Consider the following 139,933-nt stretch of genomic DNA (forward strand, 5'->3'; position numbering starts at 1 on the left):
TGTCTAACGTTGCTCAGAGCAGGTCTAGAAGACACAGTGGTAAAATCACTGGTGGTTGGCCTACACTGGCACGCCCACCCTGCCTAGTAGAGGTCACCAGTGCTAGGCACAATGGTGGAAGGATTTCAGAAAATGCCCACTATGACAAGACCATGTACACTGAAGAACTGTAAGCAAAGAAAATGATAAACAATTGAATATCAATTTCTGGCGAGGCTTCTAATGGGATGCTGCAGGGATCTCTGTTATGCCCTGTGCGAATTATATCTTTCATGAAGATCTGGAAGAGGTCAGATGTAAATAGTATCCCAATTAAATCAACAAATGACACAAAGGGGTCTAATCCTGCTCCCATTGGCTTCAAGGGAAGTAGGACTAGGCACTAACTGGTGAATGTTTAAAACAGCACTGAGTGTAGAGAAATACTACAAAGGGATCTAGAGAGACAAGAAACATTGGCAGGAAAAAACAACAGGTTGGTTTGGAAAACTACAGCTAATCCATCTGAAGATACCTATTTCCAAAAAGACAATTACTCACCTTCTTGTAACTTTGTTCTTCGAGATGTGTTGTTCACCTCCATTCCAATCTGGTGTGCGAGCGCCTCATGCACGGTCGTCGGAAACTTTTTCCCTCAGCAGCCCCTGTTGGTTCGGCTAGGGAGCCCTCTGGAGTGGCACCCTCGTGGTGTTCAGTACATGACCCTGCCGACCCGACCCCCCTTCAGTTCCTTCTTGCTGGCTACTCCAACAGAGGGGAAGGAGGGTGGGTATTGGAATGGACGTGAACAACACATCTTGAAGAACAACAGTTACAAGAAGGTGAGTAACCGTCTTTTCTTCTTCGAGTGCATGTTCATATCAATTCCAATCAGGTGACTCCCAGGCTCTCCCACCAGGGTGGGGTCAGAGTTAAGGAATCACTGATTGGAGAACCGCTCTGGCGAAAGCTGTGTCCTCTCTAGCATGTTGGGTGATGGCATAGTGGGTGGTAAACGTGTGCACTGAGGACCAGGTTGCCACTCTGCAGATCTCCTGGATGGGCACCTAGGCCAGGAAAGCGGCGGACGAGGCTTGAGCTCGTGTCGAGTGGGCTGTAATAGCGGGAGCCGGGACCTTGGGAAGGTCATAGCAGGTATGGATGCTGTCTGTGATCCAGGAAGAAATGCGTTGTGAGGAGACCGGAAGCCCCTTCATCCGGTCTGCCACCGCTACAAACAGTTGGTTCAACTTCCTGAAAGGCTTCTTGCGCTCACTGTAGAATGCAAGCGTGCCCCGAAGCCCAAGGCAGGGTGAGGGGAGAAACAATCCCACCCACCAAGTCTATACTAACTACAGATAACAATAAACTAACTACTAAAACAAAAACTGGGTAGGACTAGGTAATAGGCTAAGGGAACACTTGCAAGCAAGCAAAACGCAGTTCCAGCACCGCCACGGACGGTAAAAAGGAACTAAAGAGGGGTTGGGTCGGCAGGGTCATATATTGAGCGCCATGAGGGCTCCACTCTAGGGGGCTCCCTAGCTGACCCGACATGGGCCGCTAAAGGAAAAATTTCCAATGACCTTGCACGTGGCGCGCACACACCTGATTGGAATAGACATGAACAAGCACTCGAAGAAGTCTAATACTCCATGAAGGGGAGAAACTGAGGAAGCATTACGGCTTCCAGAAACTTAGGAGCAATAGCTATCACTGAAGGTAGACATGAGCTGGAAGCAAAAGAAGCTGTAGTCATTTGGGGCTGAGTACATTACCTCACAAGACAGGAAGGTGACAGCCTTATCTGTGGATGTGGGTGTAACCACATCTGGAATATTGGAGTTGATTCTTGGGTCCACAGCACAAAGGGGTTGTAATACCGGATTAAAAAGCTGCCTAGGAATTCCCCAAGCCTAGGGGGAATCCCAAGCCTACATAGGTCAATGTTACACCCTGTCTGGCTGTCCTCAGAATCTAGGCATAAAGGTGACATAAAGCCACTTTGACCCCCACCCTCTGGTTCCAAGTCTGCCGGATTCCAAGAATCAGGGGTGAATGTATTCTGTTCTGGGCACCATGTTACTAGAAAGATATTGACAAGCTGGAGGAGATGAGGAATGAAGAGGAGACTGATTTTATGGGGAAAGATTAAAAGAGATGAATATGTATAACTTGGTTAAGCAAGGAGTAAGTGATAACAATAACAGCTTGCAAACATTTGAAGAGAGTAATTCCCAATGAGGGTAAGAAAGAGAGTGGTACACAGGGGGATAGCAATGGGGAATGGGATGACATTAAAAAAGGAAGCATTTAGGATAATTATCTGGAAAAACTTCCCTACAGTGAGATTTTGAAATCAACACTCCGATCTGCTGCAGATTCACAAACTTCCATGAGGATCTGGGCCTTTGAGCCTGTGAATTCCTCCCCATCCCACTATGGAGGGGAACTAAGAACACCCTTCTCCTCCTCCTTTTCTTCCAGCACCAAATCAAAGGGCTACCGAGAGGGGAGTGCAGCAGGCCATTGTTAGCTCTGCAGCAGCAAGGAGCTGGGCATCACTGCTCTTCACATCAAGCTGCAAACTACAGGTGGAAATAGAACCAAGACTCCTGGACCTAGTGCCCAGTCAGCCCTCAGAGCTCTAGCTCATTCTGGAATGAAGATTGGGTGCATTGCAGATGTCACCCCCAGCCCCTCTGACAGCACTCGCAGAAAGGGTGTTCGCTGGGGTCGTGGTCTGTAAACACTGGCTGGCTTTTGTTTCATCATTACTCCTCTCACAGAAAAAAAACCAAGAGGGAGAGTGCAGGGAACAACACATCAGGGATTGGTTTAGTACAGCCCTCCCATGCAGTGCTGTCCACCCCGTCCATTTTTCTTGGCAGGAGGCTTCTCCACCTCACTTCCAGTTTCTTATGTGGGGGATAACAAATGCTCCTCCGTCCCCGCACCTCAATTTGTGGGTCCCATTCAGAAAGGAGGGATATTTCTCCCCGTGCTCCCCCAGTTTACTCTACATCCCTTGGTGGTGGGGGAGGATAGGTGCTCCTGGCCACTCACACCTCCGCCCCCATGTCTTTCCTTAGAAGAGGGAGGTGTGCCCTCATTTCTCCCCACCTCCAGTGTGTTAGGACTGCTGCACAGGAGCGGTTCCTCCTCTAGTTGGCCCCAGCAACCTGTGATGATGTAAGACTCTATCTGGGTGGAGTTTCTGCCTGAACAAGGTAGAGCAGGGGTTCTCAACCCTTTTCCTTCTGAGGCCACCCCAACATTCTACACAAACGCCATGGCCCACCTGTGCCACAACTGTTTTTCTGCATATCCAGTAGATTAAAAGCCAGGGGCAACATTGGGGGTAGCAAAGCAGAGCAATTGCCCAAGGCCCCAACCCACAAGGTGCCTGCAAAGCTAAGTTGCTTGGGCTTCAGCCCTGCATGGCAGGACTTGGGCTTTGGCTTTCTGCCCTGAGTCCCAGCAAGTCTAACGCCAGCATTGCTCTCTGATTTATTTTGGAAGACCCCCTAAATCCTGCTTGTGGCCCCCCAGGGGGCTTTGGGCCCCTGGTTGAGAATCTCTGAGGTAGAGAAACGAGAGGGTCAGTCAGGAGTCCGTAACATGCAAAATTAACATAAAAGTAAGCTCCTGTTATGGCGGGCATCACCAGATGGCACTGTTACCCAGAACCTTACAGGTTCATTTTCTTTGTGTGGGAGCAGTGTACAGTCTGAATAAATGCTGGAATTTTGTTCATTTTGTGATGCTCTTTTCTTTTCAGGTGAACTGTTGCAAACACAGTGTTTCCTCTCTGCCTTATAACTAGAATCAATCCTGGGAGCAGAGTGGCTGCCTAAGATATGGGCATTGGTGTTTCTGCTAAGATCTCTGAAAGAGGAGTTTGTCTACATGCCATTTGTGGCTACATCTGATTCAGGACTTGTTATATAGGGTAAATAAACAAGCTACACTAAGATACATATCCAGACTCTGCATTACTGATTTCTCCTTCACAGGAAGCCAACCTTCAGGACCCTGACATCTACATCACTGAAGTTTAAAAAAACAGGCCATTTACTCACCCTGATGGTCATTTTTAAGAAAAGTGACATCAGTGTTGAGACCTATCCTTTGAGCATTTAGCACACTTTGGAGGTGCTGTATAAATAAATACAGGAATATATAAATAATTAGAATAATTTGCAATCCTACTATTTTAAAAGTCTTTGGGCCAGCTCCTCAGTGTGTCTAAATCAACTTAATTTAAGTTAGATCCACATTGGTTTGCACCAGCTGCAATTCTGGCCCTTTGGTGTTTGTTTGTTGTTGTTCAAACACCAGACAAACAGTTGGGAGAACATATTTCCTTCTGACAGTTTTGGCTTACCTCTACCCCGTCCATTTCTACCAAGCTGAGGAAGCTTGCACTCCAATTCTCTTCCAAGGAGTCCTCCAGCAAAAATAGGGAAGAGAAGTCTTGGTGTTTTAAGAATTTCTAAGGTAAAGAAAAAGCAGATCCCTCTTTTTTTTTTTTTTAAATGCCTTCTTTATAAAACATTAGCAAAAGATGGCACAATCTTAATTTATTTATCCTTTAAAGTAACAGTGGACAGGATGAAACCCTACAAAATGTACTATAGAGAACAATCCTGTACTGGCTGTGAGACGGAGCCTGATCTAAAGCTAATTTACTTCAGTAGGAATAAATTCAATGATGGCCTTTAATCAGGCCCATGGATTGGACAGGACCTAATAGGTTTTTCCATTTCTACCTTCTATAATTTCATAGTGTTCTGTCACTGCCCAATGGGATTCCGAGCAGTTCAAGCTTACTTTCAGAGTCAGATAGATCATAGCACTGTAACCCTTTCTGTCCCCGGTTCTTACAGCCGTAGATCGTGCCTCCATTTAAAGCATATTAAGAACATAAGAATGGCCACACTGGGTCAGACAAAGGGTCTATCTAGCCTACTATCCTGTCTTCCGACAGTGGCCCATACCAGATGCTTCAGAGAGAATGAACAGAACGGGACAATTTCAATTGATCTATCCCCATCTGGTCTCAGTTTCCAGTAGTCAAAGATTTAGGGACACCGAGAGCATGGGCTCGCATTCCTAATCATCTTTGTTAATAGCCGTTGGTGGGGATCTGTCCTCCATTAACTTATCTAATTCTTTTTTGAACCCAGTTATACTTTTGGCCTTCACAACATCCCCTGGTAACGAGTTCCACAGGTTGACTGTGTGTTGTGTGAAGTACTTCCTTATGACGGTTTTAAACTTGCTGCCTGTTATTGGGTAACCAAGGGGTGGGCAAACTTTTTGGCTCGAGGGCCATATCTGGGTGGGGAAATTGCATGCAAGGCCATGAATGTAGAGGGGGTTGGGGTGTCGGAAGGAGTGCGGGTGTGGGAGCGGGTGTGGTGAGCGGGAAGGGGCTCAGGGCAAGGAGTTGGGACAGAGGAGGGGTGCAGGGTGTACGAGCGTGCTCAGGGAAAGGGGTTGGGGTGCAGGAGGGGGTGTGGAGTGTGGGAGGGGATGCAGGAGGGGTGCGGGGTGTGGCAGGGGTTTGGGGTGCAGGTAGGGGGCTCAGGGCAGGGGGTTGGGGTGCGGGGTGCAGGAGGGGTTCAGGGTACAGGTGGCTCCTGGAGCGGCTCCTGGGTGGCAGCGGCGCACAGTGGGGCTAAAACAGGCTCCCTGCCTGCCCTGGCCCCGCGCCACTCCCGGAAGCGGCCGGCACCACATCCCTGCAGCCCCTGAGGGAGAGGGGGCAGAGGGCTCCGCCCGCTGCCCTCTCCTGTGGGTACCTCCCTCGAAGCTCCCACTGGCCATGGTTCCCTGTTCCCAGCCAATGGGAGCTGCGGGGGGTGGTGCCTCCAGGCAAGGGCAGCGTGCGGGGGGCCGCAGGGACATGGTGCCGGCTGCTTCCAGGAGCGGCGCAGGGCCCGTGGCGCCATGGGGGTGGCAATCCCGCAGGCCGGATCCAAAGTCCTGATGGGCCGGATCCGGCCCGTGGGCCATAGTTTGCCCAGCCCTGGGATAGCCCCTAGTTCTTATGTTACGTGAAGGGGAAACTAACACTTCCCTATCCACTTTTTCCATACCTTTCATAATTATACAGGCCTCTAACATATCTCCCCCTTAGTTTTCTCTTTTCTAGGCTGAACAGTCCCAGTCTTTTAATCTGTTTTCACGGGGAAGCTGTTCCATATCCCTAATCATTTTCATTGCCTTTCTCTATACCATTTTCAATTCTAATATGTCTTTATTTTTGGGATGAGGTGACCAAAACTGCATGCAGTATTCAAGGTGTGGGTGTACCATGAATTTATATAGTGGCATTATGATATTTTCTGTCTTATTATCTAGTGGTTCCTAATATTCTGTTAGCTTTTTTGGCTGTCACAACACATTGAGCATATGTTTTCAGAGAACTATCAGCATGGCAGACAAATACCATCCCACTGCAGTCTGGAAATGTTGGAAGAAATGTAGTTAGGATCATGGGGAGATTTTACAACTTTTTGTAGTAATACTATTTAATAACAATTTATAAAATTTTACATTTACATAGCATTATTCATCACCACTGAAATGCAGCCACCTTTGGAAGGGAGCAAGGCAACTGTTTATAGAACAGAGCAATACTGTATAACAGTTTAGGATAGGAAGTGAAGAAGAATCCTGTATCCCCTCAAGAGGGCAGGGGGCGTTTAGGAAGATGAAAGTACTAATAAATAATAATAATAATAACTTTGCACTTCTGTAGCACCTTTCAAGGTGATGTACGGTATGTAATATTATTTTCATTTTGCAGATAGAGAAACTGTTGCACAGAGAGGTTAAAAGACCTGTCCAGCAGCATCACAAAAGTCAATGCTAGACTAAGGAATAGAGTCCAGGTTACCTGACTTCCAGTCCTCTGTGCTAAACTCTAGACCAACATTGCCACTCTGAGCTGGAATTTTGCTAGGACACCAAAGTCAACACCACTACCTTGTCAAGTACCAGAGGGGTAGCCGTGTTCTGTATCCACAAAAACCAAAACCACTACCTTGATGTCTTACCTGAAAGACCACACTTCCTGCAGCTCAGCAGCCCCAATCCCTTTATTGAGGCATAGGGGCCAATATCAACTCAGTCTCAGAGGGAAGATAGGTTTCAGAGTAACAGCCATGTTAGTCTGTATTCGCAAAAAGAAAAGGAGTACTTGTGGCACCTTAGAGACTAACCAATTTATTTGAGCATAAGCTTTCGTGAGCTACAGCTCACTTCATCGGATGCATACTGTGGAAAGTGTAGAAGATCTTTTTATATACACACAAAGCATGAAAAAATACCTCCTCCCACCCCACTCTCCTGCTGGTAATAGCTTATCTAAAGTGATCACTTTAGATAAGCTATTACCAGCAGGAAAGTGGGGTGGGAGGAGGTATTTTTTCATGCTTTGTGTGTATATAAAAAGATCACTTTAGATAAGCTATTACCAGCAGGAGAGTGGGGTGAGGGGAGGTATTTTTTCATGCTTTGTGTGTATATAAAAAGATCTTCTACACTTTCCACAGTATGCATCCGATGAAGTGAGCTGTAGCTCATGAAAGCTTATGCTCAAATAAATTGGTTAGTCTCTAAGGTGCCACAAGTCCTCCTTTTCTTTCAGAGAGAAGAGTGCCACCTACAGAACTACCAGTGCCACCTCCTGCTGTACCTCGGTTTTCTTAGTACACAGACTTGTCTGTACTAACGCTTTGAAATCTGACAATCAGCTTGCAGTAGCCATTTATATGGGGCCTCAAGTTTCTATTAAACTTTAACACACCTTTAGCTCAAATGCCTAACTGACTGCAGGACTGACAGAAATCTCTTCCCCTTTCTGTTCCACTCCACTATAATGCATCCCCTTTTTCATTCAACTCTTCTCCCCCTTTTCAGGTCCTCCTACCCATGGGTCTGATTCCCATCCCCCTCCTTCTCCCCAACCCTCAATCTTCCCTTTGCAACAGAGGAAGGGAGGCTGCGAAATAAAAAACTGAAATATTCCAAGAATGGAGAGGCTGAGGAACCCCCTCCTTCTGCAATCTCCTTCCTTCTCCAGCAGCAGGATGGGGGAGTCTAGTGATAAAGAACAAAGAGACCATTGCTGGAAAAATCAAGGTTCTAAGAGAGAGCAAAGACAACGGTTTAAACAATAAAAAAAGAACAGAAAGTGTCTTGTCTCCAGACAAGCCATTGTCTTTCAGGCTGCATAATAATGTTAATAACCCCTCTAGGCCTGCAAGCTAGCACAATAGAAGAGGGAGAGGGGAGCTGTAGTTCACACCTTGACTATTGCTTCTGTTGTTCAGCAGGCATTATCCCCAGGGCTTTGGGGTAAGGAGAATTAGAACTGCATATTGTTGGAAATATCAAAGACCCCTTCAACCAAAGGGTCCACCATTTGTTTTGCACCCAGGATTTTCAGTGGAGGCTTTTGTCACCTAGAAGGGGACATGTGAAACTGACATGTTAAGAGGCTGCTCTAAGTCATTTTCCAGCAGGGGACAAAGATCATAATGAAACTGATTCCAAAGTGGCCCACTCTGCCAGCCTGCCCAGAAGGGATTCCAGGGAGGATTTTTGACTTGGGAATAGAGTGACCACCTTTTCAAAATTCAAAAACGGGACACATACAGGAGCCTCGCCCCACTCTGTGGCCCCACCCCCTCCCCAGGCCGGAAGTGAGAGCCGGGCAGTGGTAAGAGCAACCCAGGGAGACCAGTCCACTGTGGAGAGCCCTGGACCCTTCACCTGCCCTGGGCGGGGTGCCCAAGAGCAGCCCCTGGCCCTGCCCCCCGTGGCATGCCATCCATGGCAGGTGGAGGGTCTGGGGCTCCCCATGTGTCCCGGGCTCCCTAAGTGCCCAACTCCGGCTTCTGGCCTGGCCAGGGGCAAGGCCTTGGGAGAAAGAGGAGGAGCAGGGGGTGAGGCCTTGTGGTGAGGGGGGCTAAGGCTCACCTCAGAGCTCCTCACCCCCTACTGGGAAGAGGCTGGCACCGCCCCTGAGCCTTGGGCAGATGTGGAGTGGCGCCACAGAGAATCCAGGACAAATGCCATCCCGGAGTCATTCAGCCCAGGACCAGGAATTGAAATGTACATTTTGGGACTGTCCTGCCCAATTAGGGATGAGTGGTCACCCTACTTTAGAGCCCTGACCACTTCACAAACAGAGTCACATGAAATGTACTCCTACTCTCTCTTTGAGCCTGTTTCTCCACAGCAGCTGATGGACTTCCTGTTTTAGTAACCATCATAAGATACGTAGAACATTTCATGCGATACAGTGATCTTCATGATGCCATGTCCAACACAATGTCTGGACAATATAACTCAAAACCTCTGCTAAGAATACACTCATTGCCTTTCATCTTTACACGGCCACAGAATATCTAAGCAGAGGAAAAGGAATGTTTATGAACTGTGCCACATAGGAGGTGCATTTCCCAAGATGTGGCCCTGTAGGCTATGAGGAGCTAATGCAATGAGAACAGTCTGCTAACTCTAGGTTCCACTCTTTAACCCTGGCCTTCGGGTTCACTGGCCTACAGGACCATGAAGATGAGCAATAGCATGAATGAGAGGAAATGCAGAGCATGGTGTCTGCTTTGGTAATTATGTCCTCTACATTTTTGGCTCTGAGAGACTTCAACCTCCATATGTGGACAACAGCACATCTTTGTCATCACATGAGTCTACAGAGCCTCTGGCCTCCAAAACATTTGTGCCAAGTAGCTACAGGGAGCACACAGAAAGATGCATGTATGCTTTTAATCTCTATTTTGATTGAGAATTAAACCCTCCCGATGATTGTGATGATCTGTCTGATTATGATCTGATCACTACATTATGCAGACAAAAATCAGGGAACTCCAGCTGCTTGGAGGTGGAGGACAAATTGTAAGGGTGTGCCCTAGCAAATAGATGGTGTCAGATCAATTCCATTGGGCTTTTAGCGATCCCTTTCCTGACTAACCATATTATTCATTACTATTATTACGACTTCTAGTACTACTGCTTGAGTGGCAACAGTGTGCAGCTCTGTGCTATATAAAACAAAGCAAAAAAATGAGCCATGCCTCACCCTGAGACCACTCCCAAGATGGCAGCGATATAACTGGTTTGCTGTCCATCGCCACTGACAAAATAGTTTCCAAGTGTGGCACTGGGCTAGGTGGCATAGAGTATCTAGCAGCCCTCAGCAGTTACACTGGAACAGAACTTCTTAAAGCTAGAGACATGAAAAAGGAGAAAATTCTTATTTCATAGAGTGATGAGAAAAGATTCAGGGGAATCTTAATTACAGCCATTGTATAATAATAATAAAAACAATAATAATAAATTATTATTCCTCATTGTAGTTCCTCATTGTGCTAGACCCTGCACAGACAAATAACAAAGAAAAGAACCCTTCTTCCAAAGAGTTCTCATTTTACCTGTCAAACAGAATGCAATAGATCTGGGGTTCTCAAACTGGTGGTTGGGACCCCTCAGGGGGTCACGAGGTTATTACCTGGGGGGTTGTGAGCTGTCAACCTCCACCCCAAACCCTGCTTTGCCTCCATCATTTATAATGGTGTTAAATATATAAAAAAGTGTTTTTAATTTATTGGGGGGGGTCGCACTCAGAGGCTTGCTATATGAAAGGAGTCACCAGTACAAAAGTTTGAGAACCACTGCAATAGATGGACAAACCAGACAAATGGAGGTGTGGAAAGTTGAGGTAATAATATTTCCCTACAGCAGCCCCTGCTGGAAATACATGAATATGTTCAGCACAGGTCTTTACTCATAGGGACAGTTCTATTACATGTGGTTCAGTCTTAAAGCAAGGAAGGCAAATCAATTGTCCTACCAGCAAGGGAAACATAACAAGGGTTCATACTTTTCCAGTGAGTGATATCACCGCACCTGCCAATCAGTCACCTGGTCCCAGGGGGCTGCCATGTGATATCAGGGCTTTGCAACCATTTACCTTAACATACAACTAACTTGTTCAATTTCTCTTTTGACTTTTCCTTCCAGCTCAGCTGTACCATTTCAACAATTATTTCCACGGTCACTGCCCCCATGATTCCAAGTTCCTTATCCAAACATGAATTGGCAAGGCAGGACTGGGATTTCCTTTCAGCTTCTCTTCTGTCCCCCATTATATAAGTACCCCCTCTGCCTGTGAATTGGTCTGGAGACTCACCTTAGTTTGTGGATAAGCCTAATGGACTATGAGTAGCTAGGAAGAAGACTGGAGTGCTAATGAAGGATCAGTCACCGCAAGCTCAATCATATTATCTGTCGAGAGTCATGAAGAGGCCAACAAACTTTATTTGACCTCCTCAAAAGGATAGTGAGGAGTTGTTTAGTGGAATTGTTCTAAGTTACCAGAGCCCTGGGAAATCTTCCCAGACTGCATCCAGTGACACAATCCAGAATTTTATATGGAGAGTTTTATAGAAAGGAAGTGGGTGGTTTCGTAAGGAGTGTATTCTGTGGTTAGAGCAGGGGACTGTGAGTAAGGAGACTTGGGCTGGGATTTTTAAAAATAGGAACCTGCAGATAGTTTCCTAAATCCACATTTAGTCACCTAAATAAGTAGCCTGTTTTTCAGAAGTGCTGAGCACCCAACAGCTCCCAGTGAAGTCCAGTGTTAGAAGTAATGCCTAGGATTACTATAACTGAAAGAGATTATGGGGTGGAAATATTGTTTTCTCTCTTTTTTTCCCAGACTGCTTATTTTGTGCATATGGCAGCACTTTGTGTATAGTGAGGTCTGGTCTGCACTAGAACATTAGGTTGGTTTAACGACATCTGTCAGAAGTGTGAAAAGTCTACACCCCTGAGGGGCACAGTTAAGCTCACGTACTTCCCTGTTTAGACAGAGCTAATTAAGAATTATTCTGTTGACCTAGCTACTGCCCCTCAGGGAGGTGGGTTACCTATGTAACCCACACACCTCATGGGTGTGGTGTTGTGTCCCATCTAGTGGCACCAAGACCACTTAGAGAGAGAGTTAGTGAGTCTGCTTAACAGCTAGCCAGTTTTTAGCTCATGCAGTAGAGGCTCATGCACTAAGTTTCAGATGTCCCAGGTTCAATCCCGCCTGCCAACAGACCGGTGGTACATGTAGGCCACAGGGAAAATCCCTCCCATTAGCATCAGTGTAGGTATTGTCTACACTGCAGTGTCGCAATTGCAGCATGTTAAGTGTAAACAAGCCCTGAGTTTCACAGCTTCCCCTATGTAGTTAGTTAGGGCCTGATCCAAAACCCGTTGAGGACAACAGAAAGTCTCTCACTGGCCTTTGCTTCAACCCCACAGTCAGTCAGTGAGGGGCATGGATTAACATTCACATCCACTCCCCATCAGTACTGGGCCCAGGCTAGGGAAGCTAATGATCCAACCAGTGAACCAAATTTGGTGATGAATCCCGGTCACATGCCACCTGAGGCACGTTGCGCATATGCTAAGACAAAGAAGTCAGTCAGTTTCCCCTTTTGATTATAGGTGTTTCTCACACAGCAAAAAGTGTAAAATGTGTAAAAACATGAAAATGCCACAAAAAATGGGAGGGAAGCTGAAGGGCATGAAATTACTTTCAACTATTTTTTGGAAACTTAATAGATTTCAAATTTACAGTGTCACTTGAACTTCCATTCTTCATTAACTCTTTAATTATTCCCACACTTTGGTTGTTTGTAAGAACAGCTACTATCTTCAGGCAATTGGGCTAGGATTATTATAATTGTTGATCGCATTCACAGAGTGACTAATGCAGATATTTTTACAATAGAAGGTTTATAAAATGGTGAAATAAATGTTAAAGTGCATGAATAGGCTGCAGGCTGCACCAAGGCTGTAATGAAAAACACCACCTTCACTTCCCTCTGACTATTGGTTTTCTTCTTCTTCCTCCTTCCTCTATTTTTTTCATAGTGGCATCAGTTAACCATGAAACTCCCAGTTTTCACTCCCAAGACCCAAATGGATTTAAAGTCTAGCAACAAACACCAAGCAAGACTGTGTGGTGAAGAACACAACATTGCATCGTGCTGTTGTCATGCTTAAGAACACCAATGACTTTTGGAATATACAAATTTACATCTATCCCTGAAAAGTCTGGCCTTTTCCCAATTATTTTTCTTTTTACTCTATGCATTTAATAATAAAAAAAATCTTTTAGTGCTGGTGATTGTTCCTAGACCAGCAGCCCTGAAATCTAAAGTTGTTTATTTGTTCCCAGAATAGATATTGTAAAGGAAATAGCAGTTCAAGTTTCACCTATACATATATTTATACACAAGAGCACACATTATTACTTCTCAGGCAATGTGCTTCAATGCTTCTCTGAGTTTCCATGGCCCATTCAATCTTTGTCCTCTTTAGAGTGTCAGCCAGGGGTACAATTAATTATATGATTGTGGTGTTTGTGACATGATCACATCTCTGCTAAGAATTAGACAAATACAAATTAAATCATAGTTTTTTGGCCTGATATAAGGTTTACCAATGTGTAAAAAAGACAGATCTCTTAGGTGTCTGTCAGAAGCAAGCACGTTCTTTCGAGGAGGGACTGAGACCCCACAATTCATTTGCTGCATGGCCCCTACCTAGGGTCTATCTAGACAGGGAATAGTCTAGGAAAAAAGGTGCTTATAAATTGAGTTTGAATTAGCTAACATAATTGGAAACACCTCTTGGCATGTAGGGTTAAGTCTACAAAAAGTGCTTTTTTCAGTCAAACTAGGTCAATCAAGTTAGCATAAAACAATCAGAAAGGTGTAGAAACAAGTTAACACTTTTAAAATTGTGTCATCTGGTTCATTTGTAATCTATGCCATGTCTATACTACTGGGACTACAGCGAGTAGCTACTGTAGTGTATGTAAATGCAGCCTACAATGATGGGTGGTATTTTTCCATTGCTGTAGCAACACCAACTTCCTGAGTGATGGTAGCTAGGTCAACAGAAGCATTCTTCCCTCGATCTAGATTCATCTACACCAGGGGTTAGATCAGCATAGCTATGATGCTCAGAGGTGTGGATTTTTCACACCCGAGTGCAGTAGTTTTGTCAACCTAAGTTTTAATTTAGACCAGGCCTTAGGCTTCCCCCAGTTTACAGCATGAATGGTATTTCAAATCAAGATAACTAATGTGAATTAGGGCTTGTCCAGACACAGAATTGCATAGGTTTGTAGTAGTTTTGTTTAGAAATGATTTGTATCAATTTAGCTTAAATCGGTAAGTTATTGACTTAAGATAAATAGTACGGCTGTCGATTAATCACAGTTAACTCACACGATTAACTCAAAAAAATTAATTGTGATTAAAAAAATTAATCACGCTGTTAAACAATAGAATACCAATTGAAATTTATTAAATATTATGGATTTTTTCTACATTTTCATATATATTGTATTCTGTGCTGTAATTGAAATCAAAGTGTATATTTTTATTACAAATATTTGCACTGTAAAAATGATAAATAAAAGAAATACTATTTTTCAATTCACCTCATACAAGTACTGTAGTGCAATCTCTTTGCCATGAAAGTGCAATTTACAAATGTAGACTTTTTTTGTTACATAACTGCACTCAAAAACAAAACTTCACAGCCCACAAGTCCACTCAGTCCTACTTCTTGTTCAGCCAATCGCTAAGACAAACAAGTTTGTTTACATTTACAGGAGATAATGCTGCCCTCTTCTTATTTACAATGTCACCAGAAAGTGAGAACGGGCATTTACATCGCTCTTTTGTAGATGACATTGCAAGGTATTTATGTGCCAGATATGCTAAACATTCGTATGCCCCTTCATGCTTTAGCCACCATTCCAGAGGACATGCTTCCATGCTGATGATGCTCGTTAAAAAAAAAATGTGTTAATTAAATTTGTGACTGAACTCCTTGGGGGAGAATTGTATGTCTCCTGCTTAGTTTTACTCACATACTGCCATATATTGCATGTTACAGAAGTCTTGGATGATAACCCAGTGCATGTTGTTCATTTTAAGAACGCTTTCACTGCAGATTTCACAAAACCCAAAGAAGATACCAATGTGAGATTTCTAAAGATAGCTGCAGCAGTTGACCCAAGGTTTAAGAATCTGAGAGGGATGAAGTGTGGAGCATGCTTTCAGAAGTCTTAAAAGAGCAACATTCCAATGTGGAAACTACAGAAAGCGAACGACCAAAAAATAAAATCAACTTTCTGCTGGTGGCATCTGACTCAGATAATGAAAATGAACATGCATCGGTCTGCACTGCTTTGGATTGTTATCGAGCAGAACCTGTCATCAGCATGAACGCATGGCCCCTGGAATTGTAGTTGAAGTATGAAGGGACATATGAATCTTTAGCGCATCTGGCACATAACTATTTTGCAACGCCGGCTATAACAGTGCCATGAGAACGCCTATTCTCACTTTCAGGTGATATTGTAAACAAGAAGTGGTCAGCATTATCTCATGCAAATGTAAACAAACTTTTTTCTCTGAGTGATTGGCTGAACAAGAAGTAGGACTGAGTGGACTTGCAGGCTCTAAAATGTTATATTGTTTTATTTTTGAATGCAGTTTTTTTGTACATAATTCTACATTTGTAAGTTCAACTTTCACGATAAACAGATCACACTACAGTACTTGTATTAGGTGAATTGAAAAATACTATTTCTTTTGGGGGTTTTTACAGTGCAAATACTTGTAACAAAAAATAAATATAAAGTGAGCATTGTACACTTTGTATTCTGTGTTGTAATTGAAATCAATATATTTGAAAAATGTAGAAATAAAATATTTAAATAAATGGTATTCTGTTATTGTTGAACAGTGCGATTAATCGTGTGATTAATCACGATTTAATTTTTTAATTGCACGATTAATTGTGATTAATTTTTTTAATAGCTTGACAGCCCTAATAAATAGACATAACTAAAACTGTGAAAGTTCATTGTGTAAACAGGTCCTTAGCTAACTCAGTTTTAAAAAGCACCTTTTCCCAATGTCCGTTCCAGGTCTAGACAGGGGCCTTAGCTAGAAACACTCTGGATCCCATTATCTGAAAAAAGGGGAACCATGTGTTTAGAATAACAAACCAGGTTACCCCTGTGCCCTTTTCCTCTCTGTTCCATACTGACTCCTTTGTATCACCTTTCACAGTCCCAGCGTGTTACCATATTCTTACCCTGTCCCATGCAGTCACTACTCTTTTGTGGTTCCTTGTCTCTGTACTCCAAGTCCTTACTTTTTTCTTGCTTCTCTCCTGTTCTCTAGGCTCTGTCCTCCTCCCCCTCCTTGTGGGTTTTCTGTCTTCTTTTCTTGTTAATTTGTTTCCTTCACTCTTAATCTCCTCTGTTATTCTTGCCAATTTTTTATAAAGAAAATGAAGGATTTGTGTAGCTGTAATATCCCAGGCACTTTACCTCCAGATTCTTACTTTGGAACAGCCAGAAAAGGCCATGGTCTCCTACCCAAGAGTCTCCACCCCAGCCTTTACACTGACATCAGAGCATCTGGGGACAGGACTTTGGGAGTTTAGACAAGGCCTTAGGGTAACATCTTCTAAGGTGCCTAAGTGACTTAGGAGCCTAATTCCTACTTCCTACTATCAAAAGCTCTTGAAGTCACACAGGAGGCTAAATCCTGATGAAAGTCAATCTTGGACAGACTGGAACTAGAAGTGAAATAATAACAATTAATACCTAGCTCTTCTGTAGTGCTTGTCATGAGTAGATCTCAAAGTGGTTTACAAAGAAGGGCAATATTTTTATTCCCATTTTGCAGATGGGGAAACTGAGGCACATAGAGGAGAAGTGATTTGCCCATAGTTACCCAGCAGGGCAATGCCAGATCCAGAAATAGGACCAAGGTCTTCAGAGTCTTAGTCTGGTGCTATAACCACTAGGTCACCTTTAACACTACTCTGACCTCCCCTCCCTCAAAACTAACCAATCTCACTTAATTTGGGGCTACATTATAATTGTTACCTTATAGGTGAAAATAACCCCAGTGTAAGGGATAGGTATATAGCTTGTGGAATGGCTTTATGCCAGAAAATACAGGCTATGTACTGGTTCATGTCTCATTATTCTCAGCTGTTCACAGTCCCTAGGAGACCATGGGCAGGTTGACTGTGAATCACAGCAGCCCTGAGGCAACTCTAATTTATATTGGGGGCTGGAGAGGCCCAGAATACTGGAAGGTGCAAATGTGGTTTAAATCTTAAAGCCATGTTTCCTCTCCTCTCCCCCCCACCCGGAGTGAGAAATGGGCCCAGAGTCAGGGAGTGGGAGGACCCAAGTCGAGATTCCTGACCCATAGGGTTGCCAACTTTCTAATTGCACAAAACGAAACACCCTTGCCCTGCCCTGCCATAACGCCCCTGCCCTGCCCCTTCTCTGAGGCCCTGCCCCCACTCACTCCAGCCCCCCCTCCTCCCGATGCTTGCTCTCCCCACCCTCACCCACTTTCACTGGGCTGGGACAGAGGTTTGGAGAGTGGGAGGGGGTGAGGGCTCCAGCTGGGGGTATGGGCTCTGGGATGGGGCCAGAAATGAGGGGTTCAGGGTGCAGGAGGGGGCTCTGGGCTGGGGCAGAGGGTTGGGGTGCAGGAAGAGGTGCAGGCTCCGGGAGGGAGTTTGGGTGCAGGAGGAGGCTCAGGGTAGAGGCTCCAGCTGGGTGGCGCTTACCTCAGGCAACTCCCAGTCAGTGGTGCAATTGGGCCAAGGCAGGCTTCCTACCTGCCCTGGCTCCGCACTGCTCCCGGAAGCGGCTAGCGGAGGGGCCAGAGGGCTCAGCGTGGTGCACGCTTCATGCGCCTACAGGTGCCACCCTCACAGCTCCCATTGGCTGTAGTTCCCGGCCAATGGGAGCTGTGGAGCTCACGCTCCAGATGGGAGCAGTGCACGGAGCTTCCCTGGCCACCCTTGTGCCAAGGGGCCAGACATGCTGGCCGCTTCCAGGAGCTGCGCTGGAGTCAGGGTAGGCAGGGATCCTGCCTTAGCCCTGCTGCACTACTGACCGGACTTTTAACAGCCCAGTCAACAGTGCTGACCAGAGCTGCCAGGGTCCCTTTTCGACTGGGTGTTCCAGTCAAAAATCAGATGCCTGGCAACTCAGTGACCCATCCTGTCAGAGTCACAAATAGAGCCATGCTCAGCAAGTGGTGGCGGCTGCGGATCTGTAAGGGGGAATACTGTGCTCCTTGTGTATGGGCACTGATGGGCCAGGTCCAGAGATTAAGTTTTGGGACAGGGGCAAGGAATTGAATGGGGGGCGATCAGCAGGTTATCTCAAGTGCCTATATACAAATGCACAAAGCCTTGGAAACAAGCAGGAGGGCTTTAAACTAGGTTCACCGGGGGAAGGAGACCAAATCCCTGAGGTAAGTGGGAAAGCGGGATACCGGGAGGAAGCACAGGCAGGAACGTCTGTGAGGGGAGGGCTCCTACCTCATACTGAGAATGAGGGGCGATCAGCAGGTTATCTCAAGTGCCTATATACAAATGCAAAAAGCCTTGGAAACAAGCAGGGAGAACTGGAGGTCCTGGTGATGTCAAGGAATTATGACGTGATTGGAATAACAGAGACTTGGTGGGATAACTCACATGACTGGAGTACTGTCATGGATGGTTATAAACTGTTCAGGAAGGACAGGCAGGGCAGAAAAGGTGGGGGAGTAGCACTGTATGTAAGGGAGCAGTATGACTGCAGAAAAACCTGAGTGTCTCTGGATTAAGTTTAGAAGCGTGAGCAACAAGGGTGATGTAGTGGTGGGAGTCTGCTATAGACCACCGGACCAGGGGGATGAGGTGGATGAGGCTTTCTTCCGGCAACTCGCAGAAGCTACTAGATCACACACCCTGGTTCTCATGGGCGACTTTAAACTTCCTGATATCTGCTGGGAGAGCAATACAGCAGTGCATAGACAATCCAGGAAGTTTTTGGAAAATGTAGGGGACAATTTCCTGGTGCAAGTGCTAGAGGAGCCAACTAGGGGGGGAGCTTTTCTTGACCTGCTGCTCACAAACCGGGAAGAATTAGTGGGGGAAGCAAAAGTGGATGGGGATCTGGGAGGCAGTGAATGAGTTGGTTGAGTTCAGGATCCTGACACAGGGAAGAAAGGTAAGCAGCAGAATACGGACCCTGGATTTCAGGAAAGCAGACTTCGACTCCCTCAGGGAATTGATGGCTAGGATCCCCTGGGTGAATAACATGAAGGGGAAAGGAGTCCAGGAGAGCTGGCTGTATTTCAAGGAATCCCTATTGAGGTTACAGGGACAAACCATCCCGATGTGTCGAAAGAATAGTAAATATGGCAGGCGACCAGCTTGGCTTAATGGTGAAATCCTTGCGGATCTTAAACATAAAAAAGAAGCTTACAAGAAGTGGAAGATTGAACAAATGACCAGGGAAGAGTATAAAAATATTGCTCGGGCATGTAGGAATGAAATCAGGAGGGCCAAATCACACCTGGAGCTGCAGCTAGCAAGAGAAGTTAAGAGTAACAAGAAGGGTTTCTTCAGGTATGTTGGCAACAAGAAGAAAGCCAGGGAAAGTGTGGTCCCCTTACTGAATGAGGGAAGCAACCTAGTGACAGAGGATGTGGAAAAAGCTAATGTACTCAATGCTTTTTTTGCCTCTGTCTTCACCAACAAGGTCAGCTCCCAGACTGCTGCGCTGGGCAACACAGCATGGGGAGTACATGGCCAGCCCTCTGTGGAGAAAGAAGTGGTTAGGGACTATTTAGAAAAGCTGGACGTGCACAAGTCCATGGGGCCGGACGCGTTGCATCCAAGAGTGCTAAAGGAATTGGCGGCTGTGATTGCAGAGCCATTGGCCATTATCTTTGAAAACTCATGGCGAACAGGGGAAGTCCCGGATGACTGGAAAAAGGCTAATGTAGTGCCCATCTTTAAAAAAGGGAAGAAGGAGGATCCTGGGAACTACAGGCCAGTCAGTCTCACCTCAGTCCCCGGAAAAATCATGGAGCAGGTCCTCAAGGAATCAGTTCTGAAGCACTTACACGAGAGGAAAGTGATCAGAAACAGTCAGCGTGGATTCACCAAGGGAAGGTCATGCCTGACTAATCTAATCGCCTTCTATGATGAGATTACTGGTTCTGTGGATGAGGGGAAAGCAGTGGACGTGTTGTTTCTTGACTTTAGCAAAGCTTTTGACACGGTCTCCCACAGTATTCTTGTCAGCAAGTTAAAGAAGTATGGGCTGGGTGAATGCACTATAAGGTGGGTAGAAAGTTGGCTAGATTGTCGGGCTCAACGGGTAGTGATCAATGGCTCCATGTCTAGTTGGCAGCCGGTATCAAGTGGAGTGCCCCAAGGGTCGGTCCTGGGGCCGGTTTTGTTCAATATCTTCATAAATGATCTGGAGGATGGTGTGGATTGCACTCTCAGCAAATTTGCGGATGATACTAAACTAGGAGGAGTGGTAGATACGCTGGAGGGCAGGGATAGGACACAGAGGGACCTAGACAAATTGGATGATTGGGCCAAAAGAAATCTGATGAGGTTCAACAAGGATAAGTGCAGAGTCCTGCACTTAGGACGGAAAAACCCAATGCACTGCTACTGACTAGGGACCGAATGGCTAGGCAGCAGTTCTGTGGAAAAGGACCTAGGGGTGACAGTGGACGAGAAGCTGGATATGAGTCAGCAGTGTGCCCTTGTTGCCAAGAAGGCCAATGGCATTTTGGGATGTATATGTAGGGGCATAGCGAGCAGATCGAGGGATGTGATCGTTCCCTTCTATTCGACATTGGTGAGGCCTCATCTGGAGTACTGTGTCCAGTTTTGGGCCCCGCACTACAAGAAGGATGTGGATAAATTGGAGAGAGTCCAGCGAAGGGCAACAAAAATGATTAGGGGTCTGGAACACATGACTTATGAGGAGAGGCTGAGGGAACTGGGATTGTTTAGTCTTCAGAAGAGAAGAATGAGGGGGGATTTGATAGCTGCTTTCAACTACCTGAAAGGGGGTTCCAAAGAGGATGGCTCTAGACTGTTCTCAGTGGTAGAAGAGGACAGGACAAGGAGTAATAGTCTCAAGTTGCAGTGGCGGAGGTTTAGGTTGAATATTAGGAAAAACTTTTTCACTAGGAGGGTGGTGAAACACTGGAATGCTTTACCTAGGGAGGTGGTAGAATCTCCTTCCTTAGAGGTTTTTAAGGTTAGGCTTGACAAAGCCCTGGCTGGGATGATTTAATTAGGGATTGGTCCTGCTTTGAGCAGGGGGTTGGACTAGATGACCTCCTGAGGTCCCTTCCAACCCTGATATTCTATGATTCTATGAATTCCCCATGTGCTTGACTGTGCTATTGACATGGTGGTGATGGCCAGGGTGGGCGCTGCCAGACAGGCCAAGTGACTGGGATGGGTCAGGGATCCCCCTGGTGCTATTGACATGGCGGTGATGGCCAGGGTGGGTACTGACTGGCCAGGACCCATATCTGGGCTCTGGGTCTGCAGCATCATAAGCCCCAAGCGTTCAAACGCCATGAGTCAGGGTCTCCAAAATCATAAGATTGGCCAAAAAATCCTGAGCTGTTGATTTTAAATCCACGCAGTTTGGATTCGTTTTCTCTGCTTTCAGGTGTCTGAGCCCTTGCAAGGGGGTGTCACATTTTCGAGCATTTGTGGATAACTGTAAGGCGAAGGGAGAGTCTTGAAAAAAATCACGGGACTCCAGGAGCTGCTTCTATTAATTGAAACACCTCAAGCTCTGGCTGGTTGGGGATGGCCTGGAGCAGGGAGCCCCCATTTGGCTTCAGACTTCATGTGGTTCTGGTGGCCAGGGTGGGCACTGACTGGCTGGGGGCTGGGAGCTGGGATCTGGGTGGAACCTGGGGCTCCTTGGCTCACGGGGTTGAGATCCAGCAAACTCCCGCCCTCCCATCCGCCATTCTCCTCAGGGGCAACGGCTCTCTTCGAACTCCTCCCGCCAAAACACCTCCTCCGCTGTGATTGGCCGGAGGGTCTGGCCAATGAAAGGGCTGTTACTGGGCTCGGCGGGGAGGAGGAGCCGCGTCCCTTCTCGAGGAAGGTTCTATTGTAGGCGTGGCGCGCGTGCGGGCGCTAGGGTGGGGTCGTGCTGAGTGTTGCAGGAGCTGGAGTTTGCAGCCGCAGCAGCAGCAGCAGCAGCAGTAGTAAAGGGGTGCTGCAGAGAGGGGACGGTGCGCACCCCGGGCACTGTTCAGGGGGTGGACGATTGGGGTGCAGGGAATAGAGCATGCCTCAGTCGGGGGAGGGAAATGGCCCCGCTGTTAGTGTGTGTGGGAGGGAATGGAGGACCCCCTTTGAGTGTGGGAAGCTGTGAGGGGAAATGGAGCTCTCCTTAGTATGTGTGTGAAGGGGTGATTATGGGGGAATGGAGTCCCCCCTTGTGTATGAGAGGCAGTTGTTGGGGGAATTGAGCTCCTTTAGTGTATGGGGGCCAATAATGAGGAGGGAATGGACCCCCTTCAGTGCAAGATCTGGGTGGTGTACTGGAATGGAGAAGGAATATGGATCTTTTTGGAATAGCAGGGAATGGTTGTGAGGGGAAGCCCCTTGCGTGGGTTGCAACTCTCCAAGCAATGTGTTGTATTTGGAGAGTAGGGGGAGGGGTCTGTGACCAAAAGAAGGTTGGGATCCTTTTGCCTCTTATGCTGAAACATCCATGTTTCTTGTCTGTGTCTTGGCAGCACCTGTCCTGTCTCTGGCTGGCTCCCATCCTCAGTGCTGCCACCTCCCCTGGGTGGCTCTTAAGGTTCCTAGTGTTTGGCAGCCCCCAGCTTTCCAACATCCCTGTACACACTCCATTAACCTAAATAACAGGTACCCCATTACTTGTTGCTCCCTTCCTTGCCAGGGGAAAGGGAGTGGAGATCTGGTGGGGCAATTTATCCCCAAAAGGAAACAAGCAGGAGTTGTTGGTAACAAACCAGTGTCTAATTACATCTCAGCACTGAAGGTGTCTGACAGTAAAATGTGAGGGGAGCTTTGGACTTGTCTGTGTTAAAGATTTGCTCCAATTACAGACATGAGGGTAGCTGCACTGGTAAAGCCATGAGAGGAAGGATGCTCTAGTAGTTAGGACGCTCGGGAGACCCAGGTTGAATTCCCTGCTCAGCCACAACTCCCCTCCCCCCCCCCCCCCCCCCCCGTGTGACCTTGGGTAAGTGACTTAGGCTTTGTCTGCACTACAAGCACTAATGCAGCAGAGCTGCGCCGCTATAGTGTAGATGCTTACTACAGCAACAGAAGGGTTTTTTCCATCGCTGTAGTAAATCCACCTCCTCAAGAGGCGGTAGGTAGATTGATGGAAAAATTCTTAGATTTGCTTAACTATATCTCGGGGGTGTAAATTTTTTATACCTCTGAGCGACATAGCTAGGTTGACCTAAGTTTTAGGTGTAGCCTCAGCCTCATTTTGCCTCAGTTTCCCATCTGTGCAATGGGATAACCTCACAGGTATATTGGGAGGCTAAACACAATAAAGACTGTGAAGCAATCAAATATTGCTGTGATGGCGGCCATGTGAGTACCAGGGATAGATAGTTTGTGCGGGTAGAGCTTCTCCCTGTTTTGAGACCAGGGAAAGCTGAACCAGCAAAAATGGATGCTTATAGTGGTTCACCCTGCCTACAATATCTATCTATGTGTATGTGGGAAAGTCTTGCCAGTTATACTGATAGAGTTCTATTGATATATCCTGTGTAGACTCTTATTCCTGTATAAAAGTGGCTTTTTTTTTTTTTTTTGGTTTAAGCATTAACACCTTCCTAAACAACACAAGCTAAACTGAACAAAGGCCACCCTTGCACCAGAATAAGCCATTGTCTACACACAAAAGTATCAGTTTAACAATACTGGTATAGTTAAAGTGATACAGACCCCTTGTGTGGGTGCATTTATGCCTAACGGATAGGGCACTGGCCTGAAACTTTGAGAAATCTGGGTTCTATTCCTGGTTCTGCCACTAGCCTGCTGGGTGACCTTGGCACTCCTCTGTGTCTCAGTTTTCCAATCTGTAAAATGTGGCTAATGATACTGACCTCCTTTGGGATCTACTGACGAAATACACTGTATAAGACTGCCTATTAATATACCAGGATAAAAGTGCTTATAGCTATTCCTATATGGGAAAGGGAATAAACTATACAGGGAGAACTTCATCCATGCTAGGTATTGTCTTGGTATAACTATGCCAGTCCAAAAAAAAAATCACACCTTGCCATGTACAAAAACTGTAGAGCAGCCCTTAAGGTGTCCATGTGTGCACCAGTTGTAATTATATAATTGGTATAACTATGCTGGTTTAAATCCACACCTTAGGATACAGAAGAAAACGTTTCATTGTAGTCAAGGCCTTAGTTAATTACACAGCCTCCATCACTCTAGGATCTGAGCACCTTTAATGTATTTGTTCTCACAACACCTATGTGAAGCAGGGCAGTGCAATTGTCCCTATTGTATTGGTGGAGAACTGATGCACAGAAAGGCTAAGTGATTTATCCAAGCTCATGCCAGGTGTCTGTGGTAAAGCAGGGAATTGAACTGGGTCTCCTCTGTCCCAGATGATGAAAACCTAAACTGCTGGACCACCCTCATGCTCTAGAAAATTTTTGAACTGGTGCAGCTACGTCCATGGCTGTTAATAGGGCACATGGTAACCAAAGCCTTACTGTGACTGCAGTACTGGTGGAAATTTTAGTAGCCCTGAAAACTGAAGTCCAGGGTTAGCCCCAGTGCAGGCTTCCCACGGCGCCTGTCTTGGAACTCGTGACCTAGGCTGTATCTGCACTGTTGGTCAAGGCGTGGTGGCAGCAGCAGGAGCATTATTGTAGACCTGCTTGCATTTTTACCCCTGAGTCATCAGACTTACTTCAGAACAGAGTTATGATGGTGGCTGACCTTAGTGCTCCCACCATTGCTAGGGCCGGCTTAGCTGTGGTGGTGTTAGACAAATGGTGGGAGAATTGCCTGCAATTCAGAGTGTAGATGAGGCCATATAAGGAAAGATCCATATCCTACTCGCCAGTCTCACTGAGACAATTGAGCATTGCAATGATGGAGCCATTCTCCCAGTCCCTGATGCCAGCTGTTCCCTGCCCCAACCTGGGACTGGTTTGGAATCTGCTCTAGAGAGGAAGTTCTCTATGCCATTTGCTAATTTCCCAATCCAAGTCATCCACTTCCTGACCTGAGGTGGGGTGAGAGACTCCATGTGGCAGTCTGTGAGCTATCTGGTCCCCCCAACCCTGAGCTGGATTGGAATCAGTGCCCATTGGTGACTGACTCCCGATCCATTTCCCCAATCCCCTGAGCTGGCTGGGTGGGTGCTAGTGACCCTGAGGTGACAGGCTGTGTACTGAATTATGGAAAAAATACCATATTTCACTACCATTCAGTACACTTCTCTGTGAGAGTCTGTGCTCCGTGCCCCCTGCTAGTTCAATATATCAGTAACACTGCCTCAGGAAAAGTAGCACATGGATAATACATAGATTCCAAGGCCAGCAGGGACCATTGTGATAATCTGGTCTAAACTCCTGTATAACACAGGCCAGAGAATTTCCCTGAATTAATTCCTGTTTGAACCAAAACAGATCTTTTAGAAAAACATCCCATCTTGAATGAAAAATTGCCAGGGATAGAGAATCCGTCACAAGGCATAATAAGTTGTACCAATGGTTAATTACCCTCACTGTTAAAATTGTCCACCTTATTTCCAGTCTGAATTTGTCTAGCATCAACTTCCAGCCATTGGAACTTATTAGATCTTTGTCTGCTAGATTGAAGAGCCCTCAATTATCAGATTTTTGGTCCCCAGGTAATTCTCATAACCTGTGATCAAGTCACCCTTTAAGCTTCTCTTTGTTAAGATAAATAGATTTTGCTCCTTGAGTCACTCACTCTAAGGTGTATTTTTCCAATCCCTTAATCATCCTTGTGGCTCTTCACTGACTCCTTCCCAATTTATCATTGAGCCAGGAATAAAATAGTTTATAACAGTCACTGTCCTTCCAGGGGGAGATGGCTTGGCAGAAGCTTGCAGAAGCTCACTTCCTGCCTCCAGTCTTTCACTTTTAGGAGTACTAAATCCACCAAGGGTGCTCTGCTAGATAGAGCCTACTGCATTCCCAGGACTGTGTTCCGTTTGCAGGGAATCTGGTGTCTTTGGTAACAAGAGGGAGGCTCTGCTGATATGTGCTCCCCTGTGGCCGGTTCTAAGATTCTCTATCGGAACTCCCGCCTCCTGCGCATGGCGTTCCTGCAGCTCCATCGCCAGCAGAGGGCAGATGTATTCTGTGATGTCATCCTGCAGGCAGAAGGTAACCTGAAAGAGCGCAGTGGATTGGTACCCACCTTTCTTGTACCTGGGGCTGAATTGTCACCTCTCCTGTGCTTGTGTACATTTCCACAGAATATTAATTACACATAAGTATGTAGTTACATTTTAACATATAGGGCACTGTATGTACGCTCAGCCCTTAGCTTTGCTGTTTGCAGTGGCTGTTGTATCAATGGGGACTGTGACACTGATGCGGCCTTGTGTGATAGGCGGTACTGATGGGCTTGATTTGTTTGGGAATCATAAGTAGAAAAACGTCTACACAAAAGTGGAAGTACTTCCAAAGAGGTTTTGCAAATAGCAGCCTTCCTACATGGCGCCAGATATCTGTCAGCAGACGTACTAAGTGTGCATCCGTGATTGGAACATTGTGAGACCATTTTATATGAACTTCGCCCTCAGCTGCTTCGTGTTCAGCTGACAACTTGAGCATATTTTGGTCTGTGAAAGTCTCTGATTCATTAATCAAACTAATCTTGAAGCTTCCTGATTTGTTAAGTGTGGGGGCGATTGTCTCACTAATATTTTTTAAGTGTCTTGTTATTCTGTTGAAACTTTTACTGGGTGAGGGGAAGTTTCAAGCAACAGCCTCCTATCTCATTGCATCTATAAGCAAGGTCCCCACTGCTCTACAAAGTTTAATTCTTTTAATATTAACTGGAAGTACTGTCTTTGTCTGCTGCTAAGAAGAAGTGTCTTGGGAGAGGCATCCTTCGAATTAGTGAGGCTTCCATATGCTTCCCTGGCCCTTTGTTTCAGAATCTGACTTTTGCAGATGGTGCACATAGAGTGTGAACCAAGACCCAGGACACGAGAGAGTGTGTGTGTTTGGGGAACATGGCCATGCATCTCACTGTCTTGCTCATACTGTATCTTGTTTGTTTCTGTATGTAAGGAAGCTTTTATTCCTTGCTGGCTGGTAGCTTTGGCTGTGTCAGGGTGGAACTCCAGAGACACACAAACCAGCTGTTCTGTAGCTAGAGACATGCCTGTCAGTCTCTCACTGAAATAACATTTGCCTCGATGTGCCAGTGCTCAGTGTCCTCTTTCTTGGGTGTTTTTTGAAAGAGGAAATTAAATGAAAAATAAAATCCTTCCTTTAAGATAACATTCTGGTTGAAGTCTGAAATACTGAAAACTCTGGCAGCATTGTACCTTCCCCTATAGTTCTCCCCCCCTTCTGGAGGGGAGGGTTTGGACCAACTTCCTGGCTGCACGTCACTGCTGCTAGCTGTCTCTTAAAGAATCAAAGATGGGTGCAGCCAAGGTTGCCACCATTAGAGTATTCCAAGCTGCTCTGAGTAGCAGTGCTAGGGAGAGGCCAGGTTGTAGGTGCTGGCTGGGTTCAAGGCAGCAGGAGAGGCCCCCAGAAAAGTGGATACATTCTCAATAAAATACCTTCTCCTCCAGGGCAATGGAGGGCCACAGGTCTGTCTGAGTCTCCCCTTCGTGGATAGTCACTAGACTGCTGGATTGGACCCAAATCTTTGGACCCCACATGCTTTCCAGCCCACTGGGTCTGGGCAGAGTCCAGACACTTTAGGTCTGGCCTCTTAAGCACAATCCTGGGGCACAGATCTCATCCGGTATCCCTCCCTGGGATGTGGGACCCTGCAGCCCAGCCCCCCAGGACCAGTGTTGAACCACCCAGGCCTCCCTGGAAGCTTATGCATGCTCTCCCCAGAACCCCACCCTCACGGTGGCTCCTTTGCATAGTTTCTTTTCAGGGACCATGTGCCATGGGATAGAAAAGGAACATAGAGAAAAGTGTGGGTGGCTTGTTATTTTTAAAGGAAGCAGACAGCTTAATTTTATTTAGAGTGGGGTTTGTTAGTTTTATTTGGCTGTCGATGCAGTTAACTGGAGCAGTGGAAGGAACCTCAGAAATAAAAGCATCCCCTTGAATTACCCTCCCCCTAGTATTAAATGGAAGCACTGTCTTTGCTACTAAGAAGTGTCTTGGGGAGTGGCATCCTTTGCTAGGGGAGGGGAGGAAAGGCTGGAGAGGGGGCCATGGAGATCTGATCTCTCCACAGACAAAAATGAAACCACATCCCAGCATAAGGACGCCGAGTTAGAGCTGCCTCAAGAACCATAACGCAGTGTTGCCAACTCGTGTGATTTTTATCATATCTTATAATATTTGGTGCTTTTCTTATCACCCCGGCTGCAGGAATTGGAAGACAGTAAGAGAATCTTTGCTTTAATTTTTTTTTTTTTTTAAAGTGTGTTTCTTGCCTTCCTTATGCTTGTGGAGGAAAGCTTGAAAAAGTGAAGCAAGGACTCCCGAAAGTTTTTGAAATCAGAAGGCAAATAAAAATAACGATTTTAAGCCAATCTCAGGACATTTGGGGTGGGGTCCAACTCCTGATTTTTGAATTTTTGGGGGTTGGTAATACCACGGCTTTGGGGTAGTTAAAATGTGAACTGCCCTTCTGCATAAGTGAGGTTTATTACTACTGAGTAGAGAGAAGCCGAGCCCGACACAGAGCAGGGTTCTTGAAAGGATGCATATTTGGAGACAGGAGCAGCACAGAGCAGGCCAACCCAAACCTAGGAAAGCACCCATTGTTAAAGGGGTTGGAACAGGGTAGTAATAGCTAATGCAGTAGCAGAGCCCAGCTAACCTATGATGCTGATGGTCCACTCCTTTGTTTGCAGGAGAGGCTGTACCAGCTCACTGCTGCATTCTCTCCGCCTGCAGCCCCTTCTTCATGGAGTGCCTGGAGAGGCAAATGCCCTCCAAGGAGTGCAAAGTGGTGCTGGAGCTGCGGGGTCTGAAGATCGGGACTCTGCGGAAGCTGGTGGATTTCCTATACACCTCGGAGATGGAAGTGTCCCGGGAGGAGGCCCGGGATGTCCTGGCTGCTGCCCGGCAGTTCCAAGTAGCAGAACTGGAGTTGCTGCAGCTGGAGGGTGGGAAGCTGGTGAAACAGGTGCTGGGTCGGCGCTTGAACCGGAAGTGCTTGCAGCCGCCCTGCCTGGCTCCTATCTCTGCTAGGGTTGTGCCGCAAGCCTGCCCTCCTGCTCCCACTATCCCACGGACGTTCCACCCCCTGGTGGCAGGCAAGCAATGTACAGCAAAGCCCCCAGGGGATGGCGGGGTATGTGCCAGCAGCACCACTAGTCAAGCGGAGAGCGCCAAGTATTGGGCGGCTGTAGTACCTCAGAACGGGGGAGCCCAATCGGGGATGCAGGGTGCGGTGGCTCCCGTGCAGCCAGTGGAGACTGGGAACGTGAGAACGAAGAGCCACTCTTTGGGCTTAGACAGGAGCCTCGGTGTGGGGAGCACACTGGGCAAGGCTGAAGGGTCACAGGGTGAGAGGAGCGCTGAGCAGGCCTTTCCCAGCGAGGGCTGCACCACAGACTGCTCACCACTGCCAAGAAAGATCAAGCTCAGCCGCCTGAAACTGCCGCCTCCCCCCAGTGCCTGTGCCACAAAGGCACCCCCCACTGTAGCATCTGGCAAGACCCCCACATCCATCCGGCGCCTCTGGCGGCAGAAGACCCCAGGCTGGGATGAAGCAGGTGGGCCAGAGCAGGCCAGCCCCTCTTGCCATGGCGGGAGCCTCCCTGTGCCTCCAAAGACCAGCAACAGGAAGCGCAGCTCTAGTGCATCGGCTTCTGGCTCAGACACTGCCCCAGAGGAGGGGCATGTGGGTAGTGTGAAGCTCAGGAAGGTCGTCAATGGGAGTTGCTGGGAGGTGGTACAAGAGACATCAGCCAGGGAGCCCAAGGGAACCCCAGTGACGATGGGAGAGACAGGCACCTCCCGTGTGGCTTCCCCGCCCAGCTCCAGACCACACAAGTTTACGCACTGGCCAGAGCTGCCAGGGACGTGGGCAGCCAGCTCCACTGAGCTGCTGACTGGAAGGTTGGAGGCTGTGCTGCTTCCTGAGCAGGTGACAGTAGAACAGGGACCTTCAGATGGGAGAGAAGGCTGCAGGGACCCTTATGAGCTGGACATGGCGGCATTGGAGCCCTTGAGTGAGAATGAGGAGTTTGGGGACTCAGCGCCGCTGGAGCAGATGCTGGACCTGCTGCTATCAGGCAGTGGCGTGGAGGGCTTGGGCACTGCTGGGCCAGGAGGGACGGCAGGCTGTGCCCCTTCCACGGGTCCATCACATGGGCCAAACATGACACCTGTGGGTGCTGCTGCAGCAGGCGAGGAGTGGCATCCCCCAGAGATGCAGCTGTGGCCAGAGTGGGACGACCCAGGGAAGGGGCCCCTGCCAGGGTGGGAGGTGGGGGGTGGTCACTCTGCCCTTAGCACTGCAGATGGGGATCCCCTGGGGCAGTCTGTGAGTGGCCATCTTGTATCCAGGAGGGTTCTCTCCAGCGGTCACCACGCCACCTCATTCAGCCCAGTGCCTCTGGCTCCTGCCAGCCCCCAGACTCCTCAGCACCCTTCGCTGACAGCTGGCAGCAGGGAGGCTCAGTTGGGCCCACTGCCCCGTGTCCCTGTGGAAGATGGCATGGGCAAAGGGCAGGGATCCTGCACCACCCAGGCTGCTGGGATGGAGACAAAACTTCAGCTTCAGGCACCCTGGGGGCTGCCCCGAAGCAGCCCTAAGCATGGCCCTTTGGACCATCAGCCCCCTGACAGTCCGGAGGGCGACGAGATTGACATCATGGCCGGCGCTGAGGAGGCACTGGTACCTGCTGGCATCACCTGCGTCAGGCCTGACCCCTCCTCGGAGTCTGATGAAGAGGTGGACATTCTGAACTAGTGGCCACCAGGCCTGGTCTATAGCGGAGGGGAAGGGCGTCTAGCCTATGGGAGCCATCACAGCCAGCTGGCCACTGAGGTGTAGCTGCCATAGCTGAGACTGACTGTGGGAAGCTGCTAGTAACAAAATGAATCAGGTTGTTGGAGTGGGGAGCTCTGCAAGTGGGGGACAGGGATCAGTTGGAGGGCACAGCTGGGGTGAAGCCAGGATGGAGGTGCAGCATCCTTTCCCCTACCCTCCCATTAATTCTGGGATGGGACTGAGTCATACACAGGGAGGTCACTGAGATTTAAACCAATGCGCTGGTCACTCGATGACGCAGTAGGTCTGAGAACGGGGTGGCCCCAGTGTTACCTACTTTGTTGTTGGAGCTCTGCTGACCTCTGTGGTTAAATAATCTTAACGCTGCTTCAGTTCTGCTGAGCAGCCTGTGTTTAGAGGAGAGGAGGCTGGAAAGAGAACAGCCCTTCCCAGTCATCTGGAGCTTCCCCTATGCCTGTGCTGGGACAGAGGGCTGCACATGTTGAAGAAGCCTTTCCTGCTGTCACAGCCACTGATATTTTGCTGATGTACAAGGTAGAGATGTGTGGGTGCAGAGAAAGAAGGGAATGAATGGGCCCAGCATGGATGAAATGGTGGAAATATCAACTGGGGGTGGTAGCCTGCACCCCTGCATGTTGTAGAGTCTCTTTAAAGGTGATGCTAACAGTACTCTCTCACAGGTGCTGTCAGCTCACACTCCCACCTCCCAGTGCTGGGACCCAGGACAGGCCTTGCCTAATTGTCTTAAGTTTCTTTCCTGCTCCCGTTGTGCATTTAGCTTAAGCGTTTTCCTCTACATTTATGTGCATAAACATCTTAACCTTCCTAAACCTGGCCCTGGGGACACAGATGCTGGTGGAGCACCATTAGGAGCTCCTAAGGCTGCAGCCAGGACTCTAGTTTTGCAAAATATCTGGCCAGCAGTGGTACCAGCCTACCTGCCTCAGCTATGGAGTCATGGCTATCTCAGGAGCAAACTCCACTCCTGCCTGGCAATGCAATAGCACAAGCCACCGTCCCTCATTTCCCATTATCACACTGCTGCCCCATTAACCTGTTGTGCATCTCATCCAGAGTTGATGGTCTCCTTTTATGATCCAGCTGCCCTCCACAGCACATGTATCCCTCCACTGACAAAGAACACCAGCTCCATAGTTACTTAGTCCTCATCTTCATGTATCACTGTCCTAATGAGAACATCTGTTACCCTTAACATCCACATGTATTTTCACCCCCCTCCCCCTCTTGGGAACCATGTGAGCTTTGTGCCATGCTCCCTCCACTTCTCTCACTGCAGGGATTCGCCCCTGCTCCAGCAGCCCCTTTGGCAATGGAAAAATACAGGTGAAAGCAAGGACAGCCTGGAGTGTGAGAGGGTGGGGCTTGTTTGAAATAAAGAGTTTGTTGGATTTGCCTCTTGTTTGTTCTGCTGGATTGGCCCTCTGTTACGTGGACTGCACCTGCTTTCCTAGCCAGGCAGTGCAAGCTGCCAGGAGCCATTTCCTCCCTCCTGCAGGGAGCAGAGCACCTGGCAAGACTCAAGGACGTGCTCATGCGTTCTGTTAGGAGTGGGGCTCTCCACTGCTGCCTGCAAGAAGGTGCAGTCCAGCTGACCAGCCTGCATGGTGACCTCTGAGCTATCACCCCACCTTGCTGCCACTTACAAAGAGTTTTTTTTAGAAGCTTTATTACAAAGAAGTTTAACCACAAAACAGTGAAAGATGATCCGCTAAGGAAGGCCAGAGGTTGCTTGTGGGAGCAAAGTGAAGAGCAAAACAGAAGCGAAGGACAGAGTGGCGGCATCTGGCCCACCACTCCCAGCGGGAAGAGCTGCAGCATCAGAGACATGATTGAGGTTTGGCCATCGGCTCCCCCCCCACTGCACCATGCCTCATCATGGATGCTTCGGTCCACGCAAGGAATGGATGGGTCCTAGACCCAGCTGCCAGGATGAGAGAGAGAGAGAGAAAGAAAGGTGTCAGCCCTTGCTGTTCACACAGGAAAATATAGCCACTTCACTCCTGCACTAAGCATCCAGTCATTTGGACCCAAAACACTGACCTACATTAGCCTTGTTAGCTAGAGGCAGCCACACTGAGGTCACCCTTAAGCCAGTGACAAGCCTGCAAACTTAAGGGGTGAGAGCTCCTTGAGAAGAAGGATGGTCCACAGGTCAGTGTACTAGCCCAGCACTTGGATTTTCAGGTGTGTTGTGATGCCCTCATATTACCTTTATCTGGGGAGCTAAGGGCTCCCACCACGGGGGAGAGACCATGCAGCATGTGGATGGGGTTTCTGCTCAGCAGTTGGAATACAGAGCATGGCACTGAAGTACCTGCCATGCTGTGCCTGCTACCTCCTCCCCATCACAAGCCATTTTTGATGGATCCAGCCCCGCTTCCAACTCCAGGAAAGGAGACACTCCACCCTCACAGGAATAGCCAACACAGCCTGGATTAGGTTTTACTCTCTAGGCGTTCTGGGCTTGGAACAGACCGAGGCTCCAACGACAGTGGCATTCTCGCATCCCTAGCACTAGCCTGCCGACAAGTTCAGCGTGTCCAGTTAAGGCAATGTGCCCTATAGCAGGTATTTGATTACACACGGGTACAGAAATGACCACAGCTGCATGGAGTTGGATCTTTTAGTGACAACCATGTGTTTTGGCTCCCATTAGCCCTGCAGAGACACCACCGCTTAGAGAGCGCAAACTGGACTCTATTCCTCCTTGTGCATTATCTGCTGGCCCTGATGCTAGGGCTCAGCTATGGAGGGCAAGGAGGTGGCTCAGGGGTCGTTCACAGTGTAGTTTGCTCTGCAAGACCTTTATGACTGGCCATGATACAGGAGAAGGAAAGAGCCCAGCTTGACTTGGGGACCCCAGGTGGTGCCGGCAATTAAAAAAGCGCAAGCTGAGGGGGTTTGTGCTGGAGTCAAACACACGGATCTCAACCGTACTAATTGTTAGTCACTTCTCCCCTCCTCCCTCTGATTTACAGCGGCCATCCCTTCTGCTAGTCCAGTCTGGGAGCAGGAATAACTCACCTCTGTGTAGCTCTGCTTTAGACCAAGCTGCTCTTAAGCATGTCAGCCACCTTCTCTGGCTCAGGGAACTTGAGCTTGCGAGGTGGCCCTTTCTTAATGCCGCTCCATAGCTCCACCGCTGAAACCCCAACAACAAGGCAGGGGTGGTTACGTGTGGGATGCTACCTATTCGTTTCTATTGCAGTAGACCCTGGAGATCCCCACTGAGCGAGATATGGGGCCCGTATTGTACCAGACGCTGCACAGACCCGCCCCCAAGCGAATTCAGGGGCCCCCATTGTGCAGTGCCCGGTACAGACTCCCACTGACCGAGTTCAGGGTCCTGCCAATGTACCAGGCACTGCACAGACACCCCCCACCACAATTAAAATCAGGGGCCTGCACTGCACAGGCCCCTAGTGAGGCACAATTTCTGCCCCACAGAGTTTTGAACAGTCAGACAAAGGGTGTGAGAGATATAACATATGCCTTTAGGAACCTAATCATGAAGTAGCTCACCGCATGAGGAGCTCACCACATCAGCCTGTGCCAAATTGGGCAATCTCACAAAGCAACGTGTGGGCATCCCTACCCCAGCATACAGTCACCCAGGCACTTTTCCCTGGCACTGCCCTGTCCTGGCTCTCCCCCGCCGCCTCAATCATTGCACCCTGACTGAGCACTGCTGTACAGAAACTCCAGCACTTACTTCTTCCATCCTCCTTCACCAGGGACACCTCAAAGCTGTTCCTGCGTGGTGTCTCGGGGTTGATCACCACCACCACGTTGGCAATGGTGCGGCGCAGCGCCTGGCTCACGGCGTCGGCATTGCGCCTGTAGACTTGTCAGCTCTTACTGCGGAGGAGGAGGGAGTGATGTGGGTCAGCGGGGCTGGCGATTCCACTAGCGGGCCTCTTGCAGAGGAGTTAGCTGAGCAAACCAGCAATGCCACACTCTCAGCACAGCCCAGCCTCATCCATGGCCACATCCCCCAACTCAGTGCCTGTGCCCCCGCCCCCCAAACCTGCTCCCCCTCTGGAATTGTGTCTGACTGATTCCCCCGCAGATTATCCTCCCCTTCCTCCCCACAGACAGGTCCCCTCCTGCCAGCTATTGGCACCCATCCACCACCTGAGCATCCCTGGTGCCTTCCACAAGAACATAAGCCTGCTGGAGCTTAAAAGCACCCACCCTCTTGCACTGACCAGGACTCACCAATGCTCAATAACCACACGGGGTCCAGGCCCCTGACTTCCCTCGCCCCTTAACCTCTTTGGCAGTGTATTGGCACCACCATTTGTCTTCACATCCTCAGAGTTCACAGCCTTTGCCTCAGGCTCCTTTGCCTTCCTCTTCCTCCCTTTGGGGGCCATCGTGCTCTGGGAGAATAAACAAGAGTCCCTTACCCCGCATCTCTGGGTATTTTTCAGTCCGGATGGAATGTTTTTGGAACAGATCTGCTCTGGCTCAAACAGGAGTTAATGCAGGAAAGTTCTCTGGCCTGTGTTATTCAGAGGGGGGTCAGGATACATGATCACAGCGGTGCCTTCTACCCTTAGAGGCAGGACCACAGGCCCCATCCACGCAGCCACAGAAATAACTGGGAGGACGGGGGAGTGGCACAAAGTGTAGAGACTTTCAAGGGACAATGAAAACCGAGGGGCGAGAGGACTAGAACAGCAAGGGGTGGGGGAGATAGGGCAGGGTCAAGGGGCACCAGCATGTGTTTGCAGGGCAGGACTGAGGAACACCAACAAAGCGAAAGAGGCGATGGCTAGGACTAGATGGACCAGGAGACAGGGCAGACTCGAGGCGCGTTATCAGCAGGGCGTTGATAAAGCACCCCCCAGCACCTACTTCCTGCAATTGGTACCAGTAGCGTCTTTCCTGAGCACCCCAGCGTTGGGGGTCTAGGCGGAGCAGCTCCCCCCCCCCCAGCAGTGGAGCCCAGATACCAATGCACCAGCCCCCCCGAAGGACAGCATAGACACGGGCAAATGAGACCTCCCTAGAGACAGCCACACAACCTACCTCCTCCCCAGCACGGGCACAGCAGTGAACCTCAGCGCAGCCACGCGGGCCCGCCAGCCAGAAGAAATGGCCCTGCTCCCAACCATTTGAAGCCACAGAGAGGGGGAACAGAGGAAAATAAAGGTAGGGAAAATAAAGGAGCATCAGCTGAGCCAGCCCTGCCTTTGTCCCCGGTACAGCTGAGCGTGATCGGAGCCGCTTCAGGATCCAGCCAGGACAGTGTTGTAATGAAGACACATGGAGCGGTTTGTACTGCACAGCCTCCCCCCCCATCTTTCTGCAGGATGGTTCCTGCCCGAATTTGTTACACAACGTTCTGAATATTAATGAGGCTTCTTTGCAGCCAATCAGAGCTCAATCTGGGCTGTTGAGACTCGGTGTCTGCGGCAGGCCTGGGCCTAGCTCAGCTTCCCCTCCCCTCCCCGCGCAGTTCCCAAGGTCTCAGCTGAGACTCCAGCAACATGACCGTGCAGGGCTGCAAGTGTCCCGCGGGGAACTCGGTGCCGTAAGCTTTCCTACAGCAGTGCCAGCAGGGACCTGTCCCAACTCCCGAGAGCTTCCTTACAGCAGTGCCCATCAGGGACCTCAGCACTGTGAGCTTCTCCACAGCAGCGCCCAGCCCGGACCCATGGAACATGAGTTTCCCTACAGCAGTGTCCAGCAGAGACATGAGTGCTGCAAGCTTCCAAGCAGTGCCATCTCCAGGAGTACAAGTTTCTTCACAGTAACATGCACCCGAATGCTGTGGCCATGCGAGCTTACTCCCAGCAAAGCACCTGTGAGCAGCAGGGGGCACTTGGGCCTTTCAGGTGTATTGGACCCAACTTGGTACAGAAGGGCACTGTACAAACAAGCGGCATTGGCCTGTTGCCCCTGCTGGTGGTTCTCAGCACTGAGCCATTGCCAGTACAGCCCTCCCATCGTGCCAGGGAGTCCTGATGCAGGCTTTTCAGACCACAGTTTGCAGCCTAGCCCAACACCCCCTCTGGAGCCTCTTCCTCCCATCCACAGGTAGTGAGATCAGAGCAGGGCCAGTCCCAAAGGGTAGGAACCCTTCAACAGCTCTTCTTAAACTGGACTGCAGCCACCGCTACGGAGCCACGACACAGAGCTCACCTGCAGCTGGAGGCAGCTCCCTGGACCTAGGACTGGCCTGCTGAGACAAGCAATGGCTCAGTGAACATCCACCCCACCCCAGGAGACAGCGAGCTGGGAGGGGAAGGTTCATTCTTAGACTGGTTTATTACAGACACTGTCAAGGGAAGAGATGATTAACAGGACAAATACTCCATGCTTCCAGGAGCCACAGCTGCTGAGCCACCACAACTTCCTCTCCCCTTCATGGCAGGGATGAAGAGGCCCTTGCTATGATTCAGGAGGGGCGGTGCCCCAGGCAGCTGCAGGCACAGAACAGGGGAGCCCCTCTAGGGCCATCCAGTCAATTCCCCCCTCCAGCTCGCACAGAGTTCAGGTGCTGCACTCAGCCTGGCACCACCTGCCCTCCTTGCCCCATGAGCTAACTTTTGGCACTTGAAGGGTTAAACCAAGTCCAGCTGGAAGGAAGGGAAAGGGAAAGGGAACTAGTAGTGGCCTGGCCCTTCAGTGGGGAAGGGGCAGAAGTCAGGCACTGGCTAAGAGTCCTCCAGAGCAGCAGAGTTCAGTTCCCACCAGCCCCTGGCTGGGATGAGAGAGAGTTACATGCTCAGGCTGCTCTTCCCCCCACCCCCAGAGCAGCACATACTCTCCAGCTCCTCTCCCCACACTGCTAGGCACAGGCCAGATTCCCCCCAACCACTGGGTTAGCCAACAGGGGAAGCCTACAGCCCTCCCAAGTGAGGCGTGGGGGAGAACAGGTCCAATGGACTATACAGCTGGGAGGAGTCCCGTGCACCTCCTTACACATGCACTATACAGCTGGGAGGAGTCCCGTGCACCTCCTTACCCCCAAACAGAAAAGGGGGGAGGAGAGAATATCTTCCAGCAAGAAGTGGTTGGGCCCATCTGCAATACACCCCCATCCCAAGCTGGTTCAGCCCAAGTCAACACTCCCCCCTCACCCAGCCCCCCTTGGTTCCATTCAACCTGGAGAGGCTGCACCCTCAAACCCAGCTGCTCTAGAGCCCTAGGGGAATTCTACCCCCAGCCCCTGCTGGACCAATCATGGCCCACCCCTTGCAGCCAATCAGCAGCCTGCAGCCAGTTCTTGAGGTGATGCCAGAGAGGAACAGGAATAAATAAGATGCTGCAGAGACATGAGCAGTCCAGCATGGCCCAGTGAGGAGCCAGGGCACAGCTGAGCCCCAGAGGGAGGGTGGTGACTCCCTCATGCAGCTCCCATCGTCATCATGGCGCCATCTTCAAGATGGGTTGTGCTGGGCACCATGGCACAGTGGCCAGGAGAGGATGATGGGGGGCAACTACAGGGAGCGAGGCAGATCTATTTGTCCTTCTTGCTCTCGCCGTTGGGGAGCTCTGTGCTGGCCGCCAGGAGATCCTGCTGCTCCAGTGGCTCCTTCTGCCCCTCGTCTCGCTGCTTCGACAGCTTCTTGGCCTTCTGGTACAGCTCGTTCAGGCTGAACTCCCGGATCACATTCTCCTGCGGCACAGAAACAGACCTCAGCGCCTGCCCTGCCACCGCCTCAACCTGCTGCAGGCAACAGCCTCTTTCCAGGAACAACAGAGGAGGATGCGGGCAGCACCATAGGTCTGGCCAGCCGCTGGCAGCTTGGGGTAAGGGGATCCCTCAATGCCCTGCAGGCTGGGTGCAGATTGCCCAGAGTCATGTCGCAGTGGGGAGCAGGGAGCTCTGGGGGGGTTGGGGAGGGGGGTATGTCCTGATGTTGTGTGGGAAGCTCCCCTGCTCACAGGAAATGAGTTAAGAGGAGAATTCTGCCCTGAAGCCAGTAACGCTGGCCCAGGGCAGGAGTTCAGCAGGGGAAGGGCCCAACAGAGAGGATGGCCCTATCCAGCCCATGGCTGGCACAACAGAGCCAATGCCCCAGTGCTCAGGAAAGAGCCCACCGATTGAACAGGCAGAGCTGAAGCTAGACAGCTCCTGCAGCAGCCCAGGAAGGGTCGCGGATTAGACATGCCCCTCGCCCTACAGCATGCATCCCACCTCGGAGAAGGTCCAGGAGACGGCCCGGCCCTTCTTGTCAATCTGCGGCCGACGCATCACCTCCTTCCCGCCCTGGAAGAGGATCAGGGTGGGCAGCTGCTTGGTGAGGGGTGAGGTACTCACTTTGTACCTGTGAGGATGGACGGACGGATAGAGTGACCCCTTGGAGCACCACGCGATCTCAACCCCTCTCCCCACCCACTCCTCAGGCTCTGCATTGCTCTTTCCTTCCCCTTAGACACATCCACATCCCAGCCCCCCAGGCTAGAGGGAAAGGGGGAGACTTCCCTTCCCAGGCAACAACCTCCACCTCAATCCAAGCTAAAAGGACAGTCTCTGCGGTTGCACGTGGGAGTCAGCAACATCCCAAGGGCTCAGGATCAGCAAGGAGGGACGCAGACTCCCAGAGATCATTAATTTCATGACCTCTCTGAAGCAGGGCTGAGCGGGGAGTAGACTACCCAGGGCTACTCCAGCCAGGGAAGGAGGTCTGGTTCCCAACACAGCCATATCCCTCCAGGGGAAATCCCAACAGAGAAGAGACCCCTGGTGTGAAGCAGTGACCCTCAGCATCCTCATGGCTGGGCTGTTGCTGAGTCGGTTGGTGTGGGGGAGTGGAACTAGCCCACTTTTGCCCACATTGTGGAGGCATGAGACTGATCTAGTTACTCACGGCAGCCTGGACCCGCTCACCTGGTGCTGACATCAGGGTAGCGGCCCACGTCCACCTTGCCGAAGTTGAGCCCCTTGCAGTTGTACCTGGGTTGGGAGGGGAGAGGCAGTTAGTGCAGGGAGATCCCAATGCATGGGAGGGAAGCGTGGGGGCAAGAGCACATGGCTGGGCTGAATCCTCTACCACAAACCCCAGTGGGGTCAGCTCCATTCCCTGCCCCCGGGGCAGTCTCAGTCAAGAGGGTGGCAGGGGTTCCCCCTCCTCCACTCACCAAATTACCAGCCAGGCGCCACTCACTTGAGAGAGAGGTCAGCGTAGATGGGCGCGAACGACTGGCACTCGTTGGACCAGTTGGCAAAGAACTCCACAATCCAGGTCACCCGCTTGTCCCGCTCCAGCTCCTCCTGCGGCACAGGCAGAAGGGTTAGCTGGAGGAACCACACCCCACCTGGACACTGCCCCCACCTGCTACAACTGGTACCACGAGGGCCACAGCCCCACACCACCAGCCCAGTGCCCCCTCCCTGGGGTCACAGCATGGGCTGCAGAGATCAGCAACTGCAGGCTCAAGCTGGTCCCCAAGCCACAGCAGCCCATGTGCGAATGGTGGCCTGGGGGCTATGGGGCCGCCGATACTCACGTGGATGGTTTTATCACTGAAGTATTTGATATACTCCGGGCCCAGGTACAGAGGCGGCTTGCAGGTCATCAGGAACACTGAAAGTACACACACATCACAGCATGAGTCACTTCACCCTGTACGAACCCCCACACCAACAGCTATTTACTCATCAACCGTATAATCGAGCTTAAAACAGACTCACCCCCCAGCACACACACACAGGTGAGGAGTTGGGACTGCTGTGACTGGCTGCACTTTGTGGGCTTGGACACAGATTTGAGGAGAGGAGGCAGGGAGCCCAGGCAGGCACAGAAATCAAACCTTTGGTTTCCAGGACTAGGTTGCTTGCTCTGTAGCCTTACAGGAAGGTCAGATAAAGCATCTCATGCTGGGTTTCTGCCCTAGTGGATGGGGGGAAGCTGTAGATGTGATATACCTGGATTTTAATCAGGCTTTCGACAGTCTCACGTGATGTTCTCCTAAGCAAACTAGGGAAACGTGGTTGAGATTAAATTATTATAAGGTGGGCGGCCAGCTGGTGGAAAGTGTGTACATAAAGAACAGTCATCAGTGGTTTGCTGTCAAACCGGGAGAGTGTACCTAGTGGGGTCCCGCAGGGGTCAGTCCCGGGTACAGGAGTATACAATACTTTCACTAATGCCTTGGAAATGGAGTGGAGAGTATGCTTATAAAATCTGCAGTCAACACCAAGCTGGGAGGGGCTGCAAGCTTGTCAGAGGACAGGATTAGAATTCAAAATGACCTTGGCAAATTGGAGAATTGGTCTGAATTCAACAAGGTGAAATTCAATAAGGACAAGTACTACACACAGGAAGGAAAAAATAAGATGCAAAACTACACACTGGGGAATAACTGGCTAGGAGGTAGTACTGCTGAAAAGGATCTAGGGGTTAAGAGTGGATCGCAAATGGAACATGAGCCAACAATTAGTGATGCAGTGCAAAAAAGGCTAATCTCATTCTGAGACGTATTAATAGGGTATTCAATACAAGACACTGCAGGCAATTGTCCTGCTCTGCTTGGCACTGGTGAGGCCTCAGCTGGAGTCCTGTGTCCAGTTCTGGATGCCACATTTTCAGAATAAGGACAAATTGGAGAGAGTCCAGAGCAGAGCAACAAAACGGATAAAAGATTTAGAAAACCTGGCCGGTGGCAGGTTTCAAAAACTGGGCATGTTTAATGTTGAGAAAAGAGGACTGGAGGAGGTGGGGGACCTAACAACCGTCTTCAAATACATTAAGGACTGTTATATGGGGATCAATTGTTCTTCACATCCACTGAAGGTAGGACAAGACGCAATGGTCTTAATCTGTAGCAAGGGAGATTTAGATTAGCTGGCACAAAAAAACTAACTCTAAGGGTAGGTAAGCTCTGCAATAGGCTTCCAGGGGAGGTTGTGGAATTGTCATCATTGGAGGTGTTTAAGAACAGATTGGGCAAACACTTGTCAAGGATGGTCTAGGTTTACATGGTCCTGCCTCAGCACTGTGACTGGATTTGATGACTTCTCAAGGTCCTTTACAGGCCTACATTTCTATAATACAACTTAGCTTTTCTATAGTGCTTTGCATCAGTGGATCTCAAAGCACTTTAAAATGGAGTTCAGTAGCAGTCTCTCCATTGTGCAGATGGGGAAACCAAGGAAGTGACTTGCCCAAGGCCCTGCATCAGGCAAGCCGCCAAGCAGGGGAGCTGGGAACAGAACTGAGGTCTGCTCCAGTGCTCTATCCACTAGGCAACACTGCCTCCTTACAGTGTGAGCTCTCCAAATGTGGGGTGGTTAAGCCAGCCAGGGGATGCATGTGTTAGCAGGCAGGGAACAAGGGGATGGCACTGAAGGACTGGAAGCTAGAGAGCAGTGGAAATGCACAAGGCTGCCAGTGGCTCCAATACTCATGATTGAGGCAAAGCTTAACATAGAATATCAGGGTTGGAAGGGACCTCAGGAGGTCATCTAGTCCAACCCCCTGCTCAAAGCAGGACCAATCCCCAATTAAATCATCCCAGCCAGGGCTTTGTCAAGCCTGACCTTAAAAACATCTAAGGAAGGAGATTCTACCACCTCCTTAGGTAACGCATTCCAGTGTTTCACCACCCTCGTAGTGAAAAAGTTTTTCCTAATATCCAACCTAAACCTCCCCCACTGCAACCTGAGACCATTACTCCTTGTTCTGTCATCTGCTACCACTGAAAACAGTCTAGATCCATCTTCTCTGGAACCCTCTTTCAGGTAGTTGAAAGCAGCTATCAAATCCCCCCTCATTCTTCTCTTCCACAGACTAAACAATCCCAGTTCCCTCAGCCTCTCCTCATAAGTCATGTGTTCCAGTCCCCTAATCATTTTTGTTGCCCTCCGCTGGACTCTTTCCAATTTTTCTTGTAGTGCGGGGCCCAAAACTGGACACAGTACTCCAGATGAGGCCTCACCAATGTCAAATAGAGGGGAACGATCATGCCCCTCGATCTGCTGGCAATGCCCCTACTTATACAGCCCAAAATCCCATTGGCCTTCTTGGCAACAAGGGCAAACTGTTGATTCATATCCAGCTTCTCATCCACTGTAACCCCTAGATCCTTTACTGCAGAACTGCTGCCGAGCCATTTGGTCCCTAGTAGCGGTGCATGGGATTCTTCCATCCTAAGTGCAGGACTCTGCACTTGTCCTTGTTGAACCTCATCAGATTTCTTTCGGCCCAATCCTCTAATTTGTCTAGGGCCCTCTGTATCCTATCCCTACCCTCCAACGTATCTACCTCTCCTCCCAGTTTAGTGTCATCTGCAAACTTGCTGAGGGTGCAATCCACACCATCCTCCAGATCATTTATGAAGATATTGAACAAAACCGGCCCCAGGACCGAGCCTTGTGGCGCTCCCCTTGATACCGGCTGCCAACTAGACATGGAGCCATTGATCACTACCTGTTGAGCCCGACAATCTAGCCAACTTTCTATCCACCTTATAGTCCATTCATCCAATCCATACTTCTTTAACTAGCTGGCAAGAACACTGTGGGAGACTGTGTCAAAAGCTTTGCTAAAGTCAAGGAACAACACGTCCACTGCTTTCCCGTCATCCACAGAGTCAGTTAACTCGTCATAGGAGGCAATTAGATTAGTCAGGCATGACTTGCCCTTGGTGAATCCATGCTGACTGTTCCTGATCACTTTCCTCTCCTCTAAGTGCTTCAGAATGGATTCCTTGAGGACCTGCTCCATGATTTTTCCAGGGACTGAGGTGAGGCTGACTGGCCTGTAGTTCCCAGGATCCTCCTCCTTCCCTTTTTTAAAAATGGGCACTACATTAGCCTTTTTCCAGGCTCACACAGTGGCAGACACAAGCTAAGCAGGGAGGGTGGCTGAGATGCAGGGGGGAGATGGCTGTTTTACTGGGTAATGGTGGAACGTGTGGTACGTTGAGGTAGGAAGCAATGTGTTTGCGTGAATGCACGGCTGTCTGAGTGCACGTCACACACAGCATGGGAAAGAGCTGGGCCTACCGAGAACAACACTCGGCACTTTCCACTCAAGAGAGCTCAAAATACTGAAAAGGGCAGTGACTTGTCCGGGGTCACAGTGGGCAGGGGCAGAGCTCCCAGCCTAGCCCTGAACCCACCAAGCCAGCCTGTCTCCCAATCACCAGCCATCTCTAAAAGGCCCCATGTCACAGCAGAGAAAGGAACTAGGGGGCTGGTTCTCACCCAGAGGAATGCTGGAGGGAGAGGGAGCTAATTGTAGTGAAGATTGAAGCAAGTCTCCATTAGAAAGTGAGTATTGTTCACCCCCATCCCCCACAGAGGACCTAGACATTACATCTCCCCTGGGGGTATTACCAGGGATTTCTCCGAGCTGTTCCAGAGTCAGGAGGACAGGACGGAAAGAGGCTGAATGCACTCACAGAAAGGGATGGTGCTTCTCAGAACAGAGGACTCAGCCAAGGGATGACAGCTTTGTTTCACTCTAAGGCGCACAGGGACACCGACTGTATAATGTGTGCTAGTACATTAATGTGCCCAGGACATTGTGCTAGGTGCTGTACAAACACAGAACCAGACAATCCCTGTCCCACAGAGCTTGCGATCTAAGAAAAGACCTGGGTAGAGGCAGGGAGCAAGGAGACAGAACCCGCCAGCATGGTCGGCAGTGGTCTCTGCCCACCAGCCACCTAGTCCACAGCAAGTTTTGTGTGAGTTTCAGAGCAAAGGAGAGGCCTGAGGAGGGATCCGGAGGAAGAGGAGGGAGCTTTGTGAATGTTCATGCCGGGCTCCTCCCAAGTGGGAGGGGAAGCAGGGGAGAAAGCACGAAGGAGACTGTTTGAAAATGGAACAGCTAAGTGATGAAGGTTGGGACCTCGGCCGACTGGGGGTGGGGTGGGGGACACCATGATCGCCTGTGAGAAGATAGGTGGGTGGGGACAGGTTGTAAAGGATCCTGAAAGGGAAGACCAGGTGCGGGTGTCTGGGGAAAGGGGAGCCAAGACAACATGCAAGGAGAAGGGTGAAGCAGCCAGAGTGACAAGCCAGGAATATGGTCTTAGCAACAGCAGCGATCTGCACAGCCCCTATTGCAGAGGTGGGACCCCAGCCTTGGCAGTTACTCCCCTCTGGGACAGGGGAGCATGAACAGCTTCCACCCAAACAGTGCAGCAAGAGGGAGCCCGAGACCTTTCCCTTACCAGCCTAAAAGGGTGCTGCATTTAAAAAGCCAACTGATAGCAGAGAGCCAGTACATTCAGAGTCAAGGCTACACTTAACCCCCACCCCTGAAATACATAAGGGGGCTCAGAGCCCGTGCTCCTTATCGGAGATGAGGTTGTTTGGCTCTGACTGCTCAGCACCATAGGGCGTGTGGGATCAAAGATGTGGATGCAGAAGCTGGGTAGACACAATGGTGTTTCAGTAACAATTCTCTCTCCCATCATGTCTGGCTGGTCTAGTTAGATAGGCAGCTCTTCAGGGCAGGGACTGTCACTCTGCATGGACACCCTGGAGCACTGACTTGGCTCCGTGCACGGAGAGGGTACTGTACAGACTCGATTCTGTTCAGAGCCAGTGTGTGTCCCCGAGATGGCATCTCACCTATGCACAGCGTCAGGTAGAGCAGCCCCATCCGCACATCCAGCCGGAAGAAGAGGATCGCGTTGGCCACTTTACTGAACATGAAGATGTTCCCCAGGTGCTGATCCACAGTGACTGGAGGAGAGATGGGAGTGAAGGTCAGCCCCAGACAAATGCCCCAGTCTAGGGAGATGCTGAGGTGCATGTGGAATGTCCAACACAGACTGTCCCACTCCTGCCCCCTGGATTGACACCAATATACATTGGCCCCATAACCTCATCACGCTGGCTTTGGGGCAGAGCTGCCCTAGGATCTCCCCAATCCTGCCACGTGATCTCCTCAGCCAGACCCCATCCAGAACTTCCCCACATGCTTCCCAAGCCAGAGTCCTTCCCGGGGTCTGACATGGAAACCAAGTCTGCCCAGCCCTCCATGGCAGCCTAAAAACAGTCCTTAGAATGCCTCCTTCTCATCTCTTGCTCGCAGAATAGCTCCAGCGAGGGGTGGGGGTACTTACTGGATCTGCGGTTCTTCATCATCACAATGGCGCTGAGGAACATGAGGATCTCCACCTCCCGCTGAAAGAAAGAATGGAGTGAGCATGATGCTAACCCATTGCCTACACTGCCTCCCTCCCCCACCCCCCAGTCCCCATTGCCTGCATTCTCCTCCCTTGCCCCCAACCCCACCCCGACAGGGGAATTGCCAGGTCCAGACTGGAACACTGGGAGTAGGTGTGCTGAAAACCTTGCATGAAGGACCTGAGCCCACCCATGGGAGTTGGCTAAGGTGGGGTGAGTCAGCCAGAAGCTGAGCTGGGGCATACCAACAGCATTCGGGGGGGGGGGGGGGTGTCGGTACCGGGGCTCAGGACCCACCCGGTCGAAGTCGCAGGGGTTCCCCGGGGCGGGGGGGCTCGGGACCCACCCGGTCGAAGTCGCAGGGGTTCCCGGCGGGGGGGGGGGAAACAGGGGGGCTCGGGACTCACCCGGTCGAAGTCGCAGGGGTTCCCGGCGGGGGGGGGGGGGAACAGGGGGGTTCGGGACTCACCCGGTCGAAGTCGCAGGGGTTCCCGGCGGGGGGGGGGGGGGGAGAACAGGGGGGCTCGGGACTCACCCGGTCGCAGGGGTTCCCGGCGGGGGGGGGGGGGGGGGGGAGAACAGGGGGGCTCGGGACTCACCCGGTCGAAGTCGCAGGGGTTCCCGGCGGGGGGGGGACAGGGGGCTCGGGACTCACCCGGTCGAAGTCGCAGGGGTTCCCGGCGGGGGGGGGACAGGGGGCTAGGGACTCACCCGGTCGAAGTCGCAGGGGTTCCCGGCGGGGGGGGGGGACAGGGGGCTAGGGACTCACCCGGTCGAAGTCGCAGGGGTTCCCGGGGGGGGGGGGGGGCGGCGGGCGCAGGGGGGCTCGGGACTCACCCAGTCGAAGTCGCAGGGGTTCCCGGGGGGGGGGGGGGGGCGGACGCAGGGGGGCTCGGGACTCACCCAGTCGAAGTCGCAGGGGTTCCCGGGGGGGGGGGGGGGGGGGGGGGGGGAGGGGGGACAGGGGGGCTCGGGACTCACCCAGTCGAAGTCGCAGGGGGTTCCCGGCGGGGGGGAGGGGGGACAGGGGGGCTCGGGACTCACCCAGTCGAAGTCGCAGGGGTTCCCGGGGGGGGGGGGGGGGGAGCAGGGGGGCTCGGGACTCACCCGGTCGAAGTCGCAGGGGTTCCCGGGGGGGGGGGGGGGGGGCGGACGCAGGGGGGCTCGGGACTCACCCAGTCGAAGTCGCAGGGGTTCCCGGGGGGGGGGGGGGGGCGGACGCAGGGGGGCTCGGGACTCACCCAGTCGAAGTCGCAGGGGTTCCCGGCGGGGGGGGGGGGGGGCTCGGGACTCACCCGGTCGAAGTCGCATGGGTTCCCGGCGGGGGGGGGGGGGAAGCAGGGGGGCTCGGGACTCATCCGGTCGAAGTCGCAGGGGTTCCCGGCGGGGGGGGGGGGAACAGGGGGGCTCGGGACTCACCCGGTCGAAGTCGCAGGGGTTCCCGGCGGGGGGGGGGGGAACAGGGGGGCTAGGGACTCACCCGGTTGAAGTCGCAGGGGTTCCCGGGGGGGGGGGAGCAGGGGGGCTCGGGACTCACCCAGTCGAAGTCGCAGGGGTTCCCGGAGGGGGGCGGACGCAGGGGGGCTCGGGACTCACCCAGTCGAAGTCGCAGGGGTTCCCGGGGGGGGGGGACAGGGGGGCTCGGGACTCACCCAGTCGAAGTCGCAGGGGTTCCCGGGGGGGGGACGGGGACAGGGGGGCTCGGGACTCACCCAGTCGAAGTCGCAGGGGTTCCCGTCCTCGCGCTGCGTGGGCAGCCCCTGGCAGAGCGGCGGTAGCTTGCGCACCAGCAGGAAGGCAGCGGAGAGCAGCGCCGAGAGCGGGTAATAGGGCCGCGCCAGCCAGCGGCAGAGCCCGGGCACCGCGTAGAACAGCGCCAGCAGCGGCGCCAGGACCGCCATCTTCACCTACGCTGACCGGCCCGGCGCGGCAGGGACGAGCACGCACCCCAGCTTCCTATTGGGCAACCGTGATGCCAATCATGAAGAGGGCGGGGACTGCTGGGAGACCTCCTTCTTCAATGGTCTCAGCCACTGCCACTCATTATGAATGACGTCTGACCGGAGATAAGGATCGGAACGAGGACGGGCTCGCTCGAGCGAGCAATCAGATGCCGAGCGTTGGAAACACGTGATTTCCAGACCTTGTGATCATCATAGAGCGCAAGGGAGAAAACCAGTCACGTCAGGGCTGAGTCAATGTGCCTTCTTGTCCAATCAGAGACACACAAGGACGTTATCCTATTGGGCGGAGTAAAAAAGGAAATTAACCAATTAAAGAGACGTAGACGATGGCCCGCCCTCCAATGAGAACGAGGCGGACGGTCCCGTCCCCAAGGAACCAGGCCAATGGGAGAAGAACGCGCGGGGCATGCTGGGATGATGGAGAATTTCTCGGCTCTCTTCGGAGGGGCCGAGCCGCCGCCTCCCGCCGCGGCTACCGCGCTGGGCTTCGGGCCGGGGAAGCCGGGGGGGTCCCGGCGCCGGGCCACCCCCCGCAGCCGCCACGCCCCAGACCGTGGAGGACGCCGCCCGGAAGGCCGCGGCTGCCAGCGGCCCCTTCTACCTGATGCGGGAGCTACCAGGTACCTGGCCAATGGAGCTCCTGGGGGCGGCCGCGAAGGGGCTGGCCAATCGCATTGCTTAGACGCGTCTGATTGGCCTCTCTCGCCACCTATCGATGGCTGGGGCTGCTTTCTCCAGCCCAATAGGCAGAGCAGACGGGCCAATGGAGGCGGGATTTGGGGGCCTGTGTGGATTGTCAGCCCCTTCTGCCAGTGGGGAATGCAGAAACCTGCGGGGCGGGACACAAGTGGGCCGGAAGGCGTGGATTGGCAGCTCTGAGAGCCAGTGAGGATGGAATAAGAGGTTTGTGAAGGGTCGGGGAGATGGAGACTTGTAGCCAATGGGGAGGATAAAGTTGGGGGGGGGGGGGGGGTAGTGCGGACCCAGTTGGGAGCAGGCTCCCCCAGCGTTAGCCATTTCCCAGAAGCCTCTGCCCCCCGGGCCAGTGCTGGGGGCGGGGAGGGGGCCGAGCGGGGCATGCTGCAGTCTCACGGGCACAGACCCAAGGCCCTGGCTGCTCATTCAGGCTCCCCCGGGGCTGGTCCATGGTCTGTGGCATCCAGCCCAGGTGCCGTTTTGTGGGGTTAAATCCCGTCTCCGCTCCGCCGTTGCTGGCCGGACACGCAAGTCTCCGTCCCCCAGGCCCCAGGCTGGCCGTAGCGGAGGGGATCTCCACCTGGTGTTGAGCAGTCCGGGCTCAGGTGTGCTCTGCTATAGCCAGTGCTCCACAGACCTTAACGAAGCCTCACAGCCTTGCTGGGCTAGGCAAGTGCCAGCCCCAGCTTGCAGCTGAAGAGAGCTGGAGTGAATTTGCTCAAGGCCAGAGGGGAAGTCAGTGGCAGAGCTGGGAAGGGAAGCCAGGAGTCCTGGCTCCCAGTCCTGTGTGCAGACTGCTCCATCACGCTGCCTTCAGCAAGGCTGAGTGTCAGTGTAAAGCGCAGCTCTCCTGATTCCTTCCCAGGCAACATGGAACTGACGGGCAGCACCAACCTGATCACACACTACAACCTGGAACACTCTTATAACAAATTCTGCGGCAAGAAGGTGAAGGAGAAGCTGAGCAACTTCCTGCCCGACCTGCCAGGGATGATCGACTTGCCGGGCTCGCATGACAACAGCAGCTTGCGCTCCCTTATTGAGAAGCCACCCATCTGCAGCAGCTCCTTCAACCCCATCACTGGCACCATGTTGACTGGCTTCCGCCTGCATGCTGGGCCGGTGAGCTTCCCCCTGAGCTGCTGGGAGTGGTAGGGCAGCTTTGGTGGGGGTCAGTAAAGGGGGGACTCTGAGGTTTGAGTTGGGGGAGATGAGGCAGAGAGGTCTGCTGAGAAAACAAAACATCCTTGCTGGTTAACAGGTGATATGTAGTGGGAAGGGAGGTGATGATTGGAGAAACTCCACCACCCCCACCTACCCTAATCTTTGTCTCTTCCAGTTGCCAGAACAATGTCGCTTGATGCATATCCAGCCACCCAAGAAGAAAAATAAACACAAGCACAAGCAGAGCCGCACCCAGGATCCTGTTCCCCCAGGTAAAGGCTGCACTCCACAAATCCAGCAATCCCCTTTCCCAGACATAGAGCAGCACCCCTCAAATCTTCACCAGGCCCCAGTAACGTCATAGCTAGGGCAACCATCTCGGGACTCACTTGAATGCAGATCTGTGGCTCTCTTTGCAGAAACCCCCTCAGACTCCGACCACAAGAAGAAGAAAAAGAAAAAGGAGGAGGATCCGGAGCGGAAGAGGAAGAAGAAAGAGAAGAAGAAAAAGAAGGTATGTGGCAGCAAGGGGGAAAAGCTCCTGGTTCACTTTCCGACCAGCCTGGCTATGCTCACCTTACTGGGGAGGGATGGGACTTTGGATGTATCCAACCACCTCTTTGTTACCCCCCTGCTCTGGAGCCTCTGTTCTAACCTAACGGCCCTGGAGAGATGAAGTTCGGATGCCGCTGGTGATCCATGTGGTCCCACCTCAAGCGGGCAGAAAAATAGGCTTTTGCCCTCTGAAAAAGTGTGAGAGAGAGAGAGAGACCCCCTCAGAGGTGGGTGGGCACTGTGTGTGGGTGTGACCCCTCCCTGGGGTGGCGTGGCAGGGGTGTTGGATGTTGGGGTGGGCACTGTGTGTGGGTGTGACCCCTCCCTGGGGTGGCGCGGCAGGGGGGTTGGATGTTGGGGTGGGCACTGTGTGTGGGTGTGACCCCTCCCTGGGGAGAGTGGGGCAGGGTGTTGGATGCTCGGGTGGGCATTGTTTTGGTTTTCAGTAGGAAACTGACATTTCCTGTGGAAATCGCATGCTGTTGGGGGGCAAGTGGGTACACCTAGAAATCCCATTTTGGGGGCTGGAAAACACTGAGGTCAAAAATTCTGAGTCTTCATTCCGCCTTGGGTTGGTCTGTCTGTCTGTCTGACTTAGAACCGGCACAGCCCAGAGCACCCAGGCGTGGGCAGCTCCCAAGCCAGCAGCAGCAGCAGCCTCCGGTGAGGCACCGACTCTGACCGTGGCACTGGGATCACTCCAGGGAGACGCCCATCATCGACTTGCTGAGTGCTGGGGAGAGCGGCGCTGGAGGCGACATTAGGAACTACCCCAGAGCAGCTCGCAGGGGGGAACTGGGTTGCCCCACTGGGGGCCCCCGTGTGTACAGATATCTCAGGGCATCAGCCTGGTGGGAGCACAGACTCAGCTGGAGAGGGGGCACTGGCTGCTGCCTTTAAGGCTTGCTCATCCCTTTTATACCAAATAATCCTCTCAGTAGCAGAGGCTCTTTTTTTATTCACGTTTTAATTAAATCTCTGCTTGGAGGAGACGCCGGTGGTTCTGTTTGAAAGTGCCCTGCTCACTGCCTGTGCCTGGGTAGGCCTTTGCTCCCTGCCCCTGGGCCAGGGCAGCAGGGCAGAGCGGGTGCTGGCCCAGCCACCAGCAGAGTGAGCCTTGAGGACACAGATTCCAGTAGGGACTGGGCTGCGGGAAGCAGATAAGAGGCTGGATGGGCAGAGCTCAGCCTCCTGGCTGTGTGGAGCAGAGCGGGAGGAAGGGACTGAGTCTATTTCCTAAGGGGGCAGGTGTCTGGCTCACAATTCTCCAGGGCATTAATTAGGCCCAATCCTGACAGGGCAATGGGGAGCAGACTCCTGGGTTCAGCCAGGCAGCTCTGCTGCAGGGCTCTGTCTCGATCATGGCTGCCAGGAGCTAACTGCTCAAGCCTCATGGGGGTGAGAGACAGCCTGTTGTTTTTCTGCTGCGCAGGCCAGCTGGGATCACTGGCCTAACAGGCGCCACTACCCTCACTAAATAAACCACACGGTGCTGCAGTGCCCAGGGCAGGAGGATGCTGTTCCTGCTCTGCTGCTGAAGGTAGTGAATGCCCAGCTGCCCAAGTCAGTTTGAGTCCATGTGCATCCCTTAGGAACCCTCCCGCCCCAGCCAGGCTCTGAGCTGCCTGTCTTCCTGTTGAGGGGACAATGTGGCTGGTGCCGTAACCAGTGGTTCTACTTCCCTTCCTCCTCCTGTGGGGAACTGCTTCATAGTGGAGGCCTGGCAGCTCTAGGCTGCTCCTCAGGGCTTGACTCCCAGCAGTTCTCAGGGGGCCATGTGTTTTACATCACTGGGAGGTGGAATCCCCTGCACAAGCCTGAAGCAGAACAAGCTCACAGCACCCTCTGCATGGAGCATCTTGCATAGACCAGGGGTCAGGGGGAACTCTCCTGGGCGGGGGGGATCCCCTGTCCCAGCAGGTTTTGGCCCCTTCTCTCTGGACCGGGCTTCGTGGCTGCTCCTCAAAGCTGCCTGTGCCCCTCTTGTGTGCCAGCTGCGGGGCAGGGGGAGGTGTCACCGCTGCTGCTCCTGGGCTTTTCCCCGAGGGGAGAATGTGCCCTCTGCCCTGTAGGTGTGAGCCAAGCACAGTCCATCTCCATGGAGCAGCTGCTGCCTTCCTGTGGGAACCATGTGCCTTGCCATGCATGGGGCATTCAAGCAGGAGGAGCTTCAACCCTTCCTGGTGGTCCTCTCCTGCAATGGTGGCTCCACCCACCCTGTCCCTGCACAGCCTGCAGGGTTAAGCTGGATGCCTCCCGGTGGTGGTGATGACAGACTGGGGCCAGCTGTGAGCCACTCCCACCAGGAGGCAATGTGGGTCAGGTGCTGCAACCTCAGAAGGCAGCAGTGGCCAGAAATCTACCCCAGCTCAGCCCCTCCCCAACAGCTGTGGGGGGGCCTTTCCCTTTTCCCCCTTCATCCACTCCCTTGAATCAGATGCTGTCTGTGTTCACCAGGCCCCCTGCAAAATACCACTATGCAGCCTGGATCCAATTGCTTCACGCAGACCTAAGCCTCCCCGCTCCAGGGCCTGGCTGAACTGACTGCTGCTGTCTTGGAGGAGACTCAAGCCTTTGCCATCCCGCCCTACTGCAGGATCTAGGAGATGGCAAATGGCTTCCCCTGGCAGGAGAGGGTAGCTGGGGAATTTTGCCCCAGCAGCAGGACCTGTGTGGGGGAAGGGCCTAGGTAACTGCATAGATGGGAGAGGCCCAAAGAGACAGCAAGCTCCGGTTACTGTGCAGGAAGCAGAAGGATAGGCAGTGCCCTGGAGCACTGTAACAACCCTTCCCCCATGAGACCTGTAAGCCCTGGCCTTCTGCCCCCAAGTATTAAAGTGTGCTTGCTTTGGCCACGTTATCATTGTGTCTCAGTTTCCCAAGTCGAATAGGCCAGCATAGACCCCAAGAGTCCTGACTCCCACTCCCTGGCTGTAGCTACCATCCCATAGGGGCACCCTTGTCTTGCCCCAGCCCCATTCAAGCAGGGAGCAGAGCTGCTCAGGTGATTCCAGCCTCCTACCACAAGGTGGAACTAGATTGGGGGTGGGGCACAGCTGGGTTCCTCTCCTGCTTTTACAGGGGAAGAGGGGGTGCAGCCTGGGGCCCAGGTGCAAAGGGGCCAGTTGCCCCCTGCTGTGTCTGCCCCTGCCCCATCCCCTCCAGTAGGGCATCCCTTCTATCCTGCTGAGGCTAGACATTGTCTCTGCCTATTCCTGCCCCCTTCCCCAGCACCCACTGAAGTACCCCATTTCCTTCCCTACGTTGCAGCCCCCTTCTTTTCTCTCCCCCTACAGCCCTAGTTCCAGTAAGCTGTTCCCAGCTGTTACTGCATCTCCATGGCTGAAATATCCATGGGCACAGGCAAGCTATGCTGTGGTTACAGACAGACCAATAAACAGACCTAGCTGGCCCCCACCCACCAGGACAGTCAGGGCAGGGTTAATGAGCTGGTTGGAGCACTGGCCAATCTTGAAGCTCTCCCTGTAGCAGCCATGACATCCTGCTGTCTCACACACTGGATCGGGGCCCTCTTGCTACGGATGCTCTGCCTGACCCTCACTGGATCCTGGCTACCCCCCTCCCCGGCATGGCAGCAGCTTGCACCATTCCCCTGGAGCCAGTTTGCACCATTCCCCTGCAGTCCCCCCAGATAGAGTTGGGAATTGACTGCCTTTCCCTTCCCTGGGAGGCCCCTCTAGCACTTACCTGTCTCTGCTCCTTAGGGCTGGCTTACCCACTGTCATTCCTGTTCTGCCAAGGGGGAGGGGTGCACTTTCATAGCAACCATCCCCCCTGACCCATTTCTGACCCAGCTTCAGCCACCAGGCATGCACACAGATTGGGGGGGGGCGGGGGATGCAGGTGGAGCCCAGTTCTGCCACATCCCACTCTGCCTGTAGACCTGGGCTAGGGTTGTCTCCCCTTCTGCCGAGGGGTATTGGGAGGGTTAATTGAAGTGGTGACCATAGGTGCAGTAACCAGCTTTCCTTTGCTCTGGCAGTAATGCCCACCCCAATAATTATCGTGTTGTGTTTCTCTCTTACTTAGCTTGGCCATGGCTGCTTTGCTGTCCCTCACTCGTTGCCAGTTTCACTCAGTTTCCCGACAGCACATGGTGGGCATAGTTAGGTTGCAACAATTGCTGGGAAAGGCTTGTTTGCTTTAGTGAATCACAGAAAGGTTTCCTTTACTTGGTTCCGTGCACACGTTTGGGTGCAGATTTGACCCTGACACACAGGTTTCCAGACTGCCTGGAAGTTCTAACACCCTCATAACGTGACAACCAAAAATCCTAACACCCTCCCTCTCCCCACACTAAGGAGCAGGTCGGAAAGCACAAGGGTGGTTCTAGTCAGTTCCTACTGCAAACAGTGAATGAATGAGGACGTTGTTCTCTGGCGTCAAGCCTGCCAGCTTTTCACAGCAGAAATGAGGGTGTGAGCCATAGGGATCAAAAGGGAGGCACAGATCTGAGCCTAGGAACACTTATATGTTTACTGCAAACAGGCACTCCTACCGCAGAGCAGCAATTCATAGGGAATAAAGTCACTGTTCTGGAGAGGGTGAACAAAGGGTGTGTGAAGTGTTTTCTGCTTGTCTTATCTTCCACTTGCATCTCAATCCCTTACTCCCTTTTGGGATCTTGCTTCAACCTCATTCTCAGAGCTGCTGCTCCTTTCTGAACAGTGGCCAGCAAAGTGCAGTGGTTTCTCCCAGCCAGTTTGAGCCTGTGCCTTGATTTCAGATGCCACCCGCACACAGGTGAGTCCACTCATAGTATGGAAAGATCCTCCCCCATGGGCCTCTACAAGCACTGGCCCTGATAAAAGGTTTAGCGTAGACAGCACCACATCACAAGTGAGGGGCCCTTTGCTATTAATTTGTGGAGAAGGACCTCACAGAGATGGGAACAACACTGCAGGACAATCCACAGAGGTGAAGTGGTCACTACTGCAAGGAGGAATGTTGGAGGAGGCCAGCATAGCGGTATCTCCATGGAGTCCAGTGTAGGGGAGGAAGGTCCCTATGAGCCAAGGAGATTGACACTGAAGAAAACTTACCCCATTAGACATTTGAGTTGTGAAGTATCAAGAAGCACAGGCTGAGCTTTCGGCCACTTTGCATGGGCTGCATCCATATCCCCATCACACTGGGCTCTTCAATAAGCACCTTACAACTCCGATGACAAGTAGCTGGGCAATCAGGGCTGGCTGGCTAGCTACAGTATGGAAAGTTGAAATAGTAGCCAGACATCACAGTGGGGGTTTTACAATTGACTTCACTAAGGGCAGCCCTGTTAGCCCTCACAGCCAAAGGGCAAACCAGTCACATGGGAGGGATGCATTACAGCTGCTTCACGCCAGGTCACAAGCTTTATTCCCCACCTTTGACCATTTCTGAGCAGCCAAGAGGTTTTGATGCACATTGACCCAGTCAAGCTCCAGCTCCAAGCCTGAGAACAAGACTGGCTGTTGCTAAACATCCTAGATAGGAATAGTGCACAAGCAGAGCATTGGAAATTGGTTCATAGACTAAGAAGAAAACTCTCTGCTCCTCCGGGAATCTCTGCTAGGACTGCACTAGCAACATGAGTCCAGTCACAGTACAGCCAGGACTGATGGCCTCATACCAGGTAACTTATGTGAGGACCAGTCCCCCACAGATAGTGAGCCAGGGTCAGAATGCACAGAAGAGTCCACCTGATGGAATGGGCCCTGGCCGTCTCTAACGTGAGTGCACCCAGCCTTATCCTGATCCATGTGGAGACATGAAGACCCTGGAATCCGTCTCTCTCCAAAGGTTTGTCAAGGCCCTACCATAGGAGATATACATGATAGTCCTTTCCCAGAGGATAAGAAAGACCTCCATCAGCAGAGGGCTGCAGAAAGAGCAGCTATGTTCAGAGGCATGGCAGCCAGAGTCCTCTTGGAGTGATCCACAAAAAGTGATTTGCTTGACCTAGATGCCACACCTGAGGGGGGGGGGTATCACCACTGGGCTGGGCTTGGCTGGGTTCATGTTCTTCCTTCTCCCTCAGGTTGACACTTAGGACCTATTGGGTGAGCCAGGTTCCACTGCCCCACCTCCATAGCTACTCAACACAGAAGAGAACCTATCCCTCATTGGTTGTCTACGTGAAACTGTGACCCGACTGAATCAGAGCCGTCTTCTAGAACACCTCTGCCCAAAGCACAGACAGGAGCCACCTCTGCTCCAGGATGTTTGGATTCCTGCAGAGATCCTGCACCCCAAGAGTAGGCTCCTAATTCCCAGGGCAGGTGCATCTGTGGTCACTACAGTTTGGACTGGTGGAACTTAGGCAGTAATTCCGTATCTCAAGTGCTCCCAAGTCAGTGCATGTCCAAGGGACTGTTAGAGGTATGGGGAGCTGTGTGGTCTGGAGCCTTTGAGGACGGCCTCTTGTACAGATATGCCATAGCTCCCATAAAAAGTTACAACCATGGGCTGCAACCTTCCTGGGGTAGTCTCTGCTGCTGATTCTGCTATGCCTACAACACCCCAGAGTGTTAGAGGCTTTTGAAACTGACCCTTGGTGAGCAGCTATGTATTCCAGCTGTCCCACAGGAATAAGGCTTTGGGTAATAGAAGGGGAATTCTCATGATGCAGCAGCCCACTGGTAGAACAGAATTTTTAAACCCTTCCAAAGTGCTGTTAGTCTGATGGAGGAACCACCTTTCCATGCAGACAGCTACTACCTAGCTCTCTCTAGGTGCTTAGATGGCTCCCATTACTGCCGTATCTGAGGGCCTCACAAACAATGACCCCTGTGGAGGCAGGGGAGTGTTATTCCTCTTTTACCGATAGGGACCTGAAGCCCAGAGACGGTAAGGTCCAAGCAACTTGTCCAATGGCATAGGAAGTCTATGAGCGTTGGAATTGAACCCAGCTCTCCTGAGGCTCATTCCAGCCCACGTCCTCCTTACACAAATCTGTACACTAACACTGTTTGAAACACTAGTTCGGAAAATGTGTTTGTCCTAAAAATGTCCAGATTTGCTTGGAATGCACAGGAGACGGTTTCTGCAAAGTCTGAGGTTAATTCAAACAGGTTGTTACAAAAATTACCCTGATTTCAGACTTTTGCTGTAACATTTCTGTGTCCCGCTGTAGCTCAAAAGTGACTTCACCACTCTTCAAACTGACCATCTTGTCACTATACTTTGAAACTTGTGACCCAGCTGCATTTGAAGGAAATAAGTTAACGCTATTCATTTTTGTTGGGGAGACTCTTGGACCCAATTTTACTCCCACTAATTTCAATGTCATTTTTTGGTCACTAATTTCAGTGGAAGTAGAATCATTCACTGTATGAGAGATCATCAGCTGACTGAAGTTTAGAAAGAAAATAAGGGTCCCGCTATAGCCAACGGCTAGCAGATCTTCCTCTCGCTCAACAGGACAGGACAGCATTTGCGATGCTGCAGCACCAGAGTTCTAGGCAGAGTTCTCTACAGAGGGAGGTGGTTTCTTATGGAAAGATGACTGGTAAGGTGCCATGGATGCCAGTCCATTTATAAAGCTGATCTTGTAATTCCAAACACAAATAGCCTCATGCTTTCAAATTTTTAGTACCAAGTCTGACAACTAGCAAATGCCCTGCATACTTGATCAGTTAAATGGTTTTCAGAGATGACAACTCCAAAATGGCTCCCTCTTCATTTGAGATTTTAGCAGTACTGCATGTTCACATCCCTCTTTCAGACCAACAGTCACATTACACCACACAATTTGTAACAGAGGTGGACTGATGCTGGCTTATGAAAGAGGCAAGTTTTCAAGGGCAGAATAGTCAAGAGTTTAAGAAACTGCCACCTATTTGAAAACTCAGACACAATTCTGTCAATGAAAGCAGGGAGAAAATCAGGTGAGAGAATATTCTTAGCAGCCTCCAACCCAGGCTGAGATACTTGCCTCCTACATTCCCTGTTGGCCGAAGGGGAATGTGCACGAGTCCACTTTCTAGATGGGGTAAACAAAATATAAATGACTTAAAAGATCACTGAGGAGGTTTGTGGTAGAGCCCTGATCTTTGTTGTTAGACCCAAGACTTATCCACTCAACCCCTAGAAACTCTCACAACATTATCTTATGCAGTGTTGTTGTAGCTGTGTTGGACCCAGGATATCAGAGACATGTTGGGTGAAGTAATATCTTGGATTGGACCAGCTTCTGCTGGTGAGAAAGAGCTTTCAAGCTTACACACAGCTGAAGAAGAGCTCTGTGGACCTCAAACGCTTGTCTCACCCACAGAAGTTGGGCCAATAAAAGACAGCACCGCATCCACAATCTTGTCTTCTTTATATTACAGGAGGCTCCAACCAAGATCAGGGCCCTAAAGTACTGGGAATGCTAATCCTTTGATCTACTAATGAAAAAATGAAGGTTACTTGGAACTGGAGCTCTTTCCGATGACTCTGCATATCCACGCTTACGGATACTGACCTGCCTGGTGGCGCTTTATGGTAGAACCTTCTCCAAGCCATGTGCACCACCTCCTACTCCTCTCCTCAATGTCTCTGAGCATTCCAAGGGCGCCTCAGTTCCTTTCACCGCCAACCCAGAAGACCAGGATAGGTCTCTGAGAAAGAGGGGAAGGTGCACGGATATGACAGGCAGCTCAGGAACTTGTGCTAACTCATAACATCGCACAATTCATTGCTCACCCCATCTGGAAACAGATTGAGCGGACAAGCTATGACCCATATGAATCTTAGCATAAGAAACAGTCTGGATGACATCCTTAAACTCTTAGTTCTACCTAAGTAGTAAACAAGAGTGGTCTTACAACCTAACAAACAGGTTGTCTTACAATGCAGGCTCCACTTTACTAGCATGAAGGTTGGGAAAGAAAACTGGCAAATTAGTTATCTAACTGATGTGAAATTCAAACACTACTTTTAGTAAAAAACCTAGAATCAGGTCTAAGAACCACTTTGTCTCTGTGAAGACTAGTAAATGGCAGGTCAGCCACCAGAGCATGTAGTTCATTCACTCTTCTGGCTGATGTAATAGTGATTAAGCCCTCCTTTAACCATTAAATAAAATAATGAACACTCTAATTTGGGTTCAAAGGGGTGACCTTATATAGATAATACCAAATTAAGGACCCAAGATGGGACAAGATCCCTTGAAGCAGGACATATGTTAGACATCCCCTTCATAAACCTTTTGATGGAATCATGTACAAACAACAATCTACCCTCAATCAAATCACAGTAAGCTGAAATAGCAGCCAAGTGAACTCTTAAAAGAAGGATTAGATAATCCTTCAGACTTGACACAGATTAAATACTCCAGAACACAGGGTATAGAAGCTGGAGAATCAGATTTTCTCTCCTTCCAAGCGACAAATCTAGTCAGTTACATTGGTAACATAGTCTTGTCGATAAAAATGAGTAGTACATTCTGTACCAAGGAAGAACATGACTGCTCACAACTAGGCAAAGTCCGATGGCCCACGCAGTTAGATGAAGAGACTGTGGGTCTGGATGGAGAATCTTGCCTCGTTGCTGTGACAAAATATCCAAAGACAGTGGAAGACGCACGTACCATCCGTCTGACAGCTGATGCAGATGTACTACTGCTGTCTTGGCCAAGCTGGAGCAATCCAAATCATGCTTGCCCTGTCCTGCCAAATCTCCTTCCCCTTTTTCTGAACGGCGGGGACGAAGCCCCCTTTCGCCAATGTAGAAGGAAGGCATCTGAAGGGACTGACGGTTCCTCCCAGCTTTTGCACAGAAGATGGGGCATTTTTCATCACAAAACAGGTGTGCCTTGAATTGACCCCAATAGGAAAAGATATCTTGAATTACTCAATCCTTCAGGGACCACTCTAAGGTTACTTGGAACTGGAGCTCCTGAAATTTGAGAACTGTCCCTGCTGAGATGATCTGCTAGCAGATTGCTTTCCCATGCTAAATACAGGACCACCAGATAGATCTTATGCAGAATACACCAATCAGCACATAACTGGAACCAAGCGAGCTCCGCCTGGTTTGTTCAGGTAATACACAGCAGTTGTATTGTCTGTCGATACCTGCACCATGTTCCATTGTATATGAGGAATGATCTGAGCACCAGACGGATGGCTCTTAATTCTAACACACTAATGTGTATGGTCTTTTCTTGGAAAGCCCCTGATTGTAAATTGAGACACACGGGCTCTCCATTCCATGTTGGATGCGTCCCATGTTATCACTGATGGGGAAGGGGGATGAATAGCACACCTGGAAGAACATTTGTTTGTCCACCACCTCAGTGAATCTAGAATGTCCTGAGGCATGATGACAAACATGTGAAGACTCTCTCAACTGGATGTATAAACTCACAACATCCAATAATATATTGACCACATTCTGATATGAGCAAAAAGGGTATACAAACTCAGGGACTTGAGGGTCGCTCTGGATTCTTTGAGCCCATGGAGCTTAGCATCAGTCTGCTCTGAAAAGAGCAAAGCTCCCTTGCAGGGGAGACCTTGAAGGGTTTGCTGGACCTCATGCTGGAGACTACTACTGTGGTGGCTATGGACCTGGCCATTCAATCCGCTGCATCCAGGGCAGCGTTCAGTGAAGCCCTGGCTATTGACTTCCCTTCTTCCACCACTGACAACTCCTGCCTGGACTCTTGGGGAAGCGACTCCTTGAGCTTCAACATGGAGTGCAGCCCCCGGGTAAACTTTTTTACTGAAAAGCTCCAGCTTCTTGGGAGTCCTTTGCCTGAGTCACCACCCCCTGCAGACCTTGCTCTCCCTTTCGTTGGCTGCAGACACCACTAAGTATCCAGGAAGAAGGAGGGGATGAGTATGGAGGAATTCATAAACCTGGGCAAGCACATGAGAACATAAGAACAGCCATATTGGGTCAGACCAAAGGTCCATCCACCCCAGTATCCTGTCTGCCAACAGCAGCCAATGCCAGGTACCCCAGAGGGAATGAACAGAACAGATAAAATCAAGTGATCCACCACAGTCAACCTATGGAAGTCCTTGCCAGAGGACATTGTGAAGACCAGGACTATAACAGGATTCAAAGAAGAACTAGATAAATTCATGGAGGATAGGTCCATCAATGGCTATTAGCCAGGATGGGCAGAGATGGTGTCCCTAGCCTCTGTTTGCCTGAATCCCATCGTCCATTCCCAGCTTCTGGCAAACAGAGGCTAGGGACACCATCTCTGCCCATCCTGGCTAATAGCCATTGATGGACCTATCCTCCATGAATTTATCTAGTTCTTTTTTGAATCCTGTTATAGTCTTGGCCTTCACAACATCCTCTGGCAAGGAGTTCCATAGGTTGACTGTGCGTTGTGTGAAGAAATACAGTTGTTTTAAACCTGCTGCCTATTAATTTCATTTGGTGACCCCTAGTTCTTGTGTTATGAGTAAATAATACTTCCTTATTTACTTTCTCCACACCAGTCATAATTTTATAAACCTCAATCATATCCCCCCAGTAGTCTCTTTTCCAAACAGAAAAGTCCCAGTTTTATTAATCTCTCCTCATAAGGCAGCTGTTCCAGACCCCAATCAAGTACTTCCTCTCGGCTCTTCTTGAGGTGGGGCTTAAAGGAAGCTGGGATTTGCCACATGGCTTTCACTGGGTCCATAATGGTCTCATTGAGGGGCAGGGTTACTTTTGACAACCGTGCTGTGGCCAGAATGTCAATCAGGCTATGGGAGGATTCTTTCACTACCTCCGCCTGCAAGCCCAAGTTCGAGGTCACCCTCTTCAGTAGCTCCTGGTGGGCCTTATAGTTGTCTTGGGGAGGTGACATTCCTGGCCCGACACAGCCTCGTCCAGAGAGGAAGCTTGCAGCAGCTGAGGGTATTCCTCTCCTTCTGCACCAACGAGATCCCACAGAACTGGCTTCTGAAGCTCAGCACTGGCCTCGGTACCAGAGGCTGGATTGGGTACAGCCTGATGGGATGAATGCGCCCTTCCATCGGAGAGACGCTCGCCACAGCAAGGGGAATAGTCCCAGCAACAGTCATGGACGGTAAGAAGAAACTGAGAGGACATGGGGTCGGTTGTGCCCTTCATACCAGCGCTATGAGTGCATGGCACCACAGGGCACCAGAGCCACCCTGACAGATACCACCGAGGGAAAAATTTCCGGTGACCGTGCTCGGGGCACGCACTCCCCTATATTGGAATGGACATGTGTAATCACTAGAAGAAGAATCCAGTATATATTGATATTTCCCATAATATCTCTTAAAAGAAAATGTTTTGATACCAAAATCAAGGTAAGGCATGTACATTACCCAAAAAGCAAGCCAGGGCTCATTCGAGTTCAGGCTGTTACTGGTTTGGGATGAAATATCCATTTTTTATATATACACACTTGACCAACATTTTCAGAAGCGTCTAGAGATTTTGGGGAGCCCCAGTGGAGACATCTTAATGGGGCCTGATTTTTGGAGGGTGGGTGCTCATCATTTTCTGAAATTTAGGCCCTTTTAAAGGTGCCTCTAGTTGGTCTCCTTGAAAACCATGGTTGATTACGACATATTTGTATAGTTGCATCACTTGCTTTAGCAACTTGACAGTGGCTTTTGAAACCATGTGTGTGGACCTGAATGCATGCGGTGCTGACACTGGCCCACAACGACCACATCTTATATTGACAGTGCTGGTCCCCCACCAGGAATCGGAGATCCATCGCTAGAACCCATTTTACCACAAGGTCCACAACTAGCAACCTTCCTCTAACAGATCAGTACCAGGCACTGGTTTGAACTTACCTAGCATTTGAGATCTCAGATATCCAGGATGAGCCAAGGCCCTGAAACTGTAATTTGGATACGCTCCCTACGATGGTAGCTCAGGCTGAATGGCTTTATTTGTCAGGAGTGAATTTCCAGCAGTAGTTCTTCCTGATACAGTTAAGCCCAACAGCTCAATTGAGGAATGCCATCTGGGGACTCTGTGGAAACGATCAGGGACCCATAGGTTTGAGATTAGGGAGGGAGAAGGCCTTTAATCTTCATTGGATAGGCAGAGGTTTCCAGATACTATCAAAGAACCTGGCTATTCATGCAGGAACCTTTTGCTATCTTGAAGTGTTTTGCTGATTGGATAGAGCCTAGCATGCTCCTATGCCTGGTTACACAGTGGGCCTGCTGGGTGTGCTGGGCATGCTTGAAGCTCTAGTTGCTGCTTAGGCAGGTTTCATATCCAGAAAACTTTCCTTTACCCTTTGATGGAATAGATCAAGTGGGGAGAGCTGGGTGGCGCCCTTATTTCCCATCTCTTTCATTACCATCAGCCTCCATCTTCCCCAAAGTGCAAGCTCTGCCTGTTTCACAGCCAGGCCCTTGCCCGCTTGAGGTTATGTAGATGCCCTACTTGCAAGCTCTCACAGACTCATCAATAGTTGCCCGTCACGGATAGTTTCCAAAGTCAATTTGTCTTTCCGCTCCTCACACACCACCAGGTAACAAGGAACTGACCACTGCTAGCAGTTATGCCTCATTAGCAAGCAGGCCTTCCCCTTTGCTACCACAGCTTAGAACAGAGTGAGGACCCACTCATGTACCTTCTGGAGACCTCTCTTGGCAACTCAGCCCTCAGGTTAATTCTTTGATTTTCTGGCTCTTCAAGACGTAGGTGATTCTGCTGCAAATCTTTCTTTTGGATGGAATAATGGGAAAGGAAGATACCAAAGGAGACAACACCTCCCCCTAGGAAAATGAAACAAAAACCACACAAGCCTGGAGGGGTGGCTTATTAGATTTTTTTTAATTCCTCATTTTAAAATGGCTAATCATAATAAAAAATAAAAGTGCGGCTCTGTGGAGGCCACAAGAGAGATATTGCCATAGAGAAAGAGTCAAGTAGTGCCTGGAGATTAGGTTGGATTTCTGCTTGGTTTGCTTTAGATTTTCATGGGGTTTTGGTGTGGATGTCTAAAAATTTTTTGGCATATGACATGAAAATATTGCTTTTTGGGGTTTGGTTTGGTTTCCTCTTTTTTTATTCTTCCCCAGTTTGGAAATAAAAACAATCATGTGACAGTGAGAAACCGTAACGGAACCATCAAAAATAAGAAATGTAAAAACATCAGAGAGAAGAATGGCTAAAATTGTCTGTGGGCGAGGGATTAGATACAGGTCAAATCTCTATACAGGGGAACACAGCCCTCAAGCCCCCCCAGTGCTCTTCTGAGCCCCAGTGATATGTCTCTAGCACGTGCAAGCTCATCTGTTTGTTGTGGAAGAGGTAGCGTCAGGAAACAGAAGAAACCCAACAGTCCATTCTCCCCACTTTGCTGGGAATCAGTTTCATGACACATCCCATCCCATCTGAATACTGGAGGCTGTAAAAATGGGAAACTGAGTCCTTAATTAAACCCACCCATACAAAGGAGACATGGATTTGCCCACCCCACCCAGCTAAAGGGGAGGTCACGCCTAACCACTGCACGATGGGGGTGGGAGGGCTGCCTTCCAGCTCTCCCCCCTTGCTTTGCTTCCCCAGGATAGGAAATCTGCCCAGGAACCAGAGAAGCCAGAGAGGGGGAGATGAGAAACAAAAGGCAGCCCGGGCCCAGGACCCTAGCATGGTTGCTAGAGGAAGGACAGGCCCCAGAAGCACTGAGCAATGGTCAAGCCTGGGATCACATGAGCAAGGACCTGGTGTTTGTCCCTAAATATAAAATACTTTCCCATCCCTCCCACACTGGCAATTCCACAGGTGTCTCCTTTCGAATTAACCAGACACCAGTGGTAGAAACCCCCCGTCCCCCACCCCTCTGGCCATATATACTCTATACACACACGCACACATTCCCATGTCGTGCTTCCTGGGGCTGGGTGTCCTAAGGGGGCACGTGGGGCCTGGGCCCTTGTGGGGTGATTCTTCCCTCTCTCTCGTAGATATATAATTTCTTTTATATTTATATTTATATATAGATATTTATATATACACACACCTGGTAACTCAGAAGAGGGGAAAAAATAGAATCCGTAACAATCATAAAAAAAATTATCCTTGTTTTAAAAACGATCCGTTCCTACCGCACGAGGCGAGTGATTGCACAAGGTCCACGAGTGTCTGGCCCATTGGTGGTGGCGCAAATGCAGGCTGCGCCTCCCCCCACCAGCTGGGGGTGCTGCCGGGATAGTCCTCCCCCCTTTCTTTCGGCAGCATGTGCTACATTTGTAGTCTCTCAGCTGGTTGGGAGGAGGAGGGGGACCCAGGCTGCATTGCAGCTGTGATGATTTAGGGGGTGCCCAAGGCTTCGTCCCAAATCCCAGGGGTCATATTTTAAAAGGTCACTGTCCTCTCAGCTATTTCCCCCTGCAGCTGGAGGATTCTAGAAAATGTCCATGCATGTGAGAGAGCAGGGGTGCCTTGCTCCTGAGTATGCCCCCTGCCCACCAGGGCCCAGGCGTTCTGGTATCAGCCAGGGAGTAGGCGACAGTGGGGAGAGAGCTTCGCCCCTCATACAGAGATCTCATAAGTGGTCCCGCCCACTCCAGAGACCTTCTTGACTCCTCCTCGAGTTGGGCTGCTGAGAGGTGGCTGGCCAGGAGAGGGGGAGGCCGGGCCCAGACTCTTGGGCTGCCCATTGGACTTGCTGTAGGTGGTTCTCATCTGCACCTCGTCTCTGGGGAAGGAAGGACACAAGGGCGTCAGGAAGTGACCACACACCACAGGGCTGGGATTGGTGGAATTTTCAACCACACAGCACGCCACGCTCAATGGCAGGGGGATGGAGAGGGGATCCACGCATACAGATCGGGAAGAAAAGGAGGATTCGAGGTGTGTCCAACACCCAAGGACAGACTATGGGAAGGGGAGAGTGGGTATGTACTAGGGAAGGGGCAAGGAGCCAGGAGCACAGCAAACCAGGAAGGTGGACAGAGCCCAGCCCACCCTTCTGAGAAAGAGATTCCCCACTGCACTAAGATGAAAGATACTGGGAGGAAGCCCTGAATTCCCCCAGGAAAGAGGGCTAGAATCCACATTGTCCCCCCGATCAAAGGATGGGAGATACCCACACAGCCTGTGCATTCCCCAGGGAAGGGTCACACACGTAGGCACGCGGACACACAGCCCGTGCACTCCCCTGGGAGGGGTGGGACACGCAGGCGCGGACACACACAGCCCGTGCACTCCCCAGGGAGGGGTGGGACACGCAGGCACGGACACACACACAGCCCATGCACTCCCCAGGGAGGGGTGGGACACGCAGGCGCGGACACACACACAGCCCGTGCACTCCCCAGGGAGGGGTGGGACACGCAGGCGCAGACACACACAGCCCGTGCACTCCCCAGGGAGGGGTGGGACACGCAGGCGCAGACACACACAGCCCGTGCACTCCCCAGGGAGGGGTGGGACACGCAGGCGCAGACACACACAGCCCGTGCACTCCCCAGGGAGGGGTGGGACACGCAGGCGCAGACACACACAGCCCGTGCACTCCCCAGGGAGGGGTGGGACACGCAGGCGCGGACACACACACAGCCCATGCACTCCCCAGGGAGGGGTGGGACACGCAGGCGCGGACACACACACAGCCCGTGCACTCCCCAGGGAGGGGTGGGACACGCAGGCGCAGACACACACAGCCCGTGCACTCCCCAGGGAGGGGTTGGGCAGACACACCTACACCCTCGCTTTCTCTTTGGGCACAGGAAGGAGAGGGAGAACACGCCCCACACTCCTCAGAAGGGTGGAGGGAGGTCTCACACCCCTACACTGCACTGAGGTGGGAGAGGTAACTCACAGACACAGGGCACTTCCTAGAGAGGTGGAGAGGCAGAGCAGGGCATGGAAGGGGAATGGCTCTGGGGTGGGGAGAGGGTTTGTCTCACACCACGCTCTCTGGCTCATGTGTTGAAGGGAAGAGGGGGAAGGGCCAGACGAGGGCAGGCAGGACTCCTTGTGGATCACCCCCAGCCTCTCCCTCCTGCATGCTGTTGGCTCCCTCCGAGCGCCTCCGTGGGCATGGCAGTGGGGTGCTCGTTCAAGCAGCTTGTCCCCCGCCGAGTCAAAGACCATTTAAAGCACGAAGCAGGCAGAGTTGGTACTTACTTTGGCGCCAGCAATGGCTGCAAAGCCACCTCCTCTGTCTCCGGGATGCTGGCCTGAGGCGACTGTTTTTGGCTGCTGTAAGACACGACTTTGCCCAGCTGTGGGGCAGTGGGTGGGTCGGGTGAGCGTACCCGGAGTGGCTCCGGTTTGCCGAAGCGGGGTGGCACCGGGCGGGTCAGCGGGTTCTTGCCCAGCGGTGAGCGCTTCGAATCGTCCGAGGAGGAGCTGGTGCGTGGGGCGTTGCTGGAGCCTGGTGTTGACTGGATGCCTGAGTCTACCAGCCCCGTGTCCTCCTCCCTAGCCAGGGGTGGTGGGGTAGGTGACTGCTGCAGCAGCTTCTCCCGCTCCTGCATGGAGGCCACAATGTGGCGGGAGAGATTGTCATAGCGCATGGGCGAGGGCTCGCAGGGTGGTGGGTGCTTGGGCGAGCCAGCACCAGGGAAGCGGCTGAGGTCGGCCTCACGCTGCTGGGTGATGCGAGCCGAGAGGAAGGGCGAGGTGTAGCCCATGGGGGGCTCCGGCTCTGGCCCAGCCTGCACTGACTCGAAATCGGGGCTTTCAGAAGGGGTGAGCAGGCTGTCATAGGATAAGCTGCCATTGCGCGTCTGATTCACCAGACTCTTATAGGAGGTGGAGGTGGTGCCCTCTGAGCGGATCGACTGAAGCTGGCCCAGCTCAAAGCCTGTGCCCTGGGCCGACTTGAGGCTAGAGGAGCGTGAGCCGCTTGACAGCGGGTCAAAGTGGAAGCTCTTGCCGAAGGTGGGAGAGCGGAAGATCTCGGGCTCCAGGCTCGGCTCCGACCGGTAGCTGGGGTTCCGGCTGCTCTCGACAATGGAGGTGGGCTCCTTCAGGCTGTCCCCTCGGCTCAGCTGCAGGGCACAGGGGATGCACGGTATAGTCAGAGCCCCCCATACCTAATGCCCACAAAACTAGAGACCCACTCCAGCCCGATCCTGACCCCCATACTGTCCTGGGGGCTGGAACAAGGCACCTCTAGAGACAGCCCAACCCCTACCCCATTTCCCAGGGTTCCACCCTGCAGACTCCACTCTGGCATCCCCTGAGACAGGGCAGAGGAACTCAAAGTACGGTCTCCTCTAAAAGGGTCCGGAGCTCCCTCACAGCCCAGCCCCCATGTTCCCCCCAGCTCTGCCCTGTAGGGTTTGCATAGGGTATCCCCGGAGGCAGGGCAGGGGACGCATCCCAAGAGATAAGGGGGGGGAACTCAGCACCCCACCCCGCACTGCCCTGCGACATCAGCTTCAGGAGCTGGGGTAACAACCCCTTCAGAAGGGCCCTGGCCCCTCTCCCAGCACTGCTCTCTGAGGACAACCCTGAGTCCTGTGGGAGCCAGGAACCTGTCCCCTTATAACACTACATCCCAATGGCAATGATTGGGTGGGTGGCCTGGGGCAGGACCCAACCTACACATTTTGAGACACTCAGTCCTTGCATATCCCCCTTCCACTGCCTCCAGCTGCCCATGGGCAGCTCCTAAGAAGGGTCACTCCCCACCCCCGCCCTGTAGTCTGGGCCAGCCCCCAGGGCCTTCCATGGGCGGTATTACCTTGGCACTGGTGGAGTGCGGCATGGCGGCTGAGGCGCTGCTGCTGCTGTAGCCAGGGCGGTACTTGTACATGGTCGGAGTTGGAGGACTGTCCCTGCCTAGCAAGCTGCTGTCTGTGGCGGGAGAGAGAGACACACTCACACACAGCATTCGCTGCCTCGCCGCAGTGTCCTCTCCCCGCAGTTGAGAGACACCACAGTCATCATGCTGATCTGTGAGAACCATCTCCGAGCCTGGGAGAGGGGGTTGGGATGCCAAGGAGGAGGAGGAGCTGGGTTAGATGGGCTAAAGAGCAGCACTGGGAATGGGATGAAATGGAGCAAGGGGGCCATTTCCCAACACTGAGATCAAGCAGGCAGCTTCCAGCCCTGAGTGCAGCCTGGCCATCACTGGGTTATGGGTTCTCGGCTCCACTCTGCTGAGCAAGGGGTCCTGTGACTGGTGGAGAAACCCCACACTGGGCTGTGCAATACTCAAGGGGCTCCACTGCTTGGGGGATTTCTAACCATGCTGGAGATACGCTGCGGGGAGACAGTCCTGCCATGGTGCCCAGGGGACGGGCTTTGTGGATCGTCTCAACACTGCTCCAACACAAGAGCCTTTCCTGTTCTGAGCGCAGGCAGAAGCCTGCAGCTCTCCTCTTCCTGATGAGGGAGGATGGGGAGGTGTGCTGGGCATTTCGGGAGCTCTGTCCAACTGGCATTACAGATGTCACAGCTTGCCCTCACCTCCTGCCTCAAGGCCAAGCATCTTGCCGTCACCTTCCAGGCTCTGCCCCTGCCCAGATCTTATCCACCTCTCCCAAAGCCTCTTCTCCTGCCGATCCAGCTCCTCCCCCACTAACCCTGGAACTGTCTCCACTCTAGCCCCATTCTGTCCAAATGCCGCCTCTTCCACCACGCCCTGTAGTTCTGCCTATGGAGCCTCGCTACATTCCAGTACGGACCCATCCTGTGGGGGGAGTATGAACAGCTGGGTCCAGGCAGCTGGGAAACAGCTTGGGATGAGGACAGTGTCTTCATCTGCAATGATCCATTGTGTGTTCTAACCGGTAGCTCATGCTTCCTCTCCCCACAGATAAGAGCTCAACACCATCTCTCAGAGGCAGGCAAACACTTGGAGAAACTACAGCACAGAGAGGGGAAACCATTCATTCAAGGTGCCACTAAGTGAGTCAGTCAGAGCCCAGAGCTCTGGACTCCCAGGAAGGTAGTCTAGTCACCAGACCATGCCTCCTTTCCATACACATTCCCTTGGATTCCCTCTCCCAGTGGGGACAGAGCTGGCAGGCGAGGAGCCAGCAATAACACCTACACGAAGGAAATTAGCACTAACATCTGCACTCCCACCTACACAACAGGACAGGCAACACCATTGTGACATCAGGCTACAGACAAGATTCAGGCCCCCTCTGGATCCCTGCTTCCCACACACGAGGGTAGCAGCACAAACCATTCTAACTCACTGGTCCAGAGAGCCACTGCAGCAACCTTCCCAACCAGGGATCAGTGCAATCTAGACAACGCAGTCACTAGCTCCGCTTTGCCCTTCACTAGGCTGTCTGCCACACAAACTAAGCCCTGCAAATTGTCCAAGAGACATTCCTAAAACTGCCCAGCTGCTCCTATGCACAGCTCTGCTGATGCACTTTGCTTCTGCTCAGCAGCCCCTGCTGCTGCTATCCCAGCTCTGGGATCTGCCGATGCACCTCGATCCTGGTCTGCACCCATGGGCTCCCCTCCCTGCGATGGGTGGGGCACAACTGCTCGTCAGCCTGGCATGCCTTCCTTACCCTCATTGGTGGCCAGGGTTAAGTGCGTCCTCAGACCTGTGTAGCGGCTGAGGTCTGGCTTGGGTGGGGGTGGTGGCTCAGCGTCGGCAGACTGGCTCTCCATCACCTCCAGGCTTCCTTTGGACTGCAGAGACACAGGACAGAGGAGCAATCAGAAGGGTGGGGCAGGATGCAAGGTCCTCCTCGCTGGGCTCAGCAGAGTGAGGTGGTGTTAAAGGGGCCTTGCTGCCTCCTGGCACTGACAAGGCATCCCAGGAACACGGCCACGTGCGGCTCGGATGCTGGGTGGGAAGGGAAGAGGTGCCTCAGAGCTACCCGGGAGGAGAGAGCGATGGAGGGTGTGAGCCTCATGCAGCAGTGGCCGCCACAAGGAAGGAACAAGACTTCAGTTGCGGGGCAGGCTGGACGCACACAGTGAAACCACAGAGGGGAAAAAAGGGAGCACGTGAAAGGCTCACTCAGTTCCTACTCATGGCTGCACACTGCACGCCCTGGGCTCTCTCTGCTTAGGATGCTTCCTTCCTCACCTTTGTTCTCTTCAGTTCAGCCTGGATACCATTGTCCATTATCTTGACAGTGACCTGTCCATCCGACACCTCAGGCCGCAGGAAGGGCGGCTTCACCAACACAGTCTGCTCTGCCTTTGGTCGTCCAAGGTATCTAGTGAAGCACAGGGGAGATGTAAGCACTGGACTCAACATGAGAGTGGTTGAGCTGGGCCAGTGCCCAGGGAAGAAAGGAGAGCAGCAGAATACAGACCCCGGACTTCAGAAAAGCAGACTTTGACTCCCTCAGGGAACTGATGGGCAGGATCCCCTGGGAGAATAACATGAGGGGGAAAGGAGTCCAGGAGAGCTAGCTGTATTTTAAAGAATCCTTATTGAGGTTACAGGGACAAACCATCCCGATGTGTAGAAAGAATAGTAAATATGGTAGGAGACCAGCTTGGCTTAACAGTGAAATCCTTGCTGATCTTAAACACAAAAAAGAAGCTTACAAGAAGTGGAAGATTGGACAAATGACCAGGGAAGAGTATAAAGATATTGCTCGGGCATGCAAGAGTGAAATCAGGAAGGCCAAATCACACCTGGAGTTGCAGCTAGCAAGAGATGTTAGGAGTAACAAGAAGGGTTTCTTCAGGTATATTAGAAACAAGAAGAAAGTCAAGGAAAGTGTGGGCCCCTTACTGAATGCGGGAGGCAACCTCATGACAGAGGATGTGGAAAAAGCTAACGTACTCAATGCTTTTTTGCCTCTGTCTTCACGAACAAGGTCAGCTTCCAGATTACTGCACTGGGCAGCACAGCATGGGGAGGAGGTGACCAGCCCTCTGTGGAGAAAGAAGTGGTTCGGGACTGTTTAGAAAAGCTGGACGAGCACAAGTCCATGGGGCCGGATGCGCTGCATCCAAGAGTGCTAAAGGAGTTGGCGGATGTGATTGCAGAGCCATTGGCCATTATCTTTGAAAACTCATGGCAATCGGGGGAAGTCCCGGACGACTGGAAAAAGGCTAATGTAGTGCCCATCTTTAAAAAAAGGGAAGGAGGAGGATCCTGGGAACTATCGGCCAGTCAGCCTCACCTCAGTCCCTGGAAAAATCATGGAGCAGGTCCTCAAGGAATCAATTCTGAAGCACTTACACGAGAGGAAAGTGATCAGGAACAGTCAGCATGGATTCACCAAGGGCAAGTCATGCCTGACTAATCTAATTGCCTTCTATGACGAGATAACTGGCTCTGTGGATGAAGGGAAAGTGGTGGACGTGTTGTTCCTTGACTTGAGCAAAGCTTTTGACACGGTCTCCCACAGTATTCTTGTCAGCAAGTTAAAGAAGTATGGGCTGGATGAATGGACTATAAGGTGGATAGAAAGTTGGCTAGATTGTCAGGCTCAACGGGTAGTGATCAATGGCTCCAAGTCTAGTTGGCAGCCGAAATCAAGTGGAGTGCCCCAAGGGTCAGTCCTCGGGCCGGTTTTGTTCAATATCTTCATAAATGATCTGGAGGATGATGTGGATTGCACCCTCAGCAAGTTTGCAGATGACGCTAAACTGGGAGGAGAGGTAGATATGCTGGAGGGTAGGGATAGGATACAGAGGGCCCTAGACAAATTAGAGGATTGGGCCGAAAGAAATCTGATGAGGTTCAACAAGGACAAGTGCAGAGTCCTGCACTTAGGATGGAAGAATCCCATGCACCGCTACAGACTAGGGACCGAATGGCTCGGCAGCAGTTCTGCAGAAAAGGACCTAGGGGTTACAGTGGACGAGAAGCTGGATTTGAGTCAACAGTGTGCCCTTGTTGACAAGAAGGCCAATGGGATTTTGGGATGTATAAGTAGGGGCATTGCCAACAGATCGAGGGACGTGATTGTTCCCCTCTATTCGACATTGGTGAGGCCTCATCTGGAGTACTGTGTCCAGTTTTGGGCCCCACACTACAAGAAAAATTGGAAAGAGTCCAGCGGAGGGCAACAAAAATCATTAGGGGACTGGAACACATGACTTATGAGGAGAGGCTGAGGGAACTGGGATTGTTTAGTCTGTGGAAGAGTAGAATGAGGGAGGATTTGATAGCTGCTTTCAACTACCTGAAAGAGGGTTCCAGAGAAGATGGATCTAGACTGTTTTCAGTGGTAGCAGATGACAGAACAAGGAGTAATGGTCTCAGGTTGCAGTGGGGGAGGTTTAGGTTGGATATTAGGAAAAACTTTTTCCACTACGAGGGTGGTGAAACACTGGAATGGGTTACCTAGGGAGGTGGTGGGATCTGCTTCCTTAGAAGTTTTTAAGGTCAGGCTTGACAAAGCCCTGGCTGGGATGATTTAGTTGGGGATTGGTCCTGCTTTGAGCAGGGGGTTGGACTAGATGACCTCCTGAGGTCCCTTCCAACCCTGATATTCTATGATTCTATGCATGCAGACTGCTCCTGCCTGCCTGGCACCCTACAGGAAGGAGCTGCATGCCCCAGAGGGAACTCTACGGGGGTGGGGGGGTTGAGAAGAGCCACGCGCGCTATGATGCTAAGCCCAGAATGATGGTGCTTTTAGCCATGCAGTTCCCCAATCACTAAGCAATTCTACAGCGGACATTTAAGCCTTTCACAAAGCCAGCAGGCTCCCCTGAATGCAGCTCCCCCAGGTGAGTGCCTCAATAAGCAGGATGCTGGTGGCCACGCTGAACACCCCGGGCAGGTCTGGATTTAAAGCAGAGGATCAGGGACCTGCCCTAGCGAAGCAGACACTCACATGAGGACATCTACTTCCCAGAACAGCTAAGCAGGCCCGGGACCAAGGAGCTGGCTCAGATCTCCTTGTAGCAGATGGGGCAGACTTACCTGGGGGCTGGGGAACTGCAGAGAACACGGCTGACGTTCTTACAGCAGCCATTGGTGAAGGGGTTCACGCCACCCCGGAATTTACCCGTAACCTGTGGGACATAGAGAACCATTCAGGGGAGCCAGTATAGAGATACAGGGAGGGGAGGCCAGCCACCGCTCTCCCACCACCCTCCAAACACCTGTAGTCTGCAGAGTGCATACCTGTTCATTGGTAGTGCGTCCCCTGGCTACCAGCACCACATGGAACCCCGTAAGGCCAGCTACAGGAATGAAGAACAAACCAGCCACGCACATCACAGCCATGCTGCCAGCAGAGTCAAGGGACCAACCATAGTGCTGTTCTCATATACACTCCCCGCTCCAAGCCCCGCTGCTCCTCCTGCCCCGACTGGGAATGATTTTCTCCTGGCACCCCCATGCAACTGGGAGACATCCCTTCCCCAGCCTGCAATGCTCATCTCCCGGCACCCCCATGCCCATGGGAGACACCCCCTCGCCTGGTCTGGGCTGCTGTTTTAGGCAGGATTTCACTGCACCGTGGGGATGGGAGGAGGATACGTGACGGCCATGCGGATGCCAGAGAGCTCTTCCACCTGGTAGAGGACATAGAGCAGGCCAAAGCCGAAGACGCCCATGATGTGCACGGTGAGCGAGAGCAGGAAGAGGAAGAAGTAGCGGTAGTTGCGCCGCCCGATGCAGTTGTTCACCCAGGGGCAGTGATGGTCAAACTCCTGCCAGTTACAAGGGAAGGGGAGAGAACAGTCAGAGGCTTCCGTTCAACAGCACAGGGCTACAGGCACTAGCCAACCTGTACCATGGGGCAAGCAGAACACAGGCCTCCCTGCCCTGGAGGGAGAGCGGAGCACAGGACTGCCCTGCCACCCCACCGCACAGCTCCTCCCCCCACAGGGAGAGCGGAGCACAGGATTGCCCTGCCACCCCACCGCACAGCTCCTCCTCCCACAGGGAGAGCGGAGCATAGGATTGCCATTCCACCCCACCCCTTTCCATGGCTCCTCACCCTCCAGGAAGAGCACAGAGGAGGACCATCCACCTGGGATCAGAGCGTAGGACCCTCACTGTCTGAGCTTCTCACCCTCGTGGTGATCAGAGCACAAGACTCTCCCACCCACCTGCCACAGGGAAGCAGAGCACAATATGCCCTTGTCCTCTAGGGGTCTTCACCCCATAAGCCATAGGGCAAATAGAGTGCAACACAGACGCACCCTCCATGTCCTGCAGCCAAGCACAGCACAGGACAACCACTGGCATGCAGAGCTGTGCAATACACAGGGTGCTGCGGGTGCAGTAGCTCAGATCACTGCAGTCCAACCTGTACCCTGCCCTGCCGGCAGTTCCTTACCTCCACACAGTTGTCACAGACGCTGCAGTGGGAGCAGCGCGGGGGCCGGTAGAAGCGGCACGTCGCACACCATTTCATGCGCACCTGGATGCCCTTGATCTCCACTGTCTTGTAGAGTGGGGCTCTGAAGTCATCCTCCTTGTCCTCATCTTCCTCGGCTAAGGGAGAGGAAATACCCAGCAGAGCAGTAAGTCAGAGCACTGGGAAGTCGCAGACCAAACCCAGCTGCTACCTGCCCCCAAAAGTTGGGAGAGCTTCTGAGAACCCCAGTCTTTGCTGTCCCGATGCTGTTGCACTGGACACCTAAGCCACCCCCTACCAGGAAAATCCCCAAATCTGCATTCTGAGCAGGCATGGGGGCCGTCTAGAGGGCCCCAAATATTGAACCATCTATCAGGAGGTTCTCCTAGGCCTGGGTCTCTCAGATGTCTGCTGCCCATGGGAGGCTCAGGGACCTGATCCAGGAATACAGGATTTCTATCTGTTTTGGCCATTGGTCCATCTGATCCAGAATGCTGGCTCCTACAGCAACCAATACCAGAGATGACAGAAAAAGGAAAACTCTCACAATGCATGTCCCAGCACAATACCACATGACCAGGGCAAAGAGGTTCTTTCCTCAGCCCTGTGGCCAGCCTTATGCCCTGAAGCTGGAGATCTGGGGTATCAGCCCGGTCCCGTCATCAGGAGAGCATGGAAAGAGTTGGCTCCTGACAAGACACTTCCTGGGCTGCACTGAGGCGGGAACAGCTCTCACCTCGTGGGAATATACCCGGGTCCATGAAGGTGGCCATGCTGAAGTTGGCCAGCACGAAGAGGAAGACAACAGCATTGTAGATGGGGATGATCGGGGAGATGTACAGGCTCAGCCCCGGGCACCTGCACACAGACACAAGAGATGAGACAATGCAAAACCACCTCGATTCATGACTTAATTGGACTCTAGATAGGACGTCCCCAGCCCTTCCCACCAGCACCTCCCCAGTTTAGTCTAATAACTGCATTCTGCAACCCCAAGAGAAGCCCTTCAGACTCATCTATCCAAGGAGGGACTCCAGGCAATGCTGTTTGGAGCTGAGAACTGGAAAGGGGTGAGGATAGAATCCTGCCCTCAAACCTGTGTCTGAAGGCAGCAAGAGTAGTGTTTAATATCCTTTCCCCAGCTGCTGCTCCTTGCTGCAGAGCTCAGTACGGCAGCAGTTGGGCAGAGGACAGAGTGAGGGGATGGACGTGTTGGGCACTGGACAAACCGTCCCTGCTGTGCTTTGCAGTGTCCCAAAATGGAAGTCCACATTCCACCCCCAATAGGTGGGTCATATTTCCCACTGGGCGAACACTGGAGCAGGGGATTCACACTCCCCAGGGGAGCTTAGGAACCACATTGCACAGGAGTCAAAGAATTCCCAACACACAGCCATTAACCCTTCCCTCCCACAACAGGAGGTTCTCCCCTTGGTTCTCTCCAGAAGAGCCAGCGAGGACAACAGTGCACTTGGAAACTCGCCTGCAGCCTTCTCAGCGGGGCAGGGGTATGCCAAATAGACAAGCAGCACTAGGAGACTAGTGTACACAGAACTGATTGGGTCCCTCTTCTGGACAGAAGGGGCACCTGGGCCCTCCAGCAGAAACAATGCCCACCAGGACTGGCCAGTCTTCTGGGCCATAGGTCCCCTGGCTAGATCCTAACCTTGTTCAACTGGGCACCAGCTCTTGCTTGAGTTGGCTGGTATAGAAACTCATGCCCATAACCTCTCCCTACTCTCCTGAGAGTAGCTGGCTTTGAAATGCAGCACATACTCTCCATAGTCTGAACAGCAGTTGCTGGGCATGGGGAACCCAGAGAGTCCAGGAAGGGAAGTGATTAGCAGTGGGCACATAAGTGAAACATTCTGCTGGACCCCTCTGACCAGCTTGGAAAATCCACTGGAAGGGGAGAGTGAAGAACAGTCCTCCCCTTCCACCCCATCACAAATGTCCCCTCCAAATTCAGCCTATCCCTATTCTCCTCCCAGTTTAGTGTCATCTGCAAACTTGCTGAGGGTGCAATGAGATGAGATGGTCATCCCCCAGCATGGCTGAATTTGGAGGGGATGGTCATCCCCCAGCACGCAAATTGTCATCCCCCAGCATGCAAATGATGGTTCCATCTTGCTGTGTGGGACCTAACCATGCCCCCAGTCTGTACTCAGGGATGGATGGCCCAGCGGTTTGGCCTCCAGCCTAAGACTTAGGAGAGGTGGGTTCAATTCCCTGCTCTGCTACAGACTCCCTGTGTAACCTTGTGAAAGTTATGTGGCCTCTCTGTGTCTTAGTTCCCCATCTGTACAATGGGGATAATAGCATTGCCCTGCCTGAGACACTACAGGAATAGGGCCCACAAAAGTACCTAAGACAGATGGAGCCCTGGACAAACCAAAAGCAGGACTGACTCAACTCATTAAGGCAAACTAGACAGCGAGGGAAAGAAACAGGACAAGCCAGTGTGACCAACAGCTCCACACACAGAGAGCTTGCAAGAGAAAAACATGTCCCCGCCACCACATGTGCAGGGAGACCAGGTTACAGGGGGGAAAGCAGCTACTTAGCAGAAAGAACCCAAGGAGACTGTCCAAGTGAAAAAGACAGCCCTATGTCTGAATGCTGGGACAGTCAGTTAAAGCTCCCAAACAGCCCTAACTCTGCCTTGTGCCCATTGTACTGGGATGTCGGGGGTCAAAGAAGTTAATTGTCTGCTCCCCAGTGTCCTCTGGGGGACAAAGGGAAGTCACAAACATCTACGCTGTACAGGAGGAAAAGGGTCTCTAGCTGTAGCAAGGAGGATGGAATCAGAGTGGAAATCTGGGAAGGGCCCACCTTTTTCTTCTGTGATTATACAGCACCCAGCACAATGGTGCTCTGGTCCATGGCTGGGGCTACTAGGTGCTACCATAATACTCCTAATAAATAATGTACAGTGCTTAGTTCATTCGTGCTCTTGTCCCTGGCCAGGGCCTTTATGTGCTACAGTAATACAAATAATAAAATCTAGCTCTGTCATGGGTGGTGGGTCTGAGATCCACAATGACTAATACTCTGCTATTGCTAAGTCTGTTTGGTTGGAGGTCAAAATAGGGCAGATAGTGATAAGGGAGTTCCAACCTTATTTACAGAATCCCCACCACGATACCCAGACCCACTGGAATTAACCAGACCCCATACAGCAAAGGGCTCCTACAAACCTTGAGGTGCATCTCAGTGCTGCAGGCCAGGATGTAGGTGGACTGGCAGAGCTGATGAGGGTGGGGCAGGACTGAAAGAGCAGGAGACAGACTGAGGTGCACTGGCAAAGCAGAAGGCATGACTGGAAAAGCAGGAGTCACTACAGAGTAGGATTGCGTACTGCGGTGCAAGTGATGTTACTGGTGTGACATCCCTTAGAAACATGCCACCACCCACTCTTCAGCTCTGGAAAACTCATATGGTGTGGGAGGGCGAGATGTGCCATGGGGGAGACAGGGCTCAGGTGCCCCTCATTTTATATAGAGCTCCCCCAGGGATAGCTCAGTGGTTTGAGCATTGGCCTGCTAAACCCAGGGTTGTGAGTTCAATCCTTGAGGGGGCCATTTAGGGATCTGGGGCAAAAATTGGGGATTGGCCCTGCTTTGAGCAGGGGGTTGGACTGGATGACCTCCTGAGGTCCCTTCCAAGCCTGATATTTTATGATTCTATGATTCACCCCCACACACTGCTGGGTGTTTGGCTGGCTGGCTAACAACTCCTCCAGAATCACAGGAGGGTTTGGAGGGATGCTGAGAGTGGTGTCAGAAATGGTACACACTGGTAGGGGAATCACCGTTCCTCTTCCCCTGGAGGAGCTTGTGCTCAGGAGACAGTGGGCTTCCCCCTTGAAGGCGCCGGTGTAATACCCTAATCTGCTTTGCGGCTGGGAGTTTAATCCCACAGATCTAGGGCAGCATCTGTCCCTCTCCCCCCCCAACTCAGAGCAGTCTGCAATACACACAGAGGGATTTAGGCAGCAGGAGCACAGAGACAGAGATGAGAGCGCATGGCCGGCTGCACAGGATGACATATGGCATGACTGGGGTAATCCATGGCAGCCTCAGAGTCTGGGGCAGCAGTTATGGGGCACACACTAGATTGGGCAGGGATGGCCTGCCCCACTGCTCATTGTTCCACTTCCAGCCCCTCCTCCGCTGCCAGACACTATCATTTAACATTCCCTTTAAGGGACAGCTAGGACAGAAAAGCCCACTTTAAACCATCCTCTCACATGCAGGTCAGTGGGAGCACAGACAATCTCCAGTGGAGGGCAGGAGTGGGGCGGCAGCAGCAGCAGCCGCACATGCTATACAAACCCTGGCTCTGGGCCTGTTAACCAAAACCAAAGTATGAGATGGCACAGGGGGAAGAGTATGTTCAAATGCCAACATCTACAGACTAGGCCTAGCAAGAGGCAAGCAGTCCAGTGATGCCGGGGGGAAAAGACTAGGCAGCAGGCTGGGGGAAAGAGGGGAGGGCTCAGAGAACTGGACACAGTCTGTCTGCTCTAGGGTATCAGTTCCAATCCAGTCTGAGCTTTAGGGCACAAAATCGTCACAGATGGGGTTGTGGAGGAGCGATTCCAATCCAGCCCCAGATCAACAGGGGGAGTGAAGGGGATATTGGGCTGTGGAGCTTGTCTCCTCCAGAGCAGCAGTTTCAATCCCACCTCAGGTTCATAGTGAGTTACTCCTATCCCACTTCTGTTTCCCATCATGCTGCTGAAGCAGTGATGCAGTCAGAACCATCACGGCCATTTGTACTGCTTGTGCAAAGGGAACTGGGGAGGGCCTTGGTACATTTCTCAATGGACATATGTTCCCATCCCAAAGTCACCAGCATTTACTTAATCCTCCCCATTAGTAGTCTCAGCAGAGAGACTATGGCTGGACTGGCCACAGACTGAAGAGTCTCTCATCACCCCAGGGCTAGAGTTAGACACTGCTGGGGGAAGCAGGCCCTGCTGCTGCCTGTGCAATCCCCGCACACCCGCTCTGTTAGTGGTGCCTGTTCTGGGAGTACCTGGCGGGGCAGGGAGCTGCCAGCAGGTAGAGTGTGGCCTGGATGGACTGGAAGGAAGAAGAGCCATGTGCGGAGAGGCAAGGGAGAGGTAAACAGTATGTCCCTGTCCTGGAAGCCAAGGGAGGAGCTGCTGCACACACCTGCCCTGGCATGCAGCTTTAAGCAGTGGGAGAGAGATGAAAGAAGGGCAGGGAGGCAGAGGAAGATAAGGGTGTGGGGAGAAAGGAGAGGTGGCTAGAGAGCAGGCAGGCAGGCAGGCGCTTGTGGCCCCACCCAGCTGGAGGCGGCGTTGGGACAGGCTTGCTCACTTCCCATCTGGTAATTAACCCAATTAATTCCCCTCACTCTCTCCTGGCAGGCCATGGGAAGGGAGCCTGCATCCAGGTCAGTGTCCCTCCCCAAATACTCCGCCACCAAACAGGCTCTCACTTTCACACACCCCCAGTTTGGCTTGGGTGGGGGAAATGGTGGCTACCACTGACTGAATAGGCAGAAGCCTTCCAGCCCTTTGCCTCTGCAAAGGTGAGAGGCTGCTGTAGCTGAAGTGGGACACCACTGAGAAGGAGAACCAGACAGCAACTTTGGCTAGTGCAACTGCAATGCATGGGGAGGGACTAGGGGTTGAGTGCACAGGACTGTGGGTCAGGACCTAAGTTCCCTCTAAGCAGCGCAGACCTGCCAGGGCTGCGGGAGAGGCGCCCCTCCCCGGCCCCAACACGGACATGCCCCAGACTTGCCGCAGCTGGGGGAGAGGAGCCCATCTCTTGGCCCAGGCCCGCCGAAGCTGCTGCAGCTAAGGAGAGGTGCCTCTCCCCCTGCCCTGAGCTGCTGCAGCAAGAGAGGGCTGGGGGGAGTCCTCTCTCTCTCTCTCCACCACAGCCCCAGGGCAGCCTGCACCCCCAAACCGCTCATCCACAGCCCCACCCCAGAGCCCACGCCCCAAACCCCTCATCCCCAGCCCAACCCCAGAGCCCACGCCCCAAACCCCTCATCCCCGGCCCCATCCCAGAACCCATGCCTCCTCCACCCCAACCCTCTGCCCAGGCCTGAGACCCCCCCAAACCCCGAACCCCCCCCACCAGAGCCCTCATCCCCCCCACCCCAACACGCTGCCCCAGGTCTGAGCCCCTCCCACACCCTGGGTCAGCAGGGGGGAGCCAGAAGTAAGATGGGGCAGAGGAGGACTTGGGGGAAGCATGGGGAGACTCCCCCAAGAGCATGTCCCATCCTACCCCATAACCTGCGCTCAGCTCCTTCTCCTCACAAGGGTATGCACTATCTGGGTGGCCCTGCTACCTGGCTCCCAACATTGCTGAGCTCCCAGCAGCTCCAGTCCCTTGCGCTCCCTTGCCTGGTCCTAGCTCCAGCATCCCTGGCTCCCTCCCTGCTGACCCACCGCCAAGCAACCCCCACCCAGGCACAGCACCTGCTGGCTCAAAGGATGCTCTGCAACCCAGGAGAGAAAGGAGCCGCCTGGACCAGGATTAGCAGAAGTACTGGAATGCCATTCCAGCTCCTAAAAAAGGTGCTGAAACAGTGTACTGGAGCATTCTGGCATGGCTTGAGCCCTGCTCCTGGGTGCTGTCCCACACTCTGTCACAGACCTGCTAAGTGATCTTCGGCAAATCACTTTCCTTCTGGGTTTCCCCGTCAGTCTCACACACAGGGAGGTGGGGGCAGGGAGAAGGCTAAATCCACTAACACTTGCAAAGTCCTTGGTGGCAGAGGTGCTACAGATGGCATTTTCTGCTCCAACAAGCCCCTCTTGCAATGAGCCATAACCTAGGTTCCTTCCTACTTGAACAGCCATTAGCCACAGAAAGCTAAGTACTGCCCATCATGCACAAGTCAGAGACTGGGAACGATGTACTATGCAGGCTGTGTGAAGTGAAACTGAGGCAGCCTGGAGTGTCACGACCCCGCCCCTAGCAGGTTCATTCCATGCCTGACTAGCAGCATCAGGCTTGGTTTGCGTGTGACTGTGCCGCGAGCCCCCAACCAGCCTTACACCATCACTGACTCTACCCAGGTTTTAGTAATATTATACCAGTACCAGAAAGGAAACAAAAGTGTGTGGGGTAGAAGGGGTGGCTTTCAATCCTTTCCATTCCTGGCAGGAGGATTCCCTACACAGTGATTCAGAATGGCACACGAAGCTGCACTCCAGAAGCCAGCCAGGCGGCACCCTGCATGGGAAAAGCCTTGCAAGGAGCAGGCAGACAAGGAGTAACACAACCACGCTTTTGAAGGACACCCTTCCTGGGGTGGCTAAAAATCCTTTTCTGCCACAGCTCAGATCACATCAACCCCCAAATCCTCCCTAACTCCCCCCTCACGGTCTTTCCCTTCAAAGCTCTGCACTGCTCAGCCCCTGCCCAAGCCACCTTCCTTCCTCACTGCTTCCAAGCTGCCCCTTATGCTTGGAGCTATTTCCTGGGCACCTAATCACCACCCCTTTTGTTTGGACAAATTCCTCCTTAAACCTTGCATCTTTCAGTGTCAATCCACTCTCAAAAGTGATTTCATCTCATTGGCACCCTGGGCATCTGGCCATTCCTCCTCCTCTCCGATGCTATACCTAGAACCGTCTCCTCTCTCCCTTGCAATGCCAACAAAGCAAGTAACCAGTCTTCCAGCAGGCAGATGTACTGTTCCTGAGTGGAATGAATGGCAGAACCCCACATTGAGCATTCCAGTACAGAGGGGAAATTCGAACCCAAGCAGGGAGGAAAGTGGACTCCCTCCCCTGGACATTTCAGGAGGAAAGAGTCAAGTTTCTAAGAGACAGTGATGAACACTCAAGAATGAGCTGGGTGAGAAAACAAAAGCAGCCTGACTTCAGCCCCAATAGTGATCCCAGTGCATCAGAATCAATGACAGTTCTGACGGAACAAGTCTCCAACTGCAAAGGGAGCAGAGGGATTAACTCCAGCAGTTTATCCTCCTCCCCAACTCTGATTGGGGTCTGGAGTGCCCATAACAAGCACTTTAGTGGGGAATCTTTTTATTCCATTCCAAAATAGTTTTGGGTGTTCAGAGCCTCCATAACACATTCTTCTCCATGTAGTTCATAGAAAACTAAAGTGATTGCATAGCACCAGCTCCCCAGCCTCCCCTATCTGTTCTGGGGAAAGTCTACACCCACCCATATCAGGTCTAGTTATAGCCCACCAGGCAGGCAAGCTGCCAAACCAAGACCATTAGGTACACAGGGAACTTTATACCCAGAACGGCAGGCCAGGGATTCAAAGCCATTGCAGTCTGGGATTTCAGAGCAGGAGTTTAGGAACTGAGCCAAAGCTCAGAGATACCCAGATTCCAAAAGGAAAAAAAAAATCCTCTTCCAGATCTGTAGTATCCACACCCCAGGGGACTAGTGTTCCTGACTCCAGCCACAGCAAGACCTGTAATTCCAGCTCCCAAGCACAACAGCAGCCACAGCACAGCACACTAGTGACACAAGTCACACCTCCAGGTCACCCACGGGCAGTGGGAGCCATGCTCAGGGCACTAATGGCAGCATTCACATGCCCAGCCTTTATGTTGTGGAACCTACACACCAGTGTGCTAGTACCAGGATTCACATTACCAGCCTCTAAGTGCTCTGGGTGTGTGGAATCCACTCTTCCAGGAAATGTGAAGCCTGACACTAGTGCACTTTGATGTGTAGTTCCTACCAGCTAATTGTTTCAGCCTTCACTCTCCAAGCAAAGAAAGATTTGCATACCAGGTACTAGTGCCAGGATTCCCACACTCAGCTTCCCAGCACAGTGAGATTTCCTCAAGGGCAACAGTGTCAGGATCCACCCTCCAAGCACCTGAGATAAGGAAGTTCTAGGCAGGTACCATTTGCTCCTCGCAGAGCAGAGGCCCAGGCTGATGCTGGAAGGAAGCCTCATTATTTGAAGATAGACAGGGCAATGCATTCCTGCCTTTCATGCTCCTAGGTAGACTGGACTTCCCACACTGAATCACAACATGCCAAGGGAGAGGCAGCAAGGACAGTGAATGTTTCCATGCTCCTTTAGCCTACACCAAACCAGGGGAGATGGGGCTCTCCACATAGCGGCCTCAGTGACCATCTGAATCCCAGGGAACTGAGGTTTGCTCTTATGTTTAGAGAGAAATCAACTGATTTCCAGAGGAGCTGTTGAGGCTTGTCTTTCTACTGTAGATAACAACAGAGCGCTTGGAAACTCAATAGTTCCAGCCCACCAGACAAACTGAGTCATACCTTGGGAGCTAAGGCATAGATGGTTTCTCTGCTAGTCACACTGGGAGAAGCCAGTTACTCAATAGACCGTGCTTGTTAATGCAGCCTGATCTTCCTCTCTCCCCAAAGACAGCAGTTACAGCACAGGCTCAATCCCACTCCCAAAACCCCCTCTTCTTCCTCTTCTAGTGGCTATTTCACTTCCTCCTGGGAGACAATTACTCCACAGGAAACAAACCCCCACGTTTGACTCTGGTGCTGCACTCTGACCTTTCCCTCTGTATGGTTAAGAGCAGATGCTGCTGGCATTATCACATTCACCAGGCTGAACTGTGATGGGGCTGAACTGTGATATCCTGGCCTTTCCAGTTTCTCTCTAAACTCTCATTGCAAATAACCCTCCAGCTCCATGTGATTGGTTGCATTTTGTCATGACTGCAAGGGGTGCAATCCAGCTAGGACCCTCTGCTCAGACTCCCTGTGACAGGCCCACTGGGAGGACTGATACCACAGCCCACCCCAATTCCAACCCAAGTCCAGGCAAATCTGATCACTGTGTCCCTACTCCACACTTCCTGCTTTACTTTCACTATTGCCCACCCACCCTCATGGGGCAGGAGCAAGCTCCCATTTCCTCCTCTGAAAAGGGAAGTTAGGTTTCCATGGCCCATTCAGTCCTTGGATTCTCAGCTGAGACTGACAAATGGAAAAATCAATGTCAGCAGTTTTTGTGATATGGATTTATGTGACTGTCAGAGACTGAGCCTTCTCAGTAATCAGGAAAGGTCAAAGAAATCAAGAGAGATCAGTGTGACCAAAGATCTCAGCACCTTCAAAACAAAATAAAAGATCCACTATAAAACAACCCAGCCTGCCCAAAATAATGCCACCAAAATGCCTCCAATAAACCAAGTGAAAAGAAGAGATGTGCACGTTCACTTTAACAAAAATGTAAGGAACTCAAGTATCATAGGAATAGGCTCATTGTAAAGAAAGAGACAACAAGAACACGGGCTGATAGCCACCCCTGCAACCCACACACTCTTCAACTCATTTCAAATAGGAACCAAATAGCTGTGAGCAGATGAATTTCCATCGCTACTGATCTGGCACAGGTTTGGCTGGGGCCCCAAAGGCAGGAGAGAGAATCCATACCCTATTCACCATCCCCCTGACTGAAATGGAGCTGCAGCCATCAGTGCAAAAGACTATATTCCATTTCATATCTCCTGAGATAGTACTTTTCAAGGTACCTGACTTTTCAATGCTTTCAAACTACAAGTATTATACAGCAAGCTGAAAATTCAAACCCATCCTTGCATTTGGATGGTGCCTTTCTGTCTGCAGAATGCCCATAAGGAAAAGGATTGGGATGACTAAAGGAGGACGGGAAATGAGGGGTTAGCAGCCACTGGCTGCTTTTTTTTTGGTACAGGTGGCCAAACTACAGCCCGCAGGCCACATTCGGCCCGCAGGACCATCCTGCCTGGCCCTTGAGCTCCCAGCCCCTCCCCTCCTGTCCCCCCTCCTCTGCAGCCTCAGCTCTGAGCAATGGGGCTGTGAGCTACTGCCGGGCAGTGCGGCAGGCTCTGGCTGGGCAGCGCCGCTGCAAGTCCTGCTGCTCTGAGCAGTCTGGTAAGGGGTGGGGAGGTTGGATAAGGGGCAGGGGGTTCCAGGTGGGGGGGGCCAGTCAGGGGACAGGGAGCGGTTGGATGGGGCGGGGGGGGGGGGTTGGAGAGGGGAACAAGGGTTGGATAGGCGTGGGAGTCCCGGGAGGCCTGTCAGGGGGCAGAGGTGTGGACAGGGGTGGGGGCAGTCAGGGGATAGGGAGCGGGGGGGTTGGATGGGGGGGTAGTTAGGGGCTGGGGGTCCCGGGAGGGGACGGTCAGGGGACAAGGAGCAGGTGGGGTTGGATGGGTCGGAGGTTCTGAGGGGGGCAGTCAGGGGGCAGGAAGTGGGAGGGGGCAGATGGGGGGGCATGCTGTTTTGGGGGAGACAGCCTTCCCTACCCAGCCCTCCATACAGTTTCAGAACCCCGATGTGGCCCTCAGGCCAAAAAGTTTGCCCACCCCTGGACTAAAACATAAGAGATGGCAGCTTGTTTGGGGAAGTGGGCAACTGTGCTGCAACTTAACTGGCTTAATCAGGGAGCCGGAGAGAGGGCAACTAGGAATTTGGGGAGGAATTTGAGCAAAGGGACAAATAGCAGCTGTACATTAAGAAACCTCTGTGAAAGGTGAGATTATATAGATGGCCAAATTGTCTTCAAAGGGGAAAGACAGTGAAAACTAGATTTACTGAAACTCAGGGGAGCAGGCCTGGAAGGGTGTGAAGGGAGTGGGGAAGAAATGGACCCAAAGGGCTTTCCCTGTCCTAAATGATAGGAAATGTTCAGGAGAAAACCCCAATACAAATTCACAGCTTCTTCCTCCTTCCAAGAGGAGAATGGGAGAGACAGCCCACTTCCTTCTTTATTCTCACTCAAGCCAATGCTGTTTTCTCAGCTTTGTCCCAACAGTGGTCAATGGCCCTAATTAGTTTAAACCATATCATGTGACTTGATACCTCTGCTAACTAAATCCATACATTAAAATGGACTTCTTGACTTAGGCACGTAAATCCTATGTCAGGTCTCAGATGGACTAATGGGCAGCACAGATTACATGTTGGAAAAATGCAGTGAAGGATCCACATGGGTCACAAAATTATGAAGTCTCCAAAGATAGCCATCTAGGCAGAGTAAATAGAAACCCAAGCACCAGTCCAATTCTCACACCCCATTGCTGAGGAATGTTATCACCGGCCAACGAGGGGCCTGCAAGTCTTTACATGGAACCTACTTCTTTCTCCTCATCTCTCTTCCGTTTAACTCCATGTAACTATGTGTGTTTTGTTTTCCAAATCAAATGCTTTAGGACCAGTGCCAGCAGCACAGCCCTTGTAAGCAACCCTGCAAAAAACCAAGACAGCCCTACTGAGCAATCGTACTGGAGGCAGTTTGGGACTGGGCTGCTCCCATATCTGACCACAGGCTGTGGAGAGAGCAGACTGAAACATACCAGGCTTGCACCAGTGTCCCCTGATTGCTGCTGTCACTTTCCAGGGAAACCATGAAGGGGAGGGGACCTGTCTGTAGCCACAAACAGGCGGCTCACAAGTGACAGAGGAGGGAAAATACAAAGACAATGATTCAATCTCAAGAATTGTTATCAAGTGAAAGTAAAAATCAGATTTGCAGCCTTATGTTCCTTTCTACCTCACTCCCACTCTGGGCAACGGGGCTGCGAGCTCCGCAGCGCAGCTGCAAGGGGAGGGGACCTGTCTGTAGAAAAAAGGCTCAAGAAGGGACTCAGTTTCCAAGCTGAAGGAAACAATACAACATAGCCCTCAATAATCTGACTGGCAACGTACTGTTTTGGCCTCTCTGGGCTGTGCTCCTGCCTGGCAGTGCTTTGGGTTTTAATGTGATGCTGTAAAGTAAGTTAAACAACTTCAGCTGACCTACAATTAAATGACTCTGCCCAGGTATTTCCATCCTGAACAAACCTGCTCAACAGTGCAGGTTTTTAAGTAATTGCAACAAGGCTTTGCAGCTTGCACCCCTGTGATAAGAAGATCTAGTGGGAGAGGGGAGCTCACCCTCATACTCAGTGATTTTTCACAACTGTCCAGCTGCTGCCTCACAGATTGGTGGGAACTGCCCCCTTTTCTCATACATTTACACTCCTCTTCACCACTGTGAGATGCTGCACATCACAATGATGAGGAAAACGGACTGTGCATCTTACTCCAGTATGGAAATGCCATGAATGACCGCTCACGGAGAGTGTACAAATCTGGGGTGCAACCCCCAATTCTTTCCCCATTTTGTACACACTGCTACATGACCAGGCTGGCACCATCAATCAATTTACTTGTCAGGGGAATGATATTTTACATCCCAAAATGGCAAGAGTGTTGTCTTCCTTTCACTCCTCAGCACCAGAGTCAAAGTGGATATACTAAAGCATGTCTGATTAAATAGATGCCTTGAGTCCCTGTGCTGGGAATTCTGAGGGCTACCGGACAAAATGTCAGTCACCCCAAATCACACTTGGGAGCAATCAAACCAGCACTACCCTTCCTATCTAGATACATCATCCTTCGATACTCTCCAAATGCCCTTTCAACTCAACAGCTTCATGATGAAATAATAAGCGGGGAAAAAAACATGCCCTGCCCTTCTCTTTTCACTCTCCTATTGAACAATCAACACTTTATCTAAAGTGTTTCCTCCCCCCCCACAGCACCATGGGCGGCAGGTATAATAGGCCAGGGGAGGCTCTCCCACCCCTAGTGCAGCCGCCGCTGTGGGACCCAGGTTGCGGGTTTGGTGAGAGAAATTTTTGCTTTTTATTATGCCCTGTGCAGGTTCCGGGACAGCTGTGGAGACACTGTGCGCTATTCAGCTTCCTGGGTTCATCAGTAATCTTCAGGGAGATTACTCCAGGGAGCCATCTCCAGGGAGATTACTGATGAACCCAGGATGCTGAGTAACATACTGCCTCCTCAACCGCCCCGGAACCTGCATGGTGCATAGCAAAACCTCAGGTTCTTCTTCCAGAAGAGAGAAGAGCTTTTCAATTTTTGCAGGGCGGCTTGGGAGGGGAGGCACAGCTATGGGGGCTCTGGCCAGCTTGGGGCTCCTCTGAGCAGGTTGGGGGGCTCAGGGCTCTGGCTGGTCTGGGCCTCCTCTGGCAGTGTATGTGTGTGCGGGGAGCTCTGACTGCAGAGGGGGCCTCAGGACTCAAGCTGCAGGGGGAGGGCAGGGGGTCTTGGGGCTCCGGCCATGGGGGGCGGAGTATCAGGACTCCGGCTGCTGGGGGGCCCGGGGCTCCAGTCGCAGAGGGAGTCTCAGGGCTCTGGCCACCGGGAGGTGGACGGGGTGGAGCCGGGGGCTAGTCTCCCCAAAGTGGGGCTCCTCCCACCGCCCAATACTAATCAATCCCTTTGCCAGCCAATATTAGTGGCTCTTCCAGTTCAAAGCTAGGGTTCAGGCAATAACACCCAGCAGGGAAAATTCTTGCCCAAGGCTTAATAAAAGACTCTCAGCAATGGCAAGTCAACTCATGAACTGAGCGAACTGAATTTCTCAGCTGCCCCTCCATTCTCAGAGGCAAGAACATCCTGCTGCTCCTCACTCATTCCACCTGGTAGATGTGCTCCACAAAGACCAGACATCAGAGCAGCTAGTGTTTGAGAGGCACTAGGAAGAGGAGGATCCCTAAAGAGGAAGGGCAGCATCCACCCAGGCAGGGAGGGGAAGAAGAGCTTGATTGACAGTTGACTCCACTGGAGTTGGGTAGGTTCTAAAGGGTCATGTCTCTTCTGCATCAGTCTTGACTAGTCTATATTTGGTACATTTGAGCCCTGTCTATCCTGAGTACCTGATTAATCTTTGCTCAGTGGCTGAAGCTTCACAACCACTTCCCCCACTCCACAGAGGTTGAAAGAGAGAAGGAGCCACTCTCAAGTCTCAGCAAGATTAAAGCAAGAGATGGAGCCAGCTGGCCAACCAGAGGGAGCTGAACTAAGAAGTCCACCCTAAAATAAGAGAGCATCTGAGCACGCAATGCACTTTCCTCCTCCCCTCTACAATAAGACCAAACCCTAAAACCAGCTGGCAAAATTTCACTTCACATTAAATATCAGGATATTTCTAATACAGTACTGGGATAATTCTAACACTCCCAGAACCCCTCACATTTTACCAGCAGGCGCTGGAGAGAAAACTCCAGGTTTGAATAGTATAGGGGCTTCAGCAAAGAGGCAACATCTCATTGCCTTGACAATGAGCCTCTCCAGCACATAAATCATTCCCTCTTCCCCACTTACTGTGCTAGCTTTAATTCCTCAGAAGTCACATGTGTACTGCTATTTTACTGAATGGAATTAGAGAGACTCTCTCATTCACTGAGGTCTGGAGTTCATGCATACCCTAGTATTTAGAAGAGCCACAGCCACACCCTATATGCAGTGTATAATATGCAGAGTCTTAAAGGTCAAGGGCACCTGAGATATTCAGTGCAGAGCCAGTTCTAACTCTCACAGCTTGGAATCAAGATACTCTTCCAAGAATGGGAGGATGAGATGGGAACAGCAACAACTCACATAAGTTGGGTCCTTCCCAGGCCTTGAGGTCTTACTCTGTCTGCTTGCCACTGAATCCAGAACTTAGTCAGCTCTGCCCCCAAATGAGGATGAAAAAGAATCCTACCCCAGAAAAACTTACCCCACCAGAAAAAGAGGTCGATGCCCACCACAATATAAAGCCCCTCACAGCTGAGGGGTGAACATGGGGCATGAGTCTCCTGTAACATCACTGCCTGGCACAGTCATCCCCCTAGCCCTGTCACATCAACCAGCACTATTATATCTCAATGCTCTCCCATGCCTAATAGTATCCAGCATGATTATTTACCACCACCCTTACTCATCAACCCCTGGAATGATTATTCCCCAATCCCACAGGTAAATCAAGTCCCATTCCAGAGATACTGAACCCCTCAGACCACTCTTGGGTAAAATCTGAGATTAACTGCAGTGAGTGAACCAGATGGGGAGGGGCTGTGTGGGACTCAAAGGGCATTACTCCTTGGACTTTCCCTTGTACCTTCCAAGTCAATTCTGTTAACTCTCTAAATAATTATTGTACACACACTCCTACCATCTTTCCCGGATCCAACAAACTGCTTGTGGCTTTGGTTATCCCCAATACTGAAAACTCTTCCAGATTTATCACAGATACAGAGGTCACATGGGGCAACTATTCACACACAGGGTGATTTGTAATAGGATCCTTGGGCTAAGGCTTGTGTGTTATTCCAAATGTACAAAGACAGCAAGAAGCTGAGAATTGTGGCTCAACAGCTACAAGGCACCTTGCTCTGGCAACTGGATAGGATTCAGTGTATGCCATTTCCTCATCTTGACTGGAAAAGCCAAGTAAAATATATCTGAACCCAGTTTAGGTGGTGGGGCTGCTTGGGGGCCACTCTGACACTTAAAAGCACAATTGCAGAGCCCAGACTTTAGATTCGAAAAGGCAGCATCCCCTCCCATCTCTTCAGCAGGCTCCTGACAAGAGATTAACTCCTGTATCAAGTCACCTCACCTCTCCCCCTGCCCAGATTTGACCTCCACACTCAGTCACAGTAGAGTATGGGGCCAATTTGATGTCTTAGGTAGCCCCGAGTCACTTTGTCAGCAGGCCCAGCTCCCCATACCTGGCAAACTATTTGTAACTCACGTGAAGGCAAAGAAGAGGGTGGTGGCTCCCACTAGGAAGATGGCAGCAGCTGAGACCGGGACGTATTTGCTGGGTTTGAATCTCTTTCCAGATGCTGCTGGCATGTTGGAGCTCTGGTGGGTGATCTGCCCTGCAGCATAGCCCAGGCCCAACTGGAGTCAGAATGGACACGAAAAGGGGGAGGGGACCTTTAGAAGGGAGAAGGAGGGGGGCAGAGGGAGAAGATGGGAGGGAGAAGTCGTGGGGGTAAGCAGTTACCCAACTTCCTGAAATACACTTAGAGGGTGTTCCAAATGGAGCAGAAGAAAACAATCCAGAGGAAGGATCCACACAGATCCCTGAAGGGAGAGGCCCAAGAACACAGCCAAGGGAGTCCACACCGTCCCCTGAGAGTTTGGGGATGTATGGAAGGAGACTTAAAAAATAAAATGGGAAACTGAATTCCAATTTAAACTACTGCTGGAACACAACAGCTGGGAGCAGCCAAACTCCAGGTGCAAGAAGCACCTCCCCAAGCAGCTTGTGGCAAAGGCTGGCTTCAAAGAGATTTTATAAGTTAGGGTGGGGAAAGTGGCAAATGGAAGTTGCAGACTCTGCAGCAAATGGAGGGAAGCCAAACTGAGGAAGTCTTTTCCACTCTGGTGAGTGCTCCAGGAAAGGTGGCCAACTCAGAAACAGGCCGCCATTAGATTTCTTTGAAAAAACCCACACCAAAATCCCAAAGAAGCCTCCTCTCCTTTTCCTTTTTAATCTCTTCCTCGTGTCCAGCAGTCCCCTTCAGTCACCGCTCAGGTGGATGGGGTTATCCTGAAACAATGTGCTTGTCTTCCTCACACTGCTTGGCCCTCTCCTCCCCCCTCACCCGAGGCAGTCGCAGAAACACACTCCCTGATTTCACCAGGATCTGAGGCTGGCTAGCGGTGGTTGTTTAATTTTATTTATTTCTCTCTTGACGGCTAAAGCCGGGTAACAGCTGGTGCGAGGTTTGAGCTGTAAATCCTTTTCTTTGAAAGGGGGGGTTGGAGGGTGAAGTCAGTTGGCTTGTGTGTTTTCGTTCTTCTTCCTATTTGTTCCCTTTTTGTATGACACTCAAAACTCTAGCTTCCACTTGGTTTTTATGAACAAAATTGAATTTCAAATCCTTTCTGTAGTGATGGTGTCCACAAAATCCTGGGCAGGTGAGGTAAGACTTGACAGTTTTCAGACAATTCTGTTAAAACTGCAGAATGCAACTGATAATTAAAACAATGATGACTGGGCCCTTCTCACCCATGGCCTGGGTATCTAAGTCTGTTCCAAGCTGCTCCATTTTCACCTCCCTCCTGCATAGAAAACCATTCCTCAATCCATATTTGTTTAAAAAAACCATATAAAATAATTAAAACTTGACATCTGGAACTCCACACTTTATCTAGAAGAAAAAAAAATCAAATTAACATGGGAATTCAGGAAAAATAATCATTTAACATATATTTAATATTAATAATGCACTCTGCACCTTCAAGGTACTGTATAAGCATTAGTTTGAAGAGGAAAACATGGACTAGAGGTCTTAGAACCAGGTTGGGGATCAAGAGATGTTGAGTTCTCAGCCAACTCTGACACAGACTCAGTCTATGGGCTTAGGCATGTCACTTAATATCTCTGAGACTCAGTTTCTACATCTGCATAATTGGGATAAGGACACATAACTCTCACTGAGAGATGAACTGTTATTTTTAGTTAATAAACACTCACACTTTTGGTCTTCAACACCACTTTCCATCCTCAAGGAGCTTCACAATCATTCACTAACTAAGCAGTTTCAGGTAAGTATTATCCTCATTTTATTGTTAAGAAAACTGAGGCTCAAAAGTTGAGCAACTTGTCCCAGACCACAGGAGTCAGTGACAGAGCAGAAATGAGAATTCAGGACATTCTGGCTTCTTGTCCTATGCTCAAGTTTTTTCTAGACTATTACAAATAAAGGACCCCTAGCCCCAGCTAGAGTTGTGCTCAGATGGAGTGAAGGGGACAGATAATCAGAAGTTTTAATTCTTTGCTGGGAAGGCAAGAAGAAAATGGGAAACACCCCCACAGGATCTTATTGCCATCCCACAAAGCAGGGCAAGAGATGCCAACAGAAAAACCCAGCCCTGTTGAGTGTTGAACACATTTACACTTGGTTGCTTTGCATGAAGAAGAGTGCAGTTCTCACAAGAAAGCCCTAGTTAGTCTATTAGGCCATGGAAAAGGAGGTCTGACCTATGATCTAACTTGAGTGAGGGAGTCAAATTCCTCCTCCAATATACAAAATGGGGAGGGAGGGGGAAACAAGCTTCTCTCTGGAAATAAAATCAAGAGGTAGCAACCTGCACAAGAAGTTGAGAGCTAGTGAACCCACCACAGCTCAGGAACAACCTGGGCACAGGTTATATTTAATTGATTATTGTGGTTATAGCAACTCTGCTCAGTTCCAACTTTATTTGTAATACATTCTCTACTCCACTGGTTCACTGTTTTATCATGATGCCTTTATTATTACATTAGGTAGCAAAATACAGAGCTGTAATAACTGTTCTCATTTTTCTACTTTAAATTAGCCATGTCTTTCATTTCTCTCAATCTCTCTTTTTTAGGTGAATTTTAGTGGTGCCTAAATATGCCAGATTGATATTCCTGGAGCTTGAAAGAACTACAGTACAACAAAAAAGATGTATTCTAATTACTAAAGTTAATTACAACACAGACTAAACCAGTTAAGAGTTAACACAAGGGTTGAAGTATCCACTCATTCAATTGCCAGAGCAGAGTAAGAAATCTTTCCAAGTGAGGAGGGCTTTAGGTTTTTGGTTTCTGCAGAATCTAAATCTTAAATTTTTAAAGTCAAAGTTTCCAGCCTGCACGATTGAAAGAAAACCTTTCCAAATGTGACTCTGCAAAACTGTGGTTTCTGAGTCTGCAGACAACTCCAATTTCACTCTACTGTTGCTCTTGCCTGTCCCAACCAGCAGCAGAGTAAAACTGACAAGACTGGTCATTTTCACAGCTACTATGCAGAACTTCTTGGCAGAAGCATCTTGTCAATTTCACTCTGATGTTTCTGAGAGAAATACTGAACTGTAACAGAGGCAGGCACTCAGTTTCACCACAAGCGAGGAGAACCTAAAACACAGAGGAACAGAGAAAGCTTTACAAAGGTAATCACTGTGCTGCTGTATCACAGAGCATGTAGAGAGACATTAGATCTAGTATGAATTAACTCACAATCATCTTAGTGGTGTGTTAACTCTGAAGTTTATTTAGGACAACAATGACAACACTGCAAACTATGTCACTAACTGACTGCCTTAACTAACAATCAATGCGCTAACATGCTTATCTACTGTAACAGGACAGCCAACACATCTGGGGAGCGATACTTCAGTGGTTTGAGCATTGGGCTGCTAAACCCAGGGTTGAGAGTTCAATCCTTGAGGAGGCCATTTAGGGATCTGGGGCAAAAATTGGGCTTGGTCCTGCTTTGAGTAGGGGGTTGGACTAGATGACCTCCTGAGGTCCCTTCCAACCCTGATAGTCTATGATTCTACATTTGAAAGGACGTTCCACTGAAATAAGGTTGCAAATTTTAAAGTTGCATACAAATAAGTGTTCTATCAGACTTTGGGAGTTGATTTTGTTTTTAAGGTCTTCCACATAGGCCTATGTCCCCCTTTCCCCTGCACAGAGTAATCACTGTTCTGCTTTGTCCAATCTCTCATCTCCAGCTGCTCCTATTTTCTCATCCAACCCAATCACTCAACACTGAGCATTTCATCTTCCCTTCCAATCCTTCTCCACTGCCTCTCTCTTCTATCCTAACAGGCAACTCCACTGTCAGTTTCCCCAGCTCACTACCACAGCAGCACTTCAGCTCTCCACATCCTGTTTCTTCCTCTCTGATATCACCAGGATCTGCCCTTTCCTCGCTAACCCCACTACCTGCACCTTTTGCCACATCTTGTTCATCTCTCACCTCTATTTCTGGGACCTTCTTCTCTCATACCTCTCACCTTTCCCCCTTTAGGCCACCCCAAATGCCTCTATTATTTCTCATTCTTCTCTCCACCTCATCAAATTCAAGCTCTCTCTTCTCATCTGCAAGATCCCTACTCACCTATTCTAATTTTGTCCTCTTCTCACACCCATTTATTCCTTATAGCTCCTCCCAATGTTCTCTCATTACTCCTCCTTTCATCCCCTCTTCCTCCTCAGCTTTGGGACTTCCACTATACTTCCTCTTAGATGCCCGAACAGTTTTCACTCTCTGCTGTTTGTCAGGATGCCCCGTCTCTCCTCCTATAATCCATTTCTCTGAGAAATCTTTCCCATTGTGCTTTCCTCCCCACAAGTCTCTCCACCCTTTGTCTGAACTGCTGCCCTGTATCTCATCACTCCTAGACTAGCAGACCTACAGGGCAAGGAATGCAACTTACTCTATTCTTTGTAAAGAACAGTGCACATTCACCATGCTAGAGAAACAATTTGTAATGATTTCACAACATTTCACTACTTATTTCCATTGCCACTGCTAATCACTGCAGTTTCTGTTTAAGTCCCTGTAACACAATGGTACAAACATTACAAGTTTCCCCATGCTTCATCTTTGCCCTGGGGAGATTAGCTTAATGGGGAGGAGAGGGGAGTTGTGTCTCCATGACCAATTCCATAGTCTGCGTTGTTTTGCCAAATACAGTGGTGGTTTGCGTGATGTGGTTATCTATCCCAGTGCAAATTAAAACAAAAATCTCAACTCAGTATACTTGGGATAGGCCACCAAATAACCAGCACACTTAGACTATAAGTTCTCTGGGATAGGGACCACCTTTTTGTTCCGTGTTTGTACAGCACTTTGAACAATGGGGTTCTGGTCCATGATAAGGGTCCCTAGGTGCTACATTAAAACAAGTAATAAATAATAGGGCTAGAGCTTTTTGTAACTACTATCCCAAGAGCACATCCAAAACAGCAACTTACAGAGGAAAGGCCCTGTACCCAATTCCCGACCCCCTCAGCCATCCAGTCTACCCTTGTTTAGTGTAAACCTACAACTCATTTGGAGAAGTTAAACCCCTAAAATGCACTTTTTTCATTGTCCTCTACCTTTGTACCCCATGAAATGCCTGTTAAAGTTATTTCATTTCTGACTAGAGATGCACTGGCCAGCCCAGGAGATCAGCCTCTCCCTTCCACTGGAATCTGAATTGATTATTTTAATAAAATAAAGAAGATAGTCACATATTGACGCTATTCCATTTTTAAATTCATCATACAAACTTAAGAATTTCAACTATCCCCATATTGATTGGGTACATGTCACCTCAGGATGGGATACATAGATAAAATTTCTTGTCGCCTTAAATAACTGCTTCTTGGAGTAGCTAGTCCCGGAACCCACAAGAGGAGTGGTAATTCTTGATTTAGTCATAAATCAACAGGATCTGGTCCAAGAGGTGAATATAGCTGGACTGCTTGGTAATAGTGACCATAATATAATTAAATTTAACATCCAGGTGGTGGGGAAAAAAATCACAACAACCCAATACTGTAGCATTTAATTTCAGAAATTACACAAAAATGAGGAGGTTAGTTAAACAGAAATTAAAAGGTACAGCGCTAAAAGTGAAATCCCTGCAAGCTGCATGGAAACTTTTTAAAGACACCATAACAGAGGCTCAACTTAAATGTATACCCCAAATTAAAAAACATAATAAGATAACCAAAAAGTGTCACCAGTGGCTAAACAACAAAGTAAAAAAAAACCAGTGAGAGGTAAAAAGGCATCCTTTAAAAAGTAGAAGTTAAATTCTGGTGAGGAAAATAGAAAGGCAAGTTAAATGTAACAATATAATCAGGAAGGCCAAAAAAGAAGAACAGCTAGCCAAAGACTCAAAAAGTAATAGCAAACAAATTTTTAAGTATATCAGAAGCAGGAAGCCTGCTAAACAACCAGTGGGGCCACTAGATGATCAAGATGCTAAAAGAGCACTCAAGGACAATAAGGCCATTGCAGAGAAACTAAATGAATTATTTGCATCCGTCTTCACAGCTGAGGATGTGAGGGAGATTCCCAAACCTGAGCCAACCTTTTTAGGTGACAAATCTGAGGAACTGTCCCAGATTGAGGTGTCGTTAGAGGTGGTTTTGGAATAAAATGATAAACTAAACAGTAATAAGTAAGGCTACATTTTAGTCACGGGTATTTTTAGTAAAAGTCATGGACATGTCAGGGGAAGTAAACAAAAATTCACAGCCCGCGACCTGTCCATGACTTCCTGACTAAATCTGGGGGGAGAGCAGCCTGAGTGGGCCCACGGATGCTGGGGGAGGGTGCCACGGATGATGGCGGGTGAGGGGGCGCAGCCCTGGACCCCTGCTGGTGCTGGGTGGGGGAGGGCGGGCAGGCAGCAGCACACAGCCTGGCCGGGATCCGTGCTTAGGGTGACCAGATGCCCGATTTTATAGGGACAGTCCCAATAATTGGGGCTTTTTTTTTTAATATGGGCTCCTATTACCCCCCACCCCGTCCCATTTTTTCACACTTGCTATCTGGTCACCCTATCCATGCTGGTGCTGTGGGGAGGGATTGGCGGGGCCAGCAGATTCCCTACCTGGCTCCGTGCTTCCCTGGAAGCGGCGATATCTCCCTCGCTCACCTCCGAGGTGGAGGCATGGCCAGGTAGCTCTGCGCACTGCCCCTGCCCAGAGTGCCAGCTTTGCAGCTCCCAGTGGCCGGGAACCGTGCCCAATGGGAGCTACGGGGGCGGTGCCTGCAAGCAGAGGCAGCGCCCAGAGCTGCCTGGCCACGCCTCTGCCTAGGAGCTGAGCAAGGGGGATGCCAGGCGCACTGGCCACTGCAGAAGCCACGGAAAGTCACGGAATCCATGACTTCTGTAACCTTCGTGACAAACTTGCAGCCTTAGTAGTAAGTCACCAGGACCAGACGGCATTCACTCAAGAGTTCTGAAGGAACTCAAATGTGAAATTGCAGAACTACTAACTGTAGTCTATAACCTGTCATTTAAATCAGCTTCTGTACCAAATGACTGGAGGATAGTTAATGTGATGCCAATTTTTAAAAAGGGCTCCAGACGTGATCCCGGCAATTACAGGCCAGTAAGCCTGACTTCAGTACCGGGCAAACTGGTTGAAACTATAATAAAAAATAATATTGCGGGACACATAGATGAACATAATTTGTCGGGGAAGAGTCAACATGGTTTTTGTAAAGGGAAATCATGCTTCACCAATCTACTAGAATTCTCTGAGGGGGTCAACAAGGGGGATCCAGTGGATATACTGTACTTAGATTTTCAGAAAGCCTTTGACCAAGTCCCTCATCAAAGGCTCTTAAGCAAAGTAAGCTGTCATGGGATAAGAGGGAAGGTCCTCTCATGGTTTGGTAAAACTGGTTAAAAGATAGGAAACAAAGGGTAGGAATAAATGGTCATTTTTCAGAATGGAGAGAGGTAAATAGTGGTGTTCCCCAGGGGTGTGTACTGGGCCCAGTCCTATTCAATATATTCATAAATGATCTGGGAAAAGGGGTAAACAGTGAAGTGGCAAAATTTGCAGATGATACAAGATTACCAGGCAGACTGTGAAGAGCTACAAAAGGATCTCTCAAAACTGAGTGACTGGGCAACAAAATGGCAGATGAAATTCAATGTTGATAAATGCAAAATAATGCACATTAGAAAATATAATCCCAACTATACATATAAAATGATGGGGTCTAAATTAGTTGTTACCCCACAAGAAAGAGATCTTGGAGTCATGGATAGTTCTCTGAAAACATCCACTCAATGTGCAGCGGTAGTCAAAAAAAGCTAACAATGTGAGGAACCATTAGGAAAGGGATAGCTAATAAGACATAAAATATCATAATGCCACTATATAAAGTCATGGTATGCCCATACCTTGAATACTGCATGTAGTTCTGGTTGCCTATCTATATATATATATATATGAATTGTAAAAGGTACAGAGAAGGGCAACAAAAATTATTAGGGGTATGGAGCAGCTTCCATATGAGAGAGATTAAAAAGACTGGGACACTGTTCAGCTTGGAAAAGAGATGACTAAGGGAGGAATAGGAAAGAGATCTATAAAATCACGAATGGTGAGGAGAAAGTGAATAGGGAAGTGTTATTTACCCCTTCATATGACACAAGAATCAGGGGTCACCTGATGAAATTAATAGGCAGCATGTTTAAAACAAACAAAAGGAACACACTGTCAACCTGTGGAACTGACTGCCAAGGAATGTCATGAAGGCCAAAACTATAACCGTGTTCAAAAAACAATTAGATAAGTTAATAGAGGATAGGTCCATCAATCTCTATTAACCAAGGTGGTTAAGCCTCCGACTGCCAGATGCTGGGACTGGGTGTCAGGGAATGGCTCACTTGATAACTGCCCTGTTCTTTTTATTCCCTCTGAAGCGCCTGGCACTGGCCACAGTCAGAGGACAGTAGAGTGGGCTAGATGGACCATTGGTCTGACTCAGTTTGGCTATTCTTTTGTAAGGAAAAGGTTTTATTGGCATGAGTTTAAGATGAGTGTTACCCATGAGTTGTGAAGCTCTTCATATATATGTGTGTACAACACACAACTCCCAAATGGCTTTCTGATATTTTGTGTATTCTGATACCTGCTTTGAAGAAACACCCCAAAATAAAACTTTAATACATTAAACTTCACCCAGCCCACCCTATCACTTGTGGATTCAGGGAAAAAGGCCTTTTTCATATTTACAAGGTTTGCTTACAGGTGATTGTTTGTAGTAAATGGTTTCATCTAGAACTTCCTGTTTTCACTCACATGTGAATGTCACTGAACAGTATCATTTTAGACTGAAATTTTACATGCTTGATCTTGGCCTAAAATTATTTTTTCTAGAGTAAAAAATGTAACTAGGTCTAGACTAGGATTTAAAGCAGTGTGATGTTAGATTGAGTTAGGTAGCTGGATCTAATTAAAGTTTTAGAAGGTGTAACCTCACACCTTTAAATCCTCGGCTGGACAAGGTCTGTTTTTTGGGAGTTCACACCTCTAGGGAAGCATAGTCCATATGTTCATTGTTGCAGCCAGTGATTGGTGCTTCTGATAGGCAGTCTGACCGTGTGGATAGGACTGAGGCAGGAGATGTGGGTTTTATTCCTGACTCTGCAACTGAAGTCACTGCGACATCTTGGGCAAGACATTTCACCTCTATGCCTCATCTATAAAATGCGGATAATACTTGCTCTCCTTTGTAAAGCACTTTGAGATCTGTGGATGGAAAGCAGGACTATATGGGTTTACTAGTAGTAGCAGCAGCTAGGCCAGCATGCTGGTATTAAGCAGGCACCAATTTGGTGCTTGTTACCTCTGGAGTAAGACTTTTGCCCCTCCTTTTCCTTTTTCTCTTCTTTAAAAAAAATATAGAAAATGAAATGCATAACACTACCTCCAGTGCAAAGTTTAGGTCTTATAGTAGGCATTGCACATAAAGAAATGCAAAAATAAAAGTTGTTCCTCCCAACCCAAAGCAACATTAACAACTTGTGTGTAATATTTTCTATTCAGTGTTTTTTTAACATATTCTCTTTAAGAAGAAAAACAGAAGAAGAGAACTGATTAAATGATAAGCTCTTTGATACAGGGACTTTTTTTTGGTTTGTTATTTAATTACAGTGACTAGCCCAACAGGGCGCTGATTCCTCATTGGGCTATCTGGAGGCTAACTCAGTACAAATAAGATATTTCATATGAACAGTGTGCCCAAGTTAATGTTGCTATGGGAATCTTAATATTATATTTCCTGACTGATTTTGAGCTGTACGGCCCTACAGTTGCATTAATACAGGATTAATTTTGCATTTAACTTTGTTCATTTTAATCTGTAGGTTACATCTGAATCTATATATTTGTCATTAATGAAAAGATGCCTTTCACTTACTCAGGTACTGTAATGTCAAGGCCCTTCACTTTCAGTTTTTATTTTGTTCAGGATTTCTCAGGAATTTCTCAATGTTTATTATAAAAATTTTCAAGTGTCTGAAAATCAGTGCAAAGAAATTAACTTCACTTTTTGGGGTAATACTGAGATGAATATTAGGGAATGGGAAGACAGAAAAAGCAACAAATAGAGAAAAGTAAAGGTATTGAAAGTAAAAGTAGTTTAATGCTGTGGTGTATTTTAGGAACTGCCCATTAACAGTAAGTACACATATGCACACATGCGGGTTTTTGTGGCTCTTCCACTACTTTGCTTTACATTTATACTTAGACTAATTTATTATTAACATAAATACACCTACATCTAATGCACTTGATTTCCTTAAACTAATCAGGAATTTCATGTACTTAAGTAGTCCAAATTTCAGGTGAATATTGGTAAAAAAAACAACAAATAGCTTTTGTAAAATCTGGGAATTTTTGGTAAAAACTGAAAACAAAGGGCCCTATGTTTCATGGATGACCTTCCCTGCAGAGGTGCTGTCTGGAACTCCTTTCAGATCCATTAGCATATCTCCCAGCTGGAAACCAAAGGTTTTTGTAGACAGAAGCAATGTACTTCTTTTGGCGAAGTGAGAGAGCCCTGGTCTGGATTGGCTGTCTTTTACTGGCCACTGGATTGGCCTATTTAAAAACACCATATAAATCTCCCATTCCAGCATAAGAACAGCCATACTAGGTCAGGCCAAAGATCCAACTAGCCCAGTATTCTGTCTTCTGACAGTGGCCAATGCTAGGTGACCCAGAGGGAATGAACAAAACAGGTAACCATCAAGTGATCCATCCCCTGTGACCCATTCCCAGCTTCTGGCAAACAGAACCTAGGGACTCCATCCCGGCTAATAGCCATTGATGGAACTACCCTCCATGAACTTATCTAGTTCTTTTTTGAACCCTGTAATAGTTTTGGCCTTCACAACATCCTCTGCCAAAGAGTTCCACAGGTTCACTGTGCGTTGTGTGAAGAAATATTTCCTTTTGTTTTAAACTTGCTGCCTATTAATTTCATTTGGTGACCCCTAGTTCTTGTGTTATGAGGAGTAAATAACCCTTCCTTATTTACTTTCTCCACACCAGTCATAATTTTATAGACCTCTATCATATCCCCCCTTAGTCGTCTCTTTTCCAAGCTGAAAAGTCCCAGTCTTATTAATCTCTCCTCATATGGCAGCCGTTCAATACCCCTAATCATTTTTGTTGCCCTTTTCTGAACCTTTTCCAATTCTAAGGTATCTTTTTTGAGATGGAGCAACCACATCTGCATGCAGTATTCAAGATATGGGAACACCATGGATTTATATAGAGGCAATATGATATTTTCTGTCTTATTCTCTATCCCTTTCTTAATGATTCCCAACATTCTGTTCACTTTTTTGACTGCCGCTGCACATGGAGTGGATGTTTTCAGAGAACTATCCACGATGACTTCCAAGATCTCATAAGGGAAGGCAATTTGGATTTAGACAGGGCAGTAATATACAGGGCAGGGTGTAATTTGGATTTACATAGGGAAGTGGTGACACAGAGCAGGGCATAATTTATATTTACAGAGATGGGGGCAATATTCAGAGCGAGGAATAATTTGGATTTTACACATAGTTCCCTGGGGGGGTAATTTTTCAGTTATTTTGTAAATGCCACCAAACAGCAGCACAAAACTAACCTGCCTGCCAGTTAGTTCATGGCCCCATTTGATGGCATCCATAGTGCTTGCTGGAAAATGCTTGTGTGTGTGATTGATCCATGTTGCACTCTCCCCAAAGTGCAGCGTAAGACAGAGGTGGCCTGGAAACAAAGTTGGGATACTAGATTTTCAGTCACAGTGGAACATAACAGTCAGTACATCTCAGCTCAGATATTAATCTGTGACAAAATATACACTTTATTATACAAAAATATCCCACAGGCAATAGCAAAAACAGCCTCAGTCATCTGAGACACAAGCTGTCCTTGGACAAGTAACACTAAAAAAATCCCCCCTCTCACTAGCCCAGGTTTACACAGGAAGGGGTCATTAGCCTGAGTTTATTAGAATGCGGTGAATTGTAGGCTCCTCTTGGGGCTGTAATTGTAATCTATATTGGGGTAAAGAAATTTGAAAGTGGATGCAACTGACATTTATTCAGGTGGATGAATGGTAACTTTTCTGATCTAGGGGCATGTAATACACGGCAACTATCTGAGAAGTCTATTTTAGGTACTTATCTGGCCCCCATCACCATAGTATCTGAACACCTCACAATACCCATGAGGTAGGGAAGTGCTATTACCCCCATTTTACAGATGAGAATTGAAGCACAGAGAGGCTAAGTGACTCACCCATGGTCACCCAGGGAGTCTGTGATGGAGCTGGGAACTGAACTTGGGTCTCCAAATCCTAAAATAACACCCTTTCTTTTCATGCAAAGGGTAGGGGGACTCCAAGAGGGAGAAAACAGGTTTCATGCAGGGGAGGTATTGTAATCCAGTGGAGGGAAGAATTTATTTCAGGGAAATGGGGATTCCAAGACCAGAAAACAGGACTCGCACAAGTGAACATGTAATCCAAGAGGGGAGAAGGGGTGGTGAAGAGGGGTCGTACACCAAGGGAACATGGCATACAATCCAGGGATGGAGGCAACAGGAGTGGAAATATAGATAGGGTGGGAACATAACTTGGTGCGCTGGCTAGAGAATAGGGATGTAAAGCCAGTTAAATTAACAAGGGATCAAAAGTGGGGTTATAGTGGCAAAAGCAGACTTAAAAGATAGTAAGGTTCCACACCAGAATTAAGGGGGACAGGGAAAGGGAGGGTTGCACACAGGTGATGGAATTAACTACAAGGAAGGAGGGCTGCGGGATGAAGAGAAAGGTGGCCGCTTAATGTATATGAGTACGTGGAGGTGTCTGGGTGTCGCAGCAGAGGAAGAGATCAAACAGGGAATCAGCAGGAGAGTCATACTGAATAGGGGGTCATACTAGGGGACAGTCACATACAGGATGTGATGAGTGGGGAGAGGTCACATATGGGGAAAAGAGTTTCTGTGGCAGAAGGGAGTCATGCATGAGGGGAGGGAACCAGGGGTCACCAGATCACACACAAAGAAAGGAGTTATGCGGGAGACCAGATTTCGGGGTGGTGGTGGTGGGGGGCAGGGTTAGGGGGTGCTGAGAGGAGTCTCTGTGGTGGAGGAATCTATGGAGGCGGGGATGCTGAAAGGGGAGGGGTCGTAGAAGCAAGGGGCTGTGGGATCTCTTTCGGGGTCTGTAGGTGCTGAAGAGGTCTCTCTCTGTGTGGGGAGGGGCAGGGTGGGGGTGCTAGGGAAGAGGCATCTGTGGATACTGGGGTTGTCTGTAGGGGGAGGAGCACTGTGGGGGATGGGGTGCTGAAAGGAGAGGGGTCTGTGGGTGCTGTGGACTGTCTCTGTAGGGGGAGGGTCAGTATGCAGGAAGGGACTGTGGGTGCTGAGGGAGGTCTCTCTGGAGGGGCAGTGTGGGGCAAGGTTGGTGGGGGAAGGCGTCTCTGTGTTGGGGAGGTCTATGGGGGAGAAGCAGTGTGAAGGTAGGGGTCCCTGGGGAAGGAGGAACGGTGAGGTGGGGTGAGGAACAGGCAGGGGTGCTGGGCGGTGCCGAGAGGGTGGCTGTATTGGGAGGGGCGGGGGGGGGTTGAGGGATCGGAGGGGGGCGGGAGAGAAGCAGCGTGGGGGAGGGGTAGCGTGGGGACACGGGCACTGAAGGAGGAAGGGGTCTGGGGGTGGGGGCGCTGACGGAGGAGGAGGAGGAGCGGCGGCGGTGCGGGGGTACTGAAGAAGGAAGGGGTCGGGGGTTGTGTGTGGTGGATACGGGGGAGGGCCGGTGAGGGGGCAGTGGGGGGCGCTGAGAGGGGGGAGAGCTGTGGGGGGCGAGGCTGTGCGGGAGCGCGGGGGGGTCTCTCTCTCTCTCTCTGGGCCAGAGTGTCCGATGCCGGGGGGCGGCTAGGCCCGGAGCGAGGCCCGGCCTCCCTCAGGCGCTTTTCCCCGGCTCCCTGCCGTGGGTGAGGGCCCCGGCTCCCCGCCCTGCCCATAGAGAGGGCCCCGGCCCGGCCTACACTCACCCGCACCGCACAGTCGCTCCCTCCGCCTGCGCCCGGCCCGGCTCCCCGTGTGAGAGGCGCGTCCAGGCAGCAGGGAGGAAGCGCGCGCTCCCGAGCCCATTCGGGCGCGCGCTCCGCTCGCCGGTTGGTCCCAATGCGCGCGCTCCGCCCTCTCCCCCCCAGAGCGGCCGTCGCCGGGTCGCGCGCCCGTCCGAATACTGCCAGTAGCTGATTGGCGGAAGCGTGAGCGAGGGCGGGACCGAGAGAAGGAAGAGCCCTTGCACATGCCCAGGAGGTGGACACCCACGTCATCGCTCTGCGCATGCGCCACAGCATCCCGCAATCCGGGAGGAAGGGTAGGGGGCAGAGGAGCAGACCATTGAGCGATAGGATGTTCGGCGCGTGCTCAGGACTCGCTCGGTTGCAGAGGCCACATTCGTACCCGGCCATGCTGATTGACAAACTCCCTGTTCAATCAGTGCTTATTCCCGCCTAGTATGATAGAATGCGTACTGCCAGTGGCTGAGCCGGAAGATCGCCTTAAAGAACTCGCCCCTCTGGTTAAATTGATTATTGGGGTTGGGCTTTATTTAAAGCAATTAAAAAAACAGCAGAGGGGATTAATCCCCCCATCCCAGTGACTCCATGGTACAGTTCACCCCCAGCCTGTGAGACCTGTCCTTTCTGCGACCCCATAGTATAAGCCACCCCAGCCTGTGTAACACCTCCCATCCCAATGATTCCATGGTACAGCCCCACCCCCATCCCAGTGACACCATGATAAGAGCCCACCACCAGCCCAGTCTCTAGTGGGTGTGAACCCCCATAACCTAGATGCTGGGCTGGGTTATCTCCTTGCTCCCACCTATACTCAAGCAGGGATGCCAAACAGCTTGGATGGGCTGTAAAGGAAAACGAGGAGGAAGGAATAGTTCACTATTCTCTGCAAACACCTGAGTGTTGTTAAGAGACAATGCATGACAAGACAAGACCAGCATTACCCCAGGGATCAAAGGACTACAGCAGTTTTAAAAAGGAACTCTCTCTCAAGGAGGGACGTTGTTCCAGGCAATCAGACTCTGTTTGCCAGAAGCTGGAATGGGTGACAGGGGATGGATCATTGGTGCTTACCTGTTCTGTTCATTCCCCCTAGGGCATCTGGCATTGGCCTCTGTCGGAAGACAGGATATTGGGCTAGATGTACCTTTGGTGTGCTCCAGCATAGCCGTTCTTATGTACACTAATCTGCAGGGCCCCTGTTGGGGCATCTGAAGTTAGATGAGGTAATGATCAGGGGATGGGAAACTGTTAGGTAAGACAGCCATGCATATAGCAGAGACAGTCCCTGCACTAAAGCAGTCACAGTTTAAATGGACAGGAGACAAAGGGAGGATAATTATCCCCTTTTTTACAGAGGGTAACTGAGGCCCAGAGATGATAAGTGATTTGCCTGAGGTCACAAAGGTAGTCTGCAGGAGAGCCAGGAATTGAACATGTCCCAAGTCATAGCACAGGTAAGGCCAGCCTCCCTTTCTAATGCTGGTGTTCTACCACCTGAGCTGGGTGAGCTCCAATCATCATGCAAGGGGCAGGAACAAGGAAAACACCTGATTGACTGACGTTCCACCCCACAGGCTTATGGGACACAAAATGCACCTCTTAGCCTTGGTTTGTCTTCACAGCATCATGCATATCCCAGCCACGAGGTCCTCTTGTAACACTTGCATAGCATGTCCTGTTTTATTTCTCCCCCTGCTGACCCCTAGGCCCAAAGCACTTCCAGAAAGTTAAAGAGGCTGGTGATCAGGGAAGGGGAGATGCAGAATTTGAACCTCTGAGGCAGCAGTTCTGATGCAATCCAGGACACAAGAGGTTTTCAACATCTCTGGCAACTGGGATGTGCATCTGTCTAAGCAACTGACCTGTCCTGACCTGTGACTTGTGAAGAAATTTTTGATCCACAGAAAAGTGAAAGCTTGAGTGTGGTGTGTGCCATTAACTCAGATCACAGCGTGCTAATTAACTGGGAAATTTAGGTCTGTCCCTTTCCCCACTAATTCACCCTCTTTGATAACTGAATCACATTAATCAGTGGAGCATTATTGCTTTTGACAGGAAGTCACTATATGGGTTTAATCAACAATGCCACCTCCTGGCTAGAGATGTCAGGACAACCCAAATTCCTCAACCCAAAATTCACAGTCTTTTCTTCCCACAATCCTTTCCAGGAGGACCCCTCTCTCCTGCTATGCAGCCTCCAGCATTACATTCTTCCTCCCTGCTTTCTTCATTTGCAAACCTGTTTCTCCCCTCTCTTACCCTGAAGTTCCACCAACTAGCAGCAGTTCCTTGCCATGGTTTCCCCTTCCGGTTGGAAAATTCCTGGCTTCATACCCAGTAAAAACCACTGTCCACTTTTATTGCAGTAGCAGCCAGTCACAGATGAGGGCCGAGGTGTGGTATAAACACAGAACAACTCTACCACTCTAAGTATAAGATGAGACAACAGCTGAGTACAAGTAACAGGAAGGGTGGGGAGACAACAAAATGATCACAAAGAGCAGTCACGGGATGCCAGCTGCCCAGCTATGGGTGCTGTACACATTACAGCACAGGTGAGCTTTAAGGAGGGAATTGAAGGAGAAATGCTGAAGATGTTTATAGGGAGCTCATTCGATGGATAAGGGGAAGTGTGAAGTTATTTGTTGGAATATTAGAGAAATTGGTGATCCAAGCTGGCAACAATGTGCAGCAGACATCTCCATAGCACAGGAGAGATGAAGGACCTAGAAAATGAAATTGTTGGTTCTTCTTAGCCTGGCTCCTGGGATGATCCACACTGTACTGAAGTGCCCCAGGGTACTTCGTGTGGCCCTGTTCCAATCTGTCCAGTTTTGTCTGTGGGCATCACATTGAAATTCCCCTTTCCAAGCCCCAGCAGTGCCTCCTGTGTGCGTGCCCTGCAGATCCCTCTCTCACACTGCAGGAGGTTACACAAAATTCATCCACTGTCACTAGAGACCAGCAAAATACCAGGAAATTTATTAAAATTACAAAAATATAAAACAATATTGATCCTCTCCTACAAGAAGAGGCCCATGAAGCACTGGCTGTGTAAAAGGGACAATGGGTCCAGATTTCAGGGACTGAAATCTAAGGAGGAGAAGAGAACCTAGAGAAGGATGTAGGCAGTGAACCATCTACAGTTACATTTAATCCCACATTCCCTCCCTGCTTCTGTCTACAAATTAATCCGCAAACCTCACCTGACCCACTTTGGTTTCTCCCAACGGTTTGATCTGGACAGCAGCCTCTACCCCTTCCCACACTGGTTTCAAATGATTCAGTCTGTGTGGCAGTCTCCACCCCCTTCAATTGGTAAAAGTTCTGTCCACAAAGGAGACACTATAGGCCTGGTTGACTCCACCTCTTCTGCTCCGGTGCAGCGCCTACTTAAGGTCCATGAAGCGGATGTCCATGATCAGCAGGAAGTTCTTGGGCAGTGGGCGAGGTGCCGGTGACAGCACTGTGAAGACCTGGCGATCTACATCCACCCCAGTGACGACGATGAAGCCAGCCCACGCTCGGTCTCGGAGATGTTCTCCTCACTGCCATCAGCAGTGCTGACGCTCAGCAGGTGGTGCACCATGTCACGGCCCGGCGTCACTGGCACAAGCTTGAGCTGGTTGTCCTCCTGCGACATGCCCAGGGGCAGACATGAGTCAGGGATGGTGGGAGCCCCCACCTTGTAGATCTTGACATCACAGAATTTGACGTCGAAGGCGTGGGGGTAGAAGCAGCCCCGGAAGCCGTAGAAGTACTCACGGATGCGGTCATCCCGGCACTCCCGCCGGAAGTCCTTGGAGCGCTCCACCACCCCACCCGACTTGGGGAGCAGCACTGTGCGCACAAAATGGGGGAGGTCCCGCTTCAGCTCATTGTAGAGGCGCTCCTGGTCCAGCACTACCACCACATCCACCTCAAAGGCTGAGGCAGCATGCACCAGGGCGTGGTACCCCGAGCCCTTCACCCAGCCGCAAGTGTTGATGACGCAGCCACTGACTGAAGCCCGGCGGTTCACTTCGCAGCGCTGGTTAAAGACGTCAGCCAAGCGAGATGTGATCTGTAGAGAGAAGCAGCATGGCTAATTGGAACCCAAGGAAGGTGCATGGCAATTGCAGTATCTGAAGTGGCTCCACCCATGGTCTTTCCCTTTCTCAAGGTGGGGCTTATATCCTTTGCAGGCTGCGACTAGATGGTGGCCTGATCACATATAAATTGCCCTTGAGCAGCCCTGACACTGACATTTTACTCAGTGGAGGAGAAATGGAAATGCAAATCTCTTTCTGTCCAAGCATCTCGCTTTAGATATCTTGGCATGGCAAATTAAGCATGGCAGAGCCCAGCTTAATAAGAGACATTCTCCATCAAGAAACTGTGTCTTGTCCTTAACCAATGAGGCAAGGGATACAAATAACTGTATTTTGTTTGGTTACTTGGACAACTATTAAGCACCAGTGCATTTATTTGCTTCTAGAATGCTAATCAGATTGGACATTTTACACCCTGCTTACTGAATGGTCATTAAGGTAACTGATCATTTCTTCTAGACCTCTACATCTGAGGTCACAAGAGGAGAGATTTGCTGATTGTCGTGCGGGAGACAGTCAGAAGGTATGTAACAACACAGAGATTCAGAAAAACAATGTAGGTTTGTGTCTACAATGAAATATAGCAAGTGATAGTTATTGCTGCTTTAGAGAGACAGTATTAGCATCACCCCTAATGAACAGGAAGGTGTGAAATGCTAAACTCTGCTCTTTTAACACAGAAGTTGCCAAATAATTAAACAGAATATCCTTTTTATTCACTGTTTTTTTTTTCCATCTTAAGTCTTTTCAAGCTCTATTTTTTAATAAAGGTTTATCTCAGTCAAGATAATATGCTACCTGCAAGGACATGTAATTAAGAAGATTCTCTGTATTTGGACAATATTTATATCTTGGATTAATAAATGTCAGTGTTCATCTCAAACCATGCAAATGTTTCACTGCTGTTCCTATTCTGCAGATATGGAAGTGACTTAAGAATGGCCATCCTGGGTCAGACCAATGGTCCATCTAGCCCAGTATCCTGTCTAACAGTGGCCAGTGCCAGATGTTTCAGAAGGAATTAAAAGAACAGGGCAATTATCCCAAGCGATCCACCTCATTGTCCAGTCCCAGATTCTGGCAATCAGAGGCTTAGGGACACCTTGAGCATAGGATTGTGGCCCTGAACATCTTGGTTAAAAGCCATTGATGGACCTAACCTCCATGAACTTATCTAATTCTTTTTCAAACCCAGGTATATTTTTGGCTTTCACAATGTCCTCTGTCAAAGAGTTCCACAGGTTAACTGGGCACTGTTTGAAGAATTACTTCCTTATTTTGTTTTAAACCTGCTGTTTATCAATTTCATTTGGTGACCCTGGGTTCTTGTGTTATGTGAAAGTGTATTAACTTGCCAAGGTCACACAGGAAGTCAGTGGCAGAGTTGGCCCGAGAGCCGTGACTTCCAGTCCATGATGCAAGCCTGTTTCCTTCCAAGGTAGCACAAAACAGATTAAAGAGTACTGATGGTAGGAGAAGATAAAAGGGGAAGCAACACTCTCCTCCTTTCCTCCAGACTAGATGATGAAAATGCAGCTGAGCAGGGCCAGAGGTGATTGTGGGGTGGGGAGACAAGGGAATGTCAGCCCTTTACTCCCAGTAATTCCTTTTTCTTTGGATCGGTCCCCCAACTCCCTATTCATGTGAGTTCAGACCTAAGAAAAAGTCTCCGCATGGGGCAGTCTCTGCCCTTCCCCACCGACAAGTGTGCATATGTGAATTCATCTTGCTGGATTGGTCTAGCCCAGGGAGGATGGAGATGCCTGTGCCATCCCCTGGTGTGAGGGGGGTGTGCACATTGGCATTCTCCTTCCAAAATACTCTGGATTGTGGAGAAGGTGCCCGCCTACCCTTTTCTCCAGTGGGACCAGAATACATTTACAAATACAGCCTACTTTACTCCTCCCTCTCTGAGAACCAGATGCTTTGGTCATTAAAGGTTGCTGTGTCTCCAGAAACATCTGTGTGTGTGGGAAAGAGCCCTGGCTGCCTTGAATTTCACCCCCCCAGATCCGCCACTGCTCACCTTATTATAGAGTTTGATGTTGGTGCCAGGAGTGGTGGAGCCAAAGTGATAGACCAGGGGGGCCTGGACAGAGAAGCCCTCCTCTACGTCAGCAGGCCGCTCGATGTACAGTGCCCCCATGGTGCCAGGAATGGAGACCGAGCCCTGGCCCACGTCCAGCTCCACGAAGGTGGGTCGGCGCCCCAGCCGCACAGCGTAGTTCAGCAGCAGCCGGCACACTGTCGACTTACCCACATCCGTAGGTCCCACCACCATGACTCGGGGCCCCCGCTCATCCTCGCGCTCTGCCTGCCGCCGCATCTGCTCCAGGGCTGTGTGGGTGTTGAGATAGAGCAGCATGGGCGTGTCCTTCGATATGTAAGCCACTTCAGTGCGGCCGCTCAGCTGCACTGTGCAGCCATGCCACGTAAACACGGCCACCTTGGCACCAGCATCAAAAGTGAACTTCTTGTTACGGGTCAGCTCAGTGCCGAAGATTTCCGCCATGCCTGCCAGCAGCTCCAGCTGGACAGTCTGCGAGGCCTCCACCTCAAAGCGAAGCTCCGTCTCCCGCTCCAGCTCAAACTTTGCCACCTGCTTCTTCTCATCCCCAGCCTCCTCTGCCATCTCTATCCTGTACAGGCCTGAAACAAACACAAGGAAAGAGGTCACATCACAGGGAGTATAATGCTCTCCCATCAGCCTCCCCAGTTCTACTCTACTCAATCCCTATCTGGAGCTGGTAGAGGGCTCTGTTCCCTACGGTGCTCTTCACTGTCACACAGACCCAGCCATTATTATATATAGATGAGAGGAGGGTTCCCACTCCCCACACTCTGATGCAATTGGTTATTCTGGAGCTCCACTAATTAAACGATATTCCTTACCATGCCCCCAGGAACCACACACCAAAGAGCACCAAGGCTGTCAGGCCATGGCACTGGGCCACGGAGACAATGGCCATGGAAACAGACCAGAGCCGGGATGTTATTGCTTCGCCCTCTAGACACTGCCCCAGGCAAGACAGTTTTGGTCACTGCAGCTTCATATGGGAAAACAAACCACTGTGTGAACAGGAGTCACTACAGCGTCACTCATACAAATGACAGCACCCCCACCCTCCTATGGCAGCAGTGTCCCCCACACTGTGGCCAGGCTCCTCCCCGGCAAGGAATGATGACGCTACCCCCCTCCACCTCCCGGAGAATGGCGGCAACACCCCTCTCGTGCCCAGAACCCCCCGCGACCTGCCTGCGGTGTGCCCAGGGGTCCCACTGGGCATGGCGGCGCCGCCCCCCGCCGTAAAGCAGTGGTGGGCAACAGGCAGCCCCTTAGGATAATCCGCTGGCAGGCGCCAGACAGTTTGTTTACACGGACCGTCCGCGGGCACCGCCACCCACCGCTGCCAGTGGCCGCTGTTCGTGGCCAATGGGAACTGGGGGAAGCGGCGGCCAGCACGTCCCTGCAACCCGCGCCGCTTCCCGCAGGCCCCATTGGCCGGGAGCGGGAACCGCGGCCACCGGCAGCTGCGGGCGGCCCGCCAGCGAGTTACCCTGAGGGGCCACGTGTTGCCCACCACGGGCTTACAGGCAGCAAAGGGCGTTACTGGGTGTCGCCATGGCAACAGCAAGGCGCTAGGGAGCGGGCCGAGGAGGGGCCAAACCCAGCCGGGCCCCAGAAGAGTCGCTCACCCACCTACCGCCGCCGCTGCCTGGCGCTAAACCAACCAACCGGCAGACCCAAGACCACGCGTACTTCCGGCCTGGAGCCGGAAGGGGAAGGCAAAGTGCCTGACGGGAGAAATGGCCAGCCCCGGAAGTGCAGGGACGGGGCGCGTTGCCTGCTGGGGGATGTAGTTCTCCTGTGTAGGCCGAATCCGGAAAAAGGGCGTTGGAACGGCGGATGAGCGCAGGTCCTGCTGGGAGATGAAGTTCCCAAATGTAGGCCAAACTACGATGCGGAGAACGGTTCTGATCTGGGACCTGGAGTGTCAGGGTCCGGTTGCAGCCCAGGGGGCAGGTCTGTGTCAGGGCCACACGGCTGCCCAGCTTTACACAGCCGCAAGAGTGACATATTATGCAAATCATATAAGGGTTGATTTGCATATATGCAAATAACGCGCACATGGCTGTAAACTTCAGCCCATGGTCGACACCCCCTTCCCGAGCAATAATGGGGTTGGGACATGGAGCCACACAAAACTTAGCAGCAGCGAGGCTGGAGCGGTGTATGAGGGTGTGTATGAGGAGAGGGTGCTGGTGGGTGGCTGGATTGCTCAGGGGGTTCTGGGTGCATCTAAGTCAGTAGGTGCTGGTGGGTGGCTGAGGGGATGGGTATAGCCTAAATTGGGTGGGTGCTGAGAGATCTGGGAGTGCTGAGGTAGCTGGGCAGATGCTGGTGGGGGAGGGGCTCTCTTGCAGGGGCTGGGCTCTGGCTTGGGCCTTTCTGGCCAGGGTCTGGCTGGGGTGTCTCTCTTGGAGGGTAGGCTTTGTGGAGGACAGGAGGTCTCTGTGGGGCAGGGTTCTGGCTTAGGCAGCCTGCTGAGTCTCCCCCAACCCATCTTCTCTCCCTGCCACCTGGGTCAGCTGCCTGAAGCCTTTTGCTACTGGAGCCTCTCAGAAGGTGCATGACATTCAGGGAGGGCTGGCGGGGGGTGCCTGATGCTGGAGTGTCACATGAGATGCCAGATACCTGGCAACCATTAGCCAATGTTGCTACTGTATTTGGTAGTGATTGGGAAGGCCACCACTTGGAGTGTCATAGATCAGGGCTCCCGTGACTTGTGATTGGCCACAAATCCAGTCACTGTTTGGGGGAGCAAAAACTGAGTCCGTGTTTGGGGATGTTGCAGATTCAGCTATCAGTGTTGGAGCTGTCACAGAACAGGGGCTGTCAGTGTTTGGGGGAGTGGCTTGCCATGTGAGTGCCAGTGTTTGGGGGAGCGCGATTGGGGGTGCTAGTGTTTGGGGGAGCAGCAGACTATGTGAGTGCCAGTGTTTAGGGCAGTGAGATCAGAGGGTGTCAGTGTTTTGGGGAGTGGCATACCATCTAGATGCCAATGTTTGGGGCAGTGAGATTGGGGTGCCAGTGTTTGGGGGTGTAGTATGCTGTGTGGGTGCCAGTGTTTGGGGCAGTGAGATCACAGGGTGCCAGTGTTTGTGGGAGCAGCATGCCATGTGGGTGCCAGTGTTTGCGGGAGTGAGATTGGGGGTGCCAGTGTTTGGGGCAGTGAGATCAGGGTGTACCCATGTTTGGGGGAGCAGCATGCCATGTGGGTGCCAATGTTTAGGGCAGTGAGATCAAGGGGTGTCAGTGTTTGTGGGAGCGGCATGCCATGTGCGTGCCAGGCTTTGGGGCATTGAGATCAGGGGGACAGGGCTTGGGGCTGTCACAGATTTGGGGTGTCAGGGTTTGGGGCTCTTAATGCGCTGGGTATCTCCAGCCAGGTAGGTCGCAGTTTCTGTGCAGCGGGGATCCCTGGCCTGGGTGCTGGGGGGCGCACGCTGGCCTGAGAAGCATGCAGATTTGCAGCCCGTGATCCCGAGCTGTCTCTCGCTCCCCTCTCCCTGCGTCAGAGGCGCAATACATGATTTATTACCTGTGCGCCCCCCGCGCATCCCGGGGTACTGTTGGCCCTGAGCCTTCCCCCCGCCGCTCCACCCCTGCCCCATGTTCACCCCCCTCCCATCACTGCGCCCCCCACTCCCGCAGCCCAGCCCCAGTGGCCCGGGCCCCCTCCCTCCCTCCCCGCACCTCCCAGCCCCTTTCTGACGTAGCGGGGGCGGGGGGGGGGAGGAATGACTCAATGTTATGATGCGGTGCCACAACACACAGCCACATACGGCTCCAGCCCGAGCCCCAGGGCCCCATTCGCCCCCCAGCCGCGGTCCCCCGGCCCCCTGAGCCGGCCCCCTGCGCCCCGCACAGCCCCAGGGTGCTCCCCCTCCGCCGGAGGAGCGGCCGCGGGACGGACGGACGGGGCTCTTGGGACGAGATTTCAAGGTGAGGGGCGGCGGACGGGGGGGCTGAGCGCAAAGGGCTTCTCGGAGAAACTTTGCCCTCCCGCCGCGGCTGGCCCCGCAAACGGAGCCTGGGTCTCTCCCCTCCTGTGCATCATCCATCAATCCAGCCCCTGACGAGAGAGCCCAGTCCCCCCCGCCCCCCATCCCACTTGCAACTTTCCCAAGCCAGATCCTCCTCCATTTCCCTTGTCTGCGGGGAGCGGATCCCTGGGAACCCTCCCCCTCCCGCAGGTGTCACCTTCCACCTCACACCCCCCTCTGGTCCTTTACGTTATTTTCTGGGTGGGAAAGAGGGGACCGACCTTGTGGGGTTCTGGCACTGGGCCACCCCAGTTTGTGAGCCCATTGTCCACTAGCGAGGAGGGAGCGTGACACTTCTGCAGTGAGTTGAGGGCTGTCTCAGGCTGGTGCCAAACTCAGGCATGGGTTTTTTAAAAGGCAGTTCTGGGCAGTGACCAGCATGGGGCACTGTCTCTGGGCTGGGCTTGGGAGTTGGGGAGACTTGGGGCTCAGTGGTGGGAATGGGTCTGTCCCAGCATGGGGCGCTCTCATCCAGCAGTGACAGCAGCATGGGAGAAGAGACCACATGACAAGAACCAACCCTTTGTCCCAGAAAGGGGTGCTGTCCCCAGCACAGGGGCGTAGGTTGGCGAGCCGGAGAATTGGCTCCCCAGGACTGTGCATTTCCTTTCTAGCTCCAGTGGGGGGTGCTTCCTGGGGGGGGGGGGGGGGGGGCAGCGCAGGATGGATAAGAGAGCTGGCACTGAGGGCTGGGGGGCCCTTCCCCATCAGAGGGCACTCTTCCCAGTCTCCCAAGCGGAGGGAGCGCAGGCCATAGGGGCGACCCCCCTGATTCATTGCCCTCCTCTCTCTCGTTCTCTGCAGGTGACTCCCCTTTCGGCCTGGTTCTCATCTGGGGGGGCCCTGGCTGTGCAGCCCCCCCAAACTCTTCCCACCCTGAAACACGGCTCTAGCCAACCTGCTTCGCTGCTTCACCTGCGACCGACTGTGTGGGGGGTGCACAGCGCCCGCCCCCCCACCCCGCCAGGGTATCGCCCTCCAGCCTGTCATGCCCAGCTGTGAGCCAGGGCCGCCTGCTGCCTGCCTGCCCACCAAGACCTTCCGCAGCTACCTGCCACACTGCCACCGCACCTACAGCTGTGTGCACTGCCAGGCCCACCTGGCCAAGCATGATGAGCTCATCTCCAAGGTATAGCCACTCCAGCCTGCCAGGGACCTGCACCAGCCACCAGGCTTCTCCAAGGCCATGCACCCCGGCACTGTGAGGTTCCGCAGGGCTGTGCCCTGCTGGTGCCCAGCTGAGGACCCCACCACTGTGAGCTTCCTCACAGCCATGCCTTGCCACTGCCAATCTTGCCCATGGCAATGCCCTATCGGTGCCCAGCCAGGCCCTGGGTGTTGTAACTTCCCCACGGCAGTGAATGAAGGTGGATGGTGGGGGCCAGAGTTGGGGTTTTTTTGGCCGGGGGCGGGGGGCAGGGTATAATTCCTGTCCTTTGTCTCTGCAGTCTTTCCAGGGGAGCCATGGCCGAGCCTACCTGTTCAATTCTGTGTGAGTGCCCCTCTGTGATCCATCACTCCATCAGTTACAAGGGGGGGAGAGTACGGGTTGGGGGTGGGAGGGTGGGGACTTTGCAGCCAGTCAGAAGGGAGCAGGCAGCAGCTAGAGCTATATTAGCAGGCCTTATCATTGATTAGGTGTATTACAGTAGTGCCTTGGTCACCCAGCTTTGGAGCAGGACCCTGTTGTGCTAGGCGCTGTACAGACCCAGACCAGAGATGGTCCCTGCCCCAAAGAGCTGATAATTTAAGCCATCACTGTTCTACATGACCCAGGAGAGGGTGACTGTTGGCATCTGAACTCAGAGGCAGGAGGGGCCCCCCCATTCCAAAGGTGGAGTCTCTGGAATGGAGTCTCCTTGGTGGTGAGTCCTGGGGTAGAATAACAGCAGTTGTCATGGTGATGTATAACCCTGCCCCAATGTGCCTCACTCTCTGGGCTGCACTAGAGCATACCACACCCCATGTCTTGGCACTGTTCCCCAGCAGACAATTCCCTGCTCAAGCTGGCAGTAAGGCCCCATCTCCAAAACTTCTTGCGCAGGGGTCTTTCTCCCCAAAGATGTCTCATATGGGTTGGCTCATCTCCAAGCCCAGGGTCCTCCCTGTCAGTCCACTCCAGGGTGATCCCAGCAAGGGGCTGGGATTGTAATGGGGAGGTGATGAAAATCCACCACAGCCACACCACTGTCAACTCTGGCAGGGGATCACAACCTCTACCACTCAGCCAATGGGCCATCCCATTGCCAACAGCAATGCCTATTGACATAGAAGTATCTAGGAACCTTCTCCCTTGTCTGGTCCCTGGCTTACGGGTGGCCATGGCCAATGACCAAACATGACTGAGCAATCACGAGCAGGAGTAGAGAGGCTATTGTATCTTTGTATGTGGCTCTGGTGTGACCGCTGCTGGAATCCTGTGTCTAGTTCTGGTGCCCACATTTCAAGAAGGATGTTGATACATTGGAAAGGGGTCTGAGAAGAGCCACAAGAATGATTAAGGGATTGGAAAACCTGCCTTTTAGTGGTAGACTCCAGGAGTTTAATCTATTTAGCTTAGTAAAGAGAAGGTTAAGGGGTGACTTGATCACACTCAAGAAGTACCTACCTCTGGTCCAAAAACGTGAGACTAGAGGGCTCTTTGGGCTAGCAGACAAAGGTATAACGTCCAATGGCTAGAAGCTGAAGATAAACAAATTCAGACTGGAAATAAGGAAATAATATTTAACAGTGAGGGTAATTAACCAATGGAACAACTTACCAAGGGTCCTGGTGAATTTGCCGTCCCTGGCCATTTTAAAATCAGGATTGGATGTTTTTCGAAGAAATTTGCTCTATGTTGAACAGGAATTAATTCAGGGAAGTTCTCTAGTCTAGGTTATACAGGAGGTCAGAACAGATGCTCACAACAGTGCCTTCTGGCCTTGGAATCTCTGAATGACACGGCAGAGAGAAGGCAGAGCTGGACAGACCGTGCCCTAAGGATTTAGGGCCGTGGTTTGGCTGCTGTCTGAGGCTGTGGATGGCATGATGGCTCCTTGCTGCCTTGGCTCAGTAGTGCAGCTGCGTGGTTCTCACTGCTATGAGTTTGTCTGCTTTGCATCAGAGACTGATCAGGCTAGGACCAGTTTGTTTTGTGGGAACAACAGAAATGCCCTCTTTGCTAGCTGGTTCTCACAGTTTTGCTTAATGATGGGCAAGGTTGTTAATGCCACCCTTTGGGAGGGTGTTACAGGGTCAGCAAGGGTCAGCAACCTCCCAAGTGCCCCCTTGTGGCCAGGGGAGGCTCTGTAGCAGCGTGCCTCACTTTCCCGTCTTCAGGGCTCCTCAATAAATGCTACAAACAGGCTGCTCTCTGTTCAGCCACCCCTCCTTAGGGGCTGGATTTATTAACATCAGTGTGCAAAACAAAACTCTCAAGGTCCCAAAATAAAGTCATCTCTGTTCCCTGCTCTTAGCAGGCCACTCCCAGGCCTTCCTCGCTCTACTCCTGTGGGAATTCTGCACCACTGGGCACGCACAGAATTTTTTTTCCCACAGAAAATACATTCTGCCCCAGAAGTGCTGCAGTTCTGCCTTTTGCCCACCAGAGGCTGCTGTGGTGCCAGAACAGCTGGCTGCGTTCATGCTGCTGATTGTTCTGGCCCCACAGTGGCCTCTGGTGGACTAAAGGCAGAACTGTAGCATGTCTTGGGCAGAAATGTATTTTCTGCGGGGAAAAAAAAAGACTGTGGGATACATGAATTCTATACGTCCACAGTGGTGCAGAATTCCCCCAGGAGCAGAGACTCCTAGTGATGCCATCAGATCTAGGTCAGGGGTGGGCAAACCATGGCCCACGGGATGTATCCGGCCCATCAGACCTTTTAATCCGTCCCACAAGGTCCCACTGGGGAGCAGGGTCAGGGGCTTGCCTTGCTCCGCTCTGCGCATGCAGCAGCTCTGCATGGCTTCCGGAAGCAGGGTCAGCCAGGGGGCTCCGCACACTGCCCCTGTCCCAAGTGCCAGCTCTGCAGCTCACATTGGCTGGGAACCGTGGCCAATGTGAGCTGCGGCGGTGGTACCTGCGGACAGGGCAGTGCGCAAAGTTTAGTGTCCCTGCCTCTGCATGGGAGCCAGAGGCGGGATGGGCTCCTGTTTCCAGGAGCTGCTTCAGGTAAGTGCCACCCAGATCCTGCACCTCTGAGCCCCCTCTCCATGCCCCCACCCCCTGCCCCAGCCCTGATTGCCATCCCAACCCTTTGATCCTAGCCCGGAGTACCCTCCTGCACATTCAAACCCCTCCTCCCCAGCCCCACCCCAGAGTCTGCATGCCCAGCCAAAGCCTCACCCCCCCCCGAGTGCCCCTATCCCCTGACCCAGCCGAGACCCCCTCCTGCCCTCCGAACCCCTCCATCCAAGCCCGGAGCACCCTCCTGCACTCCAAATCCCTCATCCCCAGCCCCACCCCAAAGTCTGTACCCCCAGCTGGAGCTCTCATCCCCCCTCACCTTGTGCCCCAATCCCCTGCCCTAGCCAGCTCTCCATGCAATTTCCATACCGAGATGTGGCCCTCAGACCAAAAAGTTTGCCCACCCCTGATCTAGGAGCAGCTCTTACCATTGACCACATGGTGGCACTGTCTCACACGCTGGTGTGGGCTGATGGCTGGAGGGACCCTTGGGTGAGTTCGATTTGTCCCAGACAGAGTTCCATGGGGCCCTGCTGGGAGCCTGCTCATCCCCAGAGCTTTCCACACCAAGGCCCAGCTAGTCCCCCCTTCCCATTCAGGCTCTTTATGAAGCCACTGGGGATCTGCAGCGTCTCCAGTGCATCAATGAGACTCAACTCTGCCCCACATCCCTGAGCCAGGCTCTCACAGCTGCTCACCCATGATAGGATCTGACCCAGTGAGGCAGGGAAGGGGAATAGTCACTGCTCAGCCTAGATTAGAGGAAACCTTGGATGTGGGGTAGGGAGGGGGAGGCCTTGGCCAAAGAAGCAGCACCTGCCACATCCAGCAAGTGGGTGTATGCCTGCCTTTTGTCACGGTGACAGTCTTGAGGTCCTGTTAGATCATCCTCCTTAATCCCCTGGACACTGGTGCTGACTGCCCAGCCCTCAGCAATGGGTCCCCCATTGCAGCTGTCCAGGCTGGACACTGGCCTGCTCCCTTCATGGATGAGCAGGCAGGCATAGCGCTGGCTGCAGCACCAGGCTGCCCGGGGAGCACATGGCACTGCAGCTTGGCTCTCCGAGAGACGCCTCTTGCCAGAGACCAATGTTCCCTCTAAGTTTTGACAGGCTGTGTGCGCAAAAAAATTCTTCTGTGCAAATTTTTGTGCTTCTGTGCAAATTATTGTGCGTGCGGTGTTTCGCTGTGTGCGCGGGGTTTAGGATCTGTGTGCGCGCGCACAGCTTAGAGGGAACAGTGCTAGAGACCCCAGCATAGGGGCTAAGATGGGCCAGATGGCAGGTGGCTCGGATGGGCAGGCTACGATGGGGGCAGCAGAGCTCTCTTGGCCCTGGGGCATGCCAATGCTGGCTGCCATTTGTGAGCTCTGAGGGTCTCTAGGGCACCATGCATAGTGGGTCAGGCTTGTGGTTAATTGCTCATCCCAGCTGTGGTTATGGGGCAGGTTGCCAGATTGCAGCGGGGGGCATGGGAGCCTGCCTGGGCCCATGGGGCAGGGACAGTGTCTCAGGAGGGCAGCAATAGGGCCACAGCGATCTCCTTGGGATCCCCCTGCAAGCTGGCCAGAGCCAGCCCCAGCTGCCCTGCAGGGACTCAGGAGCTTCTGTGGCTCTTCCCCCAGTTATCTGTGCTCTCCCTGCAGGTGCACAGGTGTATGGGGAGGGGGAGAAAGGCAGGCATTGGCAGTAGCTCATGTGGGGAGAGAATGAGGGAGGAATGGGACCTTGTCCTCCCTCAATCCTTCACAGCCTCTGCCCCCCCAGTCAGCCCCTTCTGATTCCCCCTTGAGCCCATCCCATCCCAAACCCCCACAGCCTCTGCCCCCTTGAACTCCTGTCCCCCTGCAAGACTCATGGGTCTCTCTTTCCCCACCTGAGTGAGCCCTGAGCGCAGACACCAGCTCAGCCCCCGTCCCACTTCACCTCAGAGGTGTCAAGTTGCACAGTAGTTTCTCTTAAAGCCCCAGCTTCTGGAGTGCTGGGAGGAGCTCAGCTTCCCCCTTTTTTTTTTTTAATGGGCATTCCACGTTCTCCTGTGAGGGAAAAAAGCTGGGGCAAGTGGTCCCTAAGGGTGCCAGCTGGGTAGTAAATAGAACCCAATATTGGCTCAAAACCAGACAATATTTAAAAGACACGCTCTTGATTTGCTTTGGCATCCAGTGCCTGGTGTCTGAATGCCTGAGGCTGCTCTGGCTGTGCGTATGTAGCATGGGAGTGTGGCTGTGTATGGAGCTCGGCCCAGCACACGGGAAGGCCTGGGCTCCTGTGCTTTGATCTCAGCAGGGCCTGGGGGTTAAGCCTGAACGGCCTGGTTTTGTATGGGCTGTATGTTTGCTAGGGCACCACGACACTCTCCCACAGCTGCTAGCTGACCTGGCAGCTGAATTCAACCCCCACTCCCCCCAGCAACGTTCCCCTTAATTTTTTCCATCCATGTGTGAAATGAATTTTATGTGCACCAGTATTGAAGTAATGTGCATGTGCATTGCCACCAGTAGAAACAAAAAACAGATGTATATATTTTAAAAGTTACCATAGGGATAATTACTCCAGCCAAGACAGGTTAGGCATTTTAGAACTCACTACTCAAAAATTAAATTTAAGCCTAAGAGAGAAATAAAAATTATGAAATACATAGACCAGTCCAGAAACTAAAATAACAGCACTTTGAAGGAATAAAATTACAGAGAATATATGTGCATTGAAGGAAGTATCAAGAACAACAACAACAATACAAGTATGTGTTGGGAGGTGAGTGTGAGAGACACAGTGGTATGTGTGTGTGAGTGAAAGAGAGAGAGAGACAGTGTGGTGTGTATGTGAGCCACACAGGGTGGGGTGTGTGTGTGAGAGAGAGAGACACATACACAGTGTGGTGTGTGAGACATGTTGCCCCTTTAAATAGATCTGCAGTCACCAGGCTGCTTGTTCAGACACAGCAACAACTGCCAGGAAGCTCTGTCCCATGTCCCACTCCTGAGCTCTGTCATGTCCCCTCCCCGGCTCTGTGGAAATGGGGTACATAGGCAGGGGGAGGGGGACACCCTGACATCAGTGTCCCCACCTCCCCTTCTCCTCTCTACACAGGAAGCAGGAGGCTCCCAAGAGCAGTTGGCCAGGGGGTCCAACCCAAGGCAGAGGGCAGGAGCAGCACGGCAGTGGGGTGAGGGGCACCTGAAGTGTGTGACACTTGGTAGACTGCTGGGCGGCTGCGCGGCTTAGAGGGAACTTACCCCACAGGGGCAGGGCTGTGGGGATCTGGGGGTGGAAGGCAGTATGTGACCTTGTCCCATGCTGCTCCTCTTTCTGGTGCCAGGGTTAACGTGGGCTGCGGGCCAGCTGAACAGCGCCTCCTGCTCACTGGGCTCCACTCTGTGGCCGACATTTTCTGTGAGAGCTGCAAGACCACCCTGGGGTGGAAATATGTGAGTACTGCTCCAACCCTGCAGGAATCCCCCCATGTCATAGCACCCCCAGCTGGGAAAGTACAGACTATGCCCCCTCCCTGGTGTCACAATGCCCCCTGCTGCGCAGGGCAGGGCTGAGCAGTGTGGGGTCCTCCCTGTCCCTGGAGTCACAGTGTCCCCAGCTGAGGAGGGCAGTACAGGCTTCCCCCTCCCTGGGGTAATAGCACCTCCTGTTGAGGGGTCTCGGCAGTGCAGGCTCCTCCCCCTCCCTGGGGTCACAGTGCCTTCTGCTGGGGAGAAGAGCATGCCCTAGAGGACGGGGCTGGCTCAGACGCTCCGCTTTCTCGCCCCTCCCCCAGGAACAGGCCTTCGAGACCAGCCAGAAGTACAAGGAGGGGAAGTTCATCATTGAGATGTCACACATGGTGAAGGACAACGGCTGGGACTGAGGAGGGAGGGGGCTTGCAGCCACACCCCCAGCAGCATGGCCTCCCCCTCCCTGATCACGTTGCTACATTGCCCATCCCAGCACGAGAACGCCCCTGCACAAAGGTCACCTTTCGGGAGCAGGGGATCCAGGACCCTCACACCACCCCCAGCCTGAGTGTGCACTGAGCACGGGGACGCCTGTTTCCCCTTTGGGGCCAGCACCAGGCATGGACTGTGAGGCCAGCCCCAGGGTGGGCATCCTGCTGGGCACCGACCCGCTGCTAGCACTGTGGGGCACAGACACCTGGGAGCATGACTCCTGCGGCTAGTGTCTTCCCCAATCAGGGGGAGTGGGAGTTTAGTTAGAGCCTGCCCTGTGAGATGGGGAGCAAGGAGACAGTTCCTTGGGTATGGTGCTGAGGGGAACTGGTGGGGTGAGGGAGCTGAGTGTCCACCCACCCCCGCCCCTGGTGTGGGGTTGTGAGGGGAGAGGCCAAGAGGATCAAAGCTGGCCCCCTGGTGTGGGGTGGGGGCCATTAGCATCAGAGAGCTTCACTCGCACTCTTGGTGATGAGGATCAAAGCCAGGCCCCCTTGGCAGGGGGCTCTGGGGCGGAGGGGGGAAGGTCAGAGTTGCCACTCCACAGTAGGCACAGGAACAGATTCAAAACTGGCCCCCTCCCCACATGGGGCTCTGGGTGGGAGGTCAATGGGATCAGGGAAGCCACCCCAGTCTGGGGCTCAGGGTGGAGTTGGGGGAGAGAAGGTAGGAGCTGGTCCCCTGACCTGTGGCGAGAGGGTCACCACTGGCACCACTGGACTGGGGCTCAGTGTGGGGTGGGGGAAGACAGGGTCAGAGCCAGGCCTCCTGGCCCCGGAGTGTGTGGTGGGAGAAGGATCAGAGTCCAGCTCCTGGCCTGGGGCTTGGAGTGGGGCGTTGGGGTCAGAACTGGACCCCTGGCCTAGGACTATGAGTGGGAGGTGAGAAGGTCGGAGCAGCCTGGGGCTTGGAGCGAGGGTGGTAGCTGGCCCCTCCTGGCCCTAGGCTTGGAGTGAGGGGATGAGATGGTCCAAGCCAGCCTCTGCAGTCTAGGACTTGGATTTGGGGGGGGGGGGGTGGGAGGGGCGAGAGGGTGGGAGTTGGGCCCCTGGCTTGGGAAGGTTGGAGCTGCCCCTCCCCCGCCCCCAGGCCTGGGGTGAGAGGGTCCAGAGCTGGGCCTGGGACTCTGCTGTTCATTTCCCTGCTCCCACGTCCCTCCCTTGGGCCTTCTTCTGCACTCCTCCATATCTGCTCTGGGCCATTTGGTTCTGTAGGTCGCCATGCCTTGGTGATCCCTGGGCACTGCCCATCCCTGCCCCTTCATTGCTGCCATGGGGCCTGGCCCCGGGGGCCCCAACACTGTGGCACCAGCACCAGCGCACGCGGGTTTTGTATTATAAATAAAGGTGTTTTTATAGAAGATAGAGTCTGTTATTGGGGGAGGGAGCTGGTCAAGGCCTGTCCATTCCGTCTGTCCTTCTGGGCTCTGCCACCCTGCCATCCAGCAGGGGCACCCGTTAGTGGATGAGACTCATGCCTGGCCTTGTCAGGGGCTGGCACAGGTGGAGGGTGCTATGGTGTCTGAGCAGCATGGACCCCCCACTCACCTCCAAGGGCACTGGGTCTGAGAGAATCACAGTGGGAGATGGATCAGAGATGTCCCACTGACATCAGAGACCCCCAACCAACCTCATCACAGCACCCCCTTCTGGCATCAGAGCCCTCACCCCTACCCAAGCACAGTAGCCCCCCGCCAGTGTCAGAGCAGACCTTACTGACATCAATAGCATCTTGACCTCCCATCTCCCACCCCCACCCCCCACCCCACTGGCATCAGAAGCGCCCCCAACCTGAGCACAGCACCCCCTTATGGCATCAGAAAACCCTCCACCCCGAGCATAGTAGCACCCCACTGGTGTCAGAGTAGCCCCCACCAGCATCAGAGCCCCCCCCACCCCCGAGCTCAGCACACCCTGCTGGCATCAGAGCCCCCCCGTCACACACTAGGGTCTAGGCAGTGCAACCTATTGGGCAGAGCAGGAGTCTGGCCTAGTGGGCAGAGCAGAATCAGAGGGCAGCAGTGATCAGGAGACAAGCCAGTGGGCAGAGGAAATCAAAGATGGCACAGCGCGGCAGCGAATAAAATGAGGCAGCTTGGTCAGGAGGTCCACGATGGTCAGTATAACTGAGTGCCCTTGGAAGCACGGTAACTCCACAATAAAGTCTATTGAGAGGGTAGAGCAAGGACACACAGGTGTGGGGAGGGGCTGGGGGAAGCCCATGGGCTTGACTTGGCTTATAGATCTCCCCATGGGCACACAAGTTGCATGACCTAGCGTTGTTTTTAACATCCGTTCATAAGATCAGCCATCAGAAGTACCTAGGGTCCAGATTTTAAATGGGCCGAAATGTCCAGCCATGGGCGAGTCATGGCATAACTCTAGCACCTGAAGCCAGGAGCTGCCCTCGGGCATGTAGAGACGAGCCCCACAATAAATCAGGTCGTGTTGTAGATGAAACTTTGAATCTGGGGATTCCAGCAGATTGAGGCCGCAAACAGGTCACTTGTAAGCAAGGGGTGGCAAGTGGTCATCAAGTGACTGTGAGGCTCCTGCACACAAAAGTGGGAGGGTTTAATGACAGTGGTGAAAGCTTCCTGCTCCACTTCACGCTACTCATCCTTGTGTGACAAGGCATTGCCATCCCGTTCTTAGTCCCTGGACAGTACGTAACCATGAAGTCAAATTGGGAGAGAAAAAGAGCCCAGCAAATCTGACATTGGTTGAGTTGTTGCATTTCTCCAATTTCTTTGATCAGCTCAGACTTGGACAGAGCCTTAGGCCTCCTTGAGGAGGTGCCTCCATTCCTCAAAGGCAGCTCAGACAACCAGCAGTTCTTTGTCCCACATCATAGTTTCTCTCAGTGGGAATCAGTTTCAGAGAGAAAAAGGCGCAGGGATTTGCATTTCTCAGGTTTTGCATAAAGTTGACTTTGGCGAAGCCACTCAAAAACAGTGTGCGCTGGGTGGTCATGGAATTGTTGATTCTCTGAAAAAATGAGTCTTTCATATAAGTAGATGATCATGAATTGGTTGAGGATGTCTCTGAAAACATCATTCGTGAAATGCTGGAAGGTAGTGGGGGTGTGCCATAGACCAAATGACACGACCAAATAGTCAAAATGGCCATGTCTGGTTCAAAATGCCATTCATCCTGTCATCCAGCAGTGGCTGAGGAGCGTGAATACCAACCTAAGGCAGACTGCTAAGAGGCAGGGCACAAACCCCAAACTGTCTGTGAATTCTAGACTTAGATTTTACCAACCAAATATCAAGTGTGAACGTCTCAGGCACTATAACAGCCTTAACATGGGTCCTCTGCTCTATCTTGCCACTAGGTAAGATTGCCTTTGTGATAGATGGTCCTCTACACAAAAAAAGCACAAGTGTTCTGGTTACTCCCGGTCCCAAAGGACCAGTCTCTTACCGCAGCTCAACAGCACTTTAGATCTCACACCAAAGACAATGCTTGTAGCCAATCCTTGGGGCCTTTTGTTTTCAGTTTTTATTTTATTTAATTTTTCCCAAGGATTTATCAATATTTATTACCACAACAACAAAAACAGGTGAAAATCAGTGCAAAAAAAACGATTAATTTTTCTGGGTAAATATCAGGGTTTATTTTGGTGGACAGAAAGACAGGGGGAAAAAGTATTCTGAGGATTAATGCTTTGAATTCTGTTAATCAATGTGATTTGCTGCAGAACTAAACCAGAACTCAAAACCCAAGGCCACCTCTGAGTTTAAGAAAACAATATCTCTCTAATCCCCAAATAAAGCTTTTTATTTGAACAAACAGTTTACTACTGTAGACTTAGTCTTTAAATATTTACATTTAATAATTGGGCCTCACAATCGGCAGCACATACACTCACCTTCATCCTTTTCTCCTGTTTCTTTTTTTAAAACTTTCGAATACTTCCTTGTGTTCTGAAACATATTCTGATAGATTTTTGTTTTCTTCCTATTTTAGTGCGTCAGATCTTTAAACCGTTATCTGCTAACAGCTTGACACATGTACCTGGTGGTGGGTGTGAGATTCATCAGTACGTTCAGATGCACACGCACTTCGGAGCTTATGTGTGTGCCTCTTTGCTTGTATCTTCTAGACCAATACATAGCCTTACTTCAACAGGCAGCTTTGCATATACACACAGACTAATGTATTATCGTGATACATATAGCTCATGGAATGTATAGTATTTTTGTAATAAAACTAGTTATTTTTTTATATATTTGAATGATACAAAAGCAGAGTGAAAATCAGAAAAAACTGAATAATCCTATTTTTAAAACCTGGGAATTTTTCAATAAAAATCGGTTTAAACTGAAAACAAAGGGTCTTACCAATCCTAAAATAAACTATCTAAAGATTTATTAACTAGGCAAAGGAAATAGAGTTATTTACAAGGTTAAAGCAGGTAAATGTACACACAAATGTGTTCCTGTCCTAAGTTTCAAAAGGTAATAGAAGCTTCTATAATAAGCAAGCTCTATGCCCTTAGGGCTAATCCAGGCCAACCAGTGGGGATCTTTTGCTTATGCTTAGTATTTCCCACTCCTCAGACTCCAAGCAGCAGACACAGTTCCTCCTTGTTAGGGCTTTTTATTCCTTCTCCCCTTCTGCTGGTCTCTTCTTCAAGGTGGGGGGGCAAAGGGGCAGCAATCAACAAAGTAATTGTCCTCTGATGTTCCACAACAGTTCCTCTGGTGTTGATGGGACTTCTTTTGTTGGGCAAGAGAGAACACCGCCTGTGACAAGCTAGTATTTCATACTTGGTAATGCTTCTTGTCTGTCTGGTGCGTTAAAGTTACAGAGCGAACACTTGTTACCTTGGAACATTGGATACAGATATTATATTGGATCAAAAGAAAAGGAGTACTTGTGGCACCTTAGAGACTAACCAGTTTATTTGAGCATGAGCTTTCGTGAGCTACAGCTCACTTCATCGGATGCATAGCATATCGTGGAAACTGCAGAAGACATTATATACACACAGAGACCATGAAACAAAACTTCCTCCCACCTTACTCCCCCGCTGGCAACAGCTTATCTAAAGTGATCCTCAAGTAGAGCCATTTCCAGCACAAATCCAGGTTTTCTCACCCTTCCCCCCCCCCCAACACACACACATACAAATTCACTCTCCTGCTGGCAACAGCCCATCCCCCTTTGAAACCCCTCTTTATAATGCGCATGATAATCAAGGTGGGTCACCTCCAGCACTAATCCAGGTTTTCTCACCCCCCCCCACCACACCCCCCCTTTTCCAAAAACCACACACACAAACTCATTCTCCTGCTGGCAACAGCTCATCTTACAATGTGCACAGCAATAATCCAAGTTTAACCAGAACGTCTTGGGGAAGGTTTTGCAGGAAAAAAACAAGGGGAGACAGGCTACCTTGCATAATGACTTAGCCACTCCCAGTCTCTATTCAAGCCCAAATTAATAGTATCCAATTTGCAAATGAATTCCAATTCAGCAGTTTCTCGCTGGAGTCTGGATTTGAAGTTTTTTTGCTTTAAGATAGCGACCCTCATGTCTGTGATTGCGTGACCAGAGAGATTGAAGTGTTCTCCGACTGGTTTATGAATGTTATAATTCTTGACATCTGATTTGTGTCCATTTATTCTTTTACGTAGAGACTGTCCAGTTTGACCAATGTACATGGCAGAGGGGCATTGCTGGCACATGATGGCATATATCACATTGGTGGATGTGCAGGTGAACGAGCCTCTGATAGTGTGGCTGATGTTGTTAGGCCCTGTGATGGTGTCCCCGAATAGATATGTGGGCACAGTTGGCAACGGGCTTTGTTGCAAGGATAGGTTCCTGGGCTAGTGGTTCTGTTGTGTGGTATGTGGTTGTTGGTGAGTATTCGCTTCAGGTTGGGGGGCTGTCTGTAGGCAAGGACTGGCCTTTCTCCCAAGATTTGTGAGAGTGTTGGGTCATCCTTCAGGATAGGTTGTAGATCCTTAATAATGCGTTGGAGGGGTTTTAGTTGGGGGCTGAAGGTGACGGCTAGTGGCGTTCTGTTATTTTCTTTGTTAGGCCTGTCCTGTAGTAGGTGACTTCTGGGAACTCTTCTGGCTCTATCAATCTGTTTCTTCACTTCCGCAGGTGGGTATTGTAGTTGTAAGAATGCTTGATAGAGATCTTGTAGGTGTTTGTCTCTGTCTGAGGGGTTGGAGCAAATGCGGTTGTATCGCAGAGCTTGGCTGTAGACGATGGATCGTGTGGTGTGGTCAGGGTGAAAGCTGGAGGCATGTAGGTAGGAATAGCGGTCAGTAGGTTTCCGGTATAGGGTGGTGTTGATGTGACCATCGTTTATTAGCACTGTAGTGTCCAGGAAGTGGATCTCTTGGTCACATCAACACCACCCTATACCGGAAACCTACTGACCGCTATTCCTACCTACATGCCTCCAGCTTTCACCCTGACCACACCACACGATCCATCGTCTACAGCCAAGCTCTGCGATACAACCGCATTTGCTCCAACCCCTCAGACAGAGACAAACACCTACAAGATCTCTATCAAGCATTCTTACAACTACAATACCCACCTGCGGAAGTGAAGAAACAGATTGATAGAGCCAGAAGAGTTCCCAGAAGTCACCTACTACAGGACAGGCCTAACAAAGAAAATAACAGAACGCCACTAGCCGTCACCTTCAGCCCCCAACTAAAACCCCTCCAACGCATTATTAAGGATCTACAACCTATCCTGAAGGATGACCCAACACTCTCACAAATCTTGGGAGAAAGGCCAGTCCTTGCCTACAGACAGCCCCCCAACCTGAAGCGAATACTCACCAACAACCACATACCACACAACAGAACCACTAGCCCAGGAACCTATCCTTGCAACAAAGCCCGTTGCCAACTGTGCCCACATATCTATTCAGGGGACACCATCACAGGGCCTAACAACATCAGCCACACTATCAGAGGCTCGTTCACCTGCACATCCACCAATGTGATATATGCCATCATGTGCCAGCAATGCCCCTCTGCCATGTACATTGGTCAAACTGGACAGTCTCTACGTAAAAGAATAAATGGACACAAATCAGATGTCAAGAATTATAACATTCATAAACCAGTCGGAGAACACTTCAATCTCTCTGGTCACGCAATCACAGACATGAGGGTCGCTATCTTAAAGCAAAAAAACTTCAAATCCAGACTCCAGCGAGAAACTGCTGAATTGGAATTCATTTGCAAATTGGATACTATTAATTTGGGCTTGAATAGAGACTGGGAGTGGCTAAGTCATTATGCAAGGTAGCCTGTCTCCCCTTGTTTTTTTCCTGCAAAACCTCCCCCAAGACGTTCTGGTTAAACTTGGATTATTGCTGTGCACATTGTAAGATGAGCTGTTGCCAGCAGGAGAATGAGTTTGTGTGTGTGGTTTTTGGAAAAGGGGGGGTGTGGTGGGGGGGGTGAGAAAACCTGGATTAGTGCTGGAGGTGACCCACCTTGATTATCATGCGCATTATAAAGAGGGGTTTCAAAGGGGGATGGGCTGTTGACAGCAGGAGAGTGAATTTGTATGTGTGTGTGTGTTGGGGGGGGGGGGGGGGGGAAGGGTGAGAAAACCTGGATTTGTGCTGGAAATGGCTCTACTTGAGGATCACTTTAGATAAGCTGTTGCCAGCGGGGGAGTAAGGTGGGAGGAAGTTTTGTTTCATGGTCTCTGTGTGTATATAATGTCTTCTGCAGTTTCCACGATATGCTATGCATCCGATGAAGTGAGCTGTAGCTCACGAAAGCTCATGCTCAAATAAACTGGTTAGTCTCTAAGGTGCCACAAGTACTCCTTTTCTTTTTACGAATACAGACTAACACGGCTGTTACTCTGAAACCTGTCATTATATTGGATCAGCAACACACTTTAATAACTCTAATACCTACTTTAACAATACTAACACATGGGTGAGCCAGACTGGTTCCAGCTACATATTTACCCGTGTCAGTTGAGACCTAAGGGCCTTGGCATGAGCTGGCCCCTGGTCCATCAGAATCACACATTCCCTTGCTGGATTCTGACAGGTTGTATGTCCCATGCCAGTCTAGCTTTGTGAAGATCCGACCCGGAGTCTTTACAGGAGTTCATTTGTGAAAGGGGGCATCAGTTGCAGACTGTGATCTTGCTAAAGGTTTAATAATCACTACAAGAGAGGGAGCCATCCTTCTTGGCCATGAAGAAGATAGGTGCTGCCACTCGGGAAGTCAAGGGACAATGAATCTCTTCTGCAGATTTTCCTCAAGGGCCTGCAGCTCAGGTACAGATAAGGTGTAAATGCACCCAAAAGGAACTCCTGTTCCTGGCTGAAGGTCAGTTGTGCAGTCATCACTGTGCTGAGGAAGTAGAGTGTCTGCCTTCTGTTTGTCAAATACTGTGACATATTCTACGTATTCGGCAGGCATTCCAGGCACTGCCAATGAAACTTTGGTTGGCAATTCTGGATCCTTCAGGGGCTGGAGCATGCCACAGAATGCGACCAGCCATTGACTAGATTGGGAAGGCATGCTCATCGGCACTGCAGGGAATAGAAAAGTATAGATCGCAAGCGCCAGCTAATTTGGGGATGATGGGCAATGAGCCGGGGACACCAAGGATGAGCAGCGGATGCGAAGCGCAGATGACCCTGAACTGCCAGATCTCTCGGGTGATTGCCAATGCTGATGCCCTCTAGATGGGTTGTCTGATGCATGATGGGGCCTGAAGATAGGAATGACCTGTCTATAAGCTCAACAAGCTCGGGGAAGTCCTTGCAGAGGATGGGAATTTTAGGCTCCTTCAAGTTCTGGTCCATAAAATTGCCAGAAGAGCCCAGCCGACCAAGGCTCCTAGGTGGACATCTGGCATGGCAGAATGCTGAAGCTGAAGAGGCAGATGCAGTGGGGTGGCATGCTGGTTAAAGGATGCCAAGATTCAGGCAGATAGGCAGCAGCACGATTCACTGTGGGGAGCAGCGGAGCACTGACTCAACCCTAGCTCCCCTACTGGGGCTGGGTTCTGGCATTTCCTGACCCAGGGTTGCCCAGACCTTGGCCAGGCACTCTGATACAATGTGCCCAGGCACCCCGTGTGACGTGTTATTCCATATTATTTATGAAAATATGCTTATGACATGAATATGACATAACTGAGATATACTTAATGCAAGATGGCTCATGTGAGATATCATTGGAAAGGTTATGATTTACTGAATCGATTATCCAATTTGTATGCCTGTATCTTCTGTATCTGAAGTTTGGAATATTGACTATATATCTGTATTTCAACGAATATACTTTGGGTGACGCCCACTGCTAACACTTCAGTTACAACAATGGAAAAGCCAGACAGGGCGGATGGCCCATCAGCAAGGACAATGGACTGTGAAAAGCTTGGCCTTCCTGTGGATGCTCCATACTGCCACTGACTCTATGGACGCAGTGACACTACAAAAAAAAAAGGAGGACTTGTGGCACCTTAGAGACTAACAAATTTATTTGCGCATAAGCTTTCATGAGCTACAGCTCACTTCATCGGATGCATTCAGATACTACAGAGTCAGGTGGTCTTGTCACCTGATACTAAAACATTACCTGGGACTTCTGATAACTTTCCACTGTAAGGGAAGGGGGGGGTCAAGTTTGGGAAAAAAAGGATTCCCACCTTATGTAAATGAGTGGGGAGGAAGGCAAACAGGACTCTTCCCCTCCATGGCTTGTCTGCCCAAGAAAGACTGCAAAGGGAAGGCAAGGGGGGAGTCCAGACTGAGAAAGGGGTCCAATCTGAAATGGAATATAACCGGAACTATGAACCACAGAAACTTTGCAAACTGCCTGCAACAATATCTAGGGTGAGAAATACTATTTGCAACCAATCCCTTTAGTGAAACTAGCTTAGTTTGTGTGTTTGATTTCATTTGCTTAGTAATCTCCTTTGTTCTATTTGTTACCCCTTTTACCACTTAAAAGCTGCCTTTTACAGTTAATAAAATTTGTTTTATTATTAAACCCAGTTTCTGTAATTTCTAACTGGGGGGGTAAGAAGTGTGTACACTTCTCTCCACATTGGGGAGGGGGCGAATTTCATAATATATCTTTGGGTCTGCACTCCAAGAGAGGTGGACATCTGAGTGCTGAAGCATGTCCCTGAAGCTGAGGGCTTGGCTACACTTGTGAGTTACAGCACAATAAAGGAGCCCCGGGCGCACTAGCTCACTCCCCTTCCACACTGGCAAAGCATGTAGAGCGCTCTGACTTCGCAGCTACAGTGCTGCTGGTACTCCACCTCGGCGAGTGGAATAATGTTTGCTGTGCCCCCGCTGGAGCGCCGCAGCGCCAGTGTGGACGAGGTGTTGCATTACTGCGCTCTGATCAGCCTCCGGAAACGTCCCATAATCCCCTTAAGTCAAGTGGCCACTCTTGTCATTGTTTTTGAATCACTGCAGGAGTACGGATGTGCCCTTTGAAAGCTCCGTTTCTGACAGCTGACTGCTTATCTGCTCCGAGACAAAGCAACCATTAGTGTGGAATGCTGTGTGAGAGAGAGAGAGGTGGGGGGGGGGGTCTGCTGCAGTCTGAACTTACAAGACAGCATGCTGACATGCTCTCAGCCCCCCCAAAACCCCACTCTCTCTCCCCCCACATACACACAACACACTCCCTGTCACACTCCCCCCCACATTTGAAAACCACGTTGCAGTCACTTGCAAGCTGGGATAACTGCCCAATGCTGCTGCAAGTGCCGCAAATGTGCTTGAAGCTGTCCGTGTGGACAGACTGCAGCACTTTCCCTACTGCACTCTCCAAAGGCTGGTTTAATTCAAAGCACTCTATATCTGCAAGTGTAGCCATGCCCTTAGTCTTCCCAGAGCTGATCTGCAGCTGGGTGTGGCCCTGCTTGTGTGTGTGTTAGAGGAGGTTTTAAGAGCCTGGCTCAGCAAGACAGGTTAAAGGGGCCTATGGTAGCAGAATAGGTAGACTCAGTGATATCTCAGAACATGAGGTGGCTTCCCAAGGGGTCCAACCCATCACCCGCCCCAATACAAGCACAACCCCAATGCCTGATGACCATTCTTTTCATCAGTGGAAAGGTGGGTCAGGATTTGGTTGACTTGCATTGGTTCAGGATCTGGTAGGACAACTGGGACTGTGGGAGACAGAAGCATTCCGGCCAGCAGGGTTCAGGTGGCGTGTCGCTTTTCTTGAGATTGCTCCATTGGTCAACCATCAGTCTGGATGCAAATATCAATTAAAGCTGCTAGACTAGGTGGAGGTTCCACCCGTGCTAATTCATCTTTGATAGAATTGTTGAGCCCCTGCCTAAAGGGGTGTCACAGCCCAGCCTCATTCCAATGAGTGTCTGCGGCCGGACACTGGAATTCTGCTGCATATTTGGCAACGGCCCCGACCCCCTGCCAAAGGGTGTGGAGAGCAGCTTCTAATGTGTATCCGATGAAGTGAGCTGTAGCTCACGAAAGCTTATGCTCCAATAAATTTGCTAGTCTCTAAGATGCCACAAGTACTCCTGTTCTTTTTGCGAATACAGACTAACACGGCTGCTACTCTGAAACATTCTCCATTAGGGTTCATGGAGATGCCCACCCTGCCTGTACAAAGCTCTTGCGGTGTTCAAGGAGAGGACTGTCCCCTTCCACGAAAGGGGACACCCACGTCAGGGCTTCTCCTCGGAACAGACTGAGAACTAATTCCACTTGGAACTGAGCTGTAGGGTCCGACTGGCCACAACACGAACTGGAGATGACAATGGTTAAGGAACCCATGACATTTGGCACAATCCCCATAAAACTTACTGGGTAGGGGCAACTAGGGCTCACGGAAAATGGATGCAAGGTTGTGGGGACAGAAGACGCTGCCTGGGCTTGTACCTGGGCCTGGAAGGCTGCATTCTTGTCATGTAGCGTATCAACTTGAGCCTGCAGTTCCTGCCGGACTCCAACAATGTCTGCAAAGGTGGGGTGAGCTCCTGCTGGGGCCATTCTGGATGGAAGCTCCATGCTGTGCGGCAAAGCCCTGGCTACCTTCTAACAGGCTGGTCAAACTGTCACATGCCAAGGGGTAGGCGGTGAGACCAAGTGGTCAGAGCAGGAGTCTGGCCTAGTGGTTGGAGCAGACTCAGAGCGCAGAACTGGAGTCGTGGCCAGGGGACAAGCCATTAATCAGAACCAGGGGGCAGGAGTCCAGAGGGAAGAGCTGGAATGGAGCCTGCAGAGAGTGGGGCAAGGGCCAGCAGGAAGTGGGTCTGGCGCAGCTGGGAGCATAGAATGCACTGAGCAGCCACTGTGCTGCTGCTGCTAGAGGGTTAACTGGTGACCTGACGGCCCTTCGGTCCAATCAGGGAGCACAGTCACTTAGGTTTATTGAACTAAATGAGCTCATTAGGTTGCTAGGCCGCTGAGTTCCTGACACCCTTGCCCCAAGCACAGCACCCCTCCCCAGCATCAAAGCCCCTCTTCCTCCCCTCCTCTGCCCCACTCTGGGAGGGGTGGTCTGTGTCCCCCTGCAGATCCCACGCTGCCCTCCTTCTCCCAGACCCCAGAGGCAGAGTGGTGGAGGCACTGGGCAAGGCGCTGCTGGCACCGCCCGCCCGATGCCCTTTTGACATTGCACTGCTTGGCAGGGGCTCAGACAGTAGCACAATGTGAAAAGAGCCCAGGATGGCGGCGTGGTGGCGGTGGGGATCTGCCGTACCCCTCGTCCCCTCTCACCTCCTCCTCAGCAGCTAGGAAATTGCCCCTTCTCACCCACCCCCACAGGGCTGGGGGGCCCAGGGCTGAGGGGGCCTGGGCTAGGTAGGGCCCCTCACAGGAGCAGGATGAGGTATTGAGGTGCCCCAGGCCATGGAGGGGTCACAGCTGCAGGAAGGAGCAAGTCTCCATTTTCACAGCTCTTCGTACATTCTTTTGCTGGGGCTTTTCGGGAGTAACGCCTCAGGAACCAGAGCTGGAAAAGAGAAGGGAGCCTGGGTCATTGGCCCCAGCATCAGAACCCCGCACCCTGGACAGCCCCTTTGTGCGCCCCAGAGTCGGAATCCCGAACACTTCCCACGTGCCCCAGAGCCAGAACACCCCCCATGTGCCCCAGAGGCGGAAACCTAAACATGCCCCATGTACCCCAGAGCCGTAACCCTCCACCCGCACTGGCACCTCTGCGTGCCCCAGAGCCATCTCTCTCCACCCCCACCGGCACCTCTGCATGCCACAGAGCTGGAACCCTCCACCCCCACCGGCACCTCTGCGTGCCCCAGCGCCGGAACCCTCTCCCCCTGCCAGCACCTCTGCGTGCCACAGAGCTGGAACCCTCTAACTCCACCGGAACCTCTATGTACCCTAGAGCTGTAACCCAGCTCAACGGGTAGTGATCAATGGCTCCATGTCTAGTTTGCAGCCTGTATCAAGCAGAATGCCCCAAGGGTCGGTCCTGGGACGAGTTTTGTTCAATATCTTCATTAATGTCTCGAGGATGGCGTGGATTGCACCCTCAGCAAGTTTGCAGATGACACTAAACTGGGAGAGGTGGTAGATACGCTAGAGGGTAGGGATAGGATACAGAGGGACCTAGACAGATTAGAGGATTGGGCCAAAATAAATCTGATGAGGTTCAACAAGGACAAGTGCAGAGTCCTGCACTTAGGACGGAAGAATCCCATGCACCGCTACAGACTAGGGACCGAATGGCTCGGCAGCAGTTCTGCAGAGGAGGACCTAGGGGTTACAGTGGACGAGAAGCTGGATATGAGTCAACAGTGTGCCCTTGAGGACAAGAAGGCCAATGGCATTTTGGGATGTATAAGTAGGGGCATTGCCAGCAGATAGAGGGATGTGATCGTTCCCCTCTATTCGACATTAGTGAGGCCTCATCTGGAGTACTGTGTCCAGTTTTGGGTCCCACACTACAAGAAGGATGTGGAAAAGTTGGAAAGAATCCAGCGGAGGGCAACAAAAATGATTAGGGGGCTGGAACACATGACTTATGAGGAGAGGCTGAGGGAACTGGGATTGTTTAGTCTGCGGAGGAGAAGAATGAGGGGGGATTTGATAGCTGCTTTCAACTACCTGAAAGGGGGTTCCAAAGAGGATGGATCTAGTCTGTTCTCAGTGGTAGCAGATGACAGAACAAGGAGTGATGGTCTCAAGTTGCAGTGGGGGAGGTTTAGTTGGATATTAGGAAAAACTTTTTCACTAGGAGGGTGGTGAAGCACTGGAATGTGTTACCTAGGGAGGTGGTGGAATCTCCTTCCTTTGAGGTTTTTAAGGTCAGGCTTGAAAAAGCCCTGGCTGGGATGATTTAGTTGATGTTGGTCCTGCTTTGAGCAGGGGGTTGGACTAGATGACCTCCTGAGGTCGCTTCCATCCCTGATATTCTATGATCTATGGAGCAGCAGCCCTGAATTACCAGCCTTGTGTATTTCTTGCCTCCTACTCCCTCTAGTGCCCCTTCCCTGACACTGCATGCTGAACATTACAATGGAGCGAGGCTTCGTGGCAATGATCAAATCTTGTTTAGATTCAAAACACTAAAAATCTGTCTACACATTAAAATTTGCAAGCTACAAAATGCCTCCTGATTGCATAAAAGTTGGCTGTGTTCAATTCTTAGTATTTTGGTTTATTTGTTTGGATCTGTTTGATGTGGGGGAGGGAGTAAAGCTTCAAATTCCCTAATCTTTGACCCACTTCAGTTTCTCTGATAACAGTTTAAAAACAAGGAATTTCCCCTCATTTTCTTTTCCTGACCTTCTACCATCATTTTCACCTCCAGTTTCTGAAGAACCTTTTGAGCAATTTGTTTGGACCCGTTTTTATATCGTTCTTTTCATTCGCTGCTCAACAAAACCCAGGAATTTCTCTCAGATAAACAAGAGTGCTCAAAAATCACAAAGGGATCTGAAAAAAAGAAGAGCAAAGAACAACCCCTCCCCTCCATACACATGCACGCGCACACACACTTTAAACCACATTCATTTCAGCCAGACTCTTTCCCTTCTAAGCACAGGCAATGCCAACGTTCCCCCTGGAGACAGAACCTGATTATCCATTTTCTAACTGTAATTAACATCCAGATACATCCCTAGCGGCAAACAGTCCTGCCTCACCTGGAGGGATAAACAAGGGGACTTAGTGGTCTATTTACGGCTTTTCTACATG

At 51.1% G+C, this 139,933-nt stretch overlaps 7 protein-coding genes across 21 annotated transcripts; 3 read left to right on the forward strand and 4 right to left on the reverse strand.

The window, feature by feature from the left end:
• Nucleotides 1-22,025: 22,025 nt before the first annotated feature.
• Nucleotides 22,026-32,537, forward strand: BTBD18 (BTB domain containing 18). Of its 4 annotated transcripts, none has more exons than XM_043548514.1 (4): nt 22,026-22,071; nt 22,704-22,836; nt 26,168-26,336; nt 29,018-32,537. In XM_043548514.1, the coding sequence occupies exons 3-4, from the start codon at nt 26,210-26,212 to the stop codon at nt 31,084-31,086; spliced, it is 2,196 nt and encodes a 731-aa protein (XP_043404449.1). In that variant the 5' UTR covers nt 22,026-22,071; nt 22,704-22,836; nt 26,168-26,209; the 3' UTR covers nt 31,087-32,537. The 4 variants fall into 4 exon arrangements, with proteins under 4 accessions (XP_043404449.1, XP_043404448.1, XP_043404450.1 ...); XM_043548513.1 differs by having other exon boundaries at nt 22,031-22,193; XM_043548515.1 differs by lacking the exons at nt 22,026-22,071; nt 22,704-22,836 and adding an exon at nt 28,530-28,542 and having other exon boundaries at nt 26,171-26,336.
• Nucleotides 32,505-36,346, reverse strand: SELENOH (selenoprotein H). Its single transcript, XM_007068449.4, has 5 exons — nt 36,184-36,346; nt 35,368-35,531; nt 34,862-35,007; nt 34,174-34,291; nt 32,505-33,070 (listed from the first exon to the last, which is right to left on the reverse strand). Exons 1-4 carry the CDS (start codon nt 36,325-36,327, stop codon nt 34,191-34,193), a joined length of 555 nt encoding a protein of 184 aa, XP_007068511.2. The 5' UTR covers nt 36,328-36,346; the 3' UTR covers nt 32,505-33,070; nt 34,174-34,190.
• A 1,060-nt stretch (nt 36,347-37,406) lies between these two features.
• TMX2 (thioredoxin related transmembrane protein 2) lies at nt 37,407-48,296 on the reverse strand. Of its 7 annotated transcripts, XR_005225394.2 has the most exons (9): nt 47,965-48,296; nt 46,189-46,249; nt 45,692-45,805; nt 40,615-40,691; nt 40,272-40,378; nt 39,995-40,060; nt 39,302-39,431; nt 38,118-38,779; nt 37,407-38,074 (listed from the first exon to the last, which is right to left on the reverse strand). XR_005225394.2 is itself a non-coding variant. In XM_037899327.2 (8 exons), the coding sequence occupies exons 1-8, from the start codon at nt 48,151-48,153 to the stop codon at nt 38,621-38,623; spliced, it is 780 nt and encodes a 259-aa protein (XP_037755255.1). In that variant the 5' UTR covers nt 48,154-48,296; the 3' UTR covers nt 37,407-38,620. The 7 variants fall into 7 exon arrangements, 6 of the variants coding, with proteins under 6 accessions (XP_037755255.1, XP_037755254.1, XP_037755256.1 ...); XM_037899327.2 differs by having other exon boundaries at nt 37,407-38,779; nt 39,425-39,431; XM_037899326.2 differs by having other exon boundaries at nt 37,407-38,779; nt 47,965-48,153.
• A 304-nt stretch (nt 48,297-48,600) lies between these two features.
• Nucleotides 48,601-51,623, forward strand: MED19 (mediator complex subunit 19). The gene is given in 6 exon segments (XM_037899332.2): nt 48,601-48,719; nt 48,721-48,836; nt 49,778-50,034; nt 50,252-50,348; nt 50,496-50,590; nt 51,230-51,623. Coding segments are annotated over 6 exon segments (753 nt in total). The 3' UTR covers nt 51,299-51,623.
• A 12,756-nt stretch (nt 51,624-64,379) lies between these two features.
• ZDHHC5 (zinc finger DHHC-type palmitoyltransferase 5) lies at nt 64,380-106,589 on the reverse strand. 3 transcript variants are annotated; one of them, XM_027830603.3, is made up of 13 exons: nt 106,417-106,589; nt 104,007-104,128; nt 92,324-93,734; nt 76,519-76,640; nt 75,762-75,919; nt 74,957-75,129; nt 74,600-74,702; nt 74,396-74,487; nt 71,588-71,720; nt 71,061-71,184; nt 69,269-69,381; nt 67,702-68,570; nt 64,380-66,268 (listed from the first exon to the last, which is right to left on the reverse strand). In XM_027830603.3, exons 3-13 carry the CDS (start codon nt 92,425-92,427, stop codon nt 66,103-66,105), a joined length of 2,157 nt encoding a protein of 718 aa, XP_027686404.1. In that variant the 5' UTR covers nt 92,428-93,734; nt 104,007-104,128; nt 106,417-106,589; the 3' UTR covers nt 64,380-66,102. The 3 variants fall into 3 exon arrangements, with proteins under 3 accessions (XP_027686404.1, XP_007068498.1, XP_043404248.1); XM_007068436.4 differs by lacking the exon at nt 104,007-104,128; XM_043548313.1 differs by lacking the exons at nt 104,007-104,128; nt 106,417-106,589 and adding an exon at nt 102,285-102,602.
• Nucleotides 106,590-109,414: 2,825 nt separating this feature from the next.
• On the reverse strand, nt 109,415-113,932 carry CLP1 (cleavage factor polyribonucleotide kinase subunit 1). The gene is given in 4 exon segments (XM_043548314.1): nt 109,415-109,979; nt 109,982-110,518; nt 112,573-113,195; nt 113,803-113,932. Coding segments are annotated over 4 exon segments (1,326 nt in total). The 5' UTR covers nt 113,834-113,932; the 3' UTR covers nt 109,415-109,844.
• Nucleotides 113,933-114,439: 507 nt separating this feature from the next.
• On the forward strand, nt 114,440-126,122 carry YPEL4 (yippee like 4). Of its 4 annotated transcripts, none has more exons than XM_037899335.2 (5): nt 114,440-114,570; nt 117,459-117,783; nt 118,103-118,146; nt 124,144-124,252; nt 124,594-126,122. In XM_037899335.2, the coding sequence occupies exons 2-5, from the start codon at nt 117,643-117,645 to the stop codon at nt 124,681-124,683; spliced, it is 384 nt and encodes a 127-aa protein (XP_037755263.1). In that variant the 5' UTR covers nt 114,440-114,570; nt 117,459-117,642; the 3' UTR covers nt 124,684-126,122. The 4 variants fall into 4 exon arrangements, with proteins under 4 accessions (XP_037755263.1, XP_037755262.1, XP_043404250.1 ...); XM_037899334.2 differs by lacking the exon at nt 114,440-114,570 and adding an exon at nt 114,590-114,786; XM_043548315.1 differs by lacking the exon at nt 114,440-114,570 and adding an exon at nt 114,875-115,173.
• Nucleotides 126,123-139,933: the final 13,811 nt, after the last annotated feature.

Source organism: Chelonia mydas, chromosome 6, assembly GCF_015237465.2.
Source record: "Chelonia mydas isolate rCheMyd1 chromosome 6, rCheMyd1.pri.v2, whole genome shotgun sequence".
Classification (NCBI taxonomy): Eukaryota; Metazoa; Chordata; order Testudines; family Cheloniidae; genus Chelonia; species Chelonia mydas.

Excerpts from the sequence above, each read along its gene's own strand:
- BTBD18 (XM_043548514.1), top strand. The coding sequence starts at position 26,210 with ATGTGCTCCCCTGTGGCCGGTTCTAAGATTCTCTATCGGAACTCCCGC. Across the intron at positions 26,337-29,017 it reads TGTCATCCTGCAGGCAGAAG|GAGAGGCTGTACCAGCTCAC; the intron begins GTAACCTGAAAG and ends CTTTGTTTGCAG.
- TMX2 (XM_037899326.2), bottom strand. The coding sequence starts at position 48,153 with ATGGCGGTCCTGGCGCCGCTGCTGGCGCTGTTCTACGCGGTGCCCGGG. Across the intron at positions 39,432-39,994 it reads TACCCTGATGTCAGCACCAG|GTACAAAGTGAGTACCTCAC; the intron begins GTGAGCGGGTCC and ends CCATCCTCACAG. Across the intron at positions 38,780-39,301 it reads TCTCCTGGACCTTCTCCGAG|GAGAATGTGATCCGGGAGTT; the intron begins GTGGGATGCATG and ends TCTGTGCCGCAG.
- ZDHHC5 (XM_007068436.4), bottom strand. The coding sequence starts at position 92,427 with ATGCCAGCAGCATCTGGAAAGAGATTCAAACCCAGCAAATACGTCCCG. Across the intron at positions 71,721-74,395 it reads TGCAGTTCCCCAGCCCCCAG|ATACCTTGGACGACCAAAGG; the intron begins GTAAGTCTGCCC and ends GTGCTTCACTAG. Across the intron at positions 68,571-69,268 it reads CGCACTCCACCAGTGCCAAG|CTGAGCCGAGGGGACAGCCT; the intron begins GTAATACCGCCC and ends TGTGCCCTGCAG.
- YPEL4 (XM_037899335.2), top strand. The coding sequence starts at position 117,643 with ATGCCCAGCTGTGAGCCAGGGCCGCCTGCTGCCTGCCTGCCCACCAAG. Across the intron at positions 117,784-118,102 it reads ATGATGAGCTCATCTCCAAG|TCTTTCCAGGGGAGCCATGG; the intron begins GTATAGCCACTC and ends TTGTCTCTGCAG. Across the intron at positions 118,147-124,143 it reads GCCTACCTGTTCAATTCTGT|GGTTAACGTGGGCTGCGGGC; the intron begins GTGAGTGCCCCT and ends TTCTGGTGCCAG.